This window comes from Netta rufina (genome assembly GCF_964035555.1).
Source record: "Netta rufina genome assembly, chromosome: 1".
Lineage (NCBI taxonomy): Eukaryota > Metazoa > Chordata > Aves > Anseriformes > Anatidae > Netta > Netta rufina.
In genome coordinates, this window is record NC_140123.1 from 178,596,278 (window position 1) to 178,740,456 (window position 144,179).

The following is a 144,179-nucleotide window of genomic DNA, read 5'->3' on the forward strand; positions in this document are numbered from 1 at the left end:
GGCTTCTTAGGTTATCATTTGTCTTCCATTGTAACAGACCAAGCCACAACATACAACATGTGACATTTAAAGTGATGGAATAATGCTTTCTTGTGGTTTTAATATGGAAATACAGATATGCTTGATACAAAGAAAAAAGTTGTGAGTGCTGAGAATGGAAAAGTGTTGAAAATTCCACACAGATGTACTCCCTTTCTCTAATTAAAATAATCTAATGCCAAAGAAACCCAAAGTCTGAAAAGGAAAGTTGAGAACTGCAGTTTCTTTACTGGTCCAGATGCACAGTGGTGACTTTCTTATGCTATAGAATTGAGTGTGATATCTTGTAGGATTTATAGGTATGTGTGATATTTATCATTTATTAATGTTTTCAATATATTGAGCCATTGTGGTATAGAGTTTCTGTGTGTTCATAAAGGAGAGCAGAATAAAACTGTGTTTGACAAGAAACGTGTATTATTTTACTGTGATTTTCTGGAATTAGTGAGGCACCCCCTTCCATTCCTTTAGCCACTGTGCACTTTCATTCTGGATAATTCCCAGGACAGATAGGAATAATCTGTTTAAACATTTTGTGTTTGAGACTAGCTACTCCTTCAGCCATGGTATACTTGTAGAGAAGGGAAGGAAGCCAAACTGTGATGGTTCTTCTATGTTTTAATATTAGTGAAAAAGCTTGTAGCTAATTAGAGAACCCTTTGTATGAAATGTATCTAGCGAGTCTTTGGTATGTAGGCTATCCTAATTTACAGAATAAATAAAAGTAAAAACACAAGGCATTCTCCCTTCTGTCTTCAACCCATCTTTTTCAGCAGGAGTGCTGCCAAGTTCAGAATCTGCATTGGCAAATAGTGCCTGGTTGTTGCAGTCCTTCACTCTACCAGTTGTTCAGAGAGCAGCTGTCTGACAGCAGGGGAAGTGAAGCACCTTAGAAGTAAGTTCAAAGAAGCTGCAAAGATGAGTGGAAAAATGTGGAGTAGTTAGAATGTGGGGAAGAGAAATAAGGTCTAAATTTCATCCCTCAAAGGTGTTTGCCTCCAGCTGGGACTTTTAGATCTTAGTTTTCTTCCTGCTGAACTAGCTTCGTTTTAGTGCAGCTGAAAAAAAAAGAAAGGTAATTTTAAAGATGGTACTGATTTAATTACACTTTGCTGTGGAAGGCATACTGCAGTTAATTTTATTTTTGTTTGTTTTTGTTACTTTTGTTGTTGTTGCTCTTCTCCAGAGATAAGCACTACATGCTTGTTTTCAGTTCTTCATACAGAATCATAGAAATATTGGTTGGAATGGATCTTTGGAGGTCACCTAGTCCAGTCTCCCACCTATAACATGACTGCTGCTAATCTAAATCATGTCAGCTGTGGCTTTCTCTAGCTGAGTTCTGAAAATCTCCATGGGTGGAGATTCCATGCCTTTTCTGGACAACCTGTGCCAATGCTCAGGATCCTCCCGGTGAAGAATTTTTTCCTAATGCCAAGTATGAACCTCACAACCTACAATTTGAGGTCATTTTCTGAAAAGTTTGACACCATTATTTTTTTGTAGCACCCCTGCAATTAATTATTCTAGGCTGCAGTTTGTTCTTCTCAGCCTTAATCTCCTCTTTGTCAAACTAAACAAGCCTGCTTCCCTCAACCTTTACTGTAGGCCATGTGTCCTCTGCCTTTTGAGAACTCTCTCCTATACTTTTTTTCCGTCTCTTAATTTTCTGCTTTAACTAGATGGCACAAAGCTAGATAGACTCTTCCAAATGTGCCACATCAATGCCAAGTGGAAGAAAATGCAGTGACTTGAGATCCACCATGATAAGCCTGGGAGCTTTTCAGCAGGGTTGCTCTTCAGCCAGTTGGTTCCCATCTGTCCCGATGCATCCGAGTATTTCTGCCCCGGGTGCTGAACTTGGCTCTTTGTGTTGAACTGTGTGATGTTTCTGTTGGCTTGGGCCCCAAGACCTCATTGAACTGAAAGTGGCATTTTTCAGAACAGAGTTTTTCATTCAGTGGCTGTAATACTGTAGAATTCATCTTGTTTTAACTTGGAAACTTTGAAGTACCTTTACTGGCAAATAACTTTATGTTTCCAAACAAAAATCTTTAGCCAGAATTCACTGCTTTATTGTAATTGTTTCATTGTCTTAGAAGTTAGTTGGGTTTCATTTGCAGAAGTTGTGTAATGTAGGAATGAGCAAAGCTTATGTTTTAATTGTAACCTTGTTTTCTCTAATCTTGGAGCTATTAGGTTTGAATTAGCTTGTGGTCTAATTTTTTATCAGATACAATGGGTCCTGAAAGAAATTTTGCAGAGTGCTGAATTGACTCATTGTGTCCCAGGGTCAGACCTATAATTGTCAACAGTGACAGATATTTGCAACTCTATGAAGAGACTCCATATAAATCAAGAACATCTACATTTAGATTACCAAATTAAATGTCTGTTTATTTCATGTGGGTTCAACTACTTGAGGAGGAGGAGAGGAGAGGAGAGGAAAATTAACCTTCTAGCTTTTTTAGAAATGTACCAATGTTGATTGAATTATACCTTTATTGCTAATAAATGTTGTTTACCAGCTGGTAGGTAGTATGCCTAAGACTTTGCCTATTGCTCTTTCACAGCATGGTTACAACTTCATAATGAAATCACAGATTCATAGAGGCAAAAACACAGCTGTTTAAGCCCATAAAATAAATGGTTTACAAGAAAAAGCATAATCAGTAGTATCAAGTATTTTGTCAATTACATTAACAACAGAGAAATAGATAACAATGCCTATTTGACAAGAGACTGTTTTTAAGATGTTATATTTGCAAAATGCTTGTCTTTTCTTATTACAGAAAGCAACAAGACATCATGAAAGAGAGATATCCATTATTCATGAATTTAAATAATCTGACTTGCATGTGGAAAATAAGACTGAACTAGATTTTATATTGTTTCAGTGGCCTTCTAAAAATTACAGGCAATTATTGCTTGTTTTCTTAAACTAATCCTGCTTCTTCACAGGCTGATTCATTGTATGATCTTGCAGTTAGTAAATTAAATATTTTCTTATTAACTTCAGTATAATTGACACCTTGTATGACTCAGTGTGCAGAGAGTAAACAACTCAGCAGAAATATCCTGTCACATCTGTGGGGCTGATTAGACATAAACATCAGTCATGACAGTTTAGGTTCCCTGTAGTACATATGGCTTCTCCAGATGCCCCTTTACTGTAAGCATGGATATTAACTAAGACTATGTTGGTACAAAACATCAAAGCGACCTGGAAGAAGAATATCCTTACTTTATTGCTCTATCCTATTTTTTAGGCAAAAACTGTTGATCTCAGCACAGAATTAGTGACTAGGTATAATATTCAATGGAAGAGTCATAGGCAGATGAGTCTGTATCTGTTTACTCAAATAACATATTTTTGGAGTATGATTCTTCCGTAAGACCTCAGTTTTGGTTAGCACAAAATGCTTGAATCTCTGTATTTTTTTCAGCTCTCCTGAATATGTTTCAGGGCTTTATACCTATTTTCCAAACATAAGCTCTTCTCCCTTTCCACTGAAAAATCACAGTGAAGCCTCTGTGTTGTTCAATGCAACAACTGTGCAGTTGCAATGTGCAACTCTGAAATGCAGATGAGATTCTGTTGTGTCTGTTCTAAAGCTCTGTCTTCTCCCTCCCACAGCTACTCCCATGAGAATTTAGAGCATTTCTTTCTGTCTATACTCAGGCTTTTTCTTTCAAAATCTTACAGCATACTCTCAACTTAACCAAGTTCCCTTCATGTTTCTGACTCTATGACTTTGTATTCTCTAAAGATGACAATATATTTTGAATCATTATTTTTTGCCTTTTTAAAATTTTATTTCTTCCTTCCTCTGTTGAAAGTGGGTTCTCTAGTAACAGTGTTACTGTAGCTCTGATAGCCTAAGGATATAAGTGAGCCAAGGTTTATAGGTCTAAGTAACATATTTTAATTACTTTATCAGTTGAAATACTCCATAAAAAAATCAAGATTTCTCTGACACTCATCCAAGGCAAAATGAGAGATGCTGATGCAGGACTTGATTAATATATAATTAAAGGAGGAAAATATAGTGACAATTAATAAAGTTTTATAGAAAAATGACATTATTAATTGGAAGACAGATTCTTCCTCACCAATTCCATATTTTTGTATTTTACCAAATATATTCTTTAATTGGTATTTACACCGTGGATTAGCTTTCTCATTTTTCTTCAATTAAGCTCAATTTGAACCAGAAAAACCTTGACTTTCTAACCAATGATGTGATCAGGGATCTTTAAGGCAACCTGGAAAGGACAGAACTTTCAGGAGCTCACCGTGGCTTTTGTGGCCAGTTACAAACAGATTAGAGGTCAAGATTTTTTATATGTAAAAACTGTTTAAATGCATATCTTACTGTGATAGTGTGATTTTTTTTATTATTTTTTTTTCCATTGAGTTAAATGTGACTTCATTAACTGGCATTAGACAATTTGATTCCTCTACCTATCTTCAAGTTTGAGAAACCTGTTGTGAATTTAACCTTTCAGCATACATACTTGGTGTCTTTGCAAGCTATTTTTCAAAGTACTTGTTTGAAGGTTTGACTTCACTTTTTGGAAGTGTCATCAACTAACAGAAAGTCTTTCTTAACTCACCATAGAAAATGCCTCAGGGTTAGGTAATACCCCATGAAACTCCTCAACTATATTTTCAGTTAGATCCATTTGATTACATAGACTAAGAACAGAATAAGTTGACTTCTGTGAGGTATAATGCCAGTAGTCAGATGAAGTAAGATGAAACATTTTCAGAGAACCCATTCATGGATTCTTGGCATGGATTATCTGGAGAAGATTTTTTAAATATTGTGGAATTAAACTTCATTGTAGGATTATAACTAATTACAGTTTACTGTTCAATCCTGCCATTACCAAGAAAATAAAACAGGTTTCCTCTGGTAGTACGTATCAGTTTTACTCCTGGACTGAGATTATTTTATTCTTAGTCACATTTCAGTTTGAAATGCAGTTTAACAAGCTTATTTCTTTCCACATTTGAGGTTACTTCCAATGTGTTCAGAAATTTTCAAAAATAGGTCTGAATTTTGTGGCCTAGTAGAAATAACTACAACTGAAGCGACATGGAAAATCAAAAGTTAATCTGAAGTCTCTCAGTACCTTGCAGAGTTGGAATTGCAAGCATGTGTCCCTGTATCGAGAGACCAGGTTTCCTGACTTAAGCTAGAGTTATTTATCAAATAGTTCAAGAAGGATCGTTGTCCTTAGTGGAACCTTGTGCTTTGCCTTTGTTGAGTTCAGCAGTAATCTGTCTGTCTGATGTAGCTGTTTACAAAAACTTTGCATCCATGTAAAACTTCAGACAGTTGCACTTTTCAGAGTAGTCAACAGTAGACTTAAAATGAAAAAGTAGCATTGCACATTGAGCATTGCACTCATACAGGTCACCCTTGCTAAAGATTAATCTGAACTGTGTCACAGCTCTTGGTGTCAAGGCTATCAGTGTGTCAGTGCCAGTATTTATTAATTCCTGAGGAAGCCAAAACCACTTCAGTGAAAATTTATCACCATTGCAAGTTTCCCTCTATACAGTATTTTTTTTTCACTAACATACCAAAAAAAGATTGTGTTTGTCTCAAATCACTTTGAAGTATTTCACAACAGCCTTTGCGTGATGAATTTTCAAAATAATATTGTACTACACAGCTTGCAAACTTTTATCATAAATATAATAGAATGAAAGAATGCATAAAGTCTCTTTTGCATTATTTTTATTTGATCTACATTTAAGACTTTGATGCATAAATTATATTTCTTTATTGTGATTCAGTACAAGCTATTTAATTAAAGAACCAATTAAAATGATTCTATTTTTAAAATATTCTCTTATTCTAGGTTAACTACTTTTTCCTTCTCTGTATATATATATATTATAAAATATATTTATTTATTTATTTATTTATTTATTTTTTCAAGCAATACCTCCTGTTTATATTTGGGAAATATTTTTGTTCAGAGACTTGGAATATGTTCCTTCCCTTGATTTTTGTAGGGCTGGAAATCTTCCATTATAATTTTTCTTATAAAATATGCAGGTCTAATAATTTAATTGGTGCTTCTTTTATCTTCCCCATGGCAATGATTGTTTTGTAGACAACAGAGACCACATCTAGCTGCTACTGAAACCAGACTCTTTCTCTTGTAATCTCAATGGAGAGTGAAGCAGGTTTCATGAAAATGGATGATAGCTTGTAGATCAAACAAAGGTATCCCCGTGTTGCTGTGTGATGAAGATGCATCTCAGCACCCTTCTGTTCTGTCCATTCCTTGAGAGAGCACTGCTCTTATATATTATAAGCCTGTACTTCAGTCTCAGCCTGCAGATCCTACTACTAATTAAGTAGTAGGTACTACTTCTAATTAAGCACTTCTAATCAAAACTGATAATTTCTGTTAAATGAATATTTCTCTTAAATGAGGCATACTAATATTTCAAGAAGTTTGTGTTGCCATTAAATACAAAGCCTATACATCTGGAGTTCTTTTCTATCTGAAATTTATTTCAAAGCATTTTTCCACTTAGAAAATGAAGCTGTCCTGTTTCATGTCCCTGATTCCAAACTGAGTTGAATGCCCCAGCTTTCAGCAGCTCTTAGGTCTTGTTCCTGGAATAGGAAGATTTCTGTCACCTGAAGATTATTTATCGGTATGACTGAAGGCAGTGTGACTGTAACTTCCGAGAGCTTCTGCTGAGGACTTGCTGTGTAGTATTTACAAGATATTTAGCATCTTAATTCATAGGTGTATCAACATTTGAGACCCAAAAATGAGACAACTAGCTGAGAGAAAAGACTATTTGGGATGCCACTGAGCTGCAAGCAGTCAGCATCCTCTGGGAGGTGCTAGTGCTTTATAGTATTGCATTCCCAGCTTATACATTGTGGGGCATGTCTTTCTAGTGAGGCACTGAATGCTTTTTATTCTTATCAAATCTGGGGAAGCTGGGGAGGAGTAGTCTTGGAAAACTGGTCTCTTAAAAGCGTCATAAATTTTACTCATTTTAGATCATTTCTCTGAGTGGCATTATTAGCATATGCATTTATTTTTTATAGAATCTTTACTAATTTCACTTTCCCGTACAGAATGAAAGATTTCAATCAGAAAAAAATGCATTATTTCTGCATTTAAGTCCCTATGACAGCACATTGATCTACAATGATCCTGAACAAGAAAACCATCTCACTATTATATATGCACATTCCTTGTTTTACGTGACATAATTATGACCAAAATGCTGCAAAATCTGGAGGAGATCCTCTGTTCCTTTGTAATACAAGTAACGTAAAGGGAACAGGCTTACTAAGGCCTTACAAATTAAATGCCTTCATATTTTCCTTGTCAACTTTTCACATGCTTAGTGCTCATTTCAGCTTGCTAAAAAGAGCCTTTATTATAGCATTATAGTATTTGATTTTATATTTCTCACTGCAGATTGTTCAGATAACTGTTCTGGCTGCCTCTGCACCTGTTTTGGATCCTGCAGAGACGGTTGCCCTTTGTAAGTCTTGAGGACCTGTGACCTCTTTCTGTGCTTTCCCTGCTCTTGCTGCAGAGAGTTCTCCTGTGCCTTTGGTCTCCTGGGGCAATGGCTTCTCCAGCCATGCTTTCATGTCTCTCACATCCACACTACAACACTTCTGCTGTCTTTTAAGCACAGTTTAGAAACCATTTGCACAGTTCTTCTCCTGAATGTAAGACTTGTACTAGTTTTGTTTGCGTTGCAACCCCATATTGGGGGAGGAGGGGTGGAAAGAAACGGATTACATTGAATTTTGGCATAGTTCTGTTTGTCATGCTTTTGCTTCATAAATTAGAAGTCCTATTATACCACATCAATCCCTTTCAAGTATTAGCTGCTTTTTTTTTTTTTTTTTTTTTTTCCAACAGTATAACTTCATAGTAAATGATTATTTTATATATTTTTTTATTATTATTATTTTAAATCTCAGGCTTTAATCCAACTTGCCATAGCATTATAATATTGTATTTTAAAAAACATTCTCAAAAGGCATTTTTAAATTAAGCTGAAGTTCCTTTTATCTTTTAATGGTATGACATTAATGCCAAGGTTTTGGGGATTTTGTTTAGCTATGGTTATCTAAAGATAAGCTACTGAATATATGACCTGATTCTCAACATCGTCAAATAGCTGCAGTGCCCAGGAAAACCAGGATTGCAGTTTGGTTCAGAGCCTATTTAACAGATTTATTAGCCTAAGAAGTTTCCAAAGCTCTTGAGGTGAAGCTAAGCTCATTATTTATGAAAACAAAGCACACACAAGTCTTGGGCCAGCTAGTACCTGTATGCAGCTTCCAGTCTGGGAATATATAGACAGCAGTAGGAGGAAGCATTTGTCCAGCTGCATAGCTTTGTGCATTTTGTGGTATTGCGTAACGCTGTAAAGCCAAACCTTTTCAGCAAAGCTAATTGCTTCAGAGAGAAGCTTTGCATTAACTCTGCATGTCTTGGTCCCCACTTCTGATTATGTGGCTTTGCACTGTGCCCCTTTACTGGCAACTTTACTGCCCTTGTTCAATGAGACATTAGTTTCTTATACAGATAAAATGACAACTTACCTGTGCTGGTTTACCAAGCAGTCTAATGTCTCTCAGTTTAGTTACAAGACATCTGCATCTATCTGAAAACTTTTTAACCATGCCTTCTGTAGCATGCCCTGCTTAACCTGTAATAAAATCTGTAATAAAAATAATAAATAAATAAATAAAAACAGGTTAAACCAAAGCGAATAAAAGTGAGTCCTGCAGCACTCACTCAGTTTTGTGGCACTATATAACAGAATTCACAGCCTGAAACCCTGGCTTACCCTAGGTCCATGAAAGGATTTGTGTGCCAGTAAGTCATTTTGTTAATGTTTGCTGTCTTGTTCCCCACAGCTTAATCTAGAAACTTGTATTTACAAGCCTGGGCTCCCCAGAGCATGTCGTGCACAAACCTGGTATCCAGGCCTGTTCAGCAAAAAATGGTGAGCTCTCCTGGTGCTGAATGATTGCTGTCCTTCAGGTTCTCCTCACATTCACCTGGGATTTACAGCAAGAAGGAAGTTTTGCTGCCTTTTCACAAGTGTCAGTCAACACTTCAGCATCCTCTCAGGATCTCTCGTGCCAGAGCTCACGTCCCTCTGACTCAGCTTCGTCCGTGCCAGTGGGGGGCTCAGAGCTAGGGCTGGGAAGTTTTAAACTATCACAGCTATCTTGGACAGAATCCTGAGTCAGGCCAATTTCAAAAAATGCATCCAGAGAAGATGGCCTTAAGACAGTAAGTATGTTCTAGGCTTGTGTAGTATCAGAATGTAAAATTTCATGGCTATTTTAAGCTGAATTGATGGTATTTGCATTCTTTAAACTTAGTCACGAAAACACGTGGCCTAGTTTTCATTTTCAGAGATTCTGCAGATCCCTTTTATTTATTTATTTATTTTAATTAAGAAATACTGATTACATTTGTGATGAAGAAGAAGCATTTAAAGGAATACTAATGAACAATATAGTATTTTGTCCCTCTTCAGTGCAAAACTGTTCCAGCTTAGGTGCTCTGTATAGCCATAATAGGAGACTTGCTTGACTCTCAAGTACGTACAGGTGTCCTTACAGAAAAGGTGTCTATTTAAAGGGTCATGGAGGGGATATAAATGGTAGAAAAATAAAAATACAGACAGAAGAGAGCAACAAAATCCCAGTTATTCTGAGATGGCAGGGAGAGACTAAGAGACCCCTTGTGACTAATGAGCTCAGGAACAGCTTTGACTCAGTGAAATTACTAAAAACATTTTAATCCAAGGTATCGATGCTTTAATTGCAGTGCAGTTCACCTTATCAGCTTTAACAGGCAGTGGTGTATACTCCAAAAAAATCTGTGACTGAGTGTTATTTACTTCACTGTGTAGTGAGTTGTTGTACCCATAAACAAAAAGGACACGCAGACTACTATGAAGTCAAGCATAATTGCTCTCAATACACAGCACTACCTTTACAAAAATAAGTCTTTTAAATGCATGCATCCCTTCGGTCAGTATAAGCCAGTTTGTCATTGCAATGGAGAGGAGTTGCCACAGTCCTGTTCCTGCTTTCAATCAGACACAAGAGGCACTGGTTTGTGCTGTAATTTTAACAGCAGTGCTGTCTATCGTGTCTTGTGACAGCCTTTGTGAGCAATGTAAAGTACTTCAAAAATTAGTGCCATGTATTTTAGTGAAGCGGGAAGGGACCTGAAAGTTTTGGGTCTTATGTCCCATCATTTGCTTTATTCTTCTAAGTGAGGTCTTTGTTACTTGGGACAGCTACAGAAACTCTCTAGTACCTAGTTTTCTGTCATGCTTCTTCCATTTTTATTGCAGAATATGTCACACAACCACTGGTAACCCAAGACTACTGCAAATCTTTGGCATTTTAGCATCTGTTACGTGAAGAGCAGAGGCATGCCTGAGGCAAGGGGTTGAATTTTCCAAGAGAGAGGACAGATAAACAGTATGTGAAGGCATTGCAACAGGAATTCCTAGGTAATCTCTGTGCACTGAATGAATTACAGCCTTCAGTTTCATATGGGAAAGATACTACAGTGGTGACTTTGCTGTTGCCCTGTACAGGTTGACTCATTTGGGAAGTCTACATTATATACATGTACTTAAGTTTACCTTGAGATCTGGCATGTCCTGTGGTGAAGTGGAATAGCACTTGTGACCCCAAATTCAGGCAACGGTCTTGAAATTCATTTTCCATTTCATAAAATGGCACTTTTCAAGTGCTAGCAAGTTCCACTGTCTTTTGTGAAGATGTGACCTGCAAATCTTGAATCTACTTATTCCTCAAACGTCCTTAGTTACTGAGCAGTTATGCTAGGCTTGGCAGAGCACCTGCTGCACCTTTTAGGGCTTTGCATGGAGAGCTAAATTCTCTCCTTAGGGAAACTGGAGGGGATCTTCTAGGAAAATAAAATGTTGCAGAACTGCAACACCATCCAGTCTATGTAAAATTCATGTTTATTGTTGACAGAAATCACTGTGGAATTTAGAAATGTCTGATGGGGGAAACTTATTTCTGTATTTCTGTGGTGGTTTTCTTTTTTTTTTTTTCTTTCTTTTTCTTCCTTTTTCTTCCTGCTCTGCCCCCAAAGGAAATATGAAATTAACTGCTTTACAGGTTACAATTCACCTATTTCAGAAAGGAAATGAAGTGTGAGTATTTGTCAGGAGCAGAGGCTACAAAACAAAATACTGGGGAGGGAAACCTTGGGGTTGCAAAGGAGAAATAAGGAAATTATGGGAAAAGTCAAAGTTTTGGGGCAATACTAAGGAGGATGTTCTGGGTGAGGAGGGAAGTGGAGAAGTCAGAGAAACTGAGATTGTACGGGAGAGAGAGCTGTTACCTCTGACTGTGTACCAGGATCCTGCAATTCCTGTCCTTCCTCAACATCTGAGATTAGACCTCTGTGCTAGGGGCCAAGAGAGCTGCTCAGCCTCCAACTTCCTCAGTCACCTTGTCCAAGACCCCATCTCGAGCTAGCTGAGGAGGGCATTAGACACCACAAAGCAACCTTCAACTTTTGCCAGGCACTTTTTGTTTTGCCAGTAAGTAATAATGCTGGCAGGCCCCAGCTTCCTGCTTCCTCTGCAGGTGCTCGGCACAAAAGCAGGCAGCCAGCTGGGGGCAGGAGGCTTGGACCTGCTGCTGAGATTCAGAGCTTGTTCTGTGCTCACCAAAGTTTGAGCTGTCATGCTACATTAGCCATTCTGGGAAAATTCCCTGTAATTTCATATTTGAGGGTATCCATTTTGTTTTGGCTGAGCCATTTCACTGGATACCATTAACGGCCTCACGAAAGTGCCTTGAAGACTACTTTACAAAACAGTTCAAGGACAGGGTATAGCAAATAAATGCTCAGAAGATCCATTCATCATTTTAAAATAGCTATTTTCCTGTGGCACTGCAGCAACTTCAATGAGATGACAACTCCAAAACTGAAGGTGCATCTTCACAGGGGTGTTTATTTTGCATTTAGCTTAGCTGCTGCTCATGAAAGCAGCTGCAATAACAATGCAATAATTAGAGTGCACTGACTGCCAAGACAGTGTTTGTTCCTCACTCTCTTTTGAAGGTGTTCTAAGTTCACTGCTTATTGATGCAGTACAGACAAAAATACACCTTTAAAGTATGGCAGTCCTTCAGTTTTGCTTCACACCAGGAACAAGCAGTCCTTTTGCCATCAGGTGTTATCCCGCTGTGAAGAAAATTACGGGCATTACTTGCACATTCCTGAAATCATCATCACCAGAATATGGCTGTGGTACTCTAGGACTGTGTCAGCCAAAGTGGGGTAGTTCTTGACTTTAAGGGGGAAGGAAAGGTTCAGGATGGGCTCTAGAAGTATTCCTTGAAGGGTTAACTGAAACAAGATGCATCTGGCTAGCCAGCAATATTTTATTAACACAATGAGCTAAAGGCAAATTATAGAAAACCCAAAGAAATTAAAACCAAGATGTTTCATGAGTTCAAAAAGGAAATGAGTTACCTGTGGATTTGAATTTCCTATTTGAAATCTCTGTTTTTTTAATGACACTAGCTGGAATTCACACTCCAGCCATATGGGCGTTCATGATGTGTTTGCTCCTATGTACGGTGAGGAGTACCCTTCATTGATCAGGGATGCACACATATGGGAGGTCTCCTTCCATCTCCTCTGCTTACTTCCATAAAACTTGTAGGAACCAAATATCTTTAGCATCTCTACCTTGATACAAAATTAGATTTATATTGGCCACTGTGTTACTGGTAACATATGCAGGCACAGAAGGGGTTATTATATGTGTCATCTCCTTAGGAAACTGTCCAAAACCCAGAGCTCAGCAATATTTTTATTGTATTCCTGGTCTGACAAGCTGGATGGAATTTTGTCAGAGAGCACCCAGCAGAAACCTCTCCTAGCTGCCAACAAAGCTGAGGACAGCTTCTGGTTCACAAAGCTGGCAAGAGAGAAGTTCAAGAGAATTCTGGCATCAACAATCAACTTGTCTATCTTGGTGGCGTTTTTAGTGTGCACACACCTTAGATTTGAGTAATAAAACCTTAAAATAAATGAATTTCTGGAGCAGTCTAGAAGCAACGCAACAGTTAAAGTAGGTTGATTCAGTTTTATCCCTCAGTTGTTGAGATGATACTTATGGCAGATGACTCACAGAATTATTCCATGGTGATAAAGCATTTAATTGCCTAGCTCTACAAGGATTATTGCAACCGTCAAATGAACTTTGTACCTATCTTCAGGATAGGCTAAAGGTACAACTGTAACACTGCCAGACAGCCCTCCCTTCTCATCTGCTCCAGCACATGAAGCTATATCTCTGATGCCAACAGCATTTTGTGAGGGATCAATCTGCCTATGTCATGCTGAGTTCCCACTTACCTTAAACCATTTGTACTTTTTAATACTAGATACAGTCTGCCAATGGAAACCAATGCACAATTAGTACAGTTTACTTCCTGAAGGTATTCTTAGCATGAACTTTCTTCCATGACTTTCCCAAGTATTTCCTGACCAACATCCTCTGAAAACTCTTCTTCCTTCCCCACTAGATGGGGATGATTGCTGCAGATAGCTCTTCTTGGTCAGTAGTCCACAGCAAAAAAAAAATAAAAAATAAAAATTGCCCACCTGCCCAGTGGCCATGCATTGCAGGAGTATACAACGAGTAATTCTGACCACAGGGTGTCAAGTGGGAGAGAACAAGGATCTCATGTGGGGAGAACAAGGAGGGGAACCATTTATTGCCTGCAGTCTAGGGAAGAGGCAAACATCTCTTAACTGAAGGGGGTGGGGAAGTATATCCTTTAAGACATGAAAACAACAAGTTCATCTTTGTCTTACTGCCTTTCATAGTAATCGAGCTTGATCCATTAGTGCTATCAAGGACTAATACCTTCTTCCTTGCAAATCTGAATGAGAAGCTTAAAATCAGAGAACATGCTTGAACTATACCTAGTAGTTCAAGATGCCTGACAGCAAGGGTTTTTGGGACTGAATAGGGTCTCTCAGGGTTGGAAAGGGAAAGATGAAGAGTTAGACATGTTATAACCAAAGATAATCACACTATCAGTAAGACTTTGGAAAACAGGGATAAGTGAGGATTCCACCTGTAGATGAAGGCTTTCTCCCCCACAAGATCTTGGTCCTCAAGATACCTGCAACAAAGTGGGCAGTAAAATGTAAAACTGGAAACTTGTGATCTCTTGGACTTTGACAAATCCATGCAATAATTTCTATAAACATCAAAATTTGATGACTTACTGTTTTTAAGTTTACAAACTTCCCTTTTTAGTGCACTTCATTACAGCAAAGTAATTTCTACTTACATTTTTGAGAAGAACAAGTGATTTGCATCACATCTGCATAACTGAAAAAAGTTCTATTAACAAGCAACCTTCAGCCAAAGGAGTTCTGTTTTCATATTCAGTTTTTTTATGAACTATCTAAAGTGTTTAAAGGCTCCCTGATGTTTCCATGAAATATAGGTGCCATTGTATAAACAAAATAATTAAGATCTTACTGAATTACATTGGATGTTGAAAAGACTCCAAGAGAACACATGCTCAATTTTCATGAAATTGTATGTTACATTTCACTAACTGTTCAGGCCCCATATTTTACAATATTAATTAAGTTTCATAGCAACATTCATGACATTTAATAGCAATGCTCATACAATATTAAACAAAGCATTAAAAAGAAATCACAGCCACGAGTTTAATAAATTACAGGAGTGAAAACTTCCTTCCGAAATTTAAGAGAACAGTCATCCTGCTTCATTTGTGTTATATTTCATTAAAGAAAGATAAGAAATGTTTCATGACAGATTTGCAAGATAGGTCTTAAAATTCTCACCAGCCATTCATAAGCCAGCCATTCAAAATCCCACAAAGCGTAAAGACAGCATAGCCACAGCTTAAGTGGAATTTATTTTAAATTATTAATAACAAAAAAATAGCCCCCTCCTGTTGTAGCAGGAGTGCTGCTTTGACAGCCCTCGTCAGAGGCCACATAATGCTCTTCCTGTATCTTTCTAGCTGCTCAGAATTTCTACTTCCTTGTCTTGAAGTAGAAAATCTTACCCCTCAAAGACTTTTAAATGGAAATCGCTAGTCTGGCAAGTTGCCTTTCAGATTTCCAAATTCGTACTTCATCGTTTCCTTGCAGCTTGTCAGTCAGTAATTCAGCAGTCATTCAGGAGAGGGCTCTGTTGATCAGGGGAGCTGGGGGAGGCAAGGTGGGGCTCCGGGGGGAGGACCATCAGCTCTACCAAGTACAGTAGCTTCATGAGGAAACGGATACCTTACAGCACAACACATTAATGGTGGCAAAAGGATCACTGTGATAAACCTCACTTTGGAGTACCAAATCTATCCACAAAGGCACATAGTGCAATAACAATGAGAAAGGTTCTTTAATCAGTCCCACCCTATTAAAAACTGGTCACCTCCTACCTGCACCAGCTGTGTTGGCTTTACATCAGTGGAGCACAAGCACAACACTCAGCTTAGAGCTACCCAGTAGCTGATTAGTGGAGGCAGCAGTTTTTGGGTGGTGCTGGTGACTGGCTTCTGCAGGCTGGTATTGGGGTGCTGCTTTGCCAGCAGCTTGTCTCTAGGGATGTGATCTACTCAGAGCGAAGTTCTTCAAACAGGGTAGGTCACCCTGAATCTGATGAACCTGTTTCTCCCTTCTTGAGCACTGAAACATCTTTACGGGGCAGCAAGGGTGTACAGGAAAACGCATTAGAGGATGCTGGCCTGTGGCTCCTTGTCAGTCATCTGCTGAAACTGTTGGCAAAGCTGCTTCACTAGCAAAGTGGGGGCTGTAAGGAGCAGCAAATACAAGACCATGTGGGTATTAGTAGTGCTGTGGAGTGGATCACTGTGCCTGACACACACACTAATAATGACCTAGAAACAACTGGCAAGCTCAAGAGGAAGGAGGTCATGGAGAGGTGTTGGTAGTCTTGTACCCCACAGCCATTCTGTGCACTCACTTCATCCCAGGGTACACTGTTAACTGGATCTTCATAAGCTCTACAATAAGCAGGTAAGCATTACCTTCTGGGTTCCTTCTCTTTTTTCCCTTTGTTTTTCAATATTTTGCTGTATTTGGCTATCAGTGCTTGTGGATGGCGATATAGTATGAAGCATATTATATAATGTAACTAGTATGGAGTATTTTAAATACTCCTACCATAATGTTAAAGCCCTCAGTCAGTAAGGTTTCATACTGAAGGAAAGTGTCAATAGGGATATCTTCCTTAGCTTATTAATTGCTTAAGGAAAACTTCCTCTAATGGGAATTTGTACGAGGCTAGTTTGTAATTTGGCCATGATGAAGAAATTAGTACAGTAAAGGGAGTACTTCAAACTAATTTTTTGGTTCCTCCAAAGAGAAACATACTTATTCTTCATGAGAGGCTTTCACATATCCTCAGATCCTCACGTGGACAAGTTAGGGCTGAACGAAGTCTGCTGTGATTCCTGTGAGCATGAAGCAATTGAATCCCACACTGTTTTACTATTTTCTGTGTATGAATGAGAGGTCTGCTGCTGACATTTGTGATTCAGACTCTAACACTGACCGCTTTCTCTATCAGTGACAGAACTGCTTCGCTATAAATATTTAATAGTAATGTTTAATATTTCCAGACATGACAGAGCTGAAGCACTGAAGTGACCTGATTCTTTTTTTCTTCATTTTTTTTAATGTGTGTGGTGGTTGAGAGAGGAAATTCTCCTGCTTACTTCTTGGAAAAGAGTAGAACAAAATGACAACCACATAAAAAAAAAATAAATAAAAAGATAATAAAAAAAATAGAGTTGTCATAAGGTACCACAAATGCCTGGAAAGCACTGCTGACTGTAGGATGTTCCTGTGAAACCATTTTGTGCCAGCTCATTAGAGGGCTTTGGCAAGGATATTTGGCATAAAATAGGTTTTATTTAGAATTAGGAACTCTGCTGCCCTGTTCTTGGCAAGAAATGAACTTGCAAATTAAACTGTCTTGTAATATAATGACATTACCTTGTGTTATGAATCATTGTAGAATTAGAAACATTGATCTGAATAAGAAATAAAACTTCTTACGAAGTGGAGAAACATGGGCAGCTAACATTCAGGGAAAGCACATAGATACAAGTGACGAATGCATTGCGTGCTGTCACAGATGAAAGCAGTTCTTGAGGTCTAAGCCTGTGTTCAACACTTAAATCCTTTTTTTGCTAAGGCTTTCAGTTACTCCAGTGGTTGCTTCAGTGGTTATATTTTTTCAGGTTCACTTTCTTAAAAAAAAAAAAAAAAAAAAAAAAGCCTTCTTCACTGGACATCTCAGGTGACATAATATTAAAATTTTATATTTGCCAGGGGCTTACTTTTCAATTATAGCAAGTTTGAAAAGTCTAGGTTAGGTGGAAGAAAGTTTCAAATGCAGGAGGACAGAGGCTGGGCATATGATGCCTCTCTAAATGTTTGATGAAACATAGGGCTCAATTCTGGCTACCCATGGGGAAAAAACCCACAGGGATGGTTGTGAATTTCTCAAGCAACTCACTGAGTATAGCTTTGCTTTAGTTTCTGAAGTGAATTCAATGCTTTTAAATCAAAAGTGCAAAAAGCCTAAATTGGTCTTCAGGGTTTGTGCCCCCTTTATAAGAAATGGATGCATTTTAGGTGTGATAATCTCATCTCCCTCAGCGTGCCTCAGACTCATAGAGTTACAAGTGGAGAGAGTTTCCCTGATATTTTCTTGCAAATCTTTTTCTCAGATCAAAGACAGCATCCAGCCCCCTGAAGAAAGCCAGGTTATGGAGCACTACAGCTATTTTCCTCTAGCCTGAGCATACAGGAGCGCAGTATGCTTTCGTGCAGTTGTTGTGCTTTAGCATTCATGAGCGTCCTTATGAAGTCAAGCTGTGAGTCACATGCTGTGTCACACTACAGGGAAGAAGAATATCAGTTGTATAGCATTCTTAATCATGAGGAGAAATGGATTTGCCTAAATGAATATGCAAATATCAATACAGAATAAAATTATGAGTTCTTCCTGATGTGCAAAATGCCCTGGTGAAAAACATTTTACTGTATCGATGCTTGACTTCAGGAGATTGTCCCTTATGAAAGGAAGAAGAAGAAAGAAAGGGGAAAGAAAAGTAATTAAATTTCTTCTTACATTATGTTATTATTGAAACTGATGGTATTTTTCTAGTTTGGAGAAGTGTAGCTGACACAAAGCTTTTACAGCATACTTTGACATTTAAAATACAGCTTCCTGTGTTTGCATTCGTGCATGGCTTCCTGAGATGAAGGGTGGTAAATAAATACTCGCTGCTGTTTTCCTGCATACACCATGAGGATGTACCGGATGGGATTTGTTCTACAAAAAGGCAAGTTGCTTCTGTAGCCTTAAACACCCTTGCCCTAATAAATCAACAGGTGTTTGGCAAGGAGGCAGGAGTTTTCCTTCTGACCCCAAACTTGGCATTGAGAGCTATTTGCCTATGGTGTGGGAGGTCACAGTTTGTTGCCTGCTACTGCTCAGTGAGAATGGACGCCACCACCCCCAGATGTCAAAGTGCTTGCTGGAACATCTGTTCCATGCCTCATCTCGATATTTCACTTTGGTCTGGTAACATGGGCTGGCTCAGGGAAAGATGCTGTGTGCTGTCCTGAGTGGGGAAACCTCCTCCCAAACAGCTTTAAACACTGTGCTGAAGTAACTGGAATGCTGGCAGGTGAGGCCAGATTTCCAGCACCCTCAGTGAGCACTTGAGCCAGTTGTCTAGTCAAATGGCAACATCTTCCCTCTCTTACCAGCTTGTGTCTAGAGCACGTGTTTGAAGGTCTTGTCTGATCAGACTCATGAGGTCAGGTTTTCCAGGAGAAAACCCTTGGACCGAGAGGAGCTTGTAATGCTGGGCTGGGTGGTTTGGTATGCAGGCCCCTGTGGACTGAGGGCTTCCAGCCAGACACAGCAGCAGCACAGAGGGGATACAGAAGTTCCTTTGACAGCTGCAGGCATTGGCAGAGGTCAGACCTTGGGGCTCAGGATAGACGAGGTGTAAGCAGTGGCACTGCAGCAGGGATCTGAATGTGGTGCCCCTTCACAGCAAACTGCTCTGCCTGCTACCCCTGCACCCATGGCCACCTTACTGCCAGCAGTGCCGCTGTATCTCTTGTCCTCTTCTCCTTTTCTTTCTCTCAGCATGTTTTCAAAATGCCATTTTAATGGTGAAACAGAGCTCCAGACGCTAACTGAAATGTTTGGCTCCAGAACAGGCTTCAGAGATTCTGGTCTCAACCTGCTCACCTGCCTGCGGCTGGGCTTTCAGCACTTCCCAGTGCTCTGTGAGTGGTGTGCTGCTTGGCCTGGGAGCCTGCCTGGGTGCCTTGTTTTCCTCACACATCTGTGACTTGAAGCCCTGGGATAGGGCAACACTACACCTTCACATCACACACCAGGAGCGTGCAGAGGCCCTGGCCTGGCCCTCCTTCCATGTGAGCTTGGTGGGCAGCTCCTTTCCACCCCATGCACCCAGACCCATTGCACAATATCTTTGGGGCTGGCAAACAGCTCTGGTAGAGAAAGGTGCTGCTTCTGCACATGGAGGAAGGCCATAGTGGTGGAGTTGCTTCAGTGGTGGAATGATGAAGTGAAGTGCTAGCTGTGTCCTGCTGCCTATCTCCTAAATACCCAGTCTTAAAGTATGTTACAGCTGCCATTTGACATGGCTTTTTGGTAAATATACCAATGTCCAGGTCTGTAGGATGCATAGTTGGCAGAAGCTTCCACCTGCTGCAGGTCAGCTTGGAGGATGTTCCACTCCTGCTGGCGTTACCATTCCCTTCCCTTCTTGATGTGGGAGGGTGTTTGGGGTAAGCCTAATGGCTTGAAAGAGGAATTGTAGCTGATCTAAGCACTCAAACCAAGACCTGTGGTTTGAAGATAACAAGATAAATATATGAAAAATGACAGATGGACGAGTTGGAATGAGCTGTGAACTGACAGCTTTGTGACCAGTTCTGACTTATTTCGGTTTTGTGGTCTGAAACTGAGTGCCTCATAAATCCTAAAGACATCAAAACTGTAACTAACATAGCAGAAACTATTCAAGATCTCTGGAAATTTAAGGAGCATTTACTGTAACTAGAAAAGAAGAGAGTGAATGTGGAATGATTTCCCTCACCAAAGTGATATTTTGGGTATTTATTTCAGTTTCGATGTTGTAGGTTGACTCAGCACACTGACACAGTTGTGAGCACTGGCGGTCACACAGTGACTGTCTGAAAGTCTGACGTGGACCTGAAAATGAAAGTCATTTCACAGTTTATGGTTCTGTTTTACGGATGAATCTTAAAGACCCTGTTAACCTCCAGCAGATGGCTGATAATGCCCTCATGCTCTGCCAGCCATGAGGCATGTGGCTCCCCAGGCAGACTGGAGGGCTGCAGGCTCTTTGGGTGGGAGAAGAACCTGAACTGACAACAAGAGGAGTCCTGGCCTTGGGTTACCAGCTTGGTATTTCAGAGCCCTCGGTGCAGTTGCTGTCCATGAATCTGTCCCTTATCTCTTTAATTCAAGTATCTGCAACAGGCTCTGGTAGGACTAACAGCTGAACTCCCTGTTAAGGTTAGTCAGTGAGGAGCTGGGGAAAGAGTCAGAAAATGCACTACAGTAATGCTGCCCAGCTGCAAATTAATATATAGCATCATGCAGTGACCAACAAACCTTCTCTCCAGGGTAAGCGCTAACTTTTCAGTGGCGGTTCTTTGCTGTGCATAGCAATTTCCCCATTGTCATCAACTCATTATTTATTTATTTTTTTCTCAGAAGAGCCACAGGGCACCTGCTGCTTAGCAATGAATTCCAGACAAGTACTAAGGTCTAGCTATTGAGAAGTGTTTTTATTGTTTGTTTTATAAAAACAAACAAAACCCACTGAAACTCCATAAATTGTCTCAATGCTGCACATTATGAAATGGAATTAGAAACTTCAGAGGAGGTTCTCAGGAGTACCACACATGCTAAATTTAAGTTTGGCATCCCCGGCAGGGCAGTTTGCTTACCCAGAACTGAAGGTGTCTGAATACTCCGCATGTGTTACAAGTCTCCGTCGGCTAATTCTGGTGTGTGTGCACCCTTTTTTGTGCGTCAGGACCAGGCTGGTCTGCTTCCTCCCGTCTCTGGGTGGAACCTGTCTGCTCTGCCTTGTCCACACAGGAGCTCACCCCATTGTGCATTTTCTGTACTTGAGATGAGGTAGACGGTACGTCAGCCATCGGAATCCTTCCTGATAGTTATCTTAGCTATGCTGTTTTTATCCACTTATGCCACACAAGCAGACACTACAAAATATAATTTCACTTCCTGCCCTAAGCCAAGCTGTCTTCTGGTATGTCTGGGCGCGAGACAAACAGGATGCGGGGCACTTGCTGGATGTCCTGCCCTGCTTCCCTCCCGGCTTTCAATGGGGCTGTAGTTCATGTACCTCATGCGTGTAGGCCAGCGCTGCGCTCACTCTATGTTCATAAAACCTCTTGTCAGAACGTGCTAGGCCTTTAGAGAATCTGTTTCACTGAGGAATGTTAGGTATTAGAGACCTGGCTTGAACTCAGCAGGGAAGGACGCACCATTCAGGGGAGGTTCAGGTTGGAAATGAGGAGACATTTCTTCTCAGAAAGAGCAGTCGGCATTGGGATGGGTTGCCCAGGGAGGTGGTGGTGTCGCTGTCCCTGGGGATGTTCAAGGAAAGGTTGGATGTGGTGCTTAGCAACATGGTTTAGTGGGTGACATTGGTGGTAGGGGGATGTTGGACCAGATGTTCTCAGAGGTCTTCTCTTAATGATTCTGATTCCTTATCTAGAGAAGCACATGAAGCCTGAGAGTAAAAATGAGTCAGAGACCCAGCTTAAATGGACTGAGCCACCTTCCTCGCCAGTGATGGCAGGAAATGGGAAGGTTCCTTGGTGCTACAGCTGGCATTTCATGCACAAACACTGCTGTGGGAATGTGCCTGAGGGTATGGGTCAGCCACTGGTGCCCTTGTACTACACAAACCCCACTAGCTAGGACAGCTGTTGCTGTATAGCAATTACTGGTTTCAGGCACTGTATTTAAAAATAATTTATTTATTTTTTTTTTAATAGAAACCTTCTCTATAGCAGTAAATAAACAGTGTCTGGACCCAGAAATGAAATGTGACCACCTATCCTGTTGGTGTGTAAGGCTGGGCCAAAACTGACCAGCCCTGAAGCCTCTCTGTAGCTCTATGTCTGCGAAGTCTGTTCTCCTAGCCACAGCTCTGGATCAGGCCCAACTGTTAGTATTTCTTTTCCTCCTGGTTTTCCTTTTTTCTTCTGCCATTTCCTTTCTGGAAAATAAGTAGCCTTTCTCTAAGGATAAAATCTTTGTACTATTTTGCAAGGCAGAATCAATCTTTAGGGCTTTCAGCTATATAAACCTGATCCATCAGGTTCCCCCCCCCCATCTCTCTTAATGGATCTCATGCATTTATAATACACTCAGTACCATGGTATCTAGGGACCTTATGCACAATTTATAAAGCAAACATTATTTATATATTTTTTTTGCAAAAACTTTCTACTTCTCTTCTGGCTCTTGCCACTCTCCAAATCAGGCCTTTCTCTTTGATTTGCAAAAGAAGTGAGTTGTCTGTTTTATGGTCTGATACAGACTGTTTTCCAGTATCCTGGCCTTGTGTTTGCTGGATGGCAAAGTCAGGTTCAGGTTGCTTTATTTTACCAGCAGATATTAATTATAGAACTGTCTATCTTAAACAGAGCTTGATATGTTTCTCTGTCAGCTTCAGCATGGGCATAAGTCAGCGCTGGCAGTCCCTAGCTCAGTTCAGAGCAGTAACTGAGGTAGGATCCCAAAATATTTCAATGTACCCTGAGATGGTGATACTATTACTACAGAGAAAACAGTGTTAATGAGGACTGAAATTTTAAATTGCCATATCATTGGTTGGAGGCAGATGCATGCACGGATTTGGAGCAGCTTCCTACTTGGTAACCTGAGCAGTTTGTCACCTTGCAGGGTGACTGACCCTTCACAAATGCCTGAGGTGTGCATCTGGTTGTGTGAGGACATTGCACTCAGTTTGGACCTGAATCTCCAAAGGTGAGCTCTGTTGTTTTTTTTTGTTGTTTGTTTGTTTGTTTGTTTGTTTTTTTGGATCTAGCTTTTTGATCTCCTGGCTTGTGAGAGCATGTTTGTATTTCACTCTGTAGTGACTGGTGCACAATGTATTCAAGAGCTGATGAAGCCCAGCTGAGGACAGCACTGGATCAGTAGGGAACAGGGATCAAAGCTTTTGTGCTTGTTCCAAATCAATGTGCTTGATTTTTACTTGCTAATTTATTTGCTACAAAATGTTGTGGGCTTTTCTTAATATTAGCATTTTTCATCCTACATAATAGTCAAGTGCAACTAAATACTGTATTATCGATGAGTCTGTTTTATCTTTCTTCCTAACCAACAATCGCATGATTTTAACAACAGAAGACTTTCTGAAAACAGGTCAATGTTCAAGAGAGCTGAATTTAAAGAGCTTTTTAAAATTAAATTCTTATGCCGCAGTAATGGCATAAATAAAATCTATTTACTAGGTGTTCTAGGTTACTTTGTTTTCCAACAAAAATATGTAACAGCACCAAAGGAGAAACATGATTTGAACATTTTTATGTTCATAAAAATCGTTGAGTTGAATCTGATTTTTTTTTTTTTTTTAATTTTTTTGGTGTCTTAACACTGCTAGTGGTGAGGTGACTGCCTCCACAGTTCTGCATACCAGCTGGGCACTGCTGTGCCCATCACCTGCACCTCACACTAGCAGCTCTGCTTCTCTGGCATTTCCCCCTGTAGTCTTCACTGAGAGGGTCATGGCCCAGCCCCAGCTTGTTATGAGTGACGGCAGGAGTGTTTCGTGAGGAGGGAGTGCAAGAACATCCCTAGCAGTAATTTAAGATTTGACCTCCTCAACACTGCACACCATCACAGTTTCCTTCTGCTTTGTTTTCCCAGGCTTGATCTAATTCAGACAGGAACCCTCCATTACCTTTAGAGTCTGATCTTACCGGAGATGGCAAGTTTGAATAAATACAAATACATCAATGAAATCTTCAGTTAAGATTCTAAAAAGTAATAGCTCAAAGCACAAGGAACACTTTTACTAGCTTGTTGACTAAATTATAAAAAATGAGAAGGTGAAGGGTATGTTAATAATTTAAGTTAATATTTATCATTTCTACCGAATTGTTAAGCTACAAATAATCCTTAGTGTTTTCAGAAAGCCCCATTGTACCTTCTATCTAAAAAAACAACTCTGAAACAAGATGTACACAAAAAAGAACAGACTTAATTCAAGATGGAGCACAGAAGTTTTGGAAGTGACAAATAAAAACATGAAATGGAAATGAGCATCCAAACCAGCAAAATATATTTAAGCAATATCACAAATACACAAAAAAAAAATCTATTTACAGATTTAAAAACAGTATCTCCAGTAAAAATCTTCCCAAAGAAAGGTATTTATACACAAGAAATTTAACCCAGTTACATTGTCCACTGCTGGCACCATAGATGCTTACAGCTAGCACAACATTAATTATGTCTTTGCAAAATAAAGGGAACGCTTAATAAAACTGATGAAATTTCTAGGAAAAACTGAAGGCTAGACAACAACAATCACAAGGCATGCAAAGCATAATGAACAGCAAATACTTAACTCTGGTAGTGCAAAAATTAAGAAGATGGCTTTTATTCCCATACTTGTTCAGAGAAAAACAAAGACTAAAGTTTGTAGGACTTTGTGCATTTGCAGCAAGGTTGATAATGTATGGGAAGTAAATGAAAAAAAGTCAACATAAAATTGATATAAATTTATAGCAACCTTTATAACAAAATTTCTGAATGTACAGTACAAACAAGCATCTTGGAAAAAAAAAGTTTAGACCTCAAGCTACCCTTCTTAATCCATATATATAAATCCATATAATAAATTCTTGAGCGTGTCACCAGTAGATAAAAATAACTTGCATGTCAATGATAATATTTGTAACATTCTTTGGAATTAGGTCTAAATTTCTCTTTCAGGCTTTGCCCCTGTATTTAATACAGAGCACAGCAGAGGGATAATCCCTCACTGCCATGAGGAGCTTCTGGTGTGTTGTCTCTCACAGAGTGCACGTGGGGCTGGGCCGGGGCTAGGCAGAGACCCGTGGAATTCCTTGAGTACCAGGCACCAGAGGAGAGCTCTGCCTTCACCTGGTCCTTGCCTGGGAACATGGGCAGTGGTAGGATGTCTTGATATTAATTAGTGTAGAAGTGGTGAATTAATACTGCTGAATTCCTGAGGCTCATCATCCTACACCCTGGATTTTGAAAGACAAAATACAGTCTCTTTGTCCAAAAAGGCCTCACAGTTTTCAATGGCTGTAAACATATATTTTAGATTAAAAAGGTATTTTCACCATGCCTTTGCTTTAAAAAATAAAATCAAAAGTAGGAATAACCTTAGTTAATGTTAATATTTTTACAAATTCAGAAAACTAGAGTTAATTGTGAAAACTGAAACAAATCTGAAAACACATGATTGGTTTTGCAAATAATCTTTTTGCAGATTGAAGAGCTGACTCTTTGTTTAATTTCTAACAAACTGCTAAAGATCACACAGTCCATCCTGCAGAAAAACCTAACAGTTTAATAAATATGCTGGAAACCATTTAATAAACTGAGGCAAAAGATCAGCACCAAATGTTGTGTTTGTTCTGTACAAAACTGTGTGTCACGACACTGCAGAGCAGATTTTCACTTTAGTCTACTTACAGTTCCCAGCATAGGTCAGAAATCCCACGCTTTTCAGTTCCTCTTGTCGTAGAAAGATACAGACAATGTTCATAAAGATGTAACAGCAGAAGAAAGAGAGCAAGATGTACCCGTTGTAGTTAGCAAGAAGTGTTATGGTTGATGTTCCAAACTTTTTCAAAATAAAAAGGACTAATTTCTTGATTTTCAAATGTTTGGATTGTACACACACGTGCAACACCACAAAGCGTACTACCTTGGCGGCTTAGTTATTTACCTTCTGACTTACGGTATTTAGGCAAACAAGACAAAAAAATCTACACAGCTTCTCTGACTGAAGAGTACCAAGACAGGATTTCCAGAGTCCCATTCAACTCTAACTGAAGGACCTTGTGGCTGGGAGAACAGCGTTGAGGAACACTTAGGATTCAGTGCTGGCTTATGGGAATAATTTTCCTGACAAACTGCTTGCTCACAGATTTAATACTTTTGGGCGTGAACCCATTTGTCTAATCCCAGACTCAACATTTTACAGGACTGAGGTCTTAGGCACAGCAAAGACTTCAGATGTGGAAGCAAGGCAGCATTTGTATTTCTTATCTATAGACTAGTTTCTTACTTAAATTTCTTGTTTTTTTTTTTTTTTTTTTTGCTATTTTTTACTTCAGAGTAGCTTTTCAAAAATACAAACAGGTAAGAGCCTGAAAAAGACAGAACCACCCTGACAAGTGAGGAAAAAACCTCTCAGTGCACTTTTAACTCCATCAGAACGTTACAAGATTGTCTGATTTCCTTGTTTTCTGTAGCAAATTTCCACTGATGGCAGTAGAGAATGAGGCAAGAGCTGAAGATGTAAAAGCAAATAAAACAAGATTCTTGGTAGCTACTTATCTACAGTGACCATTCTTCTAATTTTTGGCTCAGTGCTATTTCATAGTAGCCTTGATCCCACAAAACAAATTCAAGAATATAAATACTGATTTCAAGATTAGCTTGTTTCCCTTCCCGTATTTGAACCTTACAGGGGATATAAATGACAAGTAAGCACGCTCTCATATTCATAGGAGCTCCTGTCTGTCACACTGGTGATTCTGAAAAAAGGCTGCTTAAAGTAACACATATGAACAGGCAAACTGTCGCCAAAATGCATGGTCATAGTAAATTTCTTACATATGTACATACAGTTCAGTAACAAAACACAATTATTATAGTCCTAGCCTCTTCTGTTTAAGACTGCAGTTTTCTAACTGTTGCATATACTTTAGCTGTTCAAAGAGCTGAACAAAGTGAGTGTAGCAGATTTATTCAGAGAAAATAGTCATACAAAAAGTTTCAAATACTTTAAAGTGAGAAAGTTCCCAGAGCTCTCACTTCGTTTCCTCTTTGGTTCCTAATTAGGATTTGACGAGTTTGAAACCCTGTCCCGTGTCCAGCACTGCGGGAAGAAACCAACTCATTTTCAATCTTTTCAAGCACCTGAAACACGCTTTACAGACCCAGAACATATTGAGACCACAAAACCAGTTTGCCAAATGCACTAATGGGTAGGTAATACGCGGGAAATAAATCATCCAGTGTTTGGCAATATCGCTTCCCGTTGGCAAATGCAAAGTGTAGTCACTCCAGTGTTTTGACACACCATACACGGCTTTCACTGTACGACCCTTTTCTGACCAGCTGATGTTGCTGTCAGGGTTACAGTTGTACTCAACCCATTGCCTGGTGAAGTCGCCAAGCTGTGGAGGGTCTGCTTCCTCAATGTCTACAACCTTGGCCATTTCTGCTCCTTGCACTGCGATGTACTGGTCGTTTACTTTCCTTACTTCTTTAACCCAAGGCTGAGAGTTCTCACAGTCTAGCACAATGATGAGTCGGGAACAGAAAGTGCCGTTCTTTTCTCTCCACCACTCCAGAAGTGTGTCAAGCCGTAAAGCATCACCACCTGCAACAAGGAAATGTATTTAACGTTAACATGAAGAAACTGAAAACTCGATAGAATTTTAACTATGACACTTGCAATTTGAGTGTCCAATTTCTCATGCTCCATCTCAGCTCATGCTCCAGCTATGCTGGGAAAGAGCACGTTTTTATTAAGCAAAGTTACCGATAGTGGGGATTCATTCTGCCTAGAGTAGTGGATACTTCAGAATCTACGTAGCTTTGAAAAGCTACATCAAGTCATCAAGTGCCCAAGGAAAATATCTTGCAAACAAGTGAATAAAACTCCCCTGGCTCCACAGTGACTATTAATGTGAAGAAATTATGTCTGCGTTTTAGCAAGTTGGAGCTATGATACAGATTTACAGCAAAAACACTAGTTCGAAAATGTCAGCTTTAAAAAAAAAAAGAAAAAGATGACTTTCAGAAGAGGTAGAAAAACATTATTTAAAATAACTGCATTTCAACTCCATAATGATTTTCATTGTGTAGCATAAGTACATTTAGCAGTGTTTAAAATCTTATTACTAGCAATTGAACTGCACAGATAAATCTCAAACAGAGTAGCTGCGTATTTCAGCACTCACATTTCTGTCTATAAGGGGTGACAAAAAAGTGCTTCAAATTAATAGCTTGGAGTTAAGGCTTTGAGCACGATATTGCAGTTATAGTAAAAGCAAAATTACAGGGCTACAACTTTCTCCAAAACAAATGCAAACCTGCAAAAATAGCATCAAAGAAAATCATAATATACAAACGTACATTAATGACAGTCTTGGTACACGATCCCCAGATTGCTGTACTTAGAATATTTACAATAGAGCATGTTTACAATAGAGGTTTGTATAGAAGCCAGTTTCCTTTTTTTTTTTTTCCCTAGGTAAGCCTTCTGTGTCAATTATCAGTAAAATGGATTTGTTAACATTTGAAAGGCTTATAAGTAAACTTTATTTTGGTGTAACTACGCAAGGGTAAACTGTCCAAAGAAAACCAACTCAGCCTTCATAAGCACACAAACACACGCTCCTTTCTAACCCTACCGACATCAAACACATACATTGATCAGCTGGCACAAGATTCAGGCACCAAGCTGAGGAAGAAATCCATGTATCTGGCCACATCTGGCTCTTAGGCAGGCTTCACAGGCAGTTAAGCTGACAATTCAGCAACAGAGAGAACACTTCAGCAGCCCAGCTCTTGCCTTTGCATTAGCTGAGAATAACATGACCTCCCAGGTCGTCTGACTGCTCATGCTTTATGCATGACTAGTTAACAGTTTTCTTTTGTACACCGCTGTGTTACATCCCACCTTCCAACAACAGAGAAACATCATTAGTGAACTAAAGAATCCAGTAAGCCTCCTTTAAAAGGATGTCATTATAAAGGAAAGACTATATGCTACTGCTGTGCTGTAGCAGTGCCTAAGCCAGCAGTGAGATGCTCCTTTCTGTTAGATCCAAATGTTGTGTTTCCTGGTTGCCATCCCTCTTAACCCTCTCCAGAGGCCAGAGGATGGCACACATTGCAGGAGATAACGACCAGATGTTCCATCTGCCACAAAACACCACTGCCCAACACACAGGACTTCATACAATCAAATCTCCTTAGTCTTCTCAGTTTGTACTTCAGGTTATGTTCAGGAGCTGTGCTATCTGGCAGGATTATCAACTTATGCTCCACATATCCACCTCTCACAATGAAACAGAGCACAAAAAAGGATTCAAGACAAGCACCAAGTGCTTGTTCCTTTCCTTTCTGTGACTATAGATTATTTCAGAGTAGAAGCTGAAGATGTGCTTGGATAGAGAACTGAGAAAGAACTGCTATGAAAGCCGAAACCCACCACATTTATACACTATATTGTTATCACAGTAACTCTTTTTATTGCAACTGGTACCTTACCTGAAAAGTAAGGGCAGAGCTTAATACAGACTATAGCTCTCTGAACAGGTACACAGAGATCTCAGCTCCTCTGCCACACTCCAAGCTGGCCAGATGTAAGCCATGATCTGGAAGCTGTTGAATTTCTGCATCAGCTTTCATCTGTACATAACCTAGCAGTGTATGCAGCTGGCTGGAGCCCTGGCAGGAGGCAGTCTTGCAGTTAGCAGGCTCCACACCTCGTGTGGACATGCCTGGCAATTGCGCGGGGTGGCAGCTGCTCTCAGGAACAAGACCACCCTACTCTCAGAGAAGTAATTCAGCAATATTGGCACACACACTTGTATTGGTACATCACTCCTGCTGAGAACTGCTGTGGCTTTTTTAATCCGCTGATACAGATGAAGGGTTTGAGAAAAAAATATGCATTGCTCTTCAGCAGGTGTAGTACTTCAGGCCTGGAATTGCACCAAAACAGGTGTTGGGCCTCCAGATGAAGACTGACCTGTGGTCAAACAGCTCAGCACAACTGCATGCAAAGCTCCAATCTGTCTACACTACTCCAGAGCACATGCTCCTGTAGAGAGACTGCTGACAAGCAGACAGCAGCTCACAGGCTGAGTGCTATCTGTGAAAGTGAATTCTGTCCCACGAAGAAAACAAGTTGCAAATTTTCAAAGTTATTACTAGAAGATTCAATGTTTGCACACAGAAGCATCAAAAGCCCCGTTCTGTACAGCAAGACAGAAAGGCTAAGCCCTAGTATGTGAAAGTATGTGAAAGTATGTGAAAGCTTCACAGGTTTACCAAAGAACAATTCTTACACAGTTGGGGTAGAACTGCATTAGTACAAAGAGATCAAAAATGGGCCAGAAAAGGGAAAAAGGGTGAAGTCTATACCAAACATATTTTTACGCATTGAAACAACCCTCTATATATGCATTTGTAGTCTTGAGGCTACATTGCACCCACAAAGACTCCCAAACTCTAGGATGTCAGCAAACCATAGTTCCCACCATGATACAAAGTTTGCTGTACGTTAGAAGACCTGCTTTTCTAGCATGGGATTCACACCTGCTTCCTACCTCTTTGATTAATTCTATCTTTTATAAAATCCAGAGTACATCTTAAGGACACACAGGCAGTTCTTCATGACAGACTAGCTGTCACAGCAATACAGAACGTTGGATAATTCACTCATAAGTAAGTGTGCTGGTTCTGCCACGTCCAGGGAATGAGATTACTCTTGTTCAATACAGTGAACAAATATTCCTCAAAATACAGGGAAAATCTGTATTTAAAGAAAGAGGGGGTCATTTCCATATTACTTTTCCGGAATAAAAAAAATGATCTTTAAAGGCAACTTTTTGAGCTGTAAGTGGAATAAGAAATCATGTTTAAACTTGTAAGCATACATTTGGGGTCAACAATAATCAGAGAATTTTGTGAACAACTATAAGAACAGCTAGTTTCAAAAGGATTTTTATCAAAGTGATTAAATACTAAAAAATGATATAGAGCTTCACACAGTAACATACCTGACTGTCATACAGAGAAAGGTCAGGAAAGGGCTGCTTCTTTAGATCAAGTTAACTGCATGGAACAGGGGCTTCTGCATTACTGCATTCTTTCCAGTGGTAGAAGTAGTCAGCCTGCAACATTGCCTATTTTGATTACTCCTCATAGCCCCTGAATTTCTCAACAGTCATGCTCTGTATATTACACATTCCTTTCCTCCTTCCCTGCCAGGAGCTCATATGAACTTGTACTCCAAAGACTGGTGTTTGTCATTCTAAACTATCAGATAGAAAGTGTGACCAAACCAGAAGTTTAGCAATACGTTTTACTTCTTTTTACAAGAAAGAATTCAATGATTTGGAATGTTTATCAATGCCAAAACTACTACTAAAAAAAAATCACGAAACAGTTACCTGCTAGTGCCCATTCACCAGTGCCATGTGAGTGACCACTGTAATACAAAATGTAGGTATCGTGTCTGGGTCCATCTGCAGTCCGAAGTTCAAGAAAAGACTTGATCTTGGAGTGAAGGGTATCAAAGGACAGCCCACTCGTAGAGTAGTCACAGCCGTATGTCTCAATCATGTGATACGCAAAAAATCTTTGGATGGCATTAAGCATGCCTGTAGACCTCAGGTTTAATTCTTGCACATGATCAGGTGGAAGAAGAGTTGGCTGGCCATCAGGACTAAAGAGAAGAAAACCAGTTATGATCAACAACAGTTTCATGTTTAGTGGACTTCTAGCAATTGGCATTTCCCCCCCCCCAAGGCATATTTTCTCCTCTATGAAGTAGCACTGTTGTATACTCAAATTGACTTGAAATGTGCAGCTTACAAACAATGCCAAATACTGCAGTTGAGTGAGGAGCCACTATCTCCTCCTCCCACCACACTTGTTCCACTTCACAATGTAGTCTTTACTCAACCCCATACAGGTAAGTGGCAGGGAGAGAGAGAGAGCATCTTAACACTTAACACTTGCTCTGCTTGCACTCTGCACTTGCTGAACGAAGACGAGCAGTGATGTGAACATGCTGGGCTTCAACTATTTCATGGAGTCCCACTGCGAGTACACTGCCTTCAGACAGGCACTTGTTCACACACAATTGGAACCAAGTGCAGGAGAATGAATGCGTATCTCCACAAAAAACCTTGCAAATGAGTTCCAACAATAGACTTTGAAAAATTCAAGTACTCATTTTCTTCAGATATTTTGAATTCATATATCTCTGCTCCAAAGTAGCTTTTATTCAGTATGGAACTCACACAGATAGGATAATTCTTACTTGTGTGTGTTGTTCAGATGCTGATCTTTCAGCATCAGAAGCAAGTTTCAGATAATGGCATTCAGTGCTTAGAAAATGATGAACTGGACCTGGAACAAACCAGGCATATGCAGGTATGTGTGCATATATACCTCAACATCAATACATAATCAACGAGACTCAGGATTACAAAATGCATGCTTTTATATATGTTATATATATAAGTCTTCATAGATATTCATTAGTCATGACAGTAAGAGATTTGGTTCTTCAAGATACCCAGTGGAATTAGTTACTCATTCTTTTTGAAAGGTGAAAGAAATTAAAGTACAAAATTTGTCTATTAATTAAATGAGTATTTTCTTATTGAAAAAATACAAGCAGCAGCACTGGATTGCCTCTATTGGCTAACAGCTCACTTACACTACTGTGAGGTTGAAGTGCACGGTAACTATACCTGCAAAAGTTGGTGGGAATCACAACAGCATACCCAACACACGTTCCTCCCAAGCAGTTTCCCAATTCATGAAAAAGCCCGTGAGCCATGGATTCCAGAGGCAAAACAATGAGAAATGCACTCATGAAGATTCCATTGGTTGGCTAAAAAGAAAAAAAAAAAAACAAAAACACATATATAAAGAGAGAGATTTAGGTACGGCATGAAAAACCCTTCCTGTATGCTGGGTATGGTTTTTAATAATAATTCCCTGTGTCTGATCAAATGTAATTGGGTCCTGAAACATGGAACGGGAGTTACTATATGAAATGTAGACTTATTTTTCCACGTACGTTACACAGTGAAGTACTCTAAAGAGAAATGAAAGCTCAATTTGGATATCTGGGGAGAAAGTGGCTGGCAAGCAGGGATCACTCTTCTGAAAGGAATGCATTTGAAGTCACTGACAGCACAGGATTTAGGTTTGAAAACCCTGATCACAGCTCAGCTTTACCCATTTAAGCAGAGAAATCACATGTCACGAAATTGTTTATGTGCATAAAATATGTACATTGGTAAATATCAGCAGGATCAGGACTTAATGCACTGAACAGAATATCATGTACCTAGCATAAGATGACAACATACTATATTGCATCATTCAAAATATACATTTAACTATTCTTGCTTTTTAATGCCAAGAGATTTTAAAAATATCCCTAGTGCAGGCTATTTAGTGTGTCACACAAAGGATGACTTACGCAAACACTGAGAACATTATTGCAATTAAAAAGACAATTCTCTATCAGCTACACAAATATCAGATGAGAAAGAAAATCTACAATGGGACTTTGTAGGGCCCACACAGCTAATGCCCTACCTGAAGCTTTCCTTTTTGCAGACAGAAAATTGTTTTGGAAAAGATTACTTCAGTAACACTCACTGATACAAAAATGACTTCTGTGAAAAAGTTTCACAAGTTACGTTGCAACCACTAGCACTAGTAAATGGTATGGTTATTCACTGAATCATAGAATGGTTTGGGTTGGAAGGGACCTTAAAGCCCAACCAGTTCCAACCCCCCCGCCATGGGCAGGGACACCTCCCACCAGCCCAGGCTGCCCAAAGCCCCATCCAGCCTGGCCTTGAGCACCTCCAGGGATGGGGCAGCCACAGCTGCTCTGGGCAGCCTGTGCCAGGGCCTCACCACCCTAAGAGCAAAGAACATCTTCCTTATACCTAACCTAAACCTACCCTCATTTAGTTTAAAGCCCTCATCTTATCCTATTCTCCCTGACAAAGAGCCCCTCCCCAGCTTTCTGGTGAGCCCCCTTTTGGGTACTGGAAGGCTGCTATAAGGAACATTAAGTATCACAGAATCACAGAATCACAGAATTTTCTAGGTTGGAAGAGACCTCAAGATCATCGAGTCCAACCTCTGACCTAACGCTAACAGTCCCCACTAAACCATTTCCCTAAGCTCTACATCTAAACGTCTTTTGAAGACTTCCAGGGATGGTGACTCCACCACTTCCCTGGGCAGCCTGTTCCAGTGCCTCACAACCCTTTCCGTGAAGAAGTTCTTCCTAACATCTAACCTAAAACTCCCCTGGCTCAACTTAAGCCCATTCCCCCTCGTCCTGTCACCAGGCACGTGGGAGAACAGGCCAACCCCCACCTCGCTACAGCCTCCCTTGAGGTACCTAAAAAGAGCGATAAGGTCACCCCTGAGCCTCCTCTTCTCCAGGCTGAACAAGCCCAGCTCCCTCAGCCGCTCCTCGTAGGACTTGTTCTCCAGGCCCCTCACCAGCTTCGTTGCCCTTCTCTGCACCCGCTCGAGCACCTCGATGTCCTTCTTGTAGCGAGGGGCCCAAAACTGAACACAGTACTCGAGGTGCGGCCTCACCAGAGCCGAGTACAGGGGGACGATCACCTCCCTAGCCCTGCTGGCCACACTGTTTCTGATACAAGCCAGGATGCCGTTGGCCTTCTTGGCCACCTGAGCACACTGCTGGCTCATATTCAGCCGACTATCCACCATCACTCCCAGGTCCTTCTCTGCCTGGCAGCTCTCCAACCATTCCTCTCCCAGCCTGTAGCTCTGCTTGGGGTTATTGCGCCCCAGGTGCAGGACCTGGCACTTGGCCTTGTTGAACTTCATGCAGTTGACCTCAGCCCATCAGTGCAGCCTATCCAGATCCTCCTGCAGAGCTTTCCTACCCTCGAGCAGATCGACACAGGCACCTAACTTGGTGTCATCTGCGAACTTACTGAGGGTGCACTCAATGCCCTCGTCCAGATCATCGATGAAGATATTAAAGAGGAGTGAAGTATTCATGCTTATGTAGCAAAGGAAATAAATTCATCCCTACAGCCTTCTGTCTTTAGAACAGTGTTATGACCTTCCAACCACACCTATTTTTGTGCCCTCGTTGCATAAATCTACAATATTAATGGTTATTTATTTATTTATTTATTTATTAAAAAAAATGAAACCAGATACTCCCTTATTGTTTAACAGTCTCAGTGATTCGATGAGGGCTGGTAGTCCAGTTTACACACAGACAAAGCAATTTATAATTTGGAAAGTAAATGAGACTGAAAAAATGACACCTAAAGGGAGTCAGTTCTTGTCGGCACACAGCACTAACTCCAAAATACTCAGTTTTTAAGAACTGAAATACTACATGACTTTGCAAGCTTTACTTACCTAATGTGCCGCCTGAGCTAAGAAAGAGCTCTGTGCTTGCCGAGTGTCCCAGTTTTAAATAGTGCCCCATTGTACTCCTGACAGAAGGATTTCACTTGTGTGTCCTTGAAATGGTGACAGCAATACTTTTACCACAAATAAACACCAGAATCTGATATTACCTGATAACTAACTGATAACTGGTAGCACTCCTCTCAAGTAACTGGTGACTTAGCTGATAGCATCACTCTCAAATTGCACTACCTGAAGCCACTAGAAGATTATAGCCAGAACCAACGATGCTTTATTGAATTTGCTACAAATGAGAAGTTTGTTTGTCTCGTTTCTAGTGCTGAAAAGTGAGGCCACGACACTGGGCAGACATCAAATCAGAACAGCCAAGGAGACCTTCCCCATACTCACAGCCCTACACTCCTCAGATCTGCTAACTGCTTGGCTACAAAACCAGCCCAGATACAGCAAGTCTGTAAAAGGTGGTAATGCTCCTGTTAATACTGCCATCAGATTTCGTGTGGTATAATGTCAACTGATTTGGTGCTAATAATTTCAATCCACAAGGAGTAAAGCGTGCCTATTAAGTGCACATACATTACAGGAGATTGCTAATCACTTTTATATACATCATTTTCTTAGCCATCTCGGGAGCTATCTTGCATCACTCCAGATACATTCCTTTCCCATTCCCAATCTTGCCTACTACTCAGAGGGTCAGGATCAACGAGTGAGTTAGGTTAAGTCAGGTATTTGGGGCAAGGGCAGAGAAGCATTCAGCTAGTGATTCTCAAGTTGTGTCAGAGAATAAGGATTTTCAGAGTAATTTCCCCAAAACACAGTGTAACAATTATGGTGCAACCTGAACTTGTTCTGTTGTAAATTAGGAGAAAAACAAAACAAAAAGCCCCTATTTTTTTCCCAAATGCATCAGCAGAAAGTTTATTTTTGTTGCTCAGTTTCCTAAATATGCTCTGAAAATCAAAAGGACTCAATAAAAAAAAAAAGTCACGTTAACGTTCATTCTACAGAAAGTTGTTAAAGTATAAATTGATGAAATTGTAGAGCTCTCTGGCTAAACTCGTTTCAAGATTTGAAGACTTACTTTTGAAACTGCAGATGCCTGAAGGTAACTTGCCTTAAGTTATCATGCAGAAATTGAAGGGCTCATCTGAGAAAGCTTCCTATTTATGATCAGTCTGAGGATTTTCTAAACCTTGGAAAGACTGAATGCACGGACCGTGAAGTATTATAATCCATTTTTAGAACTACGACAAATTCAGCTTCTCCATCATATGATGTATATGACTTCTTTGGATCTTGTTATAACTAACTGCTCTTACGTTGCATTAGTGTTTTGATCTGAGTGAACATATTAGAAAATAAAAAATACACCTGCCCATAAAAAGTACAGCTACCAGAATATCATAAAAATACTATTGTACCGGTACTTGCTATGACTTTTTATTTTAAAAGTTTTATTTCAAATTGCTATGTTCTAAACACTCCCTGCACTCTCCAAGCCCCTAAAACATACACAAGTCAGTAAACCTATGGAATATTCTGCAGTAACAGAACTTGAGATCATCCAAAATGTTTTCACCAAATTCCTGACTGAGGAATTCTAAAAAAAAATTCTAAAATAAATTTTCTAAAAAAAAAAATTCTAAAAAAAAAAATATTTACTTTTAATTGCTGAAAGTATTCCTACTAATACGAAGATGCCAGCAGGAAAATTCACAAGTACTTGTCAGATAAAGGCCCTATATAGAAATGGTAAGGATCACCCTCTATCATGAAATGGCTCGGGTTGGAAGGGACCTTAAAGAGCATCTAACTCCAACACCCCTGCCATGGGCAGGGATGCCACCCACTGGTGCTCAGGGACTCATCCAAACTGGCCTTGAACACCTCCAGGGATGGGGCATCCACAGCTTCTCTGGGCAGCCTGTGCCAGTGCCTCACCATCCTCTGAGTGAAAAATTTCCTTCTAATATCTAATCTAAATAACCCCTTTTTAATTTAAAACCATTCCCCCTTGTCTTATCATTATCTACCCCGGTAAAGAGTACTCTATGTGTTTTTTTTTTTTTTTTTGTTTGTTTGTTTGTTTTTATAAGACCCCTTTTAAGTATTGAAAGGCTGCAATGAGGTCTCCCCAGAGCCTTCTCTTCTCCAGGCTGAACATCCCCAGCTCTCCCAGCCTTTCTTCACAGGAGAGGTCTCCAGTCCTCTGATTATCGTGATGATCCATTTCTCCCTGTATCCTGCATTTAATTTGTACCACATATTAAAGAGGAAAGGGAAATGTATTCTATAGTGTTATGAGTCAACTCAGCTCCATCTGAAGTTTCAAATTCATCTTAATTTACTGGCCATCTTATGCTCTGAAGTAGAGAAGTATATTGTTAGGATGGATATGTCACACGTATAGGCATTTATGTAATGTAAAGATGCTGACACTTGCTGTCAGCACTTCTTCAACAATTTTGATTTAGAATAAATATATCACTAAGTAATATAAGAATGATTAATAGTGTTTAGAGCAGCTCCATAGTAAGATAATAAAATATTTTAATTTAGTGCTACAAAAAATGATGTCATTTTAAAACATCTAAACTATAACAACCTGCAAGAGCAGGAAAAAAAAGCACTAATTAAGCTACTAATTACTTTAAATCTTAAGATAGGTCCCTCTTTTAAGATAGCATATAAGATGCAAGGTGGAGACTTACTAAATCCAAACGATCTGATGACTGGTCCTTCATGCAGCAGATGGCTGTGCATGCATAGCCGGGGCCACAAAGGGATTCTGTTCTTTCATCTGTTCAACCCATTTTCACTCTGGTTTCGACTGCACTGGCAAACTTGGCCTACAGTAGCTCTCTGTACTCCGAGTGCCCACTGATCCCAGGCTGCGCCAAAAGCAAGCATAACGCAGGGACCCTCAGAGCAACACCACTGAAAACATAACAAGCCATTTCATCTTTTTGTCTTTGGTGCTGGTTGTTTTTGTCTGTTTGCCTTTGCCTGTCTTCTAAATGAGTCCTTCTGAAATATACAGTGCGTTCTCATTTCCAAGAATGTGGAAAAATAAAATAAAATAAAAATACTTCTTGCCTTTGATTACTAAAATGACAAAATGACAAATGAAAGATGGGCGAGATTCACTAGCAGTACTATCTTTCCCCTTCCTTTAGCTTTTCAAGCAACATTTTATGGTTAAATGTTGCTTTGTTAAAACACCAGAAATTACAGGTACTTTGTACCCTAAATAAATAATTTTATATTAATAGATAGGACAACCCCATTCCCAAGGAGAAAACCACTGCTGAAAGTGAAACACTTCTGATGGAGTATTTAAGGATGGAACATTATGTGACAGACGAAAATAACTAGAAGGAAGAAAAAACTAAAGAAGCATTACTTTAAATTGGAAGCCAGTTGCGAAGGCCTACAGAAAAGCCCTTCTGATTCAAACAGAAATAAATTCATAAGCAGATGTCACAGAACCTCTGGAGGTCACCCGGTCCTACCGTCACCCTGCTGAGGGACACCCAGGGCAGGCTGCCCAGGATCACATGCAACAGGCCGACACAGCCGAGGAGGCTTACGCAGATTTTTTTGCCTGTTTGTGAGGAAAAATTCTGCCCTGCTTTCCATTATCCAAGCTGAATTTATCCAATTTCAGGTTTTATATATCCCTAAGTGCCTGCACATGCATATAAGTAAATATGAAACAAAGCTGCTTAGCTCCTCTGCAGTTATCATGCAAAACTGAAGACGTAATATACCCCGTGAAGAAGAAATCTCAGGAGAAAAAGACTAACTTGATAACTAATCTACACACATTTGCAGAAAATAGCCATCACGTTCCCTGGCAGGCAGATTTAAGGTGTTGTTTCCCATCCCTGACCCCTGCTCTAATCCCAGGAAAGCCCGTGCCGCTGCATAGACGGAACAGCAGAAGCAGAAGAGGCGGTCAATTTACAAGCACATTAACTTGAATCCTGAATATTCGGAATGCAGAAATTTGACTTCTGAAATTAATGAGGCTGACAGCAAGGCTGAGCACACTGGCCAGATTCTGTAGGCTTACAACAAATGCAAATGCTCTTGTCACAAAATAACACTGGTGCTGCCTCTCAGCATTTTGCCAAGGGGCTGTGGACAAGGCACGTTAACTTGCCTCTGAATTTCGGTCTGACAGTACTCATCGTGACGCAAGGAACAGAACCAATCGCTCCTCATTACGCCGTGCCAAAGCCTGAGCCTACCTCAGCTACCAAAAGCACCCGGGCTCATCTGAACTCTGTCCTCATCCATTCTTCTCAGGCAAAGCTGCACAAAGATACAGCTAGGGCAGGAAGGAGGCTCCAGAGGTCCCCGTCAGCCTCAGATGGGGTGACACCGTGACGTACTGACCGGGATGGGATCGGAGATGCAGGTAGCCAAGAAGGGCTTGAGCGCCTCTTCCAAGAGGGGAAGACAGGCAGCAAAAATAAGGAGGGTAAAGGGTGAGCTTGAGAATGGTTCAGCAGGGCATGAGGGGGATTTAGAACCTAGCTGAAGAGACGTGAAACAGCAGGGAAAGGGGAAATGATGGTGTTGTGGAAGAAACAGAGCAGATGAGTCTGTAAAGAAATTGTGAGGCTGCTATGCAAGTCAAACAGCAAGCCCAACAACAAGCAAAGCCCAGCGAAGACCGGATTAAAAATACAAGTCAGAAAGAAAAGCAGGGGAAAACAAAGGAGGAATAGATATGATTTGCATTTAAAACAGTTATTTAATCTGCAACAGTAACAAAAGTATGTGCAAGCAAATACAGAGGGTACTTAGAAAACTTTTTACTATTCAGAAAGCAATCTCTTCTTATAGAGAAGTTGAAAAAAATCACCACCTTCAATTTTATTAAGGCATTGTAACCTGAGCTTTCAAAAACCTTCTGCGAGACAGTCACACTGCATAAAAAATACAAAATCACCAACTCTCCCCAAACAAGAACACACACACCATAAGCTGACTGTTCTTCCACGAACAATTGGAGTTCAACAGTACTGCTCATTTAAGCGCAAGTACTCATGCATATCATGAATACAATTACTTTACTAATCCATAAAATTCACTAAAACTAAGAATAATGTACTGAAAGCACTTCATTCCATTACTTTACCTGTCTCTGACATAGTTCATTTTTCTCCTGGTAATACTAAATACAGGTCTTCCAGGGATAATAATTCTCTTCAGGCAGTAATTAAGCAAAACTGCGCTGCTACCTTGGCATATAGCACTTAACCAAATCTGATTTGAAGTTTCTCAGAAAAAGATTCCTCCAAACCTTTCCAAGAACTATGCTTGTGAATTCCAAGCCCTTCCTCTCCAAATTTTTCATCATTTTACTAGCTTCAAGAAGAGGTAATGCCTGAGTCATTTGCACGACTTCTGCTGGATCCTGTCCCAACCCAGAGCCTAATTACAGACATGAGTAATTGCTGAAATGAGTAAGTACTACAGGAGCTAAAGAGGCTATTGATCTGACTGGAATTACTCACACGAATGTAAAGGCAGCACAGAACGCTTCCTGCAGATTTCACAAGGAAAATTTTCAACGGGTCTCTACTGACGAGTCAAGGTGTTTTTCCTCTCCAGCTCAAGCAGGGATTAATCTCAGAAGCAGACCGTGTCACTCCTGAAACATGTCCCACTGAAAAGCTGTTACTCCATTTTTGAATGCAATCATCTTTGACAAATTGCTTCTACACTCCTCGCGCTTCCTCAGGTCATCCTCCAGCTTCAGACAGACCCGAGGGCTCTGCTCTTCACAGTTCAGTTTGATCTGTCGGAGAGGGATTCTCCTTTCAGGGGCCCCAACCCTCCCCAAGCACACCGACAGCCCCTGGCTTCTTGCAAAGGCTAGACCCCCTTTAAAGCAAGGTCCCCAGCTAACAGGCCTGCATCCGCAGCAGTTCTGCGTGAGTCACAGAAGCCCTACGTGCACACCAGTGAGTTAATTCTCCCCATTTTAAAGGCCTTTCTATGAAACAAGATTTTATTTTCTTTTTTTCCTGGCAATTTTCGTCAATCAGCACACACTGTAGCCACCAATTAGCAGGCAACGTTCTCCTTAGGCCTTGACCCCTCATACATGTTACATTTACACGATGCATTGATATTGCAGTGGTTCAAAGGGCATACGTAATGCTGCTGTAATGAACTTCTCCGTGAAACAGAGCCCTTTCCATCCTCTACCCCATTTTTGGCTATAAGATAACACACACAACCGAGCCAGCTTTTTCATATGCTAGGGCTAGTTATTTATAGCTGACTGTTAGGAAGCAACTTTCCAAGGCGCAGACTTTTAGCCAATTCTGCTCATTATACGAGAGGCCAAATGGCAAACCATTAAGCGGTTCCAAGCCACCTCTCCTATCGAACGCAGTGTCATTAAACTGGCTTTCTGCACGTCCTCAGACTGAGGAAAGGTATAAACACAAAGCGCTTCATCTTCTAGGCTACGCTTAGCAGATTTCAAATACAATTAGCACTTACTAAGATGACATAAATCCCAAATTGGAAGTTGTAAAGTCTGGAAACAGTCCTGTTATTTTACACATGCAGAAAATGTTAAGAAGGAAACTTTAAAAAGAGCAAACACATTTTCAGGAGCTTCTGACTCTGGAGTGCTTTGCACTCCTAAGAACATAAAGAAAAAATATGTTGCAAATTTAACTAAAAAAATACATCCCTAACATGAAAATGTAAGGGTGACTGCACAAGGCTGCACCACAGATCCAACTAGGAGAATGTCTTGTCTCAAAGAGTCCACATGGATGCCTAGAAAAGACCGTAAGGACAGAATAAGCAGGCGTGTTTCCTGAGCACTCCAACAACTGGTGTCTCTTGAGCCAGACATTGGTTCTTTACAGAAAATAAACCTCAGTGAATTTGTCCCCAGGGACTGTGCAGCGTCCCCTTTAGCCTGTATGACTGCTTAGCACACCGTGATGCCCACTTCTCAGGTCGCTTGGCTCAGTGCGAGGAGCTGTCCCCACCTGCCTGTCTCATTCCTGCTTCCTGCCAACTCGATCCCTCAGCTCTGGGGCTGGGACTTACTTCTCCACATCACATACAATATTTTATATTCCCACTCCGCTATCTCATTTCCATACTGAAGCATCCCCACTTAGTCATTCCTTCCATGGAAACTGTGCTGGGTCTCTAATGAACTTCACCACCCTTCTCTGAACTGTCTCCTGTTTTCTGATCTCTCGGATGGCAAGTAAGAATTGCACACTTATTTGACATATTGAAGCTATGGATTTATACTGTGGCATGATGATAGCTTCAGTCCTTTCCCAATAATTCCCAATACTTTTTTTTTTTGACCATATAAAAGCATTTTCATAGAAAGGCATCTAAGAGCCTTAAGATCTTTTTCTATTACGTCCTAATGCCAGTAACTTTTTTTTAACAAACACAAACAAAATACAAATCCCAAGCTAACAAGCATTTAGGAATAGCTTTTCTTTCTTTCCTTTTTTTTTTTTTTTTTTTTTTAAAGAGGAAAACCAGAGAGTATTCTCTACATTTGTCTCTGTTACAATATGTGTAAAACATCATAAGGAAAGTACATATTCACTGCAGAAGCTTGTTTGCTGCATTACCATTGAGCTTGCTAGACCTTCGGAAACAACTCAAAAACCCTGCAAAGGACTCTAAAGGAAGAGTCTTGAGACCTGCAATTCCCCCTATAAAGAAGAAAAAAAATCGAGTTTCCTTAAAGCCCCAGAGAAAAAAAAAAAAAAAAAAAAAAAAGTCCTGCAAGAGGGTAAATCATATGCTCATACATCATTAATTTCTTATTTCTAATTATTTTGAAAACTGACACTATCCAGAAAAACAGAGAAAAGGCCACAGCTCCTTGCAGTCACTATAATAAATGATGTATCCATTTATTAAGTCACGCTCTGACCAGGTCTGGTAAAGTATTTCATTTTCTGACAACAGATGAAATAGGCACAGTGATCTGTGTGGCAAACATCACACCTCTGAAACAGAAAGGATTTTGGTTGGAGACAACTGTATTTGTAGTCTTAAAGTAACTCGTTGATGTAAATACATAATGGAAGAAACACAAATACAGTAAAATTAATGCCGATATAATTATCTACTAAATTAATTATTATTATAATAAAAAAATGTATTTTCTGACAAGTAAAAGCACGTGGTCTCATTTTTGCCACCACCATTACTCCCCTTCCCACTGAACAGGGAACAAACAACCTATGGGACAGAGGCAGTGAGTAACAGCTTATCTTACGTACACACACGATGCCAGAAACTGAAGTTAGCCAATAACAAACACTAAGGTTTAGCTGACTTGCCAGCTTGCTCTTTGTGAACTGTCCTGCACGAGTCCTTCCAAAGTACAACAGGAGTTCTCCAAAATTAGAGAAGCCTGGAAATTATCAAACCTGTTACTGCTGCAGTTATTTCTGGGCACACAACAGAGACAGAAAAAAGAAAAACAATGAATTATCAGCACGAAGAGGAAAATGTAACCTGACGAGTTTGAATCCAAACCTCCCTGCTTGTGCACATAACCTGCACTCAGGAAGCAGCCCCCTGAAAGCAGCTCCGGTGTGCTTTCAGCAGACCAGCAGGGAGACGGAGCCCTGCCCAGGGTGATCCTGCAGGACCCCCATGGTGGTATCTGGTGTCCAGCTGTGTGTGGACAGGCACTGGAAACCACCAAAAGCAAATGTTTCTCTCCTCTGACTACCTTCCCAGCTTACATGTCTGGCTTCTTCTGACTGCTGTTGGGTATAACTAGGTGGAGTGACTCCACCCAAATCACTTCTGTAACTATTAACTAAGGTGTATCAAGGACGTTGAAGGAGTAGGGTAAAGACAGAGAAACTAGTAAGGCTATTTCAGACGTGCTAAGAAATTTGCTTTTAATGAAGAAGTCACCCGGCACACCAAAATTAAAGATCTGCATTTTGATTGATAAAATCCCATAGTTCTCTGAAGGAAAAAAAAGGAAATCAACAATATTAATCTGTGAAAGTTTATCTTGACTTCTTTCTGTTTCCCAAACTATTTTCCCATTTCTTTCAGTGCATTAGCACCTTCACCCCTAATAAACAGAATTGCAGAATAGTTTGGGTTGGACCTTAAAGCCCACCCAGCTCCACCCCCCTTGCCATGGGCAGGGACACCTCCCACCAGACCAGGCTGCCCAAAGCCCCATCCAGCCTGGCGTTGAGCACCTCCAGGGATGGGGCATCCACAGCTTCTCTGGGCAGCCTGTGCCAGTGCCACACCACTCTGATTAAAGAATTTCCTCCTTGTATCTAATCTAATCCTATTCTCTCTTTTACCTCTTATTAAAAGAATGACTGTTGCTGTTTTTCAGATCAACATAAAAAAAAATACAGGCACCAAACTCCCTTTTCACCCTATTGCACTAGTGATAACACACAGTGTACTTTTGTTTGAGCACTGAGCAAGCATTTCTAGAGAAATATTTGTTTTCTGACAAAGAAAAGGCATAGGCCTTATGTCAGGAATGGAAAGAAAAGTCACAGATAAGAACACCATGTGATGTTAAGAACTAGTCTTTCTAGGAATGTATGAGATGCATAAACAGATTGCAATTTAAGAAACTGAGAGCACCTTATCCCAACAATTTATCAGTTTATCAACTGACCTCTGACTTCACATCAAAACAGAAGTATTGAATAATGCATTCTTAAAATGTAACTTTGCCTTGATTCCATTAAAATAGTCCATAAGAAAAGCCCTCAATGTGGTGCACATTACTAGGATTCAATACAGTGCTTTCATCTGAAAAAAATAAATAAATTATGGCACAAAGAACTCAGAGGTAAGATTATTTGCTAAGTAGGTACATTTAAAAAAAATTGCACACTTCTTTTGCCTGGAAGCATGAACTCTGCTCATTCTGACTATATGGGGAAACTGGCAAGTGCCAGTTGCCTTCCTAAGACACAGGCAGCACAAAGTGTTGAACTGGAAGAGCGTGCTTTGGAAGCCAAAGGCTCCAACTCTGAACTGCTGAGCCACAATACACCACCAAATGGCACAAGAACTTTTAGGAGCCAACAATTCTCAAGAGGGAGATCAAGATAAAGAGATTATTGTTTACCTGCCAAGAAACGGCCCCCAAAACAGCAGTTGCGACAAGGCTGAAAAATACTAGCTGTTCTGAAATTAAGCAGAAGTGACGCATTCCTTTGGATGCCATAACTCTGTCGAGGCTGTTGTTTTCTGCACGGTGGGTATAGTATATCTTGTGACAGTCATTTAGTTTTGTGTGAAATCCCCAAAGAGTTATAAAAAAAATCACGTGACAGATCATCCAAAAAATTCCAAAAATAGAAAAACCAGGTATCACAAAATACCAGAGATCCAAATCGCGCAGCTTAAAGGCGGCAAGGATGAAAAAGATCAGTTCAACGACTCCAACTGAGATGACAGAAAGCCTTCTGCAAATCTTACCACGGTACAGGTAAGGTTTCCATCGTTCAGTAACAGAAAGTCCACTGAAGTAAACGTCGAGAAGGGGATCTGAAATCAGGCAGCTGAAGAAACAGGCCAAGGCAAATGGGTTTGTGGGAATGTGCAGCGATGGAAAAAAAAGTAAGGATGTAATGGCTCCAAAAATTGCCAAATTTGGAATTGCCAAAAAAGACTTCATACGTAAGTCAATAATTAACACGGCCAAAGCCATAACCAAGAGAATGATACTCATAGATTCTTCCACCAGCATCGTTGTGCTGGCAATTGCAAACCCAACTAGCTCCAAGAACTCAACTGTTGTCAGCAGAGTCGGTCGATGATGGATACAACCACAAATCCTCTCAACCAAAGCACACAATACCCTTAAAACAATGGCAGAAAGGAGCAGATATTTAGTCGCTTCTTCTTTCACATCATCCTTGAAGGCAGAATTATTAAGAAAACAGAGAAGGCCAAGCAAAAAACCAAACCAAAGATTGGAGAGACTCAAACTTGCTGTTTCCATTGAAAAATAGTAGTAGAGTATGCTGGCAATTCCAAGAACAAAGAGTCCCAGAATAAATATTACCAAAATCAGTGCATCTGCAGTTTTTTCCCATCTGACATAAAGGCCCATGCAAATGGCAACCAGTAAGTTGATTCTGGCAAGATAGCCCAGATATCTGACCGATGAATGCATGTTCACTTCTCTGTTTGCTTCTTCTAGTCTTGTCATTGCTGCGTAGAGACAATGACTAACACAGTAACGCAGTGACCTACACATGTAAACTGCAGTTAGGGGGTTTTACCCACTTGACTGAAAGAAAATATTTGGGTTTCATCCAACAAATGCAATGTAACAGCTGTCTTTTGTAATATCATTGCAGTAACAGTGGTCCAGAATCACTGAAGTCCTGGAAGAAGAATTAAAAGAAGCGTTAGTGGCAATTAATTCAATTTAATCATACACAGCATAAACATGACACATTCACTTAACATCTAAATTAAAAAACACATAATGAATATCAGGGAAGTCTATTCTCAAGAGTCAGTCAAATTGGGGTCATTATTAAAATAAATTTATGTGAAAATCATATTATAATTTCATAATTTGAACATATGAAAAATTTAAACCAAACCTTGCCCATTCAGCTTTTCAGTAACACCCATTGGGTATCTTATCGGATATCTACAGGTATCCAAAATATTCTTATGATACCCATTACCTTCTAAAACATTTCTCCATTGTTTTAAAGCATTGTTTTATTTCAGCACCACATTTTACAAGTTCTCACTTTACACTGAACATTTTTGGTATGTTTTGCAAGACTTCTTTTTAGTAGTCAAATAGCTACAAGGGTTTACAAAAAGAACTTCACAATCAGTTAATGAGCTTCAAAACACAATAGATCACAAAAAAAGCAATTATCATTATCTCCACTTCTGGGAAGGCGAATGGATACACAGTTTATCAACTTGTGTGGCATTCAACATATTCAGAGATAAAATCCAGCCTTTTTTTTTTTTTTTTTTTTTTTAAGGTCAACTCAAAGCCTTTATTTGCACCTCTGCGAGACACTTTTTCCCTACCAAAAAGACATGCAAATAAAATGAACAAGATAAATATTGTATTTAGAATGTATGTGCTCCTACCCAGACCCATTTAACCACCGGTTTTCTTTTCAATATAGTATAGGAACACATAGTAATTTTTTTATTTTTATTTTTTTTGGGGGGTAGGGGTTGCAAGAAAACGTGGCTATGGAGATATCCCTTGAGATCATCAATAATTTACAGAAAATGTTTCTTCCTGGTCTGAACTGGATCTTGAAACACGAGGATTATTCTAATTCTACTGGTGTTTAATTTTATTGAGTTTACACATAAAGAATAGCATTCATTTCCATAATTAGAAACAAAAGTTCTTGAGGAAATTCTATTTCCACCAAAATCTGTATTTCACTGTATTTAATGATAGTTTTCTACTTCACACAATGTTGTCAGAGGCAAAGTTCAAAGCTCTCTTGTTAAAGGCAAAAAAGGTTTGTGCTTCAAAGCCATAACCCTGCTCTGTATGCAGAATGTGTTAGAAACAACAAACTGGTAAGAGTTACTCCAAGAACAAGCTTTCTGAGAGCTTACAGGTAAAGGAAAACACACTTACTTCTGCTTTTTGAGCATTTTGCACCTAGAAACTCTAAACCAGGAGTGACTGAATAAATAAAACAGAGCCTACACCTCCAGAGAAAGTAAGACAGAAACCAGCAGGTGGATCAGAAGAAAATAAAGAAACAATATGATCAGTATCAATATTTTTCCCTTGCTAATTTTCCTAAGAAGCATCACAAATTAGAAGGGGCTCCAGAACAAATTCCCTTAGCTAAAATGTACTGAAATCCTGTGTAATAATTATATTTACATATAACGTTTGTTTCACAATGCATTAACAAAATGTTTATCTCAGAGTACAATTAGATAGGTTACTGGCAATCTCCAGCAAGTAAGAAGACTCATTTGTAGCCTCTATCATTTCTGAAGTAATTACCTAATTGCCCATCTTTCAATGACTTCTGAAGAGTTAATGGTACGAGAGAGCAGATAATGCCTCGAGAACACTTAGAGCTAGTGTTATAGCTTACTGCTTTCATTTATAATGCTGAGGGAAGTATTAAAGGACACTTTGACTGAAACTCCTAAGACTTCGTTCTCTCTTCATTTTTATTTTTATTATTTTTTTAAGTCAGGCAAATCAGTCCCACACTTTTGTTGTTCACTATCTGCTTCGGCTTCTCTGAAGACTGACACGCCGTATCAAACCAGCTTAAGTAACTGGTGCAGTGACAAACCAGGCCTAGGGAATTCTAGTTTTTAAATTACTTAATATCAATAATACATATTTTCAAAATATCTTAAATACCTAAGATACATTATAAATATTATTTGGAAAGAACTGTGCATTAAAAATCTCTAATTAAAACAGCATGCATACGAACTACTCAAAAGGGATGGTTATTACACAGTGCCATTACAAGTTCAAGTTCTTTGAACTTCAGCGACGTTTTTTCTTAGCTCTCATTATTATTAATGTTTGATACATATCAACTTAATTTTGAACTGCCTAGACACTTAAGATCTTGTAATATTTCTCCCCTCACCTAGTGGAATACTTTCAAACTTTCCTTTATTTCCTACTTTATACAGACAGCACAGTTCAGTTAGCTATCATATTGCTGGTGGCACCGTATCAGGTTATTACAGCACTGGTTTCACTTTTGTATTCCTGTAATACAAACAACGCTCATGTTACAGACAACCTGAGCCATTTATTTAAACTTCTGCGTGTCTTCTCCCCCCACACCAAAGTCACCAGTTAGCTCACATTGAAACCGTGAGTATGGAGGTGTGATTTCATATTTTCTTCCCTCTCTCAGTACTGATACTTGACTGCTGCTACACTGAACCATCCTGTCCTGTTACTTCACTCACCGAACCTTTCTGGAATCCCTCTGAGACGAGGGACTGCTGCTGTAAGTGTGCGTGCAGACAACAGCCTCACACAAGCCACCAGACCAGCCCATGCACAAAAGGCGTAAGCTCCCAACGAATATCCAGCTTAAAATTCTGCCGCTGTCACTAAATCCTTTTTGGGTAGGATCAGTGCAGAAGCAACACCACCACCCCCCAGCAGGCAAGCAGCCACTCTGAGGGGCAGAAATCCTCTGCCCAGTTCAGCGCGTTGCTGGCAGCAGGTCGTGAGAAATGTGGCACAGACGCTGCTGGTGCTGCCATCGATGTGCCCGCATGGGGTGCCAGGGCAGGGAACACACATGGGTTTAGAGCAGAAAGGCTCAGCAAGTGCTGAGTTATCTGCAAAGTGACAGCTCGGACCTTAAATTTGACCTCCTCTTCCTGGTTTTCCAGCAAAAAGATGGGCTAGTAAACCCTGCTACTGACCGTGAATGTCCTCTGAACCAAATCATGTGGTCAACTTTCTGGTCAGAAGAAGAAAAAGTAGTGTTTTTGTGATTTACATATCGTATCTCGCAGATATCACCACAGCAACTCCAATGGGAAACTTCTAGGGCCGATTTATTCTTTACAATGCAACTCTTTGCTACTTTTGTCACTCGTTTGTGCTTATACTTTGAACAAAGACAGTTCAAAGTTTACTTATTTATTTATTTTTTCTTTAAAGTAAAGGCCTTAATGTTTCATGTTGCATCATCCGCGTTAAATGTTTGAGCAAATCCATCTTAGACACAAAGCAAACAGAACGCGCGCGTTTCTTTTTAAACACTCATCAATTTTCCCAAGCCTGCGGTTTTAAACTGAACCTAAACCCAGATCTAAACTTAAGCTCAACTATCCAAGAGCCTCTTTACAGATACTCGGGAGCAGCGTTCCCAAAGCAGTTTTTAACGTGATTTGCAGGAATCGAAAGGAAAGCCCAGCAAAGCAGCTTTGGCAGCGCACCAGCAGCTGGCTTCGAGTTTGGGTGAGACCTCTGGAAACTGGACAGTGGCGGTCTCTTGGCTGGAGCTGGCCTCCTCTTTTATTCACCCACTTTCGCCCAAGTTTACAACAAAAGCAACTCCGGGAGACTTTAAAAACCAAAAAAGCGCTATTTATGCAGAGCATCAGCTGAGCGCCTCAGACCGACGGGCATCCGCCTCGGCCAGGGCAACGCGCCCGGGGGGTCCCCGGCGGGGCAACACCGCCCGCCCCGACCCCCAGCTCCCCCAAATCCCCCTTCCCAGAGCCCAGCCCCCCCCGGGGCTCCCCGCCGGGCCGGTGCCGAGCCCCCCGCTGTGCCCCGGCCCCGCCGCGCGCCCCCTGCCCCCGCCGGCCCGGCCTCACCTCCGCGGGCGTCCCAGCCACTCCCCACCCCCCCGCGCAGCGCCGCCGCCATCTTAGGGCTGCGGCGGCCCGGCTACGGGCAGCGCGGAGGCTCAAACGGCGCCGCCCGAGCCCCGGGCCCGGCCCCTGAGAGGGCTGCGGGGGGATCCCGGGAGGCCAGGGCGAGGCGCTGGGGGGGGGAGCGGGCACCCCCGCCGCTCCCCCGCGGTTAGAGGAGGTGGGGATGGGGGTGCTGCGGCCCCCCCCGCAGCCTCACACAGGGAGAGTTGAGCAGAGGGGGGATAGGAGGGGGAAAGACGCATCCTGCCCGGCACACAGGCACAAAATGGAAGGTGGGGGGGGGGGGGGAGGCAGCCAGACACACGCCCAGCCTGCACAGGAACCCCTCCTAAACCCTCTTCCACATTTAAGTAAAACGATCCAATACTCCTAAAAATTATTATTTTAATCTGAATGTTTCCTTTAGAAGCACCTGCTACGGATGCTGTGGTAGCATCATGAAAAACTCCTACTTAAAGCTGTGTTTCTTTAACTGTATCTTAGGGATACACTTCAAGCAACTAGTGGTTGAGCTTCCTAGATGATACTTTATTTGAAACGTAAGAAAAAGGAGCTAAGTTTCAATGCAAGTTTGCTAAATGCAACCCTTCTAGAAGTCTTCCTGCTATTCCACAGGTATAAAACAATGAATTTGAAGTGAGAATAAAGGAGCAGGAACCTGAACAACCCAACTTTGCAAGGAATCAAAGATGCACTGTGCATTAATGGAGGTATGATTAAAAGCACTTTTAATAATCACTTCCAAAGGCAAGTCAGCAAGTCTCCCTGAGGCAGAAAAGGTTAGGAAAATTCTGTGAAACGATGCTTTTTAATCTTCACTGTTAAGCAAGGGATCCAGAACACATCAGCTAAGCTCCACAGTGCTAGGGGCACACTTAAGTTCTGCTGAAATTTAATTTTCTTACAATTTTGCCCTGATTACGAGACTTGCATTTTCAGTTCTTTGGGTTGCTTTTCCCACTGCCATCCTTTCACAGCACCTGCGCAACTCAAAACCATCATGTGGAGGAATACAGGGATGACTTCAAAGGGCAAACTTACCGCAGCTGCTGCAAAGATATTTCAGAAGGACAGAGGGGAAATTAAGAATCTCTATAATGGAAAGAGGAACTGTATTACTAAGTGGTCACACTATAAGTAGGCAGAAAATAAATATGATACAAGATCAACTAGAGGAACTCCAGAAATATGTCCATAAAGCTCATGTCACAACTAAGATGTAGAAATTTAGTACATGAGTTTCAACTTAACTTCTTTACTAGATTCCAGTTTATAAAACAAACCCAGACAAACCCAAGTGTTTTCTTGAAAATAAGAACTATGCATTGGTTTTATTGGGCTTCAGTGTAAACCAACTGCAAGAGAAAAAAAAAAAAAAAAAAAAAAACACAAAAACAGAACACCCACATATCAAAGAAACAGGTCTTTTTTTTTTTTTTTTTAATAAATGTGCTTTGTTCACAAAAAGTAGTGACATAAAGACAACAAAAATGCAAATACACTTTTTTTTTTTTCCTCTCCAGCACCTTAAGAACGAGAGATTTGTGTCATCTCTTGCCCAGTCAAAATTTTCAAACATTTCATAACCTAGAAACATTCCTCTTACACCAAAGCTAAATATCCAACAACTCCCACCATCACTAGTATTGTTCAGGGAGGTGTAAATATTTATGCAAAACTGACTTTCATTCTCCACAATTCACTGTCCCTTGTAAAAAAACAAAACAAAACAAAACAAAACAAAAAAAAAAACAACAAAACAAAAAAAAAAACACTTCAGGTATTTAGAATAAGCAGCAAGAAAACCAAACTGTTACAAATCTCAGGTCCCTAAACCACAAATACAATGGTGTCAACAAGCTGCCAAGAAGGCCTAGATTTTAAATAATTATGTTTTAAACTCTTTAAGGATAAATCTTGGCTCATTTGTATGAATCACAAACCGATTTACATTGGCCAATGCCAACATTTCTGTCAGCTGGTACGCAACTTTTTTTTTTTTTTTTTAGAGGAATATAAATTAAAATGCTAGGCAGACTTCAAAGCATGTGCAGATTAGATTTCTAAAAAACAGCTGAATTTATAGCACCAATAGTTTAACACTAGCATTGCTGGAGTCAGTGAAGGAAGAGAGGTTTTGACTGATGAACATTTTAGTGAAATGGTAAAGCAGTAGATGCAAACACTGAATTACAGCTGGTTTTGAATCTGTTGTATATTTCATTAGGTATTTTCCATAAAAATTAAGTCAACCATAATAACTTGTCCTTTTTTTTTTTTTTTTTTCCTAAACACAAGCTGTATGGGTGTTTGGTTTGTATACAACTATATCATTCAGATTGAATAACAGTTTTGAATCAGATGTTTGGGTACACTTTAAATTTATGAAAAGAGACACAGAAAGCTTATATTAAAGAATAAAGCATTGCAGTCCAGTTCGCGTTTGAGTGTAAGCAGGACCAATACAGTATGACTCTTTGTAGGAAATTGTATACAAGAAAAAACAGACAGGTCAAACTGGCACTTTCAGTGCAAAACTTCAATGGAAAGTTTTCATTTCTGTAGCAACTACTGTTAAATCCACACTAATACTTCAGTTTGCCTGGTAACATCTGTATTATAAAAACAACATGGCAGATTGAAATGGTGTAAGGTGTGTTTCCAACTATGAAACTTTACGCTGTATTTATATTTTCTACCACGTTGCTGCTGTCAGTCTTAAATCCATGATGTAGCACCTAGTTCCAATCATTTGTGATAGGCACTCACTTACAGATTTTAAAGCCTAACATTCAAATTTGAAAATCCTGGTCATTTTTAAATAGAGGGCAATCTAAGCTAAAGTAATACTGAATCCTCTATTTTTAAATGCTGAACAGATATTTTTTTTTTTCCTGCAAAGTACTCACAAATTTATTACACGATTTAAAAAACTTCATAAACATAAACCACTTGGTTTACCTTCTTACAGTGCAGACCAGCTTTCAGACAGCTATGGGGTTTTCATTTAACTAAAATAGAAGACTGTGGTCCAAATAAGCAAACAAAATAGTGTATGTTAACTTCACTTGTGTGGTCTGAATATGTCTTTTGTGCAAATACACGTCCTTGAAAATCTTGTGAAAATGTTCCTTTTTTTTTTTATTAAACAAAATCAGTCTGTAGTTATCATACAATTGTTCTTAACTGTAGACCTCCCAACTTAAAGTTTGTTTTTAAAACACATAAATAATTTACTTTAAAACATGACAAAAAACCCACCACCACTCCCCTCCCCCCAAAAAAAAAAAACGAAAAAAATACAGAACACATTGGGGAAATACTGATGTATGTTAGTGCTTGTACACTGAAAATTGCAAAATCATATTCCAGCTTTTAAGTGAAACAATTGTCTAGACGTACCATACTTCTCTGTGTCTGGGGGATAACCTCTTCAGAAACCTCACATCTATCTGCTCTTTATGCAATGAAATTACACAACGTGTATAACTATGGATTAATATATTCCAGTGTTTTGGTGTTATCTCAAGAGGGCTGCAATTAAAGTAAAATTAAATGTGCATTATAGTTTCTCCAGCCCAGGCTTAACCAGAGCAAAAGAAATTTTGGAAAGAGAGCTTTGTTCCATAATTAAAAAGGGACATGTGTAACCAAGCATCTTAACCTATCTGCACATTTAATTAAAGTGCAAATTATTTCTTCCTACGTATACTTCTCAGAAGCCCACCAACTCCAGTGCCTTATGCTCAACCACATTAAGAGTTAAAATATTGAAACAACATTTAGCAAATTAAATAGAATTCACACTTCACAGCACTAAAGAAAAGAATGGTACCTTTCTGGAAGAAAATTAGTGATACATATTCTAAAGAAAGTAACAGCAATTTATGCTATGACAAGAGTCATTTGCATAAAACTTGTATTTTTTTCACTTTCATACAAGAATAGATTTTAAAATTCAAAAGTAGAAAAAAATAGCAAACTCTGTAAACTGTTGCATTTTCTTTATGCAAACCGTTGTTGTGTGTTGAGCCCACGTTAGTATAGCAAAATTAGTTAAGCAAGAGGTTTTTGACTTAGCATGTCAACTACTACGTTAACTTAGAAGCAATATAGGATCTTCGAGCTCATAAAAAGGAATTGAACTAGACTGGCTTTCTCCAGAGTCTGAGTCATACGGAGCATCAGGTAGCTCCATAAAACCGTAAGCTAGCTGTTCATCTTCTGTATCTGATCGAACGTAGCAGGAAGTGTTGGAATACTCCTCATCCTCTATACTGTTGAAATCCTGCGGGATATACAACATTCCCGGATAGTTCCTGCTAACTAAGTCACTTGTTGTTTGAAGGGAGGTTTTCCTAAAAGCCATCAGGTGCATGTGAGAAAACTTGGAATACTTGAAACGTTTAAAACCCAAGGACTCTATGGCAATCTTCCAGCTTTTCATCATCATAGCTCGGCGATTCTGGTGAGATGAATCAGGAGTTATTACAAGCAATAAGCCATTTAAGACGAGAAGTTCGTGTGCCTTCTTGCAGCATATCCATCGTTGATAGGGTGAAGGAAAGTAAGAAAGGAGGAGCGAGAAAACAACGACATGGAATAGTTCTCCAGGTAGAGAATCAATAGGATTTTTCAGTTGCTTAAGAAAGGCATCTATAGCATCTTGTGCCAGTTGGAGAGGTTGCTGAATTTGTAGATTCAAGAAGTCACATTTGTATACGCTCTGGTGGATTAAGAAAAACAGAAAAACAAACAAACATCAAGGTTAGTTTAAAGAGCAAATACAACTCACACCCAGATAATGATCAATAACATCCTCTTCCATTCCTTGAGAGAATTTCAAGCCTGCTGAACATCCCTCTTGCTATTAAATCAAGCACTCTAAAACAGCAATTTAAAAGTAATGCATATTACTAGCTTTCACAGTTGCCAAGAATGATTTGAGATATGCAGCAATTTAGGGGAGATTTGATAGCTGAGAACTATTCATTTAAAACAAAGAAATGAAATAGAAAGCCCTAATAGAACATATCAAATCAACTATCTCACAATTGATTTAAGAAGTATTCCGATGAGTGTACGTTGCTCGTTTCCCCCAAATCCCATGCTTTCATAGCATATCATGCATTGCCAATCAAATTCCATGTTAAGGTGTGGCAACAGAGTAAAACAGTGCAATTCTTAAAATTCCGATCTAGACTATACTGGGTTTCAATTTATATCTTTTTATTTTTTAAACAAACAAACCTGAAATAAGTAAATAGGAAATAAATTCAACATCATCAGTATTTCCACCAGCTTTTTAAAGAATCCAAGAGGCTTAATAATTTGGTCACTTGGAAAAAAAAAGAGACGTTCCTTAGTGGTATAGAAAAGGGAAGAAACTATGGCAAGGCAAAATACATCAGAAAGTTACAGTACATTAACTAATTTGTAACAGAGATGAAGGTACAAGTTTTAACCTTGCTGCAAATGCAAAGCTTACCAGTAGACATTTGGGCAAGATAAGAGTTTTAAATTCATCATTTAATCATTTGTGTGCTCAAGCTGTCAAAGATTGAAAGTGACACCCTGATACAACGTACAAAAGAACAAATTCATAACACCCTTAATCACAGAGAACTCAAAAAATACAAAATAGTAGGCTATTCACTAGGCTTAAGTTTTGACATTTTATATTCAAAGCCTAGTACTGACTTCTCTCATGAAAAGGTATTGAGATACAAGGCTGCAACTTGATAGAAACAAAAATTGTTATTAATGCTTACAGAACATGCAGTGAAAAAAAAAACAACAGACTGCTAAACAGCTACGTGAATATTAGAGCCGAGACAAAACATTCTCCAGAGCATATCAGAAAGGTGGAGGCAGACCTGCTGCATTTTCATATCCCCCTCCCCAAAGTATTTCTAACATATTTTATGAAGCGATATTAAACAAATCAACATTATTGCAAAGGTATTCACAAAGCAACTGATATGCACCGTTGTTCCCAAGTAAAAGATAACATTTCTGTATATATCAAATCATTCTCTCCAGAGAACATGCAGAAAACTAGAAAGAGTAAATCAATCTTCCAAAAATTTGTAATTTACTTTTCAATAGCTTTAATCTTGGCCTCTGATGCAGATGAAAAAATAATTCAAGAAAGATTGCAATTAAAATTCCTTGATCATCGTGAAATAATTACAATCATATTTGCAGGGTTATATTCCGCTTCCTTGTACTATTTAGAACAGGAAATCAACAGTAGTAACTTCAGGATATATAGTAACAACTTCAGAAGAAAAGTGCTTTGGAATGTAATTTTCCAAGGCAACATGCTAACTTTGCTTGGAAGGAGAACTTAAAGGCTACACATACACAGCTGAAAAAAGTTTACACTGCAAGCATTTCTCTGCAGTAGGAAGATACTAATAAAACAGTTATGCAGAAGAAAATTTCATGATTAAAATATGTTTCAACTGGAATCTGAACTCTGCAAGGCAGTTTTATGACAAAAATGTTGCTCTGCTGCTAAAGTGGGGATTGCTACTCTAGATGGACAAGTCTTGAACTGATCTTACAATCTTTCTAGACACTGAAACAGCCAACTCATATTTCAGTGCATACATTGACATTTAAGAACTCAATCCAACTTGTCTTTTGTCTTTCTTAACTTCAGTACCATTCCAGACTTTTTTGTCTCAGGTTGTATTTACTCCAATACAACATCTGCTGTATATTCGGCTTGTTTCCCAGCTCTATAAAATTGTATCGGGACTTTCACCAAATTGAGATTTGCCGTTCATTTCAATTACAGTGTTCTCCCTTCCCCTGACAAGTAAACAAGATAAACTCCTGTAGGAAAATAACAGCTGCTAATTATTCTCTGGAATATTTGTGCCACCGAGTGTTTGAAGGAGTGACCAACAAAAGCACCACTCAAGGAGAAACTTGTTCTGCTTGCCTTAGTCTCTCTTCCCCTTGAGCAGCCCCCCCGCCACACAAAGCACACACCTGTTTAACAGAAATGTATTTCTGCATTCATATCACACAGTTGCATTTTCTGTATAAAAACATAGATTCTAAACATTGTGAAGACATTTGTTCTTTTGTTTATGATTTTATGATTCTTATTAAATAAAGATTTTAGTTCCTCTGACAATGTTTCAATAACATCTTCAAAATTCCCCAAATTATCTGAAGTATCTTACTCAACTGCTACTTCTATATCTAACATACTTATATACATAGTGGATTAGCCTATTCTTATCAGTACATAATTATTTAACTCTTTATTCAACAATATTTAACAAACTGACTTCCTAAAAAGCCTCTGTGTTTCAATTTGTTTCAAAAAACATTTTAGTATCTTACGTAAAAGATCAGCTAAGTGAGGAGGTTTTACAGGTTCTTCTATTTTCAACTTCAACCACTAAGTTACTGCATTGATTTTTTAGGTCAGAAGGCAACATCAACTCCCACAAGAACCCTCTGGCTGTTATTCTGAAATCTTACAATCAGTGCAGACAACTGCTGGCCAAGAGATAAATTTATTCAGGGTACGCTGCTGATGCAGCTCAAAGCAGAGTCATCCCAAACACCAGCGCTTATTAATTCCAGTTTGGAGGTGGGCCTGAACTTACTACAGCAGTAGCATTTGAGTGCACCAGTTGTGCTCCTTTTTACTCCAAGAACGCTAGCTAAGTTGTGAGGTGCCCTGAATACACCAAGGTACTACCAAGAGGATGGCAGTAAGAGAAGCTGGTGAACCTGAGGCAGGCCTCACAGTAACCATGCTGATCTGTATGGCAGTGCTCCAGTGAGTTCCTGTCATCAAGGCATGTTGCTATGTCGGAATGCAGGAAATCAATTATCTTATCGTTCGACTGTACTGGGAGAGAGCCTGAAGAACTGGTTAGTACACAGATTACACAAATGCTGACTACCCCCTCTCTTCTGTTGTCTGGTCTGGATTATTTGTATTCCTCAATTACATCCACAGAAGCAGCCTTTCTAGATTTTTTTCAATAATGATTTTGGTCACTGTAAATTTAAACTTATTTTCTTAAGAAGAATTTTTATTATTTTTTTTTTTTTAAAGAAAATAGCATGACTGAATACATAGTAAACTATTACCTATTTATAACCTCAAATTAATGGTTAGACTCGTGTCACGTAACTTCAGGTGTCCAGGCTTCTATTACAGTCACTGTAGAGCTAGTCAATAAAGGATCAGAGATCATGAGATCAGAACACAATTCACCTCACTGTGAAAGAGGAGATTTTTAAGTTTCGCTGATTCTAGTTTTAACAGAGCTGCACTGACTAATTTGAACATAGAACCTTGGATGTAGACACCCGGGCTGCACACATCTCAGCTTGAAATTTACTTGCCATATACTGCCATTTTAAATTACTTAGGCTGCCACTTCACAATGGCATTTATCTTCTTCACATCCCACATCATGAGCAAGAAACAACCCTATGCTGATGTCCTACAGCATCTCAAGTGGCAGCAAGCAATTGTGTTTGGGCAACTGATGCCTATTCCTAAAATTAGGCAAGATGAAGTCCATTATTAGTTGCTTTGTGTTTTAGCTGAAACTAGCACTGAGTTACTTTAAAAAGCAATTTATATGACTCAAATATTTGTAAAGAATTTTTTTTTTTTTAATTTTTTTTTTTTTATATATACGTGCTCAGAGATAAACTAGGTGTTAGGAACTAAACCTGGTGACCACAACAAAATGCCAATTATTTTGCATGTAAACCACGCTGCAGCAAACAGAACACTCACTATTTTCATGTTAACTGTATTACTGTACTCGTACCTGTCAACACCTAAAGAGAGTTACCTTAAGCCACTGATTTTAATTTTACGCTATTATAAAAATTCAACTTTGTAGAAGTTAGCAAGATATGTATGATCAAAGGTCTCACATTTTCTGACAGAAATTCATTCCTTTATGTCTCTTTTCTTTTTTCTACTTTGTCATTTTGCCTGGTTAATAAATACTGTGTGCCTGGTTAATAAATACTACTAGGACTGACAAAAAAAAAAAAAGTCAGATCAAGAGTGAAAGACAGAAGAGACACAATTACAGCAAAGTTAATACAGTTGGAAATCTTACTACATAGGGAAAGTGAAACAATTGTATTGTTTGCATTACCCCAAATGTATTACTCACCTTACAAAGTTCCCTAAACAGTAATCTTGTACTCAGAATTACGGTTTAGTATCTGTAGCAATAAACTGAAAATCCCCTTTATAGAGCACTTCTGGTTACTAAAATTCCCCATAAAAAATACATCAAGTAGAGGTAATGATTATTTCTTTCTGTCAGCAAATGCAGCTTACCAGAGGTTCAAGCCTAAGCACAAGCCTACTCAATTTTCATTTATGGCTTTTAAGATGCAAGAACTCACCTGAGACTGCATTAAAAGATGGCTACTGAAGTTTTTCCAGTTTTAAGATGCACAACAGCATTATAAAGGCACAACTCTTGAACAAAAATGTATTTTAAAATCAAAGCTACAGTTAGCTATTATTTTGGAGCCTGTTCATGGGAATGGATGTAATAGAAGGACCACAGTTCCTTTTAAAACAAAGACATTTAGGATACATACTGATTAAGTATTAAACACAGCCATTTTGAAGCATTCTAAAATATCTGAGAGCCGAATTTATATCAAACATAGTAAATGTTACATACCTCAACAGCTGGAACAATATCTATGCCAACTGTCAGAAATTCTTCAAACTTCAAAAATGGATTAAAGCAGCTACCAACGTCAAGTAATCTGATCTTTCCCAAGGAGTGAAGCAACCTAAGAAGCAGCAAGAATTCAGTTTTATGAAGTGTTATTTTTGAAGCTATATTCTGAATTACAATTTCAGATAATTAATGCAAAAGAAATTCTTGTTGAATACTATGGTAGTGACTAATATAAGTGAATGCCTTAATTGAACTGCTGAGACGTCTAAAGAACCAAAAGAACAGTAAAGCAGATGATCCCCTCAAGCTGAAAAATTAACCTTAAGCACACCTGTAATACTTTTACTTCATAGAAGGGCTCAGGTTGGAAGGGACCTTAAAGACAATGTAGTTTCACCCCCCCCCCCAGGCAGGGACACCTCCCACCAGACCAGGTTGCCCAAAGCCCCATCCAGCCTGGCCTTGAACACCTCCAGGGATGGGGCACCCACAGCTTCTCTGGGCAGCCTGTTCTGGTGCCTTCCCTGCCTCTGAGTGAAGAATTTCCTCATAACTTGGGTACTTAAAGTAACAAAGTAAAATGGCAACCAGTGTGCCCGCTCATCATGCTGATCAGTGATTTCTCTACCACTTTATGTTTCCCCACTTACCTTTTTGTGGTACTTATTGACGTTTAAGCAACACAAGTCATTAGAGTTGAAGTTTCAGGAGTACACAAGAGAAAATGACAGCACTCCATGACCTACCTACTCGTCAGCCCCATTTTAAAGGGCATCCAAAGTCAAGTGTCATAACTGGTTTAAGCAGAGGACATCCACTGGTATTCCAAAGTAAACAAAAATATCCCTGAATGCGAAAACTTTTTAGACATTTTGCAGGGAATAGCTAAAATATTCTATTAGCTTTTTTTTTTTTTTTTGAAAATGGACGTCTGCTTGAGCTTCGCTCCAATTTTATTTTCAATGGATGCTATGAAAGTTGGATCAATCCGTACAGAACCACAAACTCAAAAACTGGCGAGTGAAGTTGGAGCAGTAGCCACTTGGACGGACCACAAGTGCTCAGGAGTTTGAATTCCTTCTATTGGACCGTTTACAGGACTATAGCTAAGAATTTCCCGTTATGTTTTGTAAGAACTTAGAATACCCAAAATCCATTAACGGAGGCAAACAGAAGTGAACTCATAGCTTTCACAGGGAAGAGACTGATAACTTTCCAGTAAGTGAGTGTTGCTTTTTGCTTCAAGTTTCTGTAGCCAATTCTAAGTTGGCACCTTCCAAATATCATTTGTTGCCTTTCTGGGAAAGATTCAGCCCTGAAGAAATGTAACTGTAAAAAATTTCAGAAACAGATCTACAGAGCTAATGGAGTCCAAAAAAGCCATAGCTGTACTCACATCAAAAATAAAGCTGTGAGCAATACCACAGAAGTTTTTTTTTTTAAGAAGCAGCATCAAAGTTCTCTACGTTCCTCCCAAAGCTCTTCCTTAACTTTCAGTGACCTACCACGAAGATGTTAGAGAAGCAAGAGAAGATTCCTTGTTGCCTTCAGCTGAGTAACACTACCAATCTTTCAGATTTTCCTTCTACATAGCAGATATCCAGGGAATTCTTCCGTCCAACTACCAGCACCACCAAGACAAACAGCACAACAACTACCTCTAACAATCAGTTAAAACCACACACGTTATCAAGCTACCCTGTAAGGCAGCTGACACTGAGTGGGATTTCAAAATGAAGATGATTGCAACAATTTTTCCCCAACTTGGATGCCAATGACAACGTAATCTGTGCAACGGATTGAATTACACAGGAGGACCATTCAGCCTAGTGGCAACAAATCATAAACGTGGGCTGAAGTCAAGCAGCGTCTTTTTCCATGTAAGGTCAGCACTTCTCAGAGCAGCACTCCTCCTTGTCTAGCAAATACAGACTAATGGCTCAGTGTCTTTTTCATGCCAAGTCTAATGGCTTTTTCATTCAAATACATGTCTATATGTACACTAGTGTTCTACATTAGTCTAACAGTAACAGCAAAATAACTGAAGATTCATTTTGCTTCCTGTGGTCCCATGCGAGTTTGATTCTATAGTCCAGCTCAGAGAAAACTTCCCATAAAGAAGAGCAACAGCATCTTGAGTTCTCAACGTTTTCCATCTAAAGTATTAATGAAATACTTAAATAGACTTAATTTTAAGTAATGCAATATAGAACCCTCTGATTTCCAGGAGAACCCACTGCACCTACGGTGAAATAAAAAAATCACTGTGATGCATTCTGTTCCCCTCCTATAAAACCTACTTTTGACTCAGTGAAGAGGTTGCACCCCTCAGACTACTTCTGAAAGCATTAAGGCACGCTTCTGGATAGCTACACCTCTGCATCCCAAGCTGAGCAGAAGCCATCTCTTCTACACTAATGGACAACAGATCCCAAGACATTTGATGTAGGACAAAGATAAGTTTCTTCTTTCACTTTAATAGGTGTTCTTTCAATGACAGGTTTCTCTTTCATTCTGGTAAGACTACCAGACTCCAAATTCAGTGTGAATACACTTTAAAACCTCAACAGTAGCAGAGATTCAGCTGCTCGCTTGTGTTTTGACTTTCCTGCTGCTTGTCAGGTTGTGCTGCCCCTCTGAACACAGGTGCAATGAGTAACTTAGCAGTTTCCTGGCTGCCAATTCTATCTATTCAATCAGTAAGAACAGGATCCTAGTTAGGTGCTTCAATTAATTTTGGAGGTCTTCAGACCACTGGTGCAGACCTGCCTTTTTAAAAAACAACAAACAAACAAACAAAAACCACTACAACTCTCAAGTCAGATTCCTCAGTGAAAACATAACTGTCATCTAGATGACAGTCACTGATCCAGTGAGCCAATTACTGTGTTACAAAGGCAGTCTTGCTGAATTCACTGATAATCACCCTTCAACCCCATTTCCTAATGATTTTCACTCAAAGCAACTATATGGACAGTAAGAGAAATGCTTTGCACTGTAGGTAATCTCCAAGCACATCTTGAATTCACAGTTCTCCAAAGCACTAATATAGTGGCAGAAAACGTGAACAAAGATCAGGAACTGGTGAAGAAGTGTCCATAACCTGGAAATGAGTCCATTTTAAACTTATCTTACACTTGCTTATTTCAAGAACTTTATTCAATGGACTACAGTTCTTGATTATTAGCCCCTTAAAAATGTACATATTTTTAAGTAGGTGTCTTATAGGCAGGTGACATTTTCTCTTGGAAGTAGATGGAAACTAGAAACTAGGGTAAGTTATATAACCACCAGGAAAGTCATTGTATCTCCGTCATTAATCACTTCAAATGCTGACCTTCTAGTTTACAATTTTCAATTATCAGGCTACTATTTATCCAAGGATGGGAGGGGAATAAGAAAAATCAGAGGCCTATGCTGTTGTCAGAAAAGCAGAATGAAGCTATACAACTGGCTCCAAGTGCCAACACCAGCATATCTCAACTCTTCAGTGACATCCACACGTGCACTCCATGGGAAGGACTAGCTCGCTGAAAGAAGGAATGATGGCTTGACTGTCTCTTAAGGTACAACCTACCACCGGAGAAGAATCTATACAAGGTTAAGATTTTTACCATTAAGGATAAAAATCAAGACTTTAACCTGATAGAAAAAGATGACAAGACTCAAACAGAACAAAGGGAGAAGCTAGTAAACAGCAGATAACAGCCACTTTTATATTTCAAGACTGAACCACTTTGAAGTCCAGCTTCACAGCAGGTGAAGATGCAACATTAGACACATAAGAACTGTTCCTGGGATGGAAATACGTACTGGGGACAACATATTACCAGTCCTTTTCCACTTTTATCTGTACGTCCAAGTTAGTTATTAGTATATAATCTGTGAGCTTCACCAATTTTAGTCTTGCAAAGAGGTGAGCAACATGAGCATCTGAAAATGGCTTCAAAGTAGTTGAATGCCTGAGTAGCAGTACAATTTGCACTTCTGGTTCCCACAGCACTTCCTACCACCACCTTTGGGATCTCATGGAGTGCTACCTACTTCTCTCCGCATCTTCTGGTCTTTTTTTTTTGTTTGTTTTAAAACCACGGTGGAACCTTTTACTTCCGAGCTAACTCAGTGCTTACCAAGAGTTTCGGGTTTTGATGAAAATAGCGGTGATGGTAACCAATGACTTAGCTGTTGCAGAGCAGCACTTACACAGAGCCGAGGACTTTTCAGCTTCTGGTGCTGCCCTGCCAGCGAGGAGGCTAGGGGTGCACAAGGAGCTGGGAGGGGACACAGCCACGACGGCTGACCCGGCCTGACCAAAGCGATGTCTCATAGCATGTGGCATCATGCTCAGCAATAAAAGTTGGAGTAAAGGAGGAAGAAGGCAGGAATGTTCACAGTGATAGCATTTGCCTTCCCAAGAAACCACTGTGTGTGATAATCCCTGCTCTCAGGGAAACAGTTGAATATCTGCCTGCTGATGGGAAAGAGTGAACTAACTTCTTGTTTGATTTTGTGCATGTGGCTTTTGCTTTACCCAGGAAACTCTTTGTCAACCCATGAGTTCTCATACTTTTACCTTTCTCTCCCCCATAGCAAGCAAGTGGCTGTGTGGGGCTGAGCTGCCTGCCAGGGTTAAACCACAACAGCCTTACAAACAAAAATTAGTACTTGACTTCTATGGGCAGTGATTTATAACAGATATGTCCCGTTTCTATAAGGTACGTACAACTACTAAAAATCTTACCATCATTTGTTGCTTACTCCAGCAACGTTGCTTACTTCAGACATGTTACAGTAATGAAAAACCCTCCTCACAGAACAGAGAAAACTGGACCAGTTCTTACAACTGTCCGCAGAGTATGAAACAAGTCAAATATAACATTTCATGGAAATGTGTTTATGCATTCTTATTCCTTTAAACTTAAGTTATTCACAGCACACAAGGAATAGTCACAAACATGAGCCTTGTTTTTTAGGAAAAAAATAGCGTGGACTGTAAGTGAAATAGAAAAGCTACTCATGAATATGAAAAATAAAACTCTTACTTGAGTGAAGGTTAAAAACAAAAGTTAAAACTGTTGTTAGGGAAATACTTCAAGGATAGTGCAACTTCTGCAGAGCCAGTCGTCAGAACGCTAGCATATTTAAAATTAAGGGCTGTAATTCAAAATTGCTTTTGAAGTATGTAATTGGAATCAAGAGTTTCTTTGCAATTATTTATGAACAGAAAGTTTTAAGTACTCTGATATTTACATTTGCCACTCGGTACTTACATAAGCAATTGACTTTTCAACAATACTGAATAGCCATTAGGTTCTAACTTAATTAACGTCTCCCTTATTTCACCTCAAGCTTTAATATAAATTGCACTGCACAACAATGACATACAAAAGCAAAATTACTCTAACACTTAAATGGCGATGACTAAGATGTCATTCTCAAGCAATCTTTACTGCATCCACCAAAACTTATACTACAGCTCAACTATTTCTTTAAGCATGGAAATATTCACATGAAAATGCACTTAGAAAAACAAATGTATCAGACTTTTCTAATATATTATGGGGAAAAAAAATCTCATCACACAAAGAGGAAAATAAGCCTGGAAAACAAGTAAAACTTACTCTTCTGCTATAGCCTCATGATTTGTCAAGCCAAGACTCGGTAAGGGTTCTTCAATCTTGGGAGGCTGGGAAACATTTAAGGCTGGAGTGGTCTTTGAAGCAAGAAGTGCTCTTTTTTCATCTTTCTCAAGTGCTTTTCTTTTTCCCCCATTCTGAAAATATTCTCGGCATACACTGAAAAGACAAAAAAAATTTCACCAGAAAAATAAAACGGTGTTTTGGGTGATCACTGTAGACAGAACACAAGACAGAGGTTTAAGAGATACAAATTCTGTCATCTTTTGAACAAATATCAGTTTTACTGCAACTTTGGAAAGTCAGCTTTAGGAACGACGTGACACACCCCCCAAAGACAGATAGGTGTTTTATTTCCAAATATCAGGCTGTGAGTCACAGTTGCGTAAACAGACTCAAATTAACTTCATCTGGATAGGCTTTCAATGCAAGACAACAGATGCCTTGTCAGAACATCACCAGTGGGTAATTTCAGCTATCACCTGAACTCAGCTCTCTATCAAGGCATGCTTTCATACACGCAATGGTTTAACTAAGCTCCTCCTAAATGCAGGGACTTCTGAAACATCCGTGTCTTGCAGTGCACTTAGGGAATGTGGAAAAAAGTGAATACAACCCAGGCTTATGGCCTTATTTATACCTGTTTCTAATTTAGAACCCCCCACCCCCTTTTTTTCCGTTTTAAAATAGCATCTGCAGTAGTTGTATCATTGAAGAAAGCTTATTCTAGCTTTCGTTTTTTTCCCTGTTTAAGCATTTTGCTAATTAGGAAACTGAACAAAATATTCAGTCACGCATGAACTGAAAGGTTAACCAGTTTAAAGGAATGAACATTATCAAAAGAGTTAAATTGCACCTGCATACTTCAGCCAGCAGTCAGCATTACTGTAAGAGGCACGAGCATATGTTCCAGAGAATAACCGAATTGTTTTGTCCACAAAATACAACTAGAAATGGAAACAATTTGTTGCTGTGAAATTAAAAAGCCTGACTCACCCTGCACAAAGCAGTATTTTTAATTAGATGCACCAGCCAAGCATTTGCATGAGAAGTTTAACAAAAATAGTACTTGTTCAAATTATGTGTTCATAACAACGCATTTTTACGATACTTTCTTGAAACACATTCGATCTTCCTCTAAAAAAAGCTGCAGAGGTTTGAGGTAATGTTCCAGAAGACAAATCCAAATTTAATTTAGTAACACTTTATATTGTCTTTATATTATCACCTTATATAAAACACCTTATATTATCTTCATCGTGCTTTGTATTTCACATCCTAGATTCAGGAAAAAGACGTGTTGGTACAATATGGCAGGTTAAATCACAAATAGAGACTTGGAATACAAAGCCTTATCTAAGTGATGGTGACATTACAGGTAACAAATATACCCAGACTCTCCACCATAGACAACGTGAAGGAAAAAGTTAAAAGTGTCATTATTGTTGAGTTTCATAAAGAGAAACATATATAATCGAACAGGTACAGATTGAAGCCACTTTACTCCGAGCTGTCAGGGAATGACCACTCTGCATCTGTACACATGTAATTACAGTAGCACATTACATCCACGTTATTAGTTGTTGCTGTGAAGGAAAGAATGAAGTTACCTTGTACACATCTCTGTGCTGACAGGCTTAAATGGCGTCAAGATCAAAACTGACCCGTGCCTAACAAAATCAAAGTACAAGCAAGTTTTACTTGCTTAAGCAGGCCCTAGGCATTCTTGCACTAAATATGAAAAGTTTAAAATGCAGACAGTAACCTTACGGTAGTAAACAGCTATATGAGAAACAAACATAGTAAAAATTATATTCATAGTCAACAAGTTTATAGTTACAATTCCTCAGTAACCAAAGCTATTTTCAGACCAAAGAGAAGCTGGGTGGAAAGGATGCTAAAGAAATCATAAGATCCACATCTTGGCAGTATTAAGCAAGGTCACACAGAAGCAAGACCAGCAGTCCAGGCTACGATACTCCCAAATACATAAACTGTGAAATCACACCAACTCTATTAGAGACTGTATATATACAATTCTAAAATTAACAAGGTTAAAGAAATCTGAACTTAGGGGGAAAAAAAATTAAACCCCAGAAAGACTTGGATTTATTGCTGTTATGCTAATAAAAGTTGTATTTTACACTATATTGAACTATTTGTTCACAAGCATATAATCAATTTAGAGATAATGTCTTTCATAACTATTTAGCTGTGTGTCATTTAGTCAAAAGAAAACACAAAACTCAGGAAAATCCATTTCCTCACCCTGTTACAGCTACCTTACCACTTTGTAAGCATTTTGCAGTGTCTTAATTTTACTCTAAAAGTCTTTTTTCTTGTTACCTCTTCTTAAACATTCAGAAGCAACAGATGACTAAATACTGTCATACAGCTGCTGACACCAACAGGTAAATCAGAACAAAACAAAAAAAATCCACAAACTTGGGAGGAATGTATTGTTTCTTCTGCTCAACTATCGATGTTATCACCTTCTTCCGTCGCTACAAGCTGTCATGCTGCCCAGGTTAACACTGGTGAGCTGTTGTGCAGGAGAATAATCTACTTGCAAAATGTAGCATAACTTCTCCTGTCACTATGAAGAAGCTATTTCTTCCTCATAGTTGGTACTGCTGTCATTCAGTATTTCTTCCCCATTATTTTACAGCTCTCTCTCACGTCAGCTGAGTTCTGATGTCATGAAACACCAAAGTCAACTATGGTGAGAGGCACTGTCTACTCCTGGGTTTTCACTGCTGGACAAGAGGGGCTAGAGTCAAAAGGCAGCTGGAGATTGGGTAAAACTCTTCATGTTCAGACCCGTCTGCATACTTGTGCTGTGCCACAAGGAAGCACAAGATACCAAATCCACCCATCCAAACAAATACCCCCCAACAAAAAAAAAATTAAAAAAAATCAAGTAAGATAGCAATTCATAACCACTGAGGGTTTTCTCCCCAAGGCCTCACAGGAGCTGTCTCTGTACCTCACACGTATGATGGGGTAGCACCGATCACATTGGCACTTGCTGCTCATAGTTAATAAAATGTAAGGCACTCAGCAGGTTACCCTTATGGTGACTTGTTGATGTAGCCACAGGTTTAACTTTACGGTTATTAAAACCCCATCACCAATCACACTGTGGTTTTGAGTATGCAGTTACTTAAGACTCTGCATTTAACAACTGTCTCAAGTAATGAATAGACTAACCCTTAATTATCTACAAAGAGAAATAAAATGAAGGAATCTATTTTATAACTCTGAGAACTGCCACAGCTCCATTTTAACTGACATTTAGGCTTCCACTCTTTGATGATATATTAGCTCTACAATTAACACACTTGTTTTGAAGAATTGTGCAATTCAAATGCTACCTGAGCTAACACTTGCTACAGTTTACACAAACCAGCAGAATAAACTTTTCAGTTCTAAACTGTTTTAAGCTTGCTGGCAGGTATTGGTAAAGTGTGCAGTTCATATCTTTGCTTATACAAAAACTCCAGGTATTTTCTCAGTGAAATATGTTTTCGATACTTCAAATCTCAAATTATAACCAATTTGTTCATGGTGAACAGCCTCCTCTCTGCACCCTCTCCCCCCCCCAATCCCATTTAGGCTGGACACATATAGAAAGTTCCAGTTAGAGAGTATGATACACATTCATCAGATAAATCGTTTGTTCACACTCTTCAGCTATGAAAGAAAAGCTTTGTTGTAGAATACAGTAACCAAAACCACATGCTTCAATAGAATATAAAAAACTGAGGAGAGGGTCATGTTTCAAATCCTCGATTGCCAAAGAAACACCATACGAAATTTGAAATATGTCAAAAGAATCAGCAGTTATTCTTCTTGCCAAGTAATAACTAACAACTAAATTAATGCTGGTCACTTTTTATCTTGGCAAAGAGCAGTTTCTGATGCTGAGCTTTTTATGAATGCTTAAGAGTTTCAAGGAGACAGCTTTGCAGGCTAAGAACCGAGACAGTCCATCTTCTCTGCTTTTCAAAGAAAAGGTGAGCCTTACTTACGTTCTTTACACTGTTTACTAACCAGAATCTAATATTGAAAGATCAAGCTCAGTGAGGGTATAGAGAAATAACATACTTCCCAGAGCTGAAGAAAAGTCTAGACTTCTCATCGCGTCTACAAAAACTTTTCTTTCCTGCTCCCACACATTTACAAAGAAGCATACTAAACTCAACTAAACTCAACTGAAAGAACTGCTGGCCTGAAAAAAAAAAAAAAAAAAAAGGTTGAACTCTTCTACAGGTTTAACCTCTCCTACCTCATCCTGAAGAAAAATCAAGAAATGGAGAGTTCTTAAGGTCCCTTGGAGATGTTAATCATGCAGGATGGCTGGAAAACATTCTGCTGTTGTCATAAGCATCCAGATTTAGGTTAAGAAAATCCTACATTCAGCCTGTATGACAGCACTATAGCACTATGCATTACGAGTTATCTTAATTATATTTCGTTGAAGTTCAAGTTGAGAAACTTGTATGCAACCCATTTTCCCAATTTATTTTTCATACTTGTCTCAGTTCTCAGTATTTGGGACATTATCTTTTTGAAAAACACAGCCAGGTCTGTAATCAGACATTTCTCCCGTGTTGTGGCCACCCCCTCACCACAAACCAACTTCTGGAGGCACTATCCTTCACTACCTGAGGATTCCAAGAATCTGAAAATAGCTAGCAGTTACTGTATGATCAACGCTCTAATTAGCTCTAACACTCAAACAGATACGCTTTTGTCAGAACAAAGTATTTAAAAGGAAAAATAAAGGCTGTCATACAAACACGCACAATGAGCATTAAATCCTTTTTCTATTTTAAATAGTTTCCCTTCTCCTCTTTACCCCACATCTCTCCTAACTAATTCTATTGAAAGTGAATTGCTCAACTAAGTGCATTCATCAAAAAAGCTACAAAATGGCACTATAACGACTTCAAACATTAATTTATTCTATCCTCCAATCCCAAACAGACCTAGTAGTTATTTTCAAAGATCTTATAAGATCTCCTATGACTAAACAGCCTAGGTGATAGAAAAAAACACACAAAAGCAAACAAACAAACAAAAAAACACATTGCTTTTGTGGGAAAAAAAGCATCCCATGGGTGTTTCATATTCAGCTTGTGGTCTGCTACAGAATCCAAATGCTTTTCTAAAAGACTGACAAATAACCAATGACACCCTGGCCTGTATTTGCATAGTTGACAGTATTTGGTATAGTTAACATCATTATTAATCTTAGTCCTGCCCTCAGAGTGAGGATTTTTATTTGGTCCCATTTTCAAATTTTATGACCAGACTGTATTCTAGCAGATCATTAACAAAAATATTGATTAGCAATAGATGTAGAGACAGATGCTTACAAAGCCCATCTCAGTGAAACAAATATTTAAGATAAGGTTCTAACATCTGTTCTCCGGAAGTTTTTCCAAGCAGTTCTGCATTCCCCAAAAAGTAACTTCATCAAGACCGTATTTCTTCAGTTTACTCATAAAACTGTCAAAAGACTTTAAAAAATGCAGGTCTAGATAATGTTTTGTCATGTTAGCTATTTCTAGCTAGTTAGAATTGCAGATTCTGCTTTTTGTTATTTAAAAAAATAGCCAAGTCAACACAAGTCTTAACAGTGATGCAAAAGCAACAGAAAGAAGCAAACCTGCTAGTCTAGCTCATTTTGGTTTAACTAGAACCAGAACAGGCTGGCATTCACTGTCCATACAAAGGTTCACCAGGCACTATGACAGCAAAAATTAAGAGTTAGGACAATTTTTCAGGGTAAACGCAATCTTATCCCATTTCAGTTTAAGTTTTTTGTTGTAACAAAACTGAAATGAAAGAGAAACAGAAATGTTAGTTTCCAAATATCATTTGCTACTTTGCATTTAATTACTAAAGATATACAAAGAAATCGAGGGAAAGACAGCTCAGTGCAGTCCAGGCTTTTTACAACACCACCAGGCTGTATCTAGAAGGGGACAAGGTTTTGAGCACTCTTCCCCCATGCTAGAAACTGCATAGTATCGCTGTGGAAAGATAAATGAAAGAAAACTGGCCCTATACAATGCAGCAGATGGTCAACAGCACAGCCTACCCCTTACTGCTTTCTCTCTTACAGTTTCTAGAATCTCAATATGTGCAGTTATAAATAAAAAATAATGAAGTAAAATTGTAAGTTTTAGGTCACCTGGTATAAGCACTAACTTCACAACATGTATTTTGCCAGTACCTTCAACTAAACAACTAGAAAGACTTTCAAAATGATAACCTGGCAGGAAAACTATTCTTGATGCTGAGAAGAACTACACACAGCTTCTCTGATGGTTATTCTGCATCCATTGGTTTACTTTATCAAGTATCTGGTTATACAAGAACACAAGAAAAATGAAGGAAAGATTACCAAAAAAAGTATTTTTTTCATCTAGTGGAAAAAAACACTTTTCTGTTTCATATGTCTAAAAAGATCTTCCTTAAAAGGAAAACCAAGAAAACCCAAGCTATCCTTTCTTCAGCAGAGATACACCAGTGGTTCCCAAGCACTTTCAGCATTCCACTCACAAATTAAATTTCATCTAATACATCAGCTACCTTCCTGCTGTCATGATGACAGACAGTTAAAGAACCAAACAAAAACTTTCCGTGAAGTCTCATGCATGTGAAGTTCTCTTGCGTGCAATTAAGCAATTAGACACAAGGAGGAGTAAGGAAAACGGGGCCTGCCATCTGTCTGGCACACCTCCTGGTCCTTTGATAAGGAGGAAAAAAATTGCAGAACACAAAGCCAATCTGCTGTGTTTTGGTACAGAGCCATCCAGGCCTCAGTTTTCAAAAAATTGATTTTTTTTTTTTCTTCCCTGATGTAAAATTCCTGACCCCTGGACTTTACAGGCTGAAAAGGTCCATGTTTTAGAAGCAGCTTTATACTGAGAAAGAGCATTTTAGTGTCTCCCACCAGGTGGATTTTCTTCTTAGTTCATGCTGCAAGGCCCAGACATGTTTACTCTGTAGGGCTTGTTGGAACTACCAAAAAAACCCAACCACCCAACTACCAAACAAGCAAGAGTGTCAAAATGCCTCAGTACAAAGGACATCAACTGTTCCTCCACTGTCAAGAAGGAACATTATCCTGTCCTACAGGGAAACAGGCAAGCTTACCACAAGCTAGGGGAATACTACTTAGCAGAAATTACTTTAGATAATGTGCATATAACTTTACTGAAAAAGTTTCACATATCACTTGACAATCAAGGTGTAAAAAATATTGAGCAATGTAGCATGGGAATCATCAGTCCTGGGTCCAGTACAATCAGTACTTGCACAGATAACCAGGACAGTCAGTATTCCTCTCAACTGCTCTGCAAATGATGCCAAGCTGGACAGAAGAGAAGCTGCAAGAAATCTCAGTATTAGAACTCAGTATAATTTAAGAGTGCAATTTAGTAAAGAGACAAAGATCAACACTTCTACAGAAGTAATGAATAGCATAAATACCAGAAAACAACTCACAACTGAGAAAGCCCATAAAAAAGAAACTCTCAGTTGCAGATCAGAAGTGAGCATAAGTCATTGACACAAAACCAACACAACTGAAAAAGAAAAAAAAAAAAACACCAGAAAACCCATCAAACAAGGCCAGCTGCATAAAAAGAGTTTAATCAATAGTATTTCTTCATTTTACTTATCTCTAATGATGCCAGTGGAACACTGCGTCCAGTTTTGGGCACAGTTGTTTCAAACTGACTCACCTCTCTTGAAAATGAGACAAGGTAACACAAAAAACGCCCAGGAAAGGGTAAGAAATACTTGAATGTTTTCTTAACCTAAAGAATCAACAATTGATAAATAAAGGAATGGTTTTCAAATATTTAAGAGTGTTGTAGAGAGAAAGAAAATGAGCTTATTATCACTTGCTCCATTTCCTGCAGGCACAGAACATCTCAATTTGCTACCAAGACGACGGCAACTACACCAACTGTTTCACAGTCTCTGCCCCCCAATTTTTTTGTTCGTTCATTAGGCTCAAAAGACCTGTGTTACAAGTTCAAGTTTAGTGGTACCATGCCTGTTTTACCTCACTGTCTTTCCCTTATTACTTTGTAACACTCACCTCCATGGTGGCTATTCCAGAACTGGAACAGAATGGTACTTTGTTAATATTTAATCTATTTATTTTCAATCTTCAGTGATTTTAAAGATTGTAGGGAAGCTGGAGAGCTCCACCACTGCACCATTCTAAGAACAGACTAAGAGATGCCTACAAAGACTTAATGACATGTAGTTGATATACCTCCTCTAGGTCACATCATTTAAAAGAACTGTAATACGATGATGGGAAGGAAACAAGGTGTTCTAAACATCTAGATGACTGAAGTCACTCACTGTATGTCTGTCTCTCAGATGTACAACATCTTCATCTGTCTGAAGACAGTCCCAAAGGCAGGACCATGCATAAATTCTTCTCCAGGTCAGATTTCCAAACTACTGTGTTTTTTTGTTGTTGTTGTTTTTTGTTTTTCTGTGGTACAGACTCTATGGTATGCCTCAACTTTATGTAAGAATACTGAGTGACTGACATTTATCCCCTTGAAGTTTCCTCAGAGATTGAAATAGTTTATTTGAACTCGTTCCATGATTTTGTTATCAGGACGTGTAAGAAGTTTAAAATCCATGCACTTATATGCACAAATCAAACCCGAACTCTGTACATTAAACTTGAACTACACTTGTTACATTAGTTCAGTCTAGGTTCAGACAAAATTACTTCATTGGTATTTGCAAACACCTTCAGCATTTGATGGAAAAAAAACATTGTTGAAGATGCAATTGAGGTCTCACATTAGAAGAAACCATTCCATAAGCTATATATCCCTAACAAGCTGGAACAGTAAGACAGTTATTTGTTTCAGCAACCAATAAACCATTAACATTTTATGGAACAAATCTTAAAAATTGAAAAACAAAAAAACTTAAATCCTGTATTATAAAGAATTGCAAATAGAAATGTGCAATTACATCTTTCAAATACATTTAGGTTTACCTGCAACACCACTCAATCCGGCCTTCCCCTTCGCAAGTTTTTGCCCAGTGATTATCTGCGAGGTTTTTCATTGCCACAGCATATTCACAGAGAGTTTCCTCATCCTCACAGTGCTCACGCCAGATCTTATCAAAGTCTCCCACTAAAGAAAACAACAACAAAAAATTGCATGTTAGATACAACGCACACGTATCTAATTGCACATGAGATACGACAATTGCTGCTTTATTGTAGATGGCAAAATTCCCATCTTCCAATTAAAAGGAGTTATATAATGTAGTAAGAGATTGCTTTACCTGCATTTAACAACAAAAAACAAGGCCCTCTTTCTCTAGTTAAAAACAAAATTCCAGGTTTGGGAGATGGAAGGGACTATCAGGTACTGGAGAAGCTAGCAATATTCTCAGTATATGGATTTTGTTCAGTTTGTTCTATGAAATTAGAGTTCCCAGGAAGTTCTGCTTTCAGGTTTCTGTGCATAGCTATTAAACTTGACAAACAGTTTTAGAAATTAAAGACTGAAAGGCTTTGTAGTCACATTCCTGTTCACTGCAACTACCCTGGGTGATGTTACATGTAAAACTGCCTAACTGAAGGTTTATTCAAGGCTATAGATTTCTCTGGATACATTGGAAAAGGAATTCAAGCCTTCACAAATGTCTGCCTATGCAGTCAGTCTTGCCCAATTCGCGTCTAGGTGACAGTGCAGAAGAATCAAACTGACTACAGTCAAAAAATCAGATAAATTTGCCTGCCAACATCCAGGGACAGGCTTATTTTCACTTTCCTCACCTTGCTGAAAAAGAAGGCTTGCAGGTTAAATTCTGACACCTCAAAGTAATTAAACATCATGATTTTCCCACTTTTGCTGGGAAGCACCTACTTCTTGCTTTACATAATGTACTGTCAAACAAAAACAAGGTAAATGCCACTGGTAGCAAGCCATAATTCCTGCTGAGGTTTCTACAGCGTGAAAACTCTTGGTATACTTTTACTAAAGGACACTTCTACACTACGAAGGAGAAGAAAAACATGCTCATTAGTACAGTCCTCACTAATTCATTTTGTGTTTCTTAATCAGGAATGTGTGCACACACCTGGTATAAATTTATGTAGATCTGCAGAATATTTATCTACCAATTTTGCATCTATAAGCGGATGCAGATAACAGCAAGTTATTAAGAGTAGAGCTATATTTTAAGATTCAACTGACAAGCAACATGCTTTTAACAACATGGTTCCAAAACCAGTTTTCGCAGCACCTTACTATGAGAAAGAAACATTTACAAAGTGTATCCAAGCATAAGCCAGCTATGTCTGCTACAGACTGAAAGTAGCTTACAGTATGACTTGTCCTCATACCAGTAAGAGATTTGTTTTTCACCCATTTACGAGAACTCCTTTGATGTGCTTTGTTTTAATTAGCAGTAATAGATTTCTTCCTGTCCCAACTTTTATTTTCTTTTTGCGTTTGTACAAAGCAGTAATAACTGCTCTCCCCATCTGTCCTCCAGTTCCAGCACGACTGGGTATGACAGACAGCTGCACACTCAGAAGATCTAAGCCAGACATCCAGGTTTCTGCCTGTGTAAGTTTGGTTTAGGGATGTCACAACTATTTTCTCTTCTTCAAAAATAATCATCAGCACACTCATGCAATCATCAAAATGAGTCATCCTTCAAATTAGGTGTTTACATCGCCTTGGATGAGATGGCAGTCAAGATGGAAGGCTAGGAGTAGATGTGATACTGTTTTATTTAACAGGATAGGTGAGAGGAAACCCTCATATTTCCCAAACAATGCAAGTCTGGGGAGAGCTGCTCTATAGGAAAGGGCCTCATGTGGAAACAGTCAGGCAGGACAGGACAAATTCTAGTGCCAAGAGCAAGAAATGGTACAGACAGTGTCCTCCCTGGAAAGAGGGCAAAACGAGCACGACTCTAGGGAACTTGATTTCTTACATCAGAAGTGCTGAATATACACTGCATCGAGGCAGAAAGCACCAGCCCGGTCCAAAGTATGCTCTTAATAGCTGCTTAATTGGGATGCAATTTAGATAGTTCCATGGGTTTTCTGCCACAAGGCACTGAACCTTGCTGCATGAGCCAGGTAACTGTAAAACAGCTGAATGACACACAGTTGAGAGAGCTTTGTTTGAGGAAAACAGGCTAAAGAGAAACAAAAAAGTTTGAGTCTACAGACAAGGAGTCTTGAATTTAGGTACACAGAAGCAGACCTGGAGCTGACTACCAGCACCCCAGGATGTGAACTTTGGGTTACAATAAAACTGCCTATGGCAGTAACAATTTTTAGCACTGAGAGAAGAAAATAAAACTGAAAGATACAGACTATTAACGGAGACATGGAGAACCAACATGAAAAATTCATCATAAAATAATTCCATCACACATCCTATATCAAATCAATTCTGTGAGCACTTCTGGTTTGTCTTCATCTGTCAGTAAAGTATCTCTAAAGGTAGGGAAAATGGCAACACAGGATAGATACGGCACGGTTTCTGCCTGTGCAACACCTTGCAGACACAGGGGAAGGATGGATGAAAGCAGAATAGGACTCCTCATGATCATGAGCAAAATGGAAAAGTTCAATATAAAACAAGGCTTTGTTGTTCCAAGATGAGGAGACATCCGGGTAACGCATAAAAGGGCAGCTTCTATGCATAAAGCTGTTTCCTCATAAAATGCATAATTTAGCTTAAAGTTCACGTAGCTTGGCAAACTAAGGGAAAAAAATCCATGACAAACTTCAAAGATGTGGCTTCCTAGAGTTCCTAGACCATGAAATCACTGAACAACAGAACAGTGAGCAAGTGCAGGGAGATACTTCTGCAGCACTTGTCCTATATTCTTGTCTAAGCACCTGCCTTTGACTCACCGGGTTTGATATGACGACCATTTGTCTGCCCTTTTCCAGAACAACCACAGACAAAAGGTTTTCTGAAGAGACTGACATCACTGTGCAGTGACTTTCAAAGAAGCATTTGAGGTTCAGCTTCCCTTGAGCAAGTACCCTGGCAGGGAGTTATTTCGGCTTGTTTTCCACATTCTTCTCCAGCACGAGTTTTGAGAAAGCGCAGACAGGCGCATTAGGCAAATTTACAGGAACTCGAATTCCAGCATCACGCTCCAATCCTGCCTGAGTTGGAAATGCAAACAGCGATTCCTATCTGCTGACAGATTTTAAGGTAGTGACTACAACAGGTCTTGCAATATCTGATTTTCAAGTGGTACCCAGAACACAGCAGAGCTGTGTATTAATATTTTCAAACAGGTTTATAATCCGTGTGCAAATACGGCATTAAATCTGGTGCAGTTAAACATTTATTTGTGAATCATTGCTTGTGTAACCAAAAAGACTGTAAAATGTACAGGAAGCTTCCACAGCAAAACTAATGCTTACCAAAAAAAAAAAAAAAAAAAAAAAGATATTCTGTTAAGCAATCACTAAACCCATAAATTAAATTTAAGTCTGTGATAGCTGATCTAAAGGATCAAAAAAAAAAAAAAAAAAAAGCCTCACATCTTTTGTCACATCTTAATATTTGGCTTAGTGCATTAGACTTTTCATCTCAGGTTCTCATGACCATACCATGACAAAGTTTAAGGCTACTCAACATATTTCCTAGGCACTTGATGATTACTTTTTATGCAATTTAAAACCTGTTTTGAGCACTGGCTCTTCAGAGATCTTTACACATCTCAGATCTCCATAAAGGAACCAGTTAAGCCAAAATCTATCTGAAAAGCCTCTGATTTAAGGCCGGTGCATAACAGAAGTTTCACATACCTATCAAATCACCACAGTGCAATTACTTTGAAGGTATTTAATGTCTGCTCTCCTCTCTATCCAAAATCTCTTCACCTTGAAGATTAACTCCACCTTTAAAAACAAAACAAGGCCAAGCCCACCTCTTTCTAGCAATTCAGTCAATGAAGAAATGAGTGACCAACTCGGAGGTTCTTCACAGCCCGACCTTTTTGAGAAGAAAACCAAAAAACCAGTCCTGTTTACCTAGGGCAGACGAACCCCTCAAATCCACCCACAGGACTCCTGCACACAGAGCAGCCACTCACTCTCCCAAAGGCAGCACTCACTGAAGCCTGTCTCAGAGAATAAGCCCATCGTGTACGAGTTATTTTTTAAAATAACCCTAATTATGAGAGAGTTTTAATTGTGGGGAACAGCAATAGACAGCTAATGTTAGCTGTAAGTTTTAACAACTGAAGACATTTTTAATAAAGGAAGAATTATGCAATTATATGGTAAGGACTCCCCAAAATTCAGCTTCCTTCCACCCTAGATTTTATTGGTTTTGTTAAACTTTTAAAAGATGTTTCTTATAGAAAAATTAGTCAATTCTTCTTATTCAGCTAAGACTTCTGACAGAATAAATCAAATCAATTTGTCTTTTCAAGACAGTTCTCTATAGAAGAGAGATCAGTTTCGCTAAAAACAGTATTTATCACTTTGGCATGGGATAAAAACCCAAACAACTGATCTGAATCATTCTGTTTTATCCAGTGGTAAAATAGTTATGCCATATGAAGCTAAATGCACAATCTGCACCCAGGGGGTAGCTTTTGTAGTTACGATTTTCCTTAATTCCCTCACTGCACTTCAGAAAAACTGCCAGATAGAGATGGCTGCAGCACCTCAAAAGCAAATGCAAGATACTTTGTCCACCACCAAACTAGAATTTATCACCTGCATCCCTTGATTTAACTGATACCACGCAGTTAAGATTCAGCTAGATGCAATGTCATTTTACATCTTAATCAACCTTCCTTACTCCCCAAAATATTTTTTTTTAGGACTTGAGAATAATGGCCCTTCTAATTCCAGTTTTCTTTGTTTGGAAAGTTATAATTTTAATTAGTAGCTGCAATAAAGCAAAAGAAAAAAAAGACAAAAACAAGGGTTTGAAGTCTTGACCACCTGCATCCTAGTATCAACTGGTAATGCAAAACTCAGAGGCAGATGCAAAGGGGGTGGATTGCATCTATTTAACAGCACAAAACCTTCCTGCACACACCTTTGTTGGCTCCTATGGAGGGAAAAAAAATAAGCTTAAAACATTGACTAACAATGAGAGACAGAAACAAAAGTGACATGCTCATATTTGTATAGTTGTGTTAATAAAACTCTTTGAATTGCTCATTGTTAAAAGAAAACCCATGCCCACATTTAACAAGTGTCCATGACAATGCTGGATAACTTGAGATGACAGGCTGCTAGCCATAGCAACGCCTAGCAAGATCTCTGAGCTTTCTTTTTTGTTGTTGTTGATGGCAATGCTCTGTGGAATGAAAAAAATCCATCTCATTTTAGCCTCTTAGAGGCTCTCTTAAACCCTCTGCCTCTCACGTACTCGCTGGAAACAGTAAAGAAGCTTCTAAATCATGCCAACTGGTAAATGGGAGAAATCCTACACTGTCCACTAGGCAAAAACTGAAATCAGATTCCTATGAATACTTCACGGGACATTATTTTTTTTATTAACAGAGACTCCCCAGTTTAGTTGTACTACTACATCTCTGGATGCTATGGCAGTGATTAATTACACGAAGAATGTTAGCTAATGCTCTGCTATTTACTACTTTCAGAATATACGAGATAAACCAGAAACCTACTAACATCTGTCCTACTAAAACAACATCTGAAAGACATTAGGTATTTTTGGCTTCAACGTTGTCCAGTTTTACATGTCTAGATACTGAGCATGAACTTCAACTCGGACAAAGTTCAGGCAATTTAAGCTAGTATTTCTTCTCTTGTCTGACTAGCATTTACTTTACATTTCTTAGGACTTTACATTTCTTACCTGAAATATTTCACAATTAAATCTTCTTTTAAAGTGCAGAAATCTTGCATATATATATACACACACACATTTACAAAACAATATATTGATATCTATCTATATAAATACGAAATCTACCTGACAAGGTATCTGCAGCTGGTAAAAATCTTGTGTGTGAACCTACTATCTATCTGTTCACACTAAGCAGACATCTAGGGTACAACTCACCTGCTATTTAAAGCACCTCTTGTGGGCCAGCTCACATCACCCTGAAGAATGATTTGTGTCTCCAACCTGCTACAAATCACTTTAAAGACTGATAGCTGTCACACAGCCAGCGGGGAGCCCGTTCATGATAGCTGAAGCAATTACTGCCCCCAGGTGTTGAATCGACTCTGCTTGGCAGGATCACCCCCTCTCCTCCCCAAACCTGGCTTTGAGGGATGACTGTGTGCTGCACCCTAAGGACACCAACAAGGAGGCAAACACATTAATGTAAAACCGATTTGGGGGGATTTATGTAAACGTGGGAGCAAAAAACTGAAGCAGCTGAGGCACAGGTACGGATTTCATCATGCTGACCCTGCAACAGGAACGTTGTTTTCCCTGCAAAAGCAATAAAAGGAGCTGCGGAGGAGGTTACACATAGCTGTTTGTGCAGCGAGTGCAAGTCTGTGCTGTAGCCAGTGGGCATTCAAGATTTGCGGGCTAGCCAAATGATACCAGGAATTTTACTGAATTCCCCATCAGCCTGTAAAATAACATGGGATTTTTAATGAAACGTTCGCTCAAACTGTGAGGACAATCATATCTTAATGCCTACATCATAAAACGCCATCAATTTTCATTTATAATAAAATGAAATTTAGTTTGTTTGAAAATGTAATGGTATTTCCAAATGTTTCCCTTCTCCAGGACATTAATGCAAGGGGGGAAAAGCAAATGGACCTTACTATATATACAACTGGTTTACTGTAGAAATAAACATAAGTTTTCATTAGAGAGGAGTAACAACTGTTAACATACCACGTAGAGCTCAGTAAAAAGGTTTTCCTGCCCTGTGAAAAATGTCACTATTTCAAAATGTTTCCTGTTTCAGATCAGGAAGAACTTAAGCTCTCTCAAGGTTTTTCATGAAAAACAGGAGAGGAAGAGACCATAAAGCAGCTGACTTCAGAACAACGCTTCTCACATCAGTGTCTACGCCACTTACCTACTCAGGCTACCTACTATTGTAGGGCACGGCTGTCAAAAGTCTTTCACATTTTCTGGAGCTCTAGAACCTCAATAAAGTTATAACCTATTCCTTCAAAGCCTCATTTATATATATAAGGAATCACACTACCACCTTGAAATGTTGCTATCAGCTTCTGTGATGCAGTAAATAATACTTAGCAAGACTGGTATCAATACTGTGTGATTCAAAGACTAAACAGCCTCAAGAGGTGTAAAGATAAATAAAACACTTATGAAACATTTTCCTGGGTGTTCACTAAACACCTTTAAAGATACCTCAAAGTTTTTCCACTTATATTAAATACAGGGTTTCCAGTGAGAAGCAGAGGCTGTTGCAAAACATCTTTCCAAACTATATATAAAACCCTCTGTAACCAAGTGTCAGGCTGTACAGAAAATGTTTACTTGATAAATAGCGGCCTGCACGATTACAGAGGTAATAAACAACTCACAGAAAAAAACAGGCTGCTTCTGTACAAGGAAGGGATTTTTATACCACAGTAAAAATTAACCCTACTTGGCTATTAGGAGCAACTGTAAACAAAAACCAAAAGCACACTGCACACGTTCAATAAATCATGTTTAGTTCCCTACAAACTACTAAGTCTGCTTTAACAACCTGACTGTTGGGCCTGACAAACACCAACGTACTGCAGCTAATGCATGCGCCAGCTCAGGGCTGCAGGTGCCTAAAAGGTGCGTACTGGAAAACCCTACACAAATTTGAGGTCACCTGTGGTGCCAGGCAACTGAGCCAAGAACAAGAGACTAACCCCAAAACTGCTCTGCCATACCCATTTTGCAAGAGGCTAGTATGAGAAGACCAAATTCAGGTTTCATGAAAAACCCTAATTTGTGTACTTTCTAAGTGCTCATGTCAAGTGTCCAGAACCCCAAAGTTTCTTGTAAGTGACGAGCAAAACGCTGGAGCGCTGTTGTTTCGGCTTGTGGATCTCACCCTGGTGTGTAGAGCAATTAGGGCTCAGCGAATCCAGTCGGGTAGGAAACAGGACTCCAGAAAAACGTGAGCTCTACACTAATGAGACATATTCCTAAGCGAACACTTCACACCTCAGCGTGTTTGTTCTCACTTCAGAATGTTTTCTTTACGAAGACAATGCTTATAGCCTAACCTGAAGAATGAGGTATTTTTAGGAACCACTAGACGGGTTTTGTCTGTGTCTACCGCTGCCTTAAAGGAGTCTGACAACTTATTAATGATTAGCTAATTTAGTTGACACATTTACTTACCGTGGAAAAGGTCCTTCAATAATTCAAATACTTTATTTTCTCCACATTAAGAAAAAGACACACTGTTTTGTAAAACTTCAAGAAACCATCTAAAAATACAGAAGACACACAATAGTGCCTTAGGATCCACAGTAAGAGTATCCTGCAATCCCAAAATACCAAGTCTGCCATGGTACTTATGTTTACAAGCTTCCCCTTCTTTATTTACTCATTAACATCAGAGAGAGTGTAAGGGAAAGGGAAGGAAATTGAAAAAGATGAAAAGAAACGGAGATGAAAGAAAAGAAAGAATCAGTATTTCCACTCGAAGTCACACTAGATTAGTAATACCCAGAAAACAGGAAAAGGTAAGTACTGGTCACACAGTACAAAAGTTAAAATTGTTCAAGAAAGAAAACACACTTTTACACAAACTTAAAAGAATTTAAGCTGAACCACTTCAAACATGGAAAATTCTTGGTCATGAATAGACTGGCATGGTCTGGGACCAAGACATTGCATTAGCCACGGTACAAAAGCACATACAAAACCCGTCCACCAAACATAAGGGTAAAGATAGTTCAAAGAAAGGCAGAAATTAAAAAAGAAGCCAAGATTCAGCTTCGATAAACTTCTAGAGTTCACGGTTTTTCCTTAAGAAAAAATCCATCAATCAACATTTCTCATGAACTTTTCTCTAGTGATTCCTTAGAAATAGCAGTAAGATGTCATGATGAGTTCCTGGTTAAAAAACACTGCTCTTGCACTTTGACAAGTTTGTGATTTCTTCAGAGAAGTGTCAGCTTGCAGTTTTGAAGCTCACTGCTCTCAGTTTTGTACCGGCTCATTTTCCAGAAAAAGAAAGGGGAACTATTGTGGGAAATAAACCACGAGTAAAGATGCCAGTTATAAGCAAGTCAGGTAATACATGGACTTATCTTTACAGAAACACAGGCCATGCTAACACCAGAAAGGTAAATGAATTCTCAAAGTAATCAGCTATTAAAAATCAAGCCTAAATAACTTCTATCCACAAACATCTCTGCATCTCAAGGATGCATCTACTCCTCTCCAACACTTCTAACAGAACACAGTAACTTATGACCATATTACAGTTTCAAGTGGTTTCCTAGACCCTATGCAACATAAACATATACCTTGCAGAAAGGCATTCAGCATGTTTTTTTTCCATCAACAAAATTAATACAAAGCACTGAAGTCCATGCAACAGCAATTCTAGTGCTGTTTGCTTATTTAGATGAAATAGAAACCAGCTTCACAGAACTCCAGTAAATGTGAGAGTAGTCAGCATAAATTAAAAAGAGACAATGTGAGACCCTGGAATAACACAGATAGCTCTGTGATAGCTTCATACGGAGGTGGGAGCACTGTACTGGGGAGCCAAGAGACTTTCCTTGTGGACATAACCAAGGATACTGCTTTTTAACCTTGTTTCTTTCATACACTCAAGTTGCCACTCAAATTTTACCAAGAAATTACAGCTGATGTTCTGCTTTTTTGCTTCTTTAGCAATCCGACAACTTTGATTTTGTCACAGTAATGCATTTGCCAGTCAGCGTAGCAGAGTATTAGAAAATAAAACCAAGGCATTTCAGAAGGAAATTTTCAAGTCTGCTTTTAGAAGCAGAGAGAAACATGGGGAGAAGGACTCAGAACCTCCCTCCAAAAATAAAACTCTGGAATTGAACTAACCTAACGTATGAAGTACAGCTACTATTAATCACGGGTTACTTGTAAAGACTACCTAACCATCGGATAAGCACGTAATGGGCGGAAATCTCCTTGCTGTACAGAAGTGACATGATTAACTACTTGTTTTTAAAGCTTCCCTTTAAAGATACAAACAACATTGCTAAATTAGCATGACTAGAAGATTACTGTAAAGTTTCTGCTAACGTGACTTACACGGCTTATGAAGTAAATTAGAGTACTGTTTTTCCCCTTTCTGTTAACCAATTACATTCAACTGAAGACAAAACCCAACTCAGCTTTGCATACTAAGTTGCTCTTTGCTGAGCTGTGTGCTTACGCTGACTTCCATGTGATTTAGGCTTCCATCTGAAGCAATTCAGGTATTACAGAGGCTGCTTGCATTTCTTGGAGTTCACAGTGACAATGTTTGCCTTTTTTAACCTGCAGGCGCTGTGAAGTAACAGAGAAATGCGACCTGCTAGAAGCTGGACCCCTCTGCCAGGGCTGCAAGGTCTGAACGCTCTGTGTTCCCTCACCCAAATGGCACGGGAACACGGGAGAGCCTCCCTTCGGTTTTGGCTCACACTAAGGCCAAAATAAACAACAACTCTTGACCAGTGCCTACACAGGTAGATATCTGCGAAGTCCCATGGTCGGGGTCCTGTGGGGACTCCTAGCACCCAGCAAGCAGCCTGACCTTCTTGCTTTAACAGATGTGCCACACACAGACCTGGAAGGGACACAAGGACCAGTGACAGGAGAGGAAACGTCCCTGTTTTACAGGTGTCCTCCTGGAGGAACGCAACCAGCTGTATGCCAGTCACTGGAGTGCGGTGGACACCCTGACAGAATGAATGAATGAATTTCTTATAACCTGCACTACAAGGAAGGTCGGAGAGATCACTGAAGTCATCCTGAAGAGGCTACAAATCCCAGAAAAATAAATCTCAACTCTGGACGCTCATCTCCAGACGTTCCTGCGATGTTTGAGGCACCCCAAAGCCACCACCACAACCCCGCCGCCCGGGCAGATCCCCGAGGGCCGGCACCACCCCCGCCACAAAGCCGTGCCCCAGCCCGACCCCCTCCCCGGGGCCGAAGGAGGCAGCCGGGATAACAAAGAGCGGGGCCCCCCGGGGCACCAGGGGCTCCCCCGGGCACCCAGGACCTGCCGACGGCCCCAAATCCTCCCCGCAGACCGCCCCAGCCCGCAGCAAGCCCCCCTTTTGGGGCTACCACCCCCCAGGACACCAAGCCCCGCGGCCGGGCGCGTCCCCTTCACCTGGCAGCATTACCGGCGCTGCCCACCGAGGCCGAAGGCGCCCTCCTCCTCCTCCTCCTCCTCCTCCTCCTCATTGCCGGGGAGGAGCAGGAAGCCAGCGGGAGCCGCTCCGGGCCGCCGCCGCCCCCCGCTCCCCGCCACACCCCCTCGGGCAGCGGGGGACGAGGGGGGCGCCGGGCTGCTAGCGGGGACCCCCCCCCCCCCTTGTCCTTCATCTTCCTCCTCCTCCGCCTCCTCCTCCTGCTGCTGCCCCCCGCGGTTACCTTCCCGGTACTTCTTGCGCAGCCTGCGGTGGACGCTCTTCACCACCCCGGACAGCTTCTCCTGCTCCAGCTTGCGCTCCTGCTCCGGGGGCTGCGGGGCCGGGGGGGCAGCAGCGGCGGCGGCGGCCCCGCCGGGCTGGGGCTGGAGCCGGGGCTGGGGCTGTGGCCGGGGCCGGGGCGCGGCCTCCATGGTGGTCCCGCTGCTCCGCGGCGCGCAGCCCGGCCGAGCGAGGGCTGAGCCGGCAGCTGCCGCCCGCCCCGCATGCGCTGCCCCGCCCCGGCCCGCTCGGCATGCCGGGGGTTGGAGTCCTCCTGGGGGGGATCCACAGCCTCCTCCTGGGCTGGGAGGGTTGGGACATGTCGCGACATGTCGCCGTGTATCGTGACGTGTCGTGGTGTATCGTCGCGTCACGTCACGTAGCCGCCGAGGCGCCTGCCTCTTCCAATGATCCTGTGAAAACGCATCCTGTGGTGTGTCAGGGATAGTGCAGCCGGCAGGAGCGGGGAGATGATCGTCCCCCTGCACCTCGAGTGCTGTGCTCAGCTTTGGGCCCCTCACTGCAAGAAGGACATCGAGGCTCTGGAGCATGTCCAGAGAAGGGCTGCAAAGCTGGTGAAGGGCCTGGAGCACAAGTCCTATGGGGAACAACTGAGGGAACTGGGGGTGCTTGGTCTGGAGAAGAGGAAGCTGAGGGGAGACCTCATTGCTCTCTGCAACTACCTCAAAGGAGCTGTGGGGAGCTGGGGGTCGGCCTCTTCTCACAGATAACTATCAATAAAATGGCCTCAAGTTGCACCAGGGGAGGTTCAGGTTGGAAATGAGGAGACATTTCTTCCCACAAAGAGCAGTCAGGCACTGGCACGGGTTGCCCAGGGAGGTAGTGCAGTCACCGTCCCTAGGGGTGTTCAGGGAAAGGTTGGACGTGGTGCTTAGGGACATGGTTCAGAGGGTGACATTGGTGGTACAGGGATGGTTGGACCAGATGATCTTGGAGGGCTTTTCCAGCCTTAATGATTCTATGATAAATGGATGCCAGCAGGCCGGTGTCCACTGGAAGCATGCAGCCCTACAAAGCCTTTATTCTGCCTTCCTGGGGCTGCTCATCCCGCCTCCATGCTGAGCGTGGTTTCCGGCATTTTGGGAGGGAAATGCATCACCAGGGCAGGACAGAACCTGCCAGCAGCAGAGCTGATGGAGCCAGGTTTTTGGGGTTTTTGTCTCCTGCTGAAGAGCTGGGGATGCAATGTCAGGACACCGTTATTCCCTCCTGCCTCACATGCAAGTCTGGCCAAAGGGTCACCTCCAAGCAGGGGCAGTGCTGGTGGGGCAGTGGCAGAGCATTGCCCTGCGACTCTGCCCAAGCGCTGCACAACACCCGAAGCGCTTTGATTCTCTCCTCTAAGCGCAGTTGGAAACAACAGAGGCAAAACCACCCCTCCCAGGATCGTAGCAGGGACATCTGCAGTAAAGCTGTTTCCTTGTTTGACTTGGCTAGAAGCAGCTAATTGTGATCTCTGAGGATGTTCATAAACGCTAAGAAGGTAATTGCGGCTGCAGTTAAACCAGTGACAAATCACACGGACTTGGGCAGGGTCAAGATTTCATCCTAATGAGAATTCGGTGACATGTGCCACTTTGTCCAGCGGGGCGTGTAACAGGTTCTTATCAGCACTCTGTCAATCCTGCCAAAAAGATTATTTCATAGCTAATCACGGAGCATGGCATCAGTCTGCCTTTCTGATAAAGTTCTTTATAAAGCTGCAATTATCAAGACAAAACAAAGAAGTCCAAACAAAAGCCTGCCATTATTATTGACTGTAAAAACATCCCTTTTTAACTTTACTCTTAGCTATGCAGTCAGATACCGCATTGCACACATCTCGCAAGTGGGTTGCAGATTGCAAGCAAAGGTCCAGCTTTTTCAGTATTGTTATTTTTCAGTAAGTGCATAAAAGAACTGCAGTCTAGTTCAGATCTTCCATTGCTAGATTTACATGCCAGCGGGTATTTTATTGTCAAAATGTTGCAGATTTTTTTATTTGTTTTTTTACTTAAAATACAGGAGCATTACATAAGGAGAATTTTATTTTTTTTCCTAAGAGAGTAAAGAGAAGCCTGGTGATATAGTTATGTTTTTCATTAAATTTTCAAACTGCAAAGAAAATGAGCACAGGTTAATTAGAAAAATATATTAATTTCACTTTACCTTGGAAAGCATCCGGAAATCTGCTTCCCATAGAGGTGATTACATTTCATATTCACAGAACTGATCCAGGAAGCTAAATCTGAATTATAAAGAAGGCTTAGTGCTGTGACTCTATTTTAGCTTTCTGAAATGCTTCTAGTTTTATATGCAGGTCCACATAAGAACAATTAAGACAGTTTAAATAGCGGAGAATAAATTGATAGCTACTGGGAACTTCTTGCAAGAAGGGCAGCCTACACAGTGGTTAATGCTCCATCCACTTTTACGCTGTGTAGGATTTGTGGAAGCACAGAATTAAGAGGAAAAGCATGAGCCAGTCTTCTGTGTGTGGCGTGATACTAGGAGGGCACTGAGGGAGCCTCTTCAGCAGACTAGGAGTATTGGAGCAACATAAGGCTGGGGGCATTTGGAGAATGCCTGACGGATACTGCTGCGGCATCAAACCCGCTGTCCCCAGCCCTGAGTCTATGGATGTAGCAGTGTAGGATACACAGTCAAAACATAAGTGTATATGTGATCCAGAAATCTGTAGAATTGGAAAACTGGAGAAAAAATTGCAGAGTTCTTATTTGAAATATATTCCCTCTGAACAATAATTTAAAGTTACTATTTGAATAATGTTATCACTGATGCTTGCCGGTTCTTAGGAATTCTTTCTATAACTGATGTCCTGGGTTGGGGCAACCCCAGACAGGAGCACAGACTGGGAGAACTCACTGACAGCAGCCCTGCTGAGAAGGACTTGGGGGTTCTGGTGGATGAAAAGCTGGACATGAGCCAGCAGTGTGTGCCTGCAGCCCAGAAGGCCAACTGCAGCATGGGCTGCATCAACAGAGGGGTGGCCAGCAGGGCGAGGGAGAGGATTGTGCCCCTTTGCTCTGCCCTCGTGAGGCCCCACCTGGAGCACTGCGTCCAGGTCTGGGGCCCCCAGCACACAAAGGATGTGGGGCTGTTAGAGTGAGTACAAAGGAGGGCCGCAAAGATGGCCAGAGGCTGGAGAACCTCTCCTATGAAGAAAGTCTGAGACAGCTGGGGCTGTTCAGCCTGGAGAAGAGAAGGCTCCGGGGGGACCTCATTGCGGCCTTTCAGTACTGAAAGGGGGCTTAGAAAAAAGATGCAGAGCAACTTTGTGCTCATTCAGATAATGACAGGACAAGGGAGAATGGTCTTAAACTAAAAGAGGGTAGATTTAGACTAGACATCAGGAGAAAATTCGTCACTCAGAGGGTGGTGAGGCACTTGAGGCACTAGAACAGGTTGCCCAGAGAGGCTGTGGATGACCCATCCCTGGAGGTGTTCGAGACCAGGTTAGATGAGGTAACCTAATCTAGTGGGTGGTGTCCCTGCCTGTGGCAGGGGGGGTGGGGTTAGATGATCTTTAAGGTCCCTTCCAACCCAAGCCATTCCATGATTCTAATAAAGTGGGTTCAATTGATCACAATTATATACAAATTTACAGTATAAATATTTTTATTTTAATACTACATTACACTGTATGATTTTTAAATCTGATTCTCCCTTTTTATTAAAGTTAGTGATGGTGTTGCTTTCTATTGTCAGTGTATTAATTATTTTCTGTGCTTTAGAAATGTGTTAACAACCAAAAAATCTACTTTAATGTACTTCATTGCACCGGCTACATTTATACCTAGGTGTACAAGCTATTTTTTAAAAAAAGGAATAGAGAAGCGTAACATTAGTAACATATGGGTCTATTTTCTATATTAAAATAGACCACAGTAAAATTACATTCTTCATTCTTAAAGAATTAAATTAGAAGTTTAGCTTCCATAGGCAAGTAAAAGGGAATTGCTGGATTTCATTTTATTTATTTATTTATTTATTTTCTGGGGGAAAAAAAAAAAAAAAAGAAAGAATACTAAAACATGAGGCCTTATACTTTCAGGATACACAGATACTTACCTTGGTTTGGCAATGGAGACACTCTGCAAAAGTCCCTACAGAATGTGCGTTGAGAATTAGCTTCCAGCAATGGAATCTGAATGCAAAGCTATCAAAGGAGGAACCTCCACCAGGTGCTGCATGGAGATACCAGAGGGTGATGGCAAGCAGGTGATTAAAGGAGGACTGGTTCTAGCAGCCCTGGAGCTGATGGCCCACTGCTCTGGCGAGGCAGAGAAAAACACTTGTGCTGAATACATTTCTTGAACTCAGTACAGGAAGAGTCAAGGAACAAACAGAGATGACTGCAAGTCTTGTAATTGTCTCTGAGGCATGACAGCAGTACTACTGATAAGGACGTGTGCACTTACTCCAAAGGAATGCGACAATAAACTACTTGTGCCCTGATGGGGACACTGAGGTTTCACCATCTGGGAAAGAATCATTTTGAGCAGCTGGACTTGCTATCTTGACTATAGAAAATGGCCAAAAGATCCTCTGTGCATTACTTCTTAAAACAAAACAAAACGAAACAACAACAAAAAAAGCAGACTTAGGGCAGACTAAGACAGCTTCTTTTGACATTTCTGAAATATTTCAGCACCTCTCACTTTTCATGAATAACTTTAGAAACAGAAGTCTAGATTCACAGACCAGGAGGAGAAATTACCCCTCTCTACCCAGTGTTCAGGTGGATGGGATATTGACTGAGGATGTAGGAGAACCAGTTCACATCCCTGCTCTGCCTGAAGGGTTCTGAACCCACATCTTCACTCAGGGATGATACAGAGTGGAAGAGGTCTTCCCTCCTTCCTGAGGGAAGGGTGGCAGCAGTCTGTATTTTCTGTCGTTCTCCCCAGGAAAACCATGGAAGAAAAGTAACATAAAAACTTTCTGAAATGAGCAAATTAGCAGCACTCTTCTTCCATCCCTGTTTCAGTGGCATTTTTGACAATCAAGTCTTCTCAGCCTGTTCATCCCTTCTATCTTCTAGTTGCTAGTTGTATGAAAAGGAACAACAACAACAAAAAAAAGACACATCATCAAAGAGAAGTAACCTTTCTAGATAACACTCTTTCTCCAGTGTGATGACATCATCGTAAGAGTCTCTAATGCAATGTAACCTGCAAAAATATTACCAAAAGCATGTAATGATTTTAATGGAATATTGAGATGCTGCAGTAATTTAAAAGGAATAAAAGGCTTCTTTGTTGATGGGGAACTGTTTTTGCTATGTGTACCCAAAGGGAAGACAAAGAGGCACCAACAGTATATTTGGTTTGCATTTAAGATTTTACTTATTAATTGTGGTGTCCTATAAGCCATGAAAAGCAGGTAATTTGATTTAAAAAGTGGAAATCACATCTCTGTTTTTGCACTGAGGCAATTATTAAGAGCTAGTCCATTATTACATTTCTCCAGACTACACATTTTGGCAATTTAGTAATTAGAATTACGTGGTAATTAAAACTGCTACCCCATAACAATAATTTTTGAACTATAGATCTGTGACTCCATTCCTGGAGACTGACACCTCTAAAAGTAAGTTTACATCAGCAGTTCCATTACTTAGTCCCCTGTGCTTTTTTAGCGGCAAACATAGGTTTGATAATGACTTCAGTTTGGATCTGAAGTCCCAGTATTTACTGAAATAAAATTTTGCTTCTGGAAAACTGAGGGTTCTTCTATTAATGGACCAATTAAAGTTGCTCCCCAAGTAGCTGGAGACACCCAACTTAGAGAAGAAGACTGAAAAATCCGTCACATCTGCAGTCTCCTTATGGAGTCTAATTATCTGTTCTCAAGGCCACTAGAATTTGATACTGATAGGAGATTTTATTTATTTTATTTATTGAAATCACATCTTTTGCTTGCTAGCCTGTGTTGCAATAAGGCAAGGATAATTTTAATAGCAGCCATCATTTCTGCATTCAGTGCCATTCCAGTCGGCAGACACCAAGTATGTGTATGCATGGAAGGCAGCTGTTTCTTTGGACACAGGAAGGAAGAAGTTACGAATGCTTTAATCGCTTCAGTCTGACACTTGTTTAATAATACAGTGGGAATTAAATTCTGTGGAACTACTCAATTGCGTACTGAAAATGCAGCAAAATACTTTATACCTCAGTTATTTTCAGTTTTATGTATAATGTAGAAAGGAAAACGATCCTTTAATACTGAGAATAGACTATGCGTTTTTCAAATAAAAGCTGTACTTTATTGTACAACTTCTTTACAACATGAGCATTGCAAACATACGTAACACTCTATTAAAGATCATTAAATATAAGCATAACTTATTGAAAAGGAATTCCAAATTCCTTTAAAAATCTGTGTTGTTGTTGTTGTTTTTCATTGATTTTAGTCTAAGCACATTCTCCTATTATTTGGAAAGTATAAATTATTAAATGAAGACAGTCAATACAACGATTGCTTTAACAAAGACTACTAGCTACTCTTTCTAGACGGAGTTTCTTCCTAGCTGATTTCTTGCTGCCATGAAAGATTAACTCATAAAATCACTTTGATTTAGCAAGAGATGTCAAAACATCCAGCAGGTCTAACTGGTTTTCTTCCGATGTCAGTCAAAATAGTATGTGGTTTTAGCACTGATTCATGTTTCTGTCAGTTGCTCTGCATAAACTTGCTGAGTAATCAATTCAAACACAGCGACTTTACGAAAAGTTGGAGCTAGCAGGAAGGCTTTTATGTCTGATTATTGCTGTATCTAGGGAACCTGATAGCATTAAGTTCAGTTCCCGGCATACAAACCCCAATCTTCCCGTATGGGTCAGGTATGTACAGCTCCAGTTCAGTTCAACAGCAGTGTAGCTGTACGTTGGGTCATTCTCAGCTTGGGAAATCCTGCGCTATCCCTGTAATCTTGTACTGCAGGTATGATAGCCTGACTCATAAACTAGGATGACCTCACTGTCTGATGGGAGTTGCAGGTGTTCAAAAGCACCCTGAGAAAGACTAAGCTCTGTGTGAATTTTTGAGACTTAGAAAAAAAAAAAAAAATCCATGAGGAGCTTCTGTGATGCTGCGGATAGGTCTGGGTATGCTGCGTCATTTCACTTTTCTCTTTCTTTTTCTTCCTGAGGGGGTGTGTGAGAAGATATTTTGGGTATCATTAGATATGACCTATAAAGGAAATATATTTCTGGTATGCGTAAACTATTCTTATCTATCCCAAAGATGGTCCAACTCCTTTTCATCTCTTCTGTCTCCTGAATACCGTCACATGGTTCATCTGGGCCCTTACTGAAGTTCAAGTCAGGTTTTCAGAAGGTGAGAGAACAACAACAAATTCTATTCATAGACCATCAAACAGAGCTGTATCTTCAGGATGGTATACTGCAGGCGGCATAAAGTACTTTGGGAGGAGCAAGGAATGCTAAAGCTCCTACTCTGTACAGCTTGGATATAGCTCATGCTTTAGTAGGGTATGTCTGGCTTCAGTGACACTAATGTCTAAGGTATTGTCAATAAAATCTAAAGGGTTAGTACTTTACTAAAGGATCAGGAAAGGATTGGGACTTGGGAACCTAAAGAAAAGTGGTAGAACAAATGAAACCACAAATAATAATGCTGTTTCAGAAATGTAGGCAGTAAGTACATGAAGACTCGCAACAGTTTTCCCACATAAGCACCACAACTAAAGATTAGTTAGAAGAATGATTTCTCACTTCTTCTCTAGAACACCTAATAAGCCAACTGTGACACAAGTACCATGAAGTGAGCATTCTCCACACTATGTTTTTTTTTTTTTTTTTTTTTGGCAATTTTATCTCCTATTGTTATGGATTAAGAATGATCTGATAGCAGCTGCCCTGAGGTATGAACAAGACGACAGTCTGCCAAAGAGAGAGCAGTTTTGGAATGCTTATTTAGAGGTATGTAGAGTTGTGATAAAATTAAATAACTGTTTCAATTTGTTGAGCATGCACTGATAAAGTATTTTATTCAAAAACAAGGAAATTGGACAGCAAGGCACTATAGCAGTTAATGGAAAGCATACATTTCATATCGATGTTCACATTTTAGTTAAGGAAGTATTTCAGATTTCTTGCTAATAAACATTTCTGTAACCACTCTCTACATGTAAGGGTGTTCTTTGACATTAACCACCTTGTTAACTCCTAGAAAAACTTTATAAAAAATAAAAGTCCATTGTTGAGTGCTATAATTATTGTTGGAATTTTCAGTGTTGTTAAAAGAACGAATTCTCACACATTGAAAACACTTCAAAAATAATTTAAACTGTGTGTTTGAACTATGTATAAATCATTACATTAAATGCAGGTTAAAAGTAGAATTTTCAAGTAGCAAGGAAGTATATAGGTATCTTCAAATGCTCCTTCTTTCCCTTCCTACTGGACTTTGAATGTAGCTGGGACCACAGTAGCACCTATTCCTCAGCATTGCATGAGACCAGGGGTTGTGATGCTGAGATTTTTCAAACATCTTTCTCTAATGAGAAAGATGATACAACCAATGTTTTTATAATAAAAATATATATTTGGACTACTAACCTTTCTGTACCGGTCACCAATAAAAAGACAATTTTAGAAGCCATAATGCCAACATGCTACAAGATGGGGAAGATTATTTGACAGCACACTGTAATGTAAGGAGGGTGTAAGAACCAGGGACAGAACTTCTACTTGCTGGATGTAAAAGGTGGATTTTGCTGAATGGCTCCTGGAAATCCAAATGAAATGGCTGCCAGCTCCTGGATCACATACTCAGTAGGTATGTAATTTCACATTATGAAGTTTAATATTTGCCTCTTGTGGAGTGTGACAAGATCAGCAAAATGCAGCATGAGCCTTATTGCAGGGCTTGACAGGTACTTGAAGCATCTATGTCCTTGATTTTTCAGGAGAATGGTCTCCTGAAGGCTTTTCTACATAAATAGAAACAGCCTTTTCTTAGAAAACATAGAAATAGTTTTGAAGCATCAAAAAAGGTAATTGTGGCCAATTTTCTTACATTACTTATGACCTTTCAAGCTCTAGAATTCATAAAGGTGAATTTTTATCCATCATTTACTTAAAGGTCCATGAACCAGAAATAAAATCGTGACCCAAAATGCACTTTTAAGATAATTTGAAGTGTTCTTTCCTTTCCTTTCCTTTCCTTTCCTTTCCTTTCCTTTCCTTTCCTTTCCTTTCCTTTCCTTTCCTTTTCCTTTCCTTTCCTTTCCTTTCCTTTCCTTTCCTTTCCTTTCCTTTCCTTTCCTTTCCTTTCCTTTCCTTTCCTTTCCTTTCCTTTCCTTTCCTTTCCTTTCCTTTCCTTTCCTTTCCTTTCCTTTCCTTTCCTTTCCCTCTCCTCTCCTCTCCTCTCCTCTCCTCTCCTCTCCTCTCCTCTCCTCTCCTCTCCTCTCCTCTCCTCTCCTCTCCTCTCCTCTCTCCTCTCCTCTCCTCTCCTCTCCTCTCCTCTTTTTTTTTTTTTTTTTCTTGTTCTGAACAATACTTAAACTTGTCTGAAAAGGTAGGAAGAAGAAATCTTCAGTTTTAAAGTATTTCAGGTTATACTTCCCTTTGGTAAAAGGTTGCCTCCATTCTTTTGTCCTTCAAGCTGAAGTCAAAAGACCGATAGATAAATAGAAAGATCTAGCTGACCTTACAATTGCTGGAAGGTTGTATGTGTGTATTTTCACATGATTCGCTTTTTCAGAAGAAGTTGCCTATAAACCTACCTAGATAAGACAAACAGAATTTTGTCAGTCCATGAAGGCTTATTCATAAGAGAAGTGGCCCAAATGAAACAATGTGGAATAAATACTTTGACTTTGTTGGCAGTGTGGATACTGGTTATATTTAAATATAGCACTGGGAATTTTATCTTGTTCCCACTCCAGCACAAGGCATCCCATGGCTGCTTCTTGACAGATTCTTTTTCAGGCTACCCAGAAATCTAATTTATTGACATTGCTAAAGATGCCTGGGAATTACCTGGGATTCTCATGTGTTCACGTCTCCTATGTGATGTTTTTCCGTAACTTTAGCCTGTAATTTGTGGCAGACCAGCAGTTGCTGCCATAGCTGCATTAGACTTACCATGGAGACAGAAACCTCTGAACTAGGGGCACAAGTCCAGCTGTGAACTGCAGCTTCTGTAGCCACCCCAGCTTAACATGCCAGAGCCGTAAGAGAAGAATAAACATCCACAAAGAGAAAGAAGACAAATGGCTATTGTACTTTACATTCACACCTGGCTTATTTTGCAACGGCTTCTTCATACAGATGAATGGGGACCCTGGCCAAACTTCTTTTGCTGGAGGAAGGAACCTTTTACTGCTGGGGATAGAATTGGTCTGTCTCCTTTAGTGGTTAAAAGGACTACATAAATGTTTCTGTGATGTGAATCTCCTCTGCCTGTGACTCTTCTGCGCTCAATGTTCTTTAAGTTACATCATTTAAGGCCTTTGGAGGACAGGAACTGGATTTCTTCCTGAAGAAGTTTAACTGGAAATTGCACACCGGTGATTTTTCTAACACACCCCAGAGGTAATTGGAACATGTAGTCTTTGGGCTGTTGAGAAAGAATACAGAGGTTGATCCTGTTATTATTTTGAATTGTGCTCCAGCATCATTTCCTCTTTTATCCTGAATAAGAGAAATACTAACACAAAGGTGAGCTTTTAAAGCTCTCAATTGTTGAGACTTCTATAGAGGTGCTAGGGTTTACTTTTTTGCGGTCTGAAAAACTTGATGAGGTTTTTGAAACTGTAAAGAGAAAGACCTTTCAAAATACCTATGTCATTAGTGTGGTGTAAAGGACTTCTACGAGAGCTACCTAAATCTCAGTGAGTCATTTTTAAAGGGAATTTATTTTTAACAAAATTACCCTTTACATTCTCTCTACTCTAGGGTATATGCTTAGCAACTGTAATACTTGCTTTTCTGATATTTCAACTTACTATGCCATATGTAAATGTCAGGAGACTCCTCTTCCTATAGAACCTGGCACCAAAATTAAGGCAACAAGCAAATGGATGTAGTCTGACGTCTTCTTGAGCTATTGCAGATTACTGAATTCACATGTGCTTGCTGGGATGTCTGTCATAATCAGCTATCACTTCTGACAGCAAATGCTTACAAGACTAAATTTAAATCTTTTCAACTTCATGGTAAGGCTTGGGACAATAAGCTTAGTAAGTAGTTTGAGTTCACTACTACTCTGCATATACTCTTTTTACAATAGTTTTACAAACACTCGGTTGGCTCCAAACCAGTGTAATCTGTCGTTCCCCTAATACAAAATCAGTAATGGCCATTGGATCACATGTTGGCACCTGCTGTGTAAACATGCAAATCTTGCTTGATAAATGGGTAAAATAGCTGTGTAGTTTTGGAACCGGCTGTAATTCTAGCTGTAGGAGTAGCAGTCAGTGTGATCAGAAGAATTACTTTCTCACATTAGTCCTTTACTGTTTCTTGTGTGATTTTATAATTTCACACAAGTTGAAGTCTGATGTAAATTTCTTCCTAAACGTACACTTGCTGAATCCTTAAATAACAAGACCAGAACAGATTGAGAACAGAAGAGATTTGTATACCAAACAAAGCTGAAAATAAGCAGTTTTTCAATCTTATTAATTGGCACAATACTCCATTTTTTTTTTTCATTAATGGAATTGTTTTCAATGTGGTCATGTCTGCTATATAAACAATTCCCAAAGCTCAAAATGTGCATTACAGCCAATGTGCAAGACCCCACATTCAGGATCACGTAGTGGTGACAATGATGTATGGGAGGTATTCAACATTACAGTGGGCCCTACCTGGCTCCATCGTCTCTTATACTGGCACAGCATGTAAATCTTGCCTAGCTCTGTCTAGCATGTAGGTAGGTTATCAGTGTGGAATGGTAGCACTGTGCTGTAAATTAATAAAATTTGGACACCAATGCAAGGAAACATGAGACAAAGATCCATTAAGTGACTGTCACACACAATCTAGAAAATCTGACAGGTCTGTGCATAAACTGAGGATCACAGCTACAGCTGGATTGGGGCAGACTGGGCTCTAGGTAGACTATAACCCTAGGTCAAGTGCAATTCCCCTCTTCAGAACAGTCCTTTGGGATTATTTGTGGGTAAAAATCAATTCATTAATTTTACCTGGTTCAGACTTTAAATAATTTCTTAATAAAGAGCAAGACTGTGTTTTAAATGGTATATTCTTGGAGAACATATGATATAATGCATCACCTCACGCCACAGGTAAACTGTCCTGGAGCAACTGTGCCTTAACCTAGTCCTGATCAGAATATCACTTTTAAGAAAGGAGGTTTCTTTAACAATATTCAGGTGGGAATTGGGTCCAGCTACATCACTTTTTTTTTTTTTTTTTAACTCAAGCAAATTGAGACATCTGTTTTCTGTCAAGTCACACACTTGTAGTCACTTGTGCACAGTTTACATGCTAAGGAAAAAAAATGACCCTTTGCATCATACATGTGTTCTACTTTCTCAGAGGGTCATTTATTGAAATCCTCAAGTTCCTCTTGCCAGATGGTTTTAATGTAGAGAAAAAACAAAGACACTTGTCTTTCAGCCACTCTGGCACAGGGTAGCCTCTACTGCAGTGCCACAGAGATCCTGTAATTCACACGAGACCATGCAAAATGTTGAGATAGCTTTTACCATTTCTGAATAGTGGAGAAAAATGCTACTGCCTGCTGAGAGACCCTTAAGGCAGAGTAAGGTAATGAAGAACTGGACTGTCAGTCAGTTTTTTGTTCTTCACAGAATCACAGAATGGTTGAGGTTGGAAGAACCCTGTGGAGGCCATCTGGTTCAACACCCCTGCTCAGTCAGGACCACCTAAAGCCACTAGCCCACAAAAATGTCCAGTTGTGTCTTGAATATTTCCACAGATGGAGACTCCACAACTTGTCTTGGCAATCTGTTCCATTGCTCGGTCATCAGCAGAGTAAAAAATATGAAAATAAAAAAAGCATTTCCTGATGTTCAGATGGAACCTCCTGTGTTTCAGTTTGTGCCCATTGCCTCTTGTTCTGTCACTGGGCACCACTGGAAAGAGCCTGGCTCCATCCTCTTTGCACCCTCCCTTCAAGCGTTCATATACGTTGATCAGATCCCCCTGAGCTTCCTCTTTTCTAGGCTAAAAAGTGCCAGCTTTCTCAGCCTTTCCTCCCAGGAGAGGTGCTCCTGTACCTTCATCATCTTTGTGGCCCTTCACTGCACTCTCTCTAGTATGCCTTTGTCTGTCTTGTACTGGGTGTCCCAGAATTGGGCTCAGCACTACAGATGTGACTTCTCTAGTGACCAGTAGAGGGGAAGAATCATTTCCTTTGACCTGTGGGCAACACTTTGCCAGATGCATCCAAAAATGCTGTTAGCCTTCTTTGTGACAAGGGTGCATGCTCAACACGGTGTCCACCAAGACCCTAGGTCCTTTTCTGCCAAGCTGTTACTGTATGGTTCCTGGCTCCCAGTTCAAAATTTTAACTGTGAAATAATGCTTCCTAAATGAAGGCTGCATACCTTGAAATGGTAACTTTAGCCAAATATTGATTTTTTTTTTAATTGACAGGTTTTCTTATACATGATGGTACATGATCTGATGAATCACAGAAGAAAATATAAAATTAAAGCTTACACTAAATATGTCTTCTTGGATTTCACCAGATTGATTTTAAGTCTATAGGCTAAGTAAAGATAATATCTATGAGACTGCTGTTTCACAAACATTGCTTGATTTATAATACTGAAACTGAATTGTAGCACTTGCAAATTTCCGGCAAGCAAAAAATGTAGATTTCTTGCAGGAGCCAATTACCAGTAAATGGGAAGTGACAAAGTAAATGCAGCACTTAGAGACAGAAAACATAACAGAGGAATAGAACACTGCTTTAAAGCTCAAAATGTGTTTAAAATATGAAGAGATACTAGAAGCCTGGTCTGTATTCAGAAAAAGAGAGTACTGTAAACTGATTTTTAATAATCTCTAAGAATTTAAAAAATAGAATCTGAGAGGAGGAAAGGGGAACATTCCCCCGAGAGGGGAAATGTCAGGAATACATTTTAATCCAAGCAGCCAGTTAAGCGATCAATTAGACAACATAGCAAGGGCAAACAGATCAATGGTTCTATCCTCCAATGAAAACAAATGTGCTTACTTACCAGCATTTGCATCTTTGATTAGGATAAGCACAACATCCTTTCATATTGGTCAAAACCCAAAGTCTTGTTGATGTTGCCTCTTTTTTCCCCTAAACAATTACTTTTGTATTCACCTTTTTTCTCTTTACCTGACTTCTTGTAGAGACTAGATGTCAGAAGGGAGTCAACGGTTGACACCATACAGGTCTCCTCAGAACATCTTGCAGTAGGAGATTCACTCACAGAACTCACTCTCCTTGACCCTGAAGTCACAGATTCAAATCTATTCTAATTGAAATTAAAAATAATTAATTTCTTGTGACTGCAGTTCAGTAGCTTCTTGTGTGGTGCGGACAGTTCCTGGTGGACAAGTGCCTGTGTAGCAGCAGCTCAAGCGCTAACAGCATCTGCAGGTTGATTTAGGAGTGGAAGGAGCCACCACATCTGCTAGGACTAATCCACCACAGCCACAGGAAATCCTGTGATACACCTGTACCTCAGGAGGTTCTGCAAATCATCTCACTTCATGTGCAACAGTAAAAGTTTGCTACATGTAAAATAAAACTGAACTAGGTGTGAAGTAGAAGGTCAGAAAGCATAAGAAAAGATCAGACTTCTTAGGAGGGACAGTTTCAGCATGGAATAGAAGTATCTCTTGCATTATTAAAGGACTTAATTCTCTGAAATAAAGGAGGAAGACCTCAGGAAAAGGGAATTGCACTGCCACTTGCTGAACCACTTCCATAATGTGGTCAAAAAGGATCCATTCTCAGGGTATGAACCTGGAAGCTTTCACCAACCCTACATGTAATATTAAGTCACCTGCTTCTTTTTCTGGTGAATTCCACAGGAAATTCTCAGTCATAAAGCCTGTGCAGTGTAGAAATCTTTTTAGCCTTGAGCTGTGCAAAGCAGGATTGAGCTGTGCAAAGTAGGCATAAAATGCTCTCATTCTGCCTGGTGTACAAGTAGGCAGTAACACACTGTATTCAATAAAGACAAGAAAAAACAGGTATGTTGCTCCCAAGCTTGAGAAATCATGGGAATGCTTCTTAAATTATACTTCTTGTGAAACAGAACTTGTTTCAAAAACAAGCTGGTGTGATTGGTGATGATGATGATATACCCTACAATACATTAACCCCCCTCAGAATCTTATTGGGCCATTAGTTTACCCCAGGGAAGAAAACCAGCTGGAGCCACAGCTGCACTGGCAGCAGATGTCACATCCATAATGCTCATTGCCGTTAGGTGTAAGATCTATGAAAAAAAGTATCTATTCACATGGAGTAGCAAGATGGTAGTACAGGGCTGTCTGAGCTACAGAGACTAGCTTTTGGTCTCTCTAGCTGAAGGCCATATTAAAAGCAACTCAGCTTCCTGGGCCTAATAAAAGTAATGGTAACTTTAGCTGAGGCATAAAACCATTGGTTTTGCATAACACAAGTGAAAGTTTCCAAAAATAAAGTAAAAAAATCTTCATTTTCAAGATTTTGTCTTCCTATTAGTTTGGAAGAGCATAAACAGCATTCTTTGGGTATATAGCATTGTGAAAATGCATGCCACTCCAAGTGAAAAATGCTGTCAGTCAGTGCCTCAGCGCTGGCATGCAGTTGCAATATATAGTCATTGGACAAAAATAAGCTTATTGCAAAATCATCCTAAATTCCATCTTCTGCTCCTCACATGAAAAAAAATTAAAAAGAAAAGAAAAAAGAAAAAGAAAAAAACTGTGTTTGTTTAATCTTTAGCTTTGGTTTGCAAATTAGAAGTCACAAAGAAAACTACATTTTTTATTTGTGTGTGTGTGTGTGTGTGTGTGTGTGGAACTTACCTGGCAGAGAAGTGCAAGAGCACATATCATAAATTTTCTTGCTGGAAATATGTGGGTGTAAAGGTTAATGGCATGCAGCAGCACTCTGAGTTCTGGGAAGAAAGGTCTGAGACTCAGCTCACTGCAATTCAGAGCAGCTGTGGGGTGTGAGTGCTGGCATTCCCTCAACCTGCTTTCACGTCTCAGGGTTTTTAGCTGCTTTGCAAACTCACAGTTTCAGTGATCGCTGTCCTCAGCTGTCCTTAGCTTTATATCTTATTGACAAAGCGGCTAGGAAGAAGCCAGGCTCCCTGTTTCTGTCCGCAGCCGTATGGCCCAGGTCAGGGCTCAGAAGGCAAATCGGCTCGGCACTGACAGGAGCAGTATGCGAAGAGTTCATCACTCGCTGTGAGTCACCCGCCCAAGCTGCCAGAGAGAAAAAGATCTTTTGTATTTTCTGCCTGCTCCTGGCTCTTGTTGCTGTTGGGAGACAGGAAAAACAAGGCATTCATTGACTCTATTTTTATTTTTAGACGTGTTTTCTCCTCTTCCGTTATTCAGTACTTGACGTCTAAAAAGCACTGAGATGCAACTGACTTTCCTGCTAATTTCAGACAAAGTAGTGTGTGAAAAGAACTTGTGGTCATTATCTGCCCCATCTTCTGCTTCAAGGAAAACTCTTCTGATACTAAATGAGACCAGCAATGGCTTTGTCTAGGCCAGTCTGGAAAGCCTCTGAGGATGAAGGTCCCGTTGCCTCTCAGTAGTAACTGCAAGGTAACACAAATAGGAAGAGGAGCTGACCATTGGCTTTCCTTTTTCACAAGTTTACTGCTTGGTAGGACTGCAAACTTCAGAAGTGAGACTGAGTAAACTGTCTTTCAAATCATGGAGCCAATTTTGCAGCAGTTAACCTTGTTGATGCAAAATAAATCACGCTGTAGTGTGTTGTGTGGTTTTTGTCTTATGTTGATGATTTTCATGGAGCATCAAGTTTTAGAATGATATCAACTAAGAATCTCATCCTGCTCTGCTTTATGCAGAAGTTTCTAGAGGTCTTGACTGCAGAGATGTAATTTAAAATGTAACTTCAGCATGCTCCCATATTCTGAATTAAATATCTTAGAACTAGGTCTTGACATGGACAAGAAAATGCCCACTTGCCACCAACAAAGGGTTTTCCAGCTTTCAGCAGATATTCAAGGAGAAGATGGAGATTGTAGAGTAGTGCTTCAGAGAGGTGTTTAAAAAGGAAAGGCGCTAGAGCAGATGGGATTATAACAAAGAAGCAACTCTTGGTTCCACCCTCAGGTTTAATGAGTGGTAGGTAGATATACACCAAGTGTGTACACCTACCTTTCCATAATAGATCTGGAGCCTCTGACACAGTTTTTTGTTTTCTTCTCATTTTCTTCTCAGCCCACAGCAAAGATTTTTTTCAAAAGTCATTATAGTAGGGTTGGTGTGAGGTGGGAGTAAATATGCTTGTTTGCAGTGTGACTAGGGAGGATGGAGTTAGGAAAGTAGAAGAATATTCTGTTGGATTGTTATTTTTATTTAAGGTCAGTGTGTTAATCATAAATTTTAAAATGCAGTAATGCAGAGAAAGACCTGAGGGTGATGGACAAATGAGACAGGAGTTCACAATGTGATGAAGTGGCAAAAAATGTGTACCATACCATATGTATAAATACAGTATGCCTTTTTGGGATAGGAAAACAATTCTGCTTCATGCAGCTTCCCTTACACTTGGGAATACCGTGTCCAGGTCTGAAAATTTGATGGAATCCTAGACAGCTGACAGCAATCCTAAGGTTTTAGGAAATCGCTCCTGTGGAGCTAACAAAGGAATTTAAGTCCAGAAGGAAAAAGCTGAGGCTTTGAGCAACTCCTCAGCCTGGAATAACCAATGTTACTTCAGTCATGAGACAATTGCTGGTATAAAGAAAAGGGCATGTCCTGAAATCAAAATAGGTGCCCTACTATTTAATTCCAAATGAGCTTTTTGTGATTTACCCTGTTTCACGAATGACCTATGTACCACTATGGGCCAGTGACATATTTACTGCATCGCAGAAAAATGTCAGATGCATCAAAATCAGGTTGGTGGCAGGCACTAGGCTCCTCTATACAAGCTTGTTTGCCAGCACTTCTTAAAAGTAAAAGTTACTCTGTCTTTTCCAGAATTTTAGTTACTCCTGTAAATGGAAGATACACGTTTCTTTCCATGTATAGCCATGCACAGAAATATCAGTCAGAAATATTTGTGATTTATCTAAAACGTTGGATCTAAAACAAGTGTTAGTAGACTGGTAGGTTACTACGGACCAACTATGCTATTGCAAGGTATCTGTTCATTATCTTAGTTTGGTAAGACATGAGTATATTGAAATTAAATCAGGCAAACAGGTGATGATATAATTAATTAGGAGTTGCCAGTTTGGATGTATCTACTAACTGCCATTGCAAGCAGCTTCAAAGTTCTCACAAGTCCCTTGTTTTTTTACAGTGTTTTTAGTATGTAGTGCATAAAAATGCTGGATTTATTGATAAAGTGAGTTACTCCCAGCCCCAAACATAATTCTTTTATTTAAGTATGTGTATGAGTTATTTAATCTCCATATTTTTCCAACTACCTTGTAACTATATTACAAATTTGGGAAAAGCAGACTCTTAACCTAGCCTGATCTCTGTCCTTGGATATTACATCTCTAACTTATCTCCTGTAGATAGCAACATCTTGGATGTCAAATACCACCAGCATGTCAGGTACATTTTGATGCTGTTTTAATGCATGAGTAGAGGCTGAGTGGCTAATGCCAAGAAAAAATGACTTTCTTTAATTTGCTTGGTATGATAACCCAAGAGGAGACAAAATGGCTGAAAGAGTTGATAAGTGAAAATAAAATCTTCTGCTTCTAGGCATAAGTAGTTACTAAGTAATTATCTTTTATAATATATCCAATGCCAGAGTTAAAAGACAATGTTATACAGGTGATGATATTATACAATATATATATATGACAAAAGCAGCATGTTTCTACAAAGCTGAAAAAAAAGTTGAAAAGCTGAACAAATTTTCAGTAGCTGACTGCTTCTTCTTCTGAGGTATTTTTTCACAGAAAACAAATATTTGTGAACATGATTCTAAGCTTTCTTTTATATTAATTGTAGAGAGAAGAAACATTAAGTTAGGCTAGATGTATTTGAGCTTTACTGCCATCCTTTTCCCAGCATTTCATCTGTTGCACACAAGGTACAATAAAGCCAGGGATAATGTCATGACATCCATTTCCAGTGAAGTGAGTGGGAGCTTGCAAAAAATGAAGAGTGTTGCTGTTCAGTGTTTTTTGCCCTTGAGGTGCCCTTCTATCTCTGCTGATGAGACCCAGACAGTGGTGCCTTTTATAATGCAAGTTGGGCTGATCTCCTGACTTCTTCAGTGCTGTCACAAATATGTCTCATCAAGTAAAGAAATTTCCATGAACCCATGTGACCTGTCCTACCTTCAAAGTCCTACCCCTCACTGCAAAATAAATATAATATTATGTTCAAGATCACCTTCCTCTTCATTAATGGACATTTTATGGTATGCATCTGGGTTAAGACAGCAGCTGTCATCTCAGGTACAATGAACCTGACTATCTCACCTGAAGAGTCAATGCGTGAGGCAGAGCTCTCCTGGAGACTGATTCAGGATCACTTCTGATCTCATTACTTTCTGTGCCAGGTAAAAGAAGAACTCAAGGCCTGTCTTCATGTATAAAAACACATGTATTTGATGATGAATGAACGCATATGCAATTTCTGTCCTTTCTCAGGTAAAGTAGGATGGGCTCTGTATGTGACAAATGCTGTTTTTTTTCCTTCCTTCCTTCCTTCCTTCCTTCCTTCCTTCCTTCCTTCCTTCCTTCCTTCCTTCCTTCCTTCCTTCCTTCCTTCCTTCCTTCCTTCCTTCCTTCCTTCCTTCCTTCCTTCCTTCCTTCCTTCCTTCCTTCCTTCCTCCCTCCCTCCCTCCCTCCCTCCCTCCCTCCCTCTCTCCTCCCCTCCTCCCCTCCTCCCCTCCTCCCCTCCTCCCCTCCTCCCCTCCTTCCTTTGGTTTGAAAGCATTCATTGTGTGGCATGAAAATTGGCACAGAAACCTGAATGGTGCTGCACAGCTAGGACTAATGTTAACGCAAATTATTTTTTTTTAAAGCCCGGTTCAGACCTGAAGTAAAGGTTTTATACATGCGTATGTACAAAAATCTTCTATATATGTAGATGTATTTTTTCCCTTTTCAATGTTTGCATCAGGAGAGAGAAGACCTTGTGAGATCCCTGTGCCCTAGAAGGCCAATTCACATCAGTACTGCAAGGTTCTACTTCTTTGGCTTGGTGCCTTTTCTGATGTATTTTTTTCTGAACATTAGCCCAATAGTAATTTGTTGTCCTTTGGCACAAATGGTTTGCCAATAATTGGAGCTTCTGTCTTCTCCTTATTGACAGCAGAATCTGATCTTCCTTGGGTGTTTATTTGTTGCAACTTCGCTTATTTCCTGCAACACACCATAGAAATGGACTCCCATGACCAACTTTTTAGCTGATTATTACCAAGTCTGACTTTCGCACTGGTCCTGCACAACAGCAAGCATTTTATCTGCTCAGTACAATTTGTGACACTTGCTGAGTTGCTTTTAGCCCTTTCAGTTCTCTCTGCCTCTAATAACAGAGCAAAAAACACATTTACCTCAGCCCATGGCCTTGCAATCAAATGAGGAATCAGAGAAGACTATTGACCTAACTGGCTTAACTGCTTACTGTACAGGCTTTAACCTTGGGCAGGAGTTTCTGTTTCAGGTGTCATCACACATGGGAATAGTTAATTACTCCTTCCTTCAGTCTGAATGAGAGGTACTTACCAGACCTGTGTGAGTAATGGATTTTGTTGTGGGGCAAGCATAAAAATCAGATGTAAAATTGTTTGGATTTATTCCACATTAAATGTATCATTCTGACTTGAAAAGAAATTTTAATTTTGGAATGGAATGTGTTTTAATTAAAAAAGCATTAAAATTGTTCAATTAATTCAATCTGATTGTAATTCCTTCCAGATTTGTATTTGCTCAGCATAAATTCTGATCTCTGAAAACGTCTTCCACCTCTAGTGTTCAATATATCCGTTTACTTTAACTGTACTGGTAAATTAGTAGCAGTCTTTTATAGTAAGACTAACAGTAGACTTTGGGGGACCATAGCTTGGAAGTGTCTTTTTCTGTTGGAGGTTAATTTTCAAAGCCATTTTTGTTTTGGGGGTTTATTTTCAGGTTTCTCTTTACATGGACTGCTCTCTCCAAATACTGAACAGAGCAGAAAGCTGTCTAATGCTCTTTTCCCACCACTTTATCCAAATGTGAAGGTCCTCATGTTTTCCTTTACTTCTATTTATCTGCTTACAATAGCGGCTCATCTTCTCTTACCACATGCTCAGACTTACTCCAGACCATGTTCAATATCATAGTCATTTTTGAATCATTGTTAATTTCTGCCCCGGTCCTAGACCTACTTTTACATATATGTATTTAGTAAAGCTCTTCATAATCCTCTTACCCATTTGCCCAGCATTGCTAACACAGAATACTTTTTTGATGTTCTTGCTCTTCCTGAAGTCCTTGAAATTCACTTCCTGAAATATAGCCATTTACAGCTGAAAAGAGATCTCATCTTATGCCAAGAAAACTATGATAATTGTTTCTTTAATTGTTTCTTTAATTCTTCAGCAAGGTGGATTCTCCTGTCCTTGAAATCTTTGACTTCAGGATCATAAAACTGTAGCCTAAGTAATTTAGTCTTTTCAAAGCTTTATGCCATCTTTGACTCATGACTCCGGAAAAAACACGCAGTTGGAGGACTGATGTCTAGTGCCAACTTTCACAAATTTTCATAGAAAGATATGATTTTTAGATGTCTTGATAGATTAGATAGGGCTGTCTTGTGCAGTTAGGGCCTGTGATGATTTGGTTATGTTTACTGTTTTCTGTTTTCTGTTGATGGCTTATCAAGGGAGCCACAAAGATTTTTGATATGCTGGTGAACTCCCTGTATTTTGCTTTTTGAAGCTTTACATTGTTTCTCTTTTTGTGAATGGTATGGCTATATACTCTGAAGATTTAACTGGTACCTCTGCTTATGCACTCAGCAAGATAGGGTTTGGGTCACTTTGCATGTTAAATTCTGTATAATCTTAATGTACTCTATAAACAACTCATAATCTAAAAAGAATTGAGATGTATAACATTGATGTATAATTCATGCTTTCATTTATACAGGGTGCAATATGCACATACTAGCAGCTTCCTCTGGGGCCTGCAAGCTGAACTGAAAATTGTTTTGACTTGTGTTCAGTGTAGTGTATAGAATAGTAATTTTACAAGATATATCTTAATTGTCAGAGGAAGAAGTGAATTACTATCCAAAGTAGAAAGTAGGACAAGAAATCTGTGTCATGTCACAGTCATTACTCCAATCAGAATATGAGCAAAGGGGAGGAACCATGTAAGTGTTAACCTTGTCAGACATAAAGGAGAACAACCTCAAAATTGAGATTAATCTCATAGCGATTATTTAAATATTATGAATATCTTCTTTCATCAAGTGTTGTCAAATCTTAAGAGTGCTGTCTTACAAAATACATTAAAAGGAGGGATTCTAATGGATGACTGGTTGGCAATAAGAAGGAATAAAATTGTTTTGTATCGAAATCCTATTAATTTAGTCCTCAATTCCATGGAGCTAATGCGAGAAACAAATTACAATCCTATCCTAGACTATGTGATACTTTTCCTAGGTTGCTTAGCATGAAGGATGCCTATATTATACCCATATTTGATTAATCAGGTCTTGTGATTTTGAAAGTACAGTAGGAGTGGGCACAAAGAGTTAACAGGAAGAATAAATGGTACTGTTGTAGGAAAAAACAAAAATGAAAATAAAACAAAAAACTTGTAAATGCTTTGGGGACTTTTTATTTCTGGTTTATTTCTGGTTTATCTGTGTGTGTGGATTTTATTTATTTGTGTTGATTTTCCTCCCCATCCCCCCCCCCCCTTTTTTTTTTAAATAATCTCCTTTCTGAAAACGATTTCATTTTCTCGGCTCTTTTCCTTTCTTAATTAATTTTGCAAACTTTTTCTTCTTGTCCTCTTTTTGGTTTTGCCTTTCCACTGTAGTTACTTTAACTTGAAATGCCATTGTCTCTGTTGTGTTGCCCCCTCAAGGTTGGACATTACCGTGATTTCTTTCTTTCCACTGCTCAATATTTGTAACAATTTAGAAATACTTCACTGATTTCCACTATGATTCACACCTTATCCATCAATGCTAAAGTCAGTGGAACTGTATAGGGTATGTATGACAGGGATTTACTCTATTTACTCTGTGCTATAATTATCACATCAGCACGATGCGGGCAGATACCTGTTATATAGATGAGGACAGTGGGACAGGAATTTCATTGCTTCAAGTCAGGGGCAGGATACAGACAGAACTGGGCTTGGCACACAGTTTGGCACCCATTATTTATCTATCAGTCTTTATTCCTTTAGACTGAGTGGTGTCTTACCCTCTCCTGGCCATGACAGAGGTTGTATACAGTTGCAAGCAGCTCCTGGCAGCTTTAGCAGGGAGCATGTGGTGGCACTAACAGCCCTGGAAATTTCCACATTTGGTTAAAGCTGCATCCAAGAAAGCAGAGAAGCTGTAGCCATCCAGCTACCCTTCCAGCCCTGCCTGGCTGCGTGCAAGAAAATTAAAATGACAGATTTTCCAGAGTAGAAATGTCTTTGTTGAATACAGAACATTATGAAGATACAACAGTGTGCTTGAAGGGAATTTCAACATTTCCAGCAACTCAACAGCACGAGAGCAATTGGATCCCAAGGACGAGCTCTGGAAGCTGTCTGGCTTGGGGAGGCTTTAAGACATCAACCTCCTCTTGTGCATGTATGGATGCAGCCGTGCTAACACCACGGGCAGCAGCCAGGTTTCCTACGTTGCAACGGAGAGCAAAAGAACATATCTGAGTGCTTTGGAGATGCGTCTCTGGGGAGGTTTTGTCCCAGTTCTGCTTCTTGTCATTCTGGGTCATGTGAGCACAACCATTACAGTGAGCAAGGTGATAGTGTTTAAGAAAAAAGATCCCCTTGTATACTTTTCCAAAGGGTTTCTTTTGACCACACACTTTCTTCCTCCTGCTCACGACAGCACTGGCAGCATGAGACTACTGGTATTAGATAGATACGTTAGTACCGTGCATTAATTTTAATGAGATGGTGAATTTAGGGCAGCATATGACTACAGTAGTTTAGATGAATTTCGAGATCTGAACCTCCTTGCTGGAGCCCTCTTTGAGGCTGTCACTGTGCCCGTGTTAGTCAAACGCACCCAGACTAAACCCAGACCTGTGCTGGCTCCTGTCCAGCCATGTCAGCTCTGTGTCCTACACACTTCTGCCTCTGGGGCAAGCATGGGGGAAGTAAATGCAGATCTGCCCATGCTTGTCAAAGCAGGAACAGTCTAAGTGAGCCCCTGGTTGGACAAACTGTCCTTTAAACCTACGCTGAGACTGATCCACAAACTGGTCCAAAGGGGGCATCTGAGTCATCTCCCCTTGATGGTGGATTGTAAAAACATGCATTTCATAGCTATAAATAAAATTCAAACAAAATAAATTCACCCCCCTGTCTCATAAAGGAAACAGTTTCTGTGTAAAACGAGGCACAGTACAGCAATAAAACAAAAGAGAGCAGGGAGCACTACTTGGCATGATGGACATAGATGCTACGATCAGTCAGATCAGCTGCTCATCTGGGTCCTGCGGGCACCACTGAGGAGGAGATGTTGTAGGAGGTTTTAGAAATCTTTGAAACTTTTATCCTGAAATGTGTTTCACCGAGGAGAATTTTCAGAGGATTTCTGAAGACTTGGCAGACTTTTATACTGAAGTCCACTTGTGCATGAAGGAGGCAGGGGAAAAAAAAAAAAAAAAAAAAAAAAGCTACATGAATGTGAGACAGAACCATAGAAACACTGCTCACAGAGTTAGGAAAGGGGAGGAAATAAACCCTAGGCGCAGTGATAGAGCAGAGGGGTTCAAGAATTTAGCATGGGAAGAATGCTAAATAGGGGTAGAGCTGGTATTAAATCATCACTTGTCATCTGCTTCTGTCACCAGGAGGGCAGCAGGATGCCAGCCCTTGGCTGCCCGAGGTGCCCTGCAGGTATGCCGCGGACCAGTGGAGGAGTGGGCAGGTGGCAGAGTGTCACGTTTCTTCCCTCTCCTCCCCTGTGCTGCCTGTGATCTCTGCAGTGAGGGCTCAGCCAGCCCTGCACAGTGCTCACACCTCGACTTGGCTTTTGTCATGGTCTGCAGCCAGGATAAGGACCCCAGCACCTGGGGAGGCTTTGCCATGGTATTTTTCCACTGTTTGAAGCTCTGTCTCCAGTTGCAGTTATTGGGCACTCTCTTGCCCCTTTCGTGATCCCTCGTTCCTCCCCGCAGAGTGATGTGAAATACTGTCAAGCAGAAAAGCACTTTATACCCACTTTACCCAGATGTAGTGACTGCACGAAGTCCACAGAAGCAGAGAACAAGTACACCGTGTTCTGAAAAGTAATTAGTCACTGTATGCGAAATATCAGTGAAGCCTTTGAGGGAGAAATTGCTAAATGAATCAGTCTTGAAAAAGTACACCCTTTTAATCAAGTGGATTTAAAAATCAATCTGGTTCATCTGGTGCAAATCTCTAATGTAGATTTCTGTTAATCCTTTTAACCCTTGTCTATATCAATTTTGCTTGTGTCAGTAAGTTACTGACTGAGAGCAGATATAATAAAGGGCTTAGCACCCATGTATTAAGTGCTCCAGTGCCCAAATCCTGAGTGTTTGGTACCTAGAGTAAAATGCAGACAAACAGTAAATCATACAGGCTCCCTAGACAGAGAATGGGATGAATTAATGGCCTGAGAGAGGTTTTGGACCAGCCCTTGCACAACAGGAATCTCCTCCATGTTAGAGGCAGGGATGTTGAGCACAAGGGTGTATTTGGGTGTTTGCCCCTTTTGGGAGCTTTTGTGCCACCTCTATGAAAGTGCAGGCCTCACATAGTGCAGGTCCGTCTCTGTGAACCTGCATCAAAAGCTCAACCTGTTTTTGTATGTCTTCAAACATTGATAATTTTAGAAATCTTGCAATCTGTCTGATTGTGCCTCCTACCTTTTGCACAATAGCCCAGCAGACGGAGCCTGTGTCTAGGGCACGGGGCAAGCTTGGGCCCTTGGATTACCTCAGCCTGGAAACCTGCTTCTGGTGGCTGCCCATTTCACCAGAAGAGGTACCTCCTGTCCCCTCTGCAGATGTGGGGATACCGGGGAGCAAAGGCCACAGTCACTACACATCTGAAGAGCAGAAAAGTGAGAATCTGGTGTAGCAGCACTAAGTTTTCAGGAAACATTTTCTGAATGGTGCTTTGGAGACACCTGCATTTACCCACATACTGCAATGATGTCCCTGTGCCTTATCCTTTGCCTTTTGGAAGCAAAGAGGCTAAGGATTTTGTTTTAATGTGTCCTCAAGTTTCTTCATTTGGATGGAGCTCTGAGGCCTTGTCCATGCAGATTTTTGGAGCTGCCCTCTCACACATCTTTTCATGTTGTGTTTCCTATATGTGAAGTCAAGCCCCATCCCTGTTTCTGGCAGCCAAGAGGAAGAGAGTGTGCAGGAAAGGAAGCACAGATTGCTGCTACCTGATCTCTTGTTCTTCATGGATGTGTCTGAAGTGCACTGTCAGGAAAAAGAGGTAGGGTTGAAAGGAAAGAAGACAAGAACAATGTCAAACTCACATTACATGAGGCAGATCTGCAGAATTTCTGGGTCAGAATGGGTGCAGCATCCAAGTGCTGAGCTGAGCAGTTTATGGGATAAACAACTACACAGCGTTTGGCCTTCGAGGAGAAAGTATAATTCGTTTGGTAGTAGGCATGCACTACCTGACCTCAACAAAGCAGTCCGAATTGTGTTTTTGTCAATCTCACGATAGGTTTTGCTAAGAAGCCTGCTTGGAGAAAGCTAGGTTAGGCTGATGTCTAATTGAGTTACCTGAGTCTAATTCTGTTGTCATAATTGCCCGGGGGAAGCAGAAAGGGCTGGTTACCAATTAAGATTTTAATGTTTTTAATTTAAGGGAGTTTGAAGGGTATATGTTGTCTAAGAAATCTATCTAATTGATAGGAAAACAAGTTAAATATTGTACTGCCTCAAACTCTAGCTGTGTTCTCTGTCCAGGGAGTTCAGTTTTCTATTTTTACATTTGAAAGGTCAGGTCTTCACAGCCTGCGGGAGGTCTGGAATAGCCATGTCATGTGAAGCTGAAATCCTAGCTACAGCTCTGCCTCCCTACAATGAGGGCCCAAGTGATGAATGGGGAGACACCCTTTTCTGCAGAAGAACAGCTGTAACTCATGTTTCAGACTGGTGTGACATCAGTGTTTCGGTCTTCCAAAGATCTGGCTGAAGTCTTCTGGCACAAAGGTTAACAGAAAAAGAAAACAACCTACCAGAAATGAACAGTAAGGACCAAAAGATTGGGTTTTGCTTCACTGCTCCTTGCTGATCTGAGATCCTGGCAATCCGATGAGAAATACTATGCAAAATGCTTGCTACGAGCCTGCATCCTGTTCATCTTTGTGAACTGCAGCTCACAACAGAACTGAAATACAGAGAACTGCGTAGTTACACAGAGCACAGCTAAAATCTGGCAACCCTCTCCCCTCTGACAGATGCAGGCTGGTAATGAACTGAATGGTTGCTCTAAGATAACACCCAAGATGTAAGCAATAATGGAAAAAAAAATAATTAAATATTAAGCAATCTCCTATTAATTCTTTTTAAAAATTCTCTTAAAGTTTTTACGTGAGAGAGAGCATTTTGAACATTTTGAATGACTGCTGAGGTTGTAAACTTATCTCTGAAGTTATATAAGGTGCAATTAGCCTATTAGATTGTTTGCTGCCTGCGCTAGCTTTCCAGATGCTAAGGCTCACTCCAGTAAGCTAGCAGTGACTTCCTAAGGAGTAAAATGGCAATTTAGAAGAGAAGCTATGGAGTTCGGTTTCCCAGAGTCTCACATAGTGCAGGTCCATCTCTGTGATCCAGAGGACTCTGCTGGTGTGACCCGAAGGGCAGACCGTCATCTACCCATCTTCAAGAGCAAGGCCATGGTATCAAAGCAGAACTCTGCTTCCTTGATGGGATCTTTGAAGCCGCAGTGGAGGAGAAGGTGAAGCTTCCCTCTCTCCTTCTGAAGAAAATCCAGCACAGCATGGCTCTCTAGAAGTGACATATATAAACATAGAGAAATGAAACATGATTTTATGGAATATGCTGCCCTTGGGGAGTTCCTGTTTCTGCTGAGTGACCTTATTTGTCACTGAAGTTTTAATTGTAAAGCTGCTCTCTGCTTTTGATGATGCTTTCCTTGACTGCAGGTGGAGAAGTCTTGTGCCGACTCTTCTGCCACTTCAGTCCTTCTGTAGTAACTTGTACACGCAGAAATTGGTACCTCCTTGATGTTCATGTAAAAGCATACACAACATGAAAACAATTGAGAAAACAGTGAGTAAAGATGGGATGAGGCTTTAGCTCTCCAATTTGTTATGAAGCTCATTTAGGCTATATTTGTACTGTTTTGGTGGTCACATTCTGCAAAGATAACAAATTAGCTAGTACGAGTGGCTGTCAAAATAGAGATTAACTGAATATTGCAAAATATTGGTGAAACGATACTAAATTCTTGTCTCGACGTAGGCAAATTTGTTGTCTGATTTATGACAGTGCAATCAAGTTGAAAAAAAGCCCAATAATGACACAACCAACCTACTGAAACTATTCAATACTGGTATAATGTAGAAATACTTTGATTGCTCAAAATAATTCTTCGGGTTACATTTATACCTGCAGACTTAAGGCTGGTTGAGCTATGTTTGCTTGCGCATAGTGGCGCAAGTTGTATAGAGGTCTGGAAAATAGATCCTAGCTTGACCTGGATCCAGACTTCAGAGACTATCCTTTCAATTAACAGCCAAAGCACATTAACAGCCTTTGGAAATTCAACTAGCTGCCCACTGCAATCATAAGCACTCAAAGTTTGCTTTGAATAGGATATTTATACACCAATAAGATATATATTACTTCTGTGCTTTTCATAGGTTCGTACAGGAGGAGAGTGATGCAGCAGGATACTCTGTTCAGACTGGAGTGCTAATGTTCATGACAATGTAGCACATGCTTAGAAAATACTGAAATGTGATGAGAGTGGTCGCAGGTAGGTACCTTGGAGTCACTTGCTTTGTGGGATTCACTTTCATTTAAGCACCAAGGTTTCTTGCACAGTTGCCTCAGGAAAGATACACAAGAGACAGGCCTAAATCTTCCAGTTAAAAAAATACTTTTTTTTTTTTTTTCTTCTTTCATCTTTGTCTTGGAGGACTTCATGTCATTTAGTTCTTTTCTGGTGAGAGGGTCCTGCATCTCCAATCTGTGCAGCAGGGTAAAAAGAAGCTTTGGGGTCTCTCAGCCAGCACAAGCCTGCCTTAATCACGATTTTGTCTTCTTCCTTGGCTTCATCTGTCATTGCTCCAGGAGCCATAAGTGCTGTCTGTACCACCCCATCAGAGACAGAGCAGGTGTCATTGCTGCCTGCAGTCTGGGTCCTGTGGCAGGACATCCCCTAGTCCGGAGCAGGGATGACAGGAGATGTGGAAGCACGGTGGGACATGCATACTCTTTCTCCAATGTGGGGGCTGTTGGCTCAAACCCTGTAAGATCTTTTGGCTCACGTATTGTTTTTAGACCATCTCTGTGATTTGAGTAATTTTGTATGTTTTGATATGGCATTAGAAATCCTTAAGCCAGCTTGATCAGTAAACTGCAGCCTAACTTTGCCCACCTGGGCACTGACTGCAGGGCCATCAACAGAGCAAGAAACCCAGCTCATGACCCAACACCTAAAAATAAGGTGCTGTCTTATCTATCCTTTTGTGGATTCAGTGCCCTAGAGTCCTAGTTTTTCTTTTTTCTTTTCTTCATTCAGCCAATGAAGACTGAATGTAAAATAAACCTACTCTAATTATTTGGTAATGTTACGCTTTTTTTTTTTTTTTTTTCTTTTTAATATATCTAATTGTGAACTGAAAACCAAACCTACTTGTAATTTTCTTGGGCTTTTGTAATTTGTTATTGGCTTTTATAGATTATTCAGTAAACTCAAATTGCTTTTTGTCTTAATTGGGTCTTGTCTGCATTCTGCACTGGCCAATTTTCAGCCTATCATCTAAATTGCTTTGTGCCCTAATAAGATTGACTAGTTGATACGAGGTAGTATGACATTTATTTTACACCTCATATTCCCCTCAGCTTGTGTAGAAAAATCATTTTAGAATTAACATATTTTGCAGTTGATTCTTGTGAATGCCAGTTTTCCAGAGCTAAATATAACAGGGAGAACATCTTTTGGTCAGAGCGTTCCTTCTAAAGTTTATCTTTTTAGCTATCGCCCATGTCACAGAGAACTTTTCTGGAAACAGCTTTTGGAATTTTAAAGCTTTTCCCATGCTTGAATTGAGCTTGCCCCTTTTGCAGACAGGGGTTTGTTTTGTTAGCATAGAAATCAGAGGGTGCAGGTGTTTAATGTTTCTGTTTACTGAGCACTTAAACAAGTGTTCAAATATATCTTCAGCTCAGTCCTCTCCCAGTCCTAGGTCTGTGTTGCTGGTTTATGATGCAGTTAATTAATTTCATATATTACATTAAAAGTGAATGTTATATAGTGGGTGATGGACATTTGAGATAGTCCTTTTCAATGGTGATAAACCTACTGATCCTTTTTCTAAAATGGCTGTACTCTCATTTCTACCTTCTTACAGTTCATAAGAAGTATTAATATGAAACTCAAAAAGATGTCAGTTTCCATATATGATTTTTTTCTGGTTCCATTTGATTTCCATAGAAAATATCCAGAGATAATTTGTGTGCATGACACATAAGAGGTAAGGCATTAGACTAAAATTATTATTTATTTGCTCTCAGTCATCCTAAAAATATTTTGAAAGTTGGTGTTTGTTTGTTTTGCAATGAAGTAAAACTGTAAGTTTACATTGCAAATGAATGTTAAAAATAATATCTATATTTATGGGAAGAGAGGGGGTGAGAGGTGGATTACACATTGTGGCTCCGAAGAAGTTGCTTACCTGTTCTGCTTGGCTGCCTCCAGACAAGTTCAGGTTGTCTCCATAGGCACTATGTGCATAAAGGGCTTGTTTTAAATAGGCAGGGTGGGTTTCTCCAGCACCAGTCAGCTGACTTTCAGAGCAGCTTAAGCCATGCTGATACCTACAACACCCTCCCATTCCAATTATACTGTGCATGAAGAGCCCCATACAGCAGGTCCTGCTGCCTGGGACAGAGCACAGCACATCTTGCTGCCCACCACCCCTGCACAAAAAAACATCTGTCTTTTCAGAGTTCCAAACACATGATCATAGGGGGGATCTGGAGACTATGCTGAAATTTTCTGTTGTTTCCTGTTTAGCAGCAATTCTATTCTAGAGGGTAGGATAATCAATGTCACCTGTGGTTTCTATCTCCTGACACATCCCATTAGCTGGGCGTGATCTGAGCCTTTACTGGGTCTTTCAGTTCAACAGAAATCTGCATGCGATTTTTTTTTTCTTTTTTTTTTTTCTTTTTTTGCCAGCTGTGATTACATGGTAATGATCAGATATGTGTCCTGACATCACCTTTCCTGCTTACTTGTGGGTGTCAGGTTCTTCTTTCTCACTTTGTTTCAGCTATTAAACTGTCAGAAAAAGCTAGTGCTTTGTTACTGTAATGAAGTCGTATTGGGGGTTTTGTGTGGATGTGTTTGTCTTTTGTTTAACTGTTAAAATTGCAACATTTATCTTTCAATTTCCTTTGCAGTATCTTTTACTACAAATTAATTGGTGGTTGCATGGCTGCATTCTTCCACAACCTTGTTAGGAAACATGAAAAATTGCAAATCTTGCAGTAATAGTTCATTAAATCTAGACTCTAATTAAGAGTGAGAAATAAATACATAATATTCATAGAAGTACTATCAGCACCGCACATTCATGAACTAAGAATATATACATTTTGAAATTGGTGCACACAATGTACATTTTTTTCCTGTTTATATATCCCTACAGTAACAAAATGAAGCATGGAAAGTATCATTATTAATGACCTGTAGGCAAGTATAAAGGTTATATTTGTATGGCCCAGAAATAGGATTAAAAAGGAGACCTAATTTTATAGTGCTGATATGGAAGAAACTCTCATCTATTTTTCTATGGCAGTATACCATCTTTATGTAGATTCATTATGAAGTTATTAAAACAACTCTATCTTATTGAAAAACCTTAAAACTAAGGAAATGTCTAGGCTTTATAATTACTACCAGCCACTTTAATAGAATATAAATATCATATACAATGTCATCACGGTACACAAAGCCAACCATCCTATAAACCAAGGTAATATACCAGGGAATTACATCTGCGTATTTTATAGGAATTGTCATATGAAAGCTTAGATTAAAACAACTTGTCTTTCTACAATTAATATGTCAAAGTATGTGAGCAACTGAAGTGCAACTGTAAGAGCAGAATTTAAAATACTATTCTAAATTTCTGTTACTGTTCTGAGAAAAAATACTTAATGAAAACGTTGTTTTTAAGTCTCTCCACATCCCTTGTTTTCCATTTTTCCATTCTAGGCCTAGAAGAAAATGCTATTTTTCAATTTATTTCTTGTGTTATTATGGATTTTTTGTAAATATGGATTAATCTTCTTCCGCACTGTAGGAAATTTACACTAGTGTAGTATGGAGAGATTCGAAGAGCATAAGGATTGGCTGATGGTGTTTTCCTTACCCTTTTATGCAAGTACTAGGCACATATATAAAAACAAGATGCCCTGACCTGGAAGAAGTGTTGATTAGATGATGAAAAGCAATGGGCCATATTTCTCCTTCTAGTTCAAACTAATTCTAAAACTTCATGTTAGAACATACTGGAAATATGGTGTTCCCTTTGAGGAATGAGAGATTAGATGGGGTTCTGAAAAGGCTATTATGTGACCTTGAAACTACAAGAAGCTTCAGTATCCCTGGGGAAAACGTGCTTTTACCCCTGTTTGTGTTGCACCTGCTAAGGGGATTTTTCCTAGCCTGTACTTCTAAAATCCTTTTTCAGACAGTTGTGTTATGGAGTTAAAGCTGGTAGCACTACGCAGAACTTTCCTGTTAACAACAAGCTATGCAAAGTCTCTGCGTGAGAAGGTGAACCTATTTGAACAGCTTAAATTGCAGCTATTTTTTACCCTTCAGATTTTGCAGAAAAGCCTGCTGTTTTGACCAGACCTGTGTTTCTGCTTGGCTCCTGTGCATGTGAGAGAGGCCCCCATACTGGGGCTTCTCCCATTTCCACTTTCCAGCTTTAGCTCACGCAGTTATAATGCCTTACTTCATACATCAGACATGAAACAGCATAGCACGTAACTATCTGGTATTTTAATCCCAGATTTAGCTGTGTGTTCCAGATCCATCAAGTGACAGCAGCACACACTCAAGCCTGTTTTGGCCCTGCCTTCTCATCATGTATACTCTTGCCTGGACACTCTTGTTTTTGAGATTAATCTAGTTTTGAAGTTGATTTGCAGCTTTTGCAAGTATGTCTGTCTTTTCTGTTACTTTGCTTGTCCAGTTTTCCTCTGGTATTGTTGGCCTGTGCTACATAAGGAAGACTAGTTTTGAGCTATTTCATTAACCGTTGATCCCTAATGGTAAGATAATTTTGTTTGGCTAATCATTACCTCTTGCTAAATATTCTGTTTTCCAAGTGTGAAGGTAGGTGCTGTGTGTTTTGTTTTATTGAATTTTATTTTTATTATTTAAAAAGAAAGATGAAATCTTTTCTGTGGGTAAAGTAACACCTGCTAGTGTCTTACTCTGGGACTTATCATTACAAATAAGTAGAACACTTATTCCCCTGTTCCCTGTTAGCAAATTTCAGCTTTGTCACCCATCTTCCTTAATCGTATAATACTTGCTTGGTACAAAATGAGTGTGGCTCTACTACTGAAGCCATGCAAAAAATCTGCCCTATTTAATAGCTGTTCTGTGGATATTAATTTTTCTGTGCGCTGAATGAAGAGGCACTCCCTTGCTGCTTATTCACATCATTCTTTATTTCTGATTGAATTGCTTCTGTCCTCTGAGCTTCATAAAGGATTGAAAAAATTTAAATATCAATTGCATCTAAGGTGTATATAAAGTATTTGAATAAAAACAAACAAACAAAAAGTGTAGAAATAAATACTGTAGGAGTTACCAGATTTCTGTAGGGAATTTTTGCAAAGGATCTATTTTTCAATTGAAGATTACGGTATAGTTTTAGCTAATTATCCTCAGACATCTTTTCTATTATCTCCTCTACTTAATAACAGCAAGTGCAGCTGTGTGTGACAGTGTTAATTCTCCCTTTATTCCTGTGACTCTCAAGCTTACTGACTTTTTCTGGCTTTCATCCATTTTTTTGGTATTCTGGAACTTCTTCAGTCCAAGCTCTCAAACGAAAGGTTGTTCATCGGCTCCTGAGGATGGCAATATAATAAATACTGGGCATGGAGGCTGTGAAAGCCTGACAGATCCTGTTCTTTGATCTGCTCAAACTTCTATTGACTTCTCATCATTCTCATCCTTCCCCTGCCTGACAAACAGCTGAGGGTAGAGAGAAGCCACTGAAACAGAAGTAGGAAGGCAGGAGTTTATACTGCCCTAAATTGAAATGTACAGAAGTATAAGGGTACACTTTTTTTTTTAGAGGTAGCAATTAAGGAAAGAAAATAACTTTCAGAAAAATAAAAGGAAAGGCTAAATAACTGATCAACAGGGAAACCTGTTAAGTGACTGATGTGCTGCAAACAGCAGAGGTCTTTGAAGGAAGTTACAAGAATGCTTGCTTGTCTTGCTTGAGGTTTTGTGCTCGTACACCTTGTTGTAGCATGTTGAATTCCAATAAAATTGTTTTGTTCAATTGATTTTTTTTTGTTTTGCACTGTTATGTCTTTCTTTACCAATAAATTAAACAGAAAATAGCTGGGATTTTAAGAAGTGCACATCTCTCTGCGAGCAACTAGAGCAGAAAATCTTTGTAGTAATTGACCTGCTGAGACTAATTCAAATATTCAGTGGCTCTAATGTGATCTGCCTTACTTCACCAAAGCCTGAATACAGCACTCTTCAGGAGTAACTACAGGAACTTCTCCTTTTTCCAGGCAATTATTTTTGGGCGAAGGTAGGGAGGGAGGAATAAGAGAGGCAGGAAAAATGTTGTACTTGAGTAGAAAGAACCCATTTTCAAGCTTGTTTTTGTTACAGAGCTCTGGGGCAAATCTGTTTTGTGTTGAAGAGCGGCTGTTACACTTGCGTTACCACAACTTCCTTTGTAAGAGGAAAAACCGTGCTGGAGTGCTTCATCTGGGATGGTGTGTTTTTGGCTGCTGCTATAAATTGTTTCTCTACCTGCTTTTATGACTTTTTGCAAACCCTGAATAGAGCAAGATTTTAAACTGTTTCTTAAGGCCTAAAGCCAGGTATATTTTTCTCCATGACCAACTTCTCCTTCTAAGGAAATAGCAATTTAACATACTGCCAGCTCTCCTGACATGGTCGATGGTCAAACTGGGGGCCCTGCGTCCATTGGGAACTGGTCTCCCAGAGGTAGGCATGGAGGCCTAGAGGCCTCTCCTACTGGCATGTCACCCCCTGAGCTGCAAGGCACCACAGTCCCTCAGGAGGGAGGTGGCGGAGAAGGGGCGATGCAGAGGAGAGCTCTGCCTGCCGTGTGTCACCTGAAAAACCCTGCGGAGGAACCCTCGGCTGTCCCTGCAGGGCCATCTGTGGCTTCATGTCAGTGTCCCATCAGCACAACACTGTCACTGGTGATAGCAGGAGCTGACTGCCACCTCCAAAAGTGTGTGTGAAGCATTTATGACAAGAGCAGCTGACAAGACCTTCATTAGCTCTTGTCAGTGGCCTCATTATGCTGAGCTCAGTGAGCGCTGGACCTGTCCCTGAGCACAGACCCCTGTCCTGCTTATCCCAGGGTGCTGCTGTTACGCAAACCGAGTGTATCACTGAGTGGTTCGGTACATCTCGTGGGTGTGTGGGAACAGTACTGAGGCCACAGGCCCCAAAACTGCCCCTTGTTGCAGCCATAGTGTGTGTGGGACCTGAGAGTGTGCCGTCCAGCCCACGCGGGGTCCCCAGACAGTCTTCCAGGCTGCCTCCAATATGCGCTGGCCTTGGCTCCTGCCCTGTGGGTTTTCTGCTCCTGCCTGAACCCCTGCTTCCCTCCTATCCTGTCTACAGCTGTTTCTAACATCGTTCCATAGTCTCTGACCTCCAAATTGTTCAGTTTTAGGTCTTATCAGCCACTGAATGCATGGGCCACGTTTGGAAGTGTGACTCAGACCCTTTAAATGCAGACAGAGCCTGAACCAATCTTCATCTTCATGTGCCCCTTCAAGATTCAATTTTTGAAGGTTTAGGTTCAAGGCACTGGTTTGATAGGGCCTGCAAGGCAGAGGAGCTGTTGCTAAGGTTGCCAGATACCAGAGAACAAGTAAGATTTCTTGTACTTCATGTTTGAATACCATGCACTGGGTGAGAAGCATATGGGACATGGGATATTTCCCTTTACTTCTGTAGTTGCAAGGCAGAAAAGGAGCTTTTGTACAAGTGCAGCTAGGTGACCTTGTACTACATGCACAAGGATGTAGTACATTAGTTAGTTAACCGTGTAAGTAAGTAACGGTTAAGTAAGTAACTTAACCGTGGTTGAGCCAGCAATAGTGGCTCTTCCAGCTTTTTACAATCAATCACAGGTCTGTGAGGGACTGTCCTAGACAGTCCCATATTATCTATGTCCCAAGACAGCAACTTCTGATTTGCTAAGTATTCACTGCTCCAACAGATTACAGACAAACCAGCCTTTGGTAAGTAATGTACAAATTTATACTACTCACAACAAGCTTTCTTTGAGATCTCCAAATTCTACCTTGTGTCCAAGACAAATGTGGACACTGGGAGGCACACGGTCCTGACAAATTTCAGGTGGGATTTTCGAAATTCTTCCTGCTTGATATCAGACACTACACAAAAAGCAAGCGTTTTCAGCATGGAAGAAAGAATAGAGGTGATGTAGTTACAGAGGTGACACAAAACAGATGGCTGATTTTGCACTGTTTCAGCTGTATTTATAACGAACTTCTCTCCATCTTTTGATACAGTGCATCAGCATTAGCCATACTTGACAGTGTGGTAGTTTTACAGGATTTAAAGTTCCTAGAGTGGGCCAGCATACAATATGCTTTGCTTGAAAAGCTTTCACCTTCCTGGTCTGAGCAGAGCAGAGCAGTTCTCCTTGTCTCATGTTGGACACACAGGGACAGAAGGTCCTCAGTGTCTTGGTATCCATACACCCCCAGCCATCCCACCCTCCATCATATTGAAATGTTGGAAGTGAGAGGTTTAATCACAGAATCATGGAGTGGCTGAGGTTGTAAGGGACCTCTGGAGATCATGTAGTCCAACCCCAATGCCAAGCAGGATCACCTAGAGCACGTTGCACAGAGCACTTGTTCCAGTGCTCTGTCACCCTCACAGCAAAGAAATGTTTTCTCATATTCAGCTGGAGCTTCCTGTGTTTCAGTTTGTGTCCTTTGCCTCTTGTCCTGTTGCTGGGCACCACTGAAAATAGTCTGGGCCCAGCTTCTTTATACCCTACCTTTAGATATTTAACAGAGAAGACACACAAAGAAGCTAATAGGATTCAGCTGTGAGACAAAAAGAAAAAAAAAAGAAAAAAAAAAGAAAAAAAAGAAAAAAAGAAAAAAAGAAAAAAAGAAAAAAAAGAAAGAAAGAAAAAAAGAAAAGACAGCCATTCATTCTGCTGCTTATAAATGGTTTCTTTTCATTTCCCCTTATAAAAAAAAAAACTCACTTCATTTTTTATTGTCTTCCCCAGCTCCTTGTGAAACTCACAGACACAGTAATCGTTCCTTGTTTCCTCCTGTCAAACAGAAGGTGACATACTGAACAGTTGAGGGATTTTGTTCATAATAAGCTGCAATGTCTGAAATAAGAGAAAAAGACTCAATTTTAAAGTAGTCTGGAGAGTAAGAGGACAGTTTTCTGTCTCAGAGAAACCAGGTCTTAATTTGTGTTAAAGTAGAAGCTTTTTTGTTAGGACTATGAAATAAATTGTACCACACATGGTTTCTGATTTTCAGTATTAACAGTTGCTGTGGGATCTAATCTACTTTCTATTGTCCCAACCTAAAATGATTAAATGATTAGTGATATATCATTAGCTAAGACTTTTTTTTTTTTTTTTTTTTTTTTATATATTGAAAAACCCATCCTCAATGAATACAACCCTTTTTCAATGAACTCAGTCTCAATAGCACCCTGGTTCAGGCTGCCTGCACCTTGTGCCACTCTAAAACCAATTACAAAGCTGTCATCAGGAGACAGGCTGTGAAACAAATCTACACGTGTGCTGGTAATTTTCTGCACCTTGATACATCTTGTAGCACTGACTGCTTCAAAAACTCCCATGCCTGACCTGAAAACGCAATTTTGCTTATTGTTCACTTGTCTTCAAGTTTTAAACTGCTCAACACAGTCGTAACAACTTAAATGAAATTATAATATACAGAAAATAATATTCCATTGAATAGATTAGTTATAATATGTTTTTCAACTGCATTATGGATATTTTGAGGCATTTTTTTTTCTCAATTTGAGCATGAAAGGTGAAAAATCAATAAACTTGAAGTAACCTTGTGTGAATGGCAGATGAGATGCAAGTTAAACTTGTTGCAATAAATAAATATACACTTTAGGTTCTATAATTTTCCATTGCATTAATTTGCCTGAATATATTTAGATCAGTAATTTAGACTGGAAATTAAGGCTGTTTATGGCAACTGCTGTATGTCGATGGAAATGTCGTTTGATGTGCTATATTTTAAAACCATGTCATTGACTTTTGAAAAGTGCTTCAAAGTTAAATGCACAAAATTACTTTGACAAAACACTATTTTACCATACAATTAAAACATAAAAGATTAAAAGCTAAAGGTCTTGCATATTTTATGCATAAGATTTAATTTTTCTAAGAGCAATTTAACTGACCTGGAATTACTTCTATAGAAAGACATTGTCTGCTGTAGTCAGACCATCTTATACAAATCTTTCTCTCTTTAGTTTTTAATTCTGCATTTATTAATGTATGTACTAACTTAATGTTTTGCTTTTTAATTTTTCAGAGCCTAGTTGAACTGTCATTTGGTGATGGAATACAAGCGGAAATCTCAGGAAAGTCAACAGTGTTTCTTTCCTAGAACATGATGAAATTGCAGGTTTTCCTTCATAGTATCCATAGGCAACTGATGAATGAGAGCATCCTTTGCCTGTGTGCCTGTAGTTGGCTGTCCTTCGTTCTCCCAGCTAGCTGCCCAGTTTTTGGTGAGCAAGCCCAAAACCTACACAAAGTCTTTACTTTCCAGAGAAGCCAGTGTTAGTGCCAGAAATAACATCAAGGATATGAGTAAAGCTTTGCCAATGTTGGGTGTCCAGAGCAACCAAAAGAAACAAGTGAGAACTTCCTACCAGGATATCTGACCTCAAGAATGATTGACCAACTTTAGGAGAAGAAATACATGTTTTGCATGCTTTTAGAGATGTTTACTGGTGATGGGGGGGAGTGAGGAGGCAGGTAGCAGGGATGATTATCCTACTGGTCTTTGTGCTGGAAACCAGCAGGCTCCAAACATTGCCTACAGTGGCAAAAGGATGATTCTGGCAGGGAGGATGGACTGTCTTTAAAGGGAAGAACAAGAGGATGGGTATATAAGAATAGGGAAGAAAATTTAGCACAGGTAGTTGGGAAAGAAGGCCAATAATAGGAATAATAAAACACTCAAAATGAAACTATAATAGTTGTAAAATTGAATGCAGTTTTTAAATTAACAAGTAAAGCTTTGACACACATAAAAATTCCATTTCACTCAGAAAGAAAAGAAGAATGGAGAAAGTAAACTTCTATTAAATACAGAGAGCCCTTTCATTCTGTATTTTCTATTGTTGTTTCTGAAGGGGTGCTTGGATGAAAATGAAAACCTGGATGACTATGTGAATGCTTACTGAATCCACCTCTCCTCTTTCTAAGTGAAAATCATGCATGGCAAAGTCCCTGTCTGACTGGCAACATTTTGAGAAGCAGACACTGACTCTGCGTGTCCCTGTTGTTGATTGTCTATTCTGACATGCTTTACACTGTGCAATGACAATAAGTAAGTAAACAGGCATGACTGGTAACTTGCTTGTGGATCCATAAGCTGCAATTGCATGACCGTTGCACTGTTTGTAGACAGTGCCTTTCAACATTTCCATCCAGTTCAAGCTTAACAGAGATATTCCCCATCCTTATTTTCATCATTATTTTTTTTTTGACAGTGAGAAGTGAGAACTCTTTTTCCCCTCTTTTTACATTTAAAGGCACTTGAAAATGAGTTGACCCTGTTTAAAATATAGCTTGTTTGTAATAAAATTGAGATCCTACAGTAATTCTTTGAAAATCTTTAGGAATTAAAGGCCTTTGAACAGATTAAACTGTCAGATTCTGTCCACTGTGCTTAAAAGCACCCATATTATACAGTTCCTTCCTTGAACTGCATTTTAAAAGCTTCCTTAAGCCATGATATTCCAGTGGAAAGATTGTTCCAAAACTTCAGTTTGGTTTAGGTCTTCCTTCCAGTCCTTAGATGTGTGTCTACATCTTCTTTCTAATTTCAAGGGTGTGAGCAAGTACTACTCACTTGTTTCTGTGTCAGTTTGTTTTGTGGCTTGGTATTTCTTTTCCCTTCCTGTTGTTTATCCCTGAGTCATATCCTTTGGTCTAATTACCAAACCAATTTTTTTCTGATATGATAAACTGGGCTTCTCTCATCATCCAGGCACTCTGCAGACACACATCCATCTGGTGGTGCTGAGGACCCAGTGCCCACACATTCAGGAGGTTTTCATTTGGATTTAATTTAGTCTTTTTCTATGAACTGAATGCCCATGAGCAGTCGGTGCACTCTAAATGTGCCTCTGGAGCTTATTTTCCAGTTTAGACTTTCCTGAAATCAATCTGGCATGTATGCTCTGTGACCAGTGTATGGTGTGAATCAAGGCATCATGAGCAGTGAGTGATTCACCTAAAAAGCACCCTCCTTATCCAGACTAAAATGCTTCTATAGACAAACCCTGATAAACTCCACACTTCCTCACTTCTTTGAGGAACTGGGATTTATTCCAATGTCCTTTTCCAAAATTCTTTTCATTCTTTTTATACCAAGTGTCATGCAGGACAATTGGTTGATGTCCTCCATCGTTGTCCATTAAAATAAACAGTACAATTTTTTAAGAAAGCTAAAACAGAGAGTACTGTAGGCAATTAACAGATATGCTATTTCTTTCTATTCCAAATGTCTTGGTATGTTTTTTGTTTGTTTGTTTGTTTGTTTGTTTTTTCCTGTAGGATAAGACAATTAAAAGAAAATATATTTTTATTATGAAATAATTTTAAAATGCAAGTACTAAAAATAGTGATCATTTATACATTTCAAATAAATGTGCCTCTGTGTTTTTGTTTTAACGGCTTCTTTGTATATATATATATATATTTTGGCTATTCCAAAATGGCATGATTTTACTAGGATCTAAATGTGTTGAAAGGCACATTAACCAAGAGAGGGGAAAAAAAGGAGCTATATATAGTTTTACTGTCCCTTTAGGGAACCATTGCTTGAGCTTCATTAATATGCATTTTAGCACAATCTAATTTACTCATATGGCTGGCCCCAGGTGTTTGGAAAGGCAACCAGAGGAAAATCAGATCATACTAAAATTAGAGACAAGAAATATTGAATGCCTTCCCTTTTAGGTCCTTGAAAGGCACATATTAATTATAACTGGATGAATTTATGAAAACTAATACTATGAACAGCTCCAATAGTAATTATTTTTGAAAAATGATATCTACCAATATGTGTATTCAGATCAAAGTGCAGAGAAAATGCTCTGTTAAAGAAAATATGTATATACTGCCCCCTCAAAACATTAAATATTTAGTGCAGTGTCCCGTGTCACTCTTTTGATGTAGATTTATTCACTGAAAACCACAACACAGAGCCTCGTCTCTTATGTGCTGTTTCTTGCACAGCTTTCAACAGGACAGAGCATTAGATCTTGATGGATTTGCCCAGTCCTCCTAAAGAATGTATCTCTGCTGGGTTGCAGAAAAACAAGGCCAGTGACACTGGTAAGGAAAAAGCCACAAGGTGTGGGGGAAAAAGGTTAAAAAAATGTGCTCCGTGCTGTCACTGTGTCAATAGGAGGGTTTGGCAAGCAAGCATTCACAGCTGGTCTCTGAACTGCTAACAGGATGTAGTGGTGCGATAAAGGGGCTTTATATATTAATTTCCTAAGTGTCTTCTTGATTTGCAGCAGGAAGCATAAGCAAAACAATGTCAAACAAATTAGCCCTGAAGGTGCCTTTGGAGCAGCGCTCAGCGATCTGCCCTTGCCCGGGCGCTCTGAACTCTTCAACCGGGGAGGTGCTTGCCCAGGGAAAAGACTATTTCAGAATACATCTTTAGGGCTGAAACAGCCTGAATTGCAGCAGTGGCAAGAAACTGAAGACCGCATATGCTATGGAAACACTTAGTCATCTCCAGTGAGATTCTAATTTGAAATATCTGACCTTCCTAGGCTTCAAAAATAGTGAGACTTTGGCACAGGAAAGGTAACAACCCATGTAGTAGGACAGGGGCTTGTATTGCCTGGGCTTGGATAAATTCTTGGGTCTTTCCAGGCTTCGTGAAGACTGTACAAAAGAACCAGGAGGGTATCTCCCACTCAAGAGCTCGAAATAATTTTAGTCTTACCAGAAATTTAGTGAGAAATCTTGCTATTTCAGCTCGGAGCCAAATCTACTTCTTCCTAAAGAAGCCAAGTTAATTCTGCTTCAGAAGGGTTTAATTTCAGAAGAAACCACACTGAAGCATACTCACATGCAAATCATCTGATGTTTGTCAGATATACTCTTCATTATACCTCAGTGAAGCACCACAGACAAACATTACTTTGATGTGATAAGGAGGGTGATATTAAAGGTGAATACTAGAGTGTGCTATTAAGATGGAGTTTTAAAAATGTACTTACTGAAAGGAATAAAGTCTCCACAGTGGGTGCCATTTAAGAATAGTCCATCTAAAGAATATTCTCCTAAAGCAAAACATCAAAGAGAGGATAGAAAATATGTTTTAGGCCGGGATTCTTGAAAGAAATCAAAGACATACGAATTTCATTAAATCGCCAAGGAGTTTAGGAGAAGTGGATTCAAAATCTACATGAAAAATATTGTAGCAAGTGAAGATGGAAAATAAAATATCCAGCAATCTGAGAAAAGAAAACAATCTGAGAAAAAAAATGGAAATAGAATAATTCAGAAATACATGTACCTTAGATAAAGTTACACTGGTAGATGGAAAAACATATGGGAAGCAGATTTTGATTGAACCATAAAACAAAATAAAACAAACAAAACAAAACAAAACAAAATACACAAGCAAAGACTATTTTCAGAACCAACCTGTACATAAATATGATCCTTTAACCTTGACAAACTGATTATGAAAGCTTCTAAAAAAAAAAAAAAATGGTTGAAGCCTTCTTCTCTATATACTCATTGTATCTTCCAGACTAAAACAACGAGCAATTCATAGGAATGAAAATATCGCCTTTAATCATTTAACTACCTGTTAGCAAAAGTACATGCTTTTGCAATATGGCAGTAAATCCTCCTCCTCTGAGTGTCTCAATAACATTGCCACATGGGCAGGAATGACCATGGACCTTAATGAGAAGATGTTTTGCTCTGCTCTGGCAGTCCAGAAACCATTGTGACCATGTGTACAGGAGCAGCTGAGGCTCATGGAGAATCAGCAGCAAAAACGATCAGAGGCAACAAAACAAGTGCCTCATAAACATTTTTCAACTCATGGGCTTCCAGCAAGCAGTAACTTGAGCAGCTGCATTGTAACGTGGTCTCCACTTTATCTCCTGTTCAGTTCATCCCTTTATCATTTAAATTACTTCCTTTACATCACAGGTTTGAATGCTTATTTTTCTGTTCTTTGAGTCAGAACTTCATTTCACCTTGGTTGAAAGTGGGGAGTATTTTGTACTGCCAGTGCTCTAGCTAATGCTCCTGCAAGGCTCCTCAGAGGTATGGGGGGACCCCATGGAGAGAGGAAGAGCCAAACTGCTGCTTCCTGGCTCCTTCTGTGCCTTTCTGTTAAACAGTGCCAGTTAAGGTGCTGTGAATGCTGTACAAAAATACATGAGCAATGTTAATTATATCTATTCCACATGACATTTTGATGAATGAAATCATAGAAAAGCAAGGGTATCATCCAAATGATATTCTATGTGTCTTCATTACATTTAGTTATACAGTGCCACTGATAAATGTGTTTCTGTACATAAAATTAGATCCACTAATAAGTAGTTTTACCCAAGAGTGTGTCAACAGCTGGGTCAGGGACTTGTGTACATAAAAACCCCGATGAATTGGACTGTGGATCTATGCTTATACTGGACAGTTAAGTGTGTGTAATCCTGATACTGTAGTTTAGCTAAGGATGTAATCAAAGCATGCTGTGATTAAAAATAGGGATATTTAAGGAAATCATGATATGAACAGTAAAGAGAGAGAGTTTCAATTCATTCAGACAGCTAAATTCAGAGACAACTTAAGAAAGGAGCTGCCTCTGAAACAGGGTAGAAGAGCAGACTGGGAAGATAAGGTAAAACAGATAGGATTTGAATATTTGTATTATTCAAATGTGGAAAAGAGATTGTGCCTGAATTATACCATATTTAAACCTGAGTTTTTCAGGTTTAAATTGTTGTGTAGGCTTGGGTAAGACATTATCTGTTTGTAATTAACTGTGTTTCTTGGCATACATAACTGCAAAATTTCACTGCAGAGCTGGGAAAAGAAAATGTGTCGAGTTCTTGACCTTACTGACCCTGAGGAACCTATGCAAATTTATGTCCATAAATAAACTGTGCAATTGTTATTATTAGCTAGTTGCACTTCACTGGTCTAAAATTCCCTGCTTGTCACATGCCAATATGCTGTGAATGGATATTACCATGCTCTCCTGTAAACTCTGTGTCCAACACACCTTTGCAGAAGTGTCTCTGCCCTTGTCTTATCCTGAAGATGTTTGTGAGGTCTTTCTGAAAGTTCCTTGGGCATCTAAATACAAGCAATGTCTTCACTCGGGCACGTGCAGAACCTATTTCTTGATGAGCAGCTGTTGCAACCCAGAATTTGAATGCTTTTCCACCTCAGAGGTACACCCCTTATGTGTGCTCTGAGAAACCTAACATGTAGAAAAACAGCACTAAAAGTGAGAGCTGAGTCATCTAACCCTCTGCTAGGCTGGGTGAGTGTGTGGCTGCATCCTACCTGTCACTTAAGGCTTCTGGTGATGGAGTTTTTACCATCTCCTCAGGTGGGCTGCAAGAGAATGCACCTTAATATCTAGCTAATATATTCTTTGATTAAAGGCTACTATTTTTTGTCTTATCACCACAGGCATGGATAACAGATCCTTCTTTCATAGCAAGAGTCAGTCTTTTAGCTGCACATGTTTCTGATCATGTCCTCCACCAACACCCCTGACTCTTCCATAGCCCTCCCTGTAAGTTACGGGTTTTAGACCTTGCATCATTCCCACTGATATGTCATTTTCTCTCTCTGGTTCATGTCATCCATACATGTAGAGTGTGGTGTCAGCAACTTGACACTGCATGGAGTAGCCTGAGATTTAATCCAGAGGCCTTGCAAACAACATTGCTGTTTAATTCATTAACTAACGTGGTTCTACTTACAGCTGACATTTGGGAGCACCTACTCAGGAACAGGACACTGATGTCTAGCCTTTCCTGAGCCTCCGAGTGTTTGGATCCACACTGCCCTGTGCCAGGAGAATGTCCTGGTTTCTAGCTGGTGTGGGGACCTCTGCTATCAGCTCCAGTTGATCTGCTCTGCAGCTAGAAAAAGATTTGCTTAGGCAGAGAAAAAAAAAATATCAGGAGGGAGAAATGCAACCAAATGGTTATGGCATTGAGATGGGAATGGCCTCTGGTGTTCATTATTTTTTATGCTTGATAGTCCTCACTCTTTTATATTTTCATTGCTACTCTACTCGAAGGAGCTTTAATATAGGGCAAACCTAAACAGAAGAATAAAATAAAAATTGTAAGGGTTTGCTCTTTGACAGACAGAGACAAGATTGTCGTGCTTAGGTTCAATCTGCACCATTATTCTTATTCCACATCACTGAGATGATGCCTCCATTTCCTAGAACCCACAATAGGTATGGTTCATGTATAAAAATAAAATTCAAGCATAAAAAACCCATGCATAAGTACTTACAGGATAAAGACCTGAGCCTTGCCATAATGAATTCACTAGGAACTACCTTTCTGCAGAAGAACAGCCTTGGAATAACAAATCACCAAATAAAAATGTCTGTTAAAAGCAATGGAAAATTATGTCACCTATACTGTGTACATATATACAGGCAGGAAGGTGTGTATGTCTGAAAGAGAGACCTGGATTCTAACCTGAATTAAAATGTTAAAAATAGTAGGATCCTGTTTAGCAGAGGTGACATAAGAGGCCTTCTTATTCTCCTAGGCATCCAGCAGTGCACATCATTCTTTATTGGAAGACTCCTCTATGTTGATCACCAGTACATCATCATACATTACAGTGCTTCATATCTGAATCTTCCTTGATTCCTTAGACATCCCACTGCATTATTGTACATTCTGAGACAGTCATGCTGCTTTGGCACATCATCTGTAGATACTCAACTAAGATGATTTATTCATGCCAAGATAAGGTGGGCATGGAATGTGACTTACCAATACAGTACCCTTGTGCAACTTGGTGTTACTCATCCGTGTAATGTAACAAATAAATCACAGTCAATCTGATGTCAGGACAAACAGAAATTTTCATCTTACTTTCTTTCATCTCAAAAGTTTGCTGATGATTAGTTTTTCTTTAAAATCTGTGATTTCTCTTGCTTGATATTTTAGCTAGGATGGCATTGTGTGATGAAAGTGAGGTCAGGTGTGCTTAAGAAAGGACAAACCATGCATGAAAAAAAAATGCTCATGTTGAAGTTTAACCATCACTAAAGTGTCTGAAGTATGTGAGATACTTTTGGTGCCAACCAGGTTTCATAGAGTTAGGTGATTGGAGCACAGTGCTCTGGGGGCCTTCTATCATCAAATTCCTACGCATTTGCCAGGATGTTGGATACGCAGATTATTGGGCTCTGTTTAGGAAGCATATAGTGAAAAATGCTCTGCTGAGAATGGCAGCTGATACATAACGCTGTCTCCAGCAGTGGGAGAAGAAAACCCTTGGAAGCAGAAGTGAGTTTGTAGACTTAATAGTCCCTTTATATAACCAAGTGGTGTAAATTGCCCCAGGTAAGAAGAAAATTAAGGTTTAATTTTTGCAGTATGCCACTGGCTTACTTGGAGACAAATTTGGACTATTTGTGAGGTGTTTCTGTAGTGGTGTGCTACATAAAAGGGAAATATATGAATAGGAAATGTTATATCTTTTACAAAAATACATATTTAACATTTTTTTCAGTGGTCTTTTCAATATTTAACAGTAGTTTGTTTATTCAGTTGAATTGGTATACATATAATTGTGAGAAAAAGAGGTCTGGTTGCTCAAACAAAAACTTTAAGAGCATATTCGCTGTCCAGGTGAGCTGAGAATCCACCAACATATCCGTAACCCATGTGTAACATCAAAAAACCCAACCAACCAAACAAACAAACAAAAAAAGCAAGATGCTCTACCGTGCTTGGAGTGGAGATGTCAGCCACCAGAGGGAGTCGTGTGAATACAGTACAAGTGGTTGCACTGGCACAGAAAAGGTCATTAGATATTCCAGAGGTAAGGCTCAAGGATCAAACTTTTCTCTTTGTCCACAGCTAATTCCATAACAAATCAACATGCAATTAAAATCAGCTTAAAATTTTGGCTTTTGGCTAAACGTGCCTGGGTGAAAAATTTACTCGGCAGAAACGCTATCTTGATGTTTCATACTTAACCTTCCTAATTTGTGCAAAGTATGTGTTTGCTCAATAAACCAAAATTGCTAAGTAAGCTATCCAAATTTTACGCTTGAAAATACAACTCTGGGACTGAAAATCAAGATGTGCTTTAAATACCACGGACACTTTCACTGAATTAGTATAAAAATCTCAGTAATCTGAAATTTTCCTGGCAACTGCTTTGCTGGTGATAAAGCAGATTACATCTGATTGCTGTAATGGCTCTGCATTGCTGACAGCAGAATGAGCTGGAGAGCATCATGCGATGAATACTTTGGCTCTGGAGTTGAAGAGAAGGTGGAAGAAATACAGTGCTGTTTTTACAGAATTATTATTTTGATCAGATCCAAAGTTTAAAGAGGTATGGGATCTATTCCAAACAATACTGAAGACCTTTATTGTGCCAATGTGATATAAAAGTGCCTTATGACAAACAAGAACAGAAGTTGATATGATCTGATGCTACAGCAAGAAGAAGTCCTTTGGAGAAGTTAGTGCCTTGTTTGGTCTCACTTGCTACACTTTAATTCACATTAAATCTGATAGGTACTTTAATAGGGAAATGCATGTGCATCCCTGCCTAAAGTAACAAATCTATTAAGGGTTTAGGAAGCTGTTCATCACTCACTGAAAACCAGTCTCTTGTTAAGCGTAACTGCACAGGGTCAGCCACTGCATGTCAGGAGTAGGATGAAGCAGGGGAATGAAAGTACTGAAATAGATGAGAAGTTGCAAATCCAAGCCCTGGGGATGTCATAGATCCCCCACAATGTTATGTGGAAGGTAAAGGGTAGTATTAGGACAAATAGCATAACATAACATAACATAACATAACATAACATAACATAGCATAGCATAGCATAGCATAGCATAGCATAGCATAGCATAGCATAACAACAAACATAAGATAACAAACATAACATTATATTTCTACCCATATTTTTTCCTTTGCTTTTCCCTACCTATTCCCCCTTCCCAGTAACCCACTCACTGCGACTCCTCTATAGCACCTACACAGTTTTTCTGCATGTTCTTTGTCCAGAACAAAGTGCCTTTTAAGGCTAAAATGTGTCACTGAAGGCTGATGCTAAGTCTTTACCATACTCTACTTTTTCCATGTGGGTGAATTTAGGAACTTATGTATTTCCTGCCTTTTGGGAACTGTGATATTTTTCATTCTACAGACCTAAAATCCTTACGACCTTTGAAATTTCCATACTCCCATTTCCCTTAAACCTACAATAAACCTAAGATATAAAACTTGCAAAAGTCAAATCCAGACCGTGAGGGTCTTTCTTTCTAGCTTCCTTCTACATAGCAGAGAATTAAGCATCAGAGAAAGGAGCTCCTGTTGCAGTAACCTAGTAATTTTTTACTTTAAATGTTTTACTTTAAATTTTTTACTTTAAATTATTGCACACATAGAACACCATCTGTTCAGGAACACAAACAGAATAATTAGGTTAAAATGTTTATAATATTTTTATTTTGCAACTTTCATACTTGAAGGCAATTTTTTAAAGTAATTAAAAAAATTGATTTAGAAAAAGATAAAATGTAATATATAGTTTAGTTCAGCTAGGTTATTGCACATGTTTGAGACTATTGACGTTATCCTCATTCATTTTTATGGGGTGCAAACATGGAATTTCATCGTAATTTACAGACATAGCTGTGAATCTGCTTTGCTCCTGATACTACACTATAACTCAAGCAAACTTTGTAGGTGTTGTTTTGCTAGCACTTCAGACTGGAGAATGACAGAATCTGCAAAGATTCATTGATCCTGCTGTATATTCATCTCTATTTTTCTTTTTGTGTTTCACCCCAGAAAACTGTCATGGGATTTTTCTCTATATCACAACTCCTGTGCTTAGTGTTTGTGAGTGCTTTTATATGACATGTAATGGAGCTGCAGTGTTGCACCTTCTGGAGCCCTGGGAGGCACAGTTATTTGTGGAGGAAAGGAAAAAATCTTGTCTTTCCTTAAAATAAATTAAAACCAATCCAACATGTCCAACAGTGCTTACATTTACCATTAAACAATGGTAAATACAGTTACCACCTTTGCATGTCCCTTTGGAAGAAGAAAGGTGTAGTCACACAGTTTTAAATTGTCCACATGCAAAATTGTGTCCTTTTTCAATTTACAAGTTTTAAATATATACAGAACTTCCTGGTGGAGTGGGTATTTCAATGACTATTTTACTTTAAAATTGTTCAGAAATATTATTGGCTAAATTTCTGGCTAGTTTTATTCACTTTTAAGTGTTAGTAAAATACGTTTCTCCATTTTTAACAGATAGTTTATTTAAATTGATTACATTTAATTAAGTACTAGAAGAGAAAAAAGTCTCATTTTTAATAAGATAAAGTTCTTAGTTCAACAAAGATTTTGATTCACTCTAAACTTCAGTGCTAGAGTATCAGATTGAATATGATAGAGTATAGTTTCGTATATAATACTTTATAAAATCCTTATATAAAATATCAAGTGTTCAAATATTAAAAAATCATTGTACTACAGCATTAATACAATACCAATTTCACATTTTTATCCCATTTTGGAGCTAAATACTTTGAAATATTAGATCTTCTGCAGAAATGAACGTTTTGTTTTCTTACAGGTTGTATTTTACTTGCTTAGGAATACTGCTACAAACAGTTCAAGCATGAAAACTAATGCATATAACAAACAAGAAGTTCATAATGATGTGCTTGCTGCCATGTTAGCTTGGAGACATTGAATCAGATTCCGTAAAATGCTTAGATTTGTAAATAGTTCTTAAAAACATGACTAGGCCAAATCCTTTATCTTTAGTAATATTTTAGGCAACAGAAGAAACTCAGCAATTAAAATGTTGTTCCCAAAGCTAGTTATTTCCTCAAGTCAAATGAGAAATATATGGATTTTTTTTTTTTTTCTTTTTGGTGCATTTCATTATAATTTAGCAAGAAAACCATGAAGAAGATGGAACATCTTCAGAGCTGATTAAAGAAACCTCTGATGTCAGGGAATACGGAGCTCTTTTAAGAATAGAAGAATATTAAGTAGCTTTTGAGCAGCACAGCAATGTGACATTTTTACAAGGAACTCATTTGGAAACAAAGTAAAGAGATACTCAGAAGAGACTGAGAAGAATGGTGCTGTTTTGCTTTCATACCATTTGAAGATGGCAACGACTTATCCAATGGCAAGTCTCATTCTCAAGAAAGTATCCTTCAGTAAAACCAAATCTCAGAAAAATGAGGAGTGTAAATACTGTCTGATGTGACTGTCTTAATTCTCCCTCCTTTGTAAAGTAACATTTATGATTTCCAGGGCCTTGATTCTAATCTCCCTGGAATATTAACCAAGACGTTAATAGGTGAGAAAAGATACGAGCGCTCATGTGAGGAAATAGGAGCAGTCACAGATCCACTCACAAACAGTTCTTGGTTACAAATCAGCAATTTCCACAGGCAATGAGGTGAACACCTCATGTCAAACATTTTTATGGGAGAAAAGCCTCTGCAATACTTCAAAAGTATTTCTACCCAAAAGGCTACCTAAAACAAACAAACAAACAAACAAACAAACAAAAACACTCCACAAAGTTCTTAAGGGATTCATTGCTGGTCTTTGCTATGGGTGTTGCTCTGAGCATCCAGAGGAACCAGCCCCAATTCTGGCAGGTCTGTTGGGATGTGCAACATCCAGTGGAAAGCTGGTGACCTTCCCCAGGCCCCAAGACTGGGTCTTCTTTCCCTATTGAAATGCTGCTGTCACCTCTGAGAGAAGCTCCTCTTGATCCCACCTCCTAAGAGAAGGACCTAAGAAAACAGACCCATCTGTCCTTCTCCCTCCCTCCCTCCCTCCCTCCCTCCCTCCCTCCCTCCCTCCCTCCCTCCCTCCCTCCCTCCCTCCCTCCCTCCCACCCACTTTCCCTCCCTCCCTCCCTCCCTCCCTCCCTCCATTGCAATATCTCCCCTACTGCGACTGATATGTGGATATATAATGAATATAAAGTAGCTGTGTAGGATGCCCTGAAAAGCAAGCCCGTTTTCAGCAGTGTGGAAAGCAGAGCAGTTTATTTGATTCATCACTGCTGTGTGAAATCATGGGTTTTGATTCTCATTCAGGGTGCTCTGAGGTGAAATCCCACTGGAATCCTTTTGAAAACTGGGTAAATGCGAGAAGAATCAGTCTCATTTTATACAGTTATTCCCTGAATGTAGATAAATGCAGATCACCTCAACTCTTTATAAATTGCATTATTCAGCTGATGTATAACTCCCTTGTGGAAAGCCACAGCCTGCTGAAGTGAGTCTAGATCCAGACTCAGCTGTTTTAATTTGCCTTGCATCTGTTTACTTGCAAAGATATTAAAGGACGAAGTTTTATGAACCTCAACCTATATGTGATGGCTTAAGGAAGAAAAACCTCTCTGGGTCTATTTGCCAAACTGAAGTGGCAACATCTTCCCTGTGTACACTTTGAGAGCTTTATGATGGGGATATTGCCACTCCTACTCAGAAAGTAAACCTCTTCTAGTTACATACAACCAAGGCTACTCATGGCTACATTTCTTCCTTTTGTTTTCTTGTTTTGTGTCCTCTCTGTTGTGACAGGCTGCACTATCCGAGCAATGAGCCGTGAAAATGCATTTGTTCACAAAATGAAGCTAAAGTAATTTGGTCCCAACGCAGCAGAAATTCAGCCATTCGTCTTTACCTGTAAATGAAGCTTTGTCCCAAGACTTACACAGTGAGATAAAAATAAACAACAAACAAATACAAGTGCCAAAGACCCGGAATCCCTGTGTGATGTACAGTAGGGATTTGTAAAGCTTTATTTGTTCAAATAAACAAATAAAAAAAAATGCAGAAGATGAATTCTGAATTTTGTGGTACACCTCTAAGTGCAAATAACAAAATCATTTCAATAAATATAGTCATATAACTGCTGGAAATCCAGAAGTAGCTCATTTTCCGTGTTAGGAAAAAAACTATGACAGAACCCCAATTAACAAAGGTTTGGAGCAGAACTGGTCAATACCTTCTTTGAGGTGAGCACACCAATACATCAGAAGACTCCCAGCCTTCTGCCGTAAAATGGTAAATGAAGGAGGCAGATTAAATACAAAGGTTTGAATACAAATCTTTCAGCATCCTTGTGGAACAAGTCTTTTCTTCCTGAACGAGCGGCTTCTTGCTTTTCAATCCAGCAGCTATCAGTGGCTCCCTTTGTGGGGGCTCCTCTGAGTTCCCTGGAAAGCTTCCAACTTTCCACAACCCTTGAGGTTGACACCATTCCTGTGCCCTGCTCCTTTCAATCATCTCCTTCTTCAACTGAACAAGCACAGTTGCATTTGAGGAAAGCACAGTCACAGAATCACAGAATTTTCTAGGTTGGAAGAGACCTCAAGATCATCGAGTCCAACCTCTGACCTAACAAACAGTGTTGTTGTGTTTGTTCGTTTTTTCTTCTCCTTCTTCTTTCTTCCCTTTCTCTGATTCTTCCTCACCTTCTGGTGCTTTATCCGCTGCCACGTAGCCACTGTATTATTTTAGATAAAACATACACTGTACAGTACCATTCACTGTAAACAAACAAACAATAACCCCAAAACACTAACAACACACAAATCAAACAGTCATAGCCTCCATCACAGAGGACAGAAAACAGGATGGGAACCCTGTGCATCGTTGTGAACTGCCAAATATCCTGCTAAGGGAGTGTGGAGGCAGTTAAAATGAATGGGTGTCTGATGGAAAAGAATCCTCTTTTCCTCTTGTTGATTTTCCCAATGCCTGGCCACATTCCTCAGCTGGATGCACAAAAGATGTTTGCCTTAGGGAGATAAAACAAAGAAATGTTATGGAGACTCCACATTAATGGAATTTAAAGGTTAAGACTGAAATAGCTTTCATTCTAATCCATTTAGTCCTTTTAATTTTCTGAGAAAATTTTGCATTTTAGCCCAATTGTGTTTCCAGGCAAGCCAAATGAGTTTGCTGTTTGATCTGCAAAGAAAAAGGTAAGCCATGTGAAAGCCTCTTGCACCCTCCCAGATATCCACCAAATGCTGTGCTCTTCTAGGGTCACCAAGCAAAGGCATGCGGTAGTTGTGGCAACCTGATGGAGCTCACTGACTTCATGCATGATGCTCCTGCATTTTCTTTACTTTGAAAGTAGGGGGATGATCGGAATTACTTTCACCTGCAGAAGATTTCTTCTGGGAATGGGACAATTTGTTTTGTGGCAGAACAGCACCTTTGCTTAGCACTGGGAGCATGCCTACCCTCCAACCTCATTCTGAGAAACGGGGGAGACACAAGACGGTATTTGCAAAGCTGGATGTCAAAAAAAAACAGACCTCTGAGTAAAAACCCAAATGACCCAGCTTTCATAATAACCAGGAAGCTACACCTCTGATTGCCTCTGGGGTTTTATTTAGGAAACAATCTTTGGCAAAAGCAGTTGACCAGTGCCTTCATTTGACCACTTGTATTTTGGTAAGGTTTGGCAGGTATGCAGCTTAAATATTTTTTCTTTTTGTTACAAAATTTTGAACTTGCCAAGATGACGAGTTAGTTATGAACATTTCATCAGCTCTAACATTTTTTAAACCCTCAGAGAGATTTCTCCCTTATTTTGTTGGAGGATGCCTTGGGCAGAGTGGAATAAAGGATAAGGTGTTAGTGCAGCTAGCTTGAGACCCAGGAGAACCAAGTTCAATTTTCAGCTCCACCATAATCTTCCTGTATGACAGTTCATTGTTTCTGCTTCAGTTCATCATTTTTATTACTTTTGAAACACAGCTGAATATCTTTCTAGATTTCTTTTCTGACCATGAGTTGTTCAGCTCTGTCTAGTAGTCATTAAATGAAACTGAAAGGCCTAAAAATATGGGATGCTAGAATGGGAAGTTTTTGTGTCTCTGGGAAATACATATGATGCTATTTCCTTATTTAGAGCTGTAAAATATACTGCAATGTCAGTAGTTAGGCCATTAAAGTACAATAACTAAAAATAAAATAAAACGTTAGATTAAATATCTGATACAACAAACATAGTTACATTATTTATTTATTTATTTTTAAATGGAAATCTTCAGTATTTGCTATGGAAAGGGGAAAGTATATAATTTTTCCAAAATTTGGAAATACTCTGTCAATAGCGATAGACTACATAAGACATCTGAGTACATGATTATGTAAAAACATAAATAAATAATGACAAAACAACAAAGCTGTATTGCAGAAGTTTGGTCCAAGTTTTGTTTTAAGAAAACACACATTTTTAATACACTTGTGTGGACGTACAATAAATTTGCCAGTACTACTGGATAACAGTATGAAAGCAGTCACTGAATCTGCAAAAATTCAAAGTAGAATTCTTGATTTTAGTGAATGAATTACAAATTGTCATTGACTTAATGGCCCCCAAATTTCACTCACAAAATTTTAGTTCTTCTCTGGTCTCTGAAGTCATAGGTGAGAATGGAAGTGCATCAGACACGCATATTGTATTGGAAGGTTTTTCATTTACTCATATTAGTGACCATAAAATATGGAGTCTGAAGTTACAGGCTTTTTTTTTTTTTTTTTTTTTGATGGGTGGGGGGAAGGGTATAAAACAGTTCAAAGACTTTAAAACATCTAGCATTCCCAGGGTTAGTAGGTCTTTAGCTGAATTTGAGAATTCATTTCATACTTTATTTCCCCTTATATTAGAGAAGTGATGCCAGTGAGTTTAAAAAATGCTAAAACTTATGTCTAAAACTTGATTACTCAAAAAGAAATCAATGAGGATTTATCACACTGAGGCTGTAAAACTGAATTTATTATGATGCAGTTCACAACAAATAGATTGCTTTGGATTAGAACTGAGAACTAGTGACTGAAGATCCCATTCTAGCATTATTTTTGGAATAATATTTAACATCAGCATGGTTGTTACCTATCAGTCAGAGAAAAAATTATTCCTTAAGTTATGAGAAGAGAGAAAATTCATTTTAAGTGTATTATTGTATTTCCTTGGGCAAACCTGTAATAACTGTCTGTTTTACTTGTTATTAACAGCTGAATAAAAGTGCACAAGTCAGCCTTCTTCCTCTCTACACTGTCTTGGTAAGGACAGTTGTTTAGTTCACTATTTTTTCGAGAGCTCTTGATGATGCAAATGTACAGCAATGCTCTCTCCATGTCATTGAAAGAGACCAGTTTTAGCAGACCACCTCCCAGACAGGATTAGAGTTTTTTAAGGATCAACACTTTATAGCTATTGCCAGATATATTTATGTGATGCCATGTTGACTTTTTTGGAAAAAGAATTTGTAGAAATAGGTCTATCTATCTGTCTATCCATCTGTCCGTCCGTCCGTCCGTCCATCCATCCATCCTAGTTTGAAAGTCAGGCAGACATTTCAGGTAGGAAAACTGTAGAACACAAATGAGTCTTAAAGATGGCATCTCTGTGTAGTAAAATGGAGGTCTAAGGCATAGAGTCTCACTATGTAAGACATAGAGTCTCACTTTTTTAATCTATTTGTATGCCTGTGAGCTTAATACAAATGACAAATCTTTAGCAAGTTTTAACTGTTTTCAGTATGGGAATTAATTAATTTGTGAATGCATTTGCAGTTCTGACCTGTTCACGGCTTTGAGACAATTA

The 144,179-nt window shown here is 39.6% G+C and overlaps 2 protein-coding genes across 3 annotated transcripts; both read right to left on the minus strand.

Moving 5' to 3' along the window:
* Positions 1-24,564: 24,564 nt before the first annotated feature.
* TMEM168 (transmembrane protein 168) lies at positions 24,565-51,095 on the minus strand. 2 transcript variants are annotated; one of them, XM_084289853.1, is made up of 5 exons: positions 51,071-51,095; positions 45,861-47,127; positions 33,010-33,152; positions 31,699-31,973; positions 24,565-27,890 (listed from the first exon to the last, which is right to left on the minus strand). In XM_084289853.1, the coding sequence occupies exons 2-5, from the start codon at positions 46,995-46,997 to the stop codon at positions 27,343-27,345; spliced, it is 2,103 nt and encodes a 700-aa protein (XP_084145979.1). In that variant the 5' UTR covers positions 46,998-47,127; positions 51,071-51,095; the 3' UTR covers positions 24,565-27,342. The 2 variants fall into 2 exon arrangements, with proteins under 2 accessions (XP_084145979.1, XP_084145980.1); XM_084289854.1 differs by lacking the exon at positions 51,071-51,095 and adding an exon at positions 50,687-50,814.
* A 1,488-nt stretch (positions 51,096-52,583) lies between these two features.
* On the minus strand, positions 52,584-87,286 carry SAMTOR (S-adenosylmethionine sensor upstream of mTORC1). The gene is made up of 5 exons (XM_084282921.1): positions 87,068-87,286; positions 75,523-75,664; positions 66,456-66,629; positions 60,832-60,946; positions 52,584-55,856 (listed from the first exon to the last, which is right to left on the minus strand). The coding sequence occupies exons 1-5, from the start codon at positions 87,255-87,257 to the stop codon at positions 55,227-55,229; spliced, it is 1,251 nt and encodes a 416-aa protein (XP_084139047.1). The 5' UTR covers positions 87,258-87,286; the 3' UTR covers positions 52,584-55,226.
* Between the last annotated feature and the right edge of the window lie 56,893 nt (positions 87,287-144,179).

Coding starts and splice junctions, on each gene's coding strand:
- TMEM168 (XM_084289853.1), bottom strand. CDS start 46,997: ATGTGTAGGTCACTGCGTTACTGTGTTAGTCATTGTCTCTACGCAGCA. Junction 31,974..33,009: donor ATTCCCACCAACTTTTGCAG/GTATAGTTACCG, acceptor TCTTCTCTTTAG/TCCTGATGGCCAGCCAACTC. Junction 27,891..31,698: donor TGGTGAATGGGCACTAGCAG/GTAACTGTTTCG, acceptor TCCTTGTTGCAG/GTGGTGATGCTTTACGGCTT.
- SAMTOR (XM_084282921.1), bottom strand. CDS start 87,257: ATGGAGGCCGCGCCCCGGCCCCGGCCACAGCCCCAGCCCCGGCTCCAG. Junction 75,665..87,067: donor GCGCAAGAAGTACCGGGAAG/GTAACCGCGGGG, acceptor TGTTTTCTTTAG/TGGGAGACTTTGATAAGATC. Junction 55,857..60,831: donor ATATTGTTCCAGCTGTTGAG/GTATGTAACATT, acceptor TTAATCCACCAG/AGCGTATACAAATGTGACTT.